The sequence below is a fragment of the Oncorhynchus tshawytscha genome, unplaced genomic scaffold (assembly GCF_018296145.1).
Source record: "Oncorhynchus tshawytscha isolate Ot180627B unplaced genomic scaffold, Otsh_v2.0 Un_contig_37_pilon_pilon, whole genome shotgun sequence".
Classification (NCBI taxonomy): Eukaryota; Metazoa; Chordata; class Actinopteri; order Salmoniformes; family Salmonidae; genus Oncorhynchus; species Oncorhynchus tshawytscha.
Window position 1 is genome coordinate 630,222 of NW_024609825.1, and position 109,779 is coordinate 740,000.

General features: G+C 43.8%; 5 protein-coding genes and 1 non-coding gene across 11 annotated transcripts; all 6 read right to left on the reverse strand.

Moving 5' to 3' along the window:
- Nucleotides 1-7,882: 7,882 nt before the first annotated feature.
- Nucleotides 7,883-27,242, reverse strand: LOC112264230 (collagen and calcium-binding EGF domain-containing protein 1-like). The gene is made up of 11 exons (XM_024440793.2): nt 26,887-27,242; nt 25,639-25,719; nt 12,718-12,770; nt 12,252-12,383; nt 11,908-12,045; nt 11,546-11,679; nt 9,759-9,879; nt 9,481-9,620; nt 9,270-9,305; nt 9,007-9,042; nt 7,883-8,798 (listed from the first exon to the last, which is right to left on the reverse strand). Exons 1-11 carry the CDS (start codon nt 27,132-27,134, stop codon nt 8,610-8,612), a joined length of 1,308 nt encoding a protein of 435 aa, XP_024296561.2. The 5' UTR covers nt 27,135-27,242; the 3' UTR covers nt 7,883-8,609.
- Nucleotides 27,243-41,720: 14,478 nt separating this feature from the next.
- LOC112263838 (switch-associated protein 70) lies at nt 41,721-68,578 on the reverse strand. The gene is made up of 12 exons (XM_024440471.2): nt 68,429-68,578; nt 66,985-67,125; nt 65,018-65,191; nt 64,641-64,868; nt 64,227-64,373; nt 62,694-62,802; nt 62,310-62,491; nt 44,772-44,879; nt 44,268-44,434; nt 42,984-43,182; nt 42,420-42,516; nt 41,721-42,232 (listed from the first exon to the last, which is right to left on the reverse strand). Exons 1-12 carry the CDS (start codon nt 68,525-68,527, stop codon nt 42,114-42,116), a joined length of 1,770 nt encoding a protein of 589 aa, XP_024296239.2. The 5' UTR covers nt 68,528-68,578; the 3' UTR covers nt 41,721-42,113.
- A 378-nt stretch (nt 68,579-68,956) lies between these two features.
- Nucleotides 68,957-74,792, reverse strand: LOC112263837 (wee1-like protein kinase 1-A). 2 transcript variants are annotated; one of them, XM_024440469.2, is made up of 10 exons: nt 73,868-74,792; nt 73,339-73,556; nt 72,760-72,826; nt 71,920-72,092; nt 71,537-71,805; nt 71,355-71,444; nt 71,151-71,236; nt 70,892-71,062; nt 70,531-70,676; nt 68,957-70,305 (listed from the first exon to the last, which is right to left on the reverse strand). In XM_024440469.2, the coding sequence occupies exons 1-10, from the start codon at nt 74,333-74,335 to the stop codon at nt 70,152-70,154; spliced, it is 1,842 nt and encodes a 613-aa protein (XP_024296237.1). In that variant the 5' UTR covers nt 74,336-74,792; the 3' UTR covers nt 68,957-70,151. The 2 variants fall into 2 exon arrangements, with proteins under 2 accessions (XP_024296237.1, XP_024296238.1); XM_024440470.2 differs by having other exon boundaries at nt 74,684-74,780.
- A 525-nt stretch (nt 74,793-75,317) lies between these two features.
- Nucleotides 75,318-84,811, reverse strand: LOC112263835 (zinc finger protein 143). Of its 5 annotated transcripts, none has more exons than XM_024440466.2 (16): nt 84,690-84,811; nt 83,749-83,861; nt 83,525-83,614; nt 83,196-83,291; nt 82,896-83,021; nt 82,203-82,396; nt 82,014-82,079; nt 81,825-81,938; nt 81,627-81,702; nt 81,264-81,389; nt 80,894-81,073; nt 80,553-80,780; nt 80,104-80,243; nt 76,930-77,085; nt 76,450-76,551; nt 75,318-75,784 (listed from the first exon to the last, which is right to left on the reverse strand). In XM_024440466.2, the coding sequence occupies exons 2-16, from the start codon at nt 83,852-83,854 to the stop codon at nt 75,704-75,706; spliced, it is 1,881 nt and encodes a 626-aa protein (XP_024296234.1). In that variant the 5' UTR covers nt 83,855-83,861; nt 84,690-84,811; the 3' UTR covers nt 75,318-75,703. The 5 variants fall into 5 exon arrangements, with proteins under 5 accessions (XP_024296234.1, XP_024296236.1, XP_024296235.1 ...); XM_024440468.2 differs by lacking the exon at nt 84,690-84,811 and adding an exon at nt 84,471-84,662; XM_024440467.2 differs by lacking the exon at nt 84,690-84,811 and adding an exon at nt 83,973-84,662.
- Nucleotides 84,812-85,564: 753 nt separating this feature from the next.
- Nucleotides 85,565-107,681, reverse strand: LOC112263834 (importin-7). The gene is made up of 24 exons (XM_024440463.2): nt 107,480-107,681; nt 99,794-99,875; nt 95,407-95,560; nt 95,124-95,282; nt 94,827-94,983; nt 94,382-94,471; nt 94,099-94,193; nt 93,660-93,744; nt 93,271-93,505; nt 93,016-93,092; nt 92,004-92,120; nt 91,696-91,785; nt 90,315-90,480; nt 89,992-90,152; nt 89,657-89,785; nt 89,000-89,066; nt 88,704-88,829; nt 88,502-88,599; nt 88,307-88,402; nt 87,970-88,190; nt 87,625-87,833; nt 87,243-87,449; nt 86,728-86,844; nt 85,565-86,600 (listed from the first exon to the last, which is right to left on the reverse strand). Exons 1-24 carry the CDS (start codon nt 107,561-107,563, stop codon nt 86,500-86,502), a joined length of 3,123 nt encoding a protein of 1,040 aa, XP_024296231.1. The 5' UTR covers nt 107,564-107,681; the 3' UTR covers nt 85,565-86,499.
- On the reverse strand, nt 92,320-92,497 carry LOC112264267. Its single transcript, XR_002955611.1, has one exon. It is a non-coding gene; the product is annotated as a small nucleolar RNA SNORA23 (small nucleolar RNA).
- Nucleotides 107,682-109,779: the final 2,098 nt, after the last annotated feature.

Below are 109,779 nucleotides of genomic sequence, written 5' to 3' on the forward strand. Positions count from 1 at the left end.
AAGGGGTGTGGCAAGAGGAGGAGGAGGAGGGATTCAGCTTCAGAGAGCGAGCTGTGCTGTTTTCAGCCGGAGGCATGTATCTCAGATTTAAGAATGAGTTAGCGTGTCAAGATAGCGTGTCTCGCTACAGACCACGCCTGCACCTGTCAGGTGTTCAGTGGCATGCCTATGTTTCGTGCGGGAACTCTTGTGTGTACTGTGTGTGCGTGAGAGAGAGCATGTCTGTCTGTGTGTGCTTGTGTGTACTCTTTCTCTCATTTGCTGCACGCAGCTGCATACCCAAGCAGTTATGGACACCTGTGATTTACTTACAGATGTAGGATCTTAATTTGATCACCTTGTTGCAGGAGAACTTTTAAGTAATGTAGGAAATATAAAACTTGTAGTGAATTTGAGGTTCAAAAAGGCATCTGAAGTTTGTAATTTCTACGAAAAATGTACCAACCTCTAAAAAAATTTACATTAATTATAATCCACATAATAATTCACATTTCCTGCTGTAGCAAACTAGCTCAAATTAAGATCCAACATCTGTAATGCCTCCAATGGCTGTGCAGCCCTGGAAACACCTAAATATTGACAGAGTTATGCAGCACCTCAGTGGCTGAGCTGAGCTGAGCTGAGGAGCTCTCTTCTTCCTCTATACCTCTACACACAGGTTGGGGCTGGTTATGTAAACAACACAGAGAGGAAGAGCAGGTTTAGTGTTTAGTATCATCTCAGAGCATCTCTCTCACCTACCTGAGACACACAGGGGAAGTGTTGATACACAGGGCGGACAGACCAAGACTAAGATCATTATAACAGCCTTTGACTTTGGACATTTCTCTTCCTCATCTCTAACCACTCATTAGCAAGGGGTAGATCTGTGGACAGATGAAAGATGGCCGGTAGTTATATTTGCTCTCTGCCGCTACGGCTTTCATTCACATTGGCAACAACACAATACTCAGGGCCAGGTTTTTGTACTGACCACATGAACCAATCTGGTCTTGGAGCATTTAATATTATTCTGTACGTAAATCCGAGACACTACATTTTAGTATGATATGTTACATTTTGCATGGTATGTATTAATTTGTGAATGTCCATCATCCATTTGTAGGATATGTTATGAATTACATTGTTGTGGCTAATGTTAGCTAGGTGGCTAATCTTAATGTCAGCTAGCTGGCTAATGTTAGCTAGGCTAGGGGTTAAGGTTTAGGGTTAAGGTTAGGGGAAGGGTTAGCTAAAATTGTTAGGGTTAGGGTTAGCTAACGTGTTAAGTAGTTGAAAAGTAGCTAAAAAGTAATAAGTAGTTAAAGTTGCTAATTAGCAAAAATGCTAAAACTGTCAGTGATGAGATTCGAAGACGCAACCTTTGGGTTCCTAGATGTTCACGTAATAAGCCTACCCATCCACCCTGACCAACCACCCTCCTTTTGTTTTTACCTCCTTTCGATTTTACATTAACCATACAAAATGTAACTTATCATACTAATTTGAGTGTTCGGGATTTATGTTAACTATGGCGGCATGAACTGAACAGGGAAACTCTGGACTCTGAGTTGAGTTGAACTGGGCTGCTTAGTGTTATGACCACTGACAACCTGCTGACATAAAAGCAGCTGGCATGCATTCAGTTAGCCCTTCCCCCTAGCTGAATACAGTTACTTTACCCATGGAGCACATCAAACAATGTCAGAAATCCAGACCTTTCAGGTAGCCAGCCCCACCTGCCAAGATATAAAAGTCCCTTGGATGATGTCAATGCAGAAATGACAGATGACAACAAGATAACCGACATATTTGAGTTTCTCTTTTGAGGAATGAACAGAGAGGATGTTAGCTATGCTGTTGGAATGCCAGGTGCCGTGTCTATTCCTGACTACAAGGCCACTGTGGGAATATAATTAAATATAACACTTTCATAGACCTCTATCTATCTGGGTATGTCCAATCCTGCATCAGTGACCTAACTGCCTGGCCTGATGTCAGAAGCCCTCTGCCTAGGCATGCGTTACGTGCCTTTGGTCACACGTGCGCACACACACACACACACACACACACACACACACACAAGACGTGTGTCTGGATGGGCATGGCGTGTCAGGGAGAGAATAGCTCTCCTATCTGAGGCTACCTGGAGAGCATTTCTGGAACAGCTTTATCTGCTACATCTTGGTGCTCAACTGCAGCTGCCAGTGTATAGCTGAGTTAGGGTGGCAACAACCTCGCCCAGTAGTGCAACAATGGTGGAGGTGCCGCATTGAAATAAAACCTTCAACACATAATAAATAGAAATGTTATTATTCTAAATACTTGGAATATACAATTTCTCTAAAAGTCATTGACATATGAGTGGTAGATGAAATGTATAGGAAGGAAAATATCATTGTATAGTTAGAATACTGCAGACCTAAGGAGAGAGGTAAGTACAGATTGCGGTACATATTTCCTTTCTCGTCAGTATAATGACATTGTGCACAGTAGAGAGAACTTCTAAAGCCTAGACATAATGTTCATTAAACATCTCCTGTATATGGCAGCGGTAGGGTAGATAAGGGTTAGTATGGTATGCACTGCACATCTGAAATGCACTTTGTTGACCCATTATAAACTCAGTTGAACTCCTCACTGCTGTCATCTACAGGACAAAAGGGGGAAATACATTACAATTGCATGACAAGCAGAAGGAAATTAGATAATCTCTCACTCCCTCTTCTCTTTTCTCTCTGACATAGTTCTTAAATTGTTTCATGTTGTTTTTCCTGATCTTTGTTGCCGAGCGACGTCTTTACTGTGAGCCATGGCTGCACGGCAGGGGGCGGAGCTGGTACATGAGAGGCTTGGAGGCTTGTCACGCACACGCGCATCCTCACGCGCACACACACACACCTTTCCACCATGCACCCACGCACACACATAGCCTTCCACCTGTTCTATCACCACCAGAGAGCTGACAAGTGTACAACGTGTCTGAATCAAAGAGACCAAAAAGGAGTTGGTGTTCTTCACCACAGAACAAACATGATGAGCAGGGGATTTTCCCAGGCTGAACAGAACATACTTTTAACTCATCCATGTGGACTCTCATCACAGGCTAAGTTAGGAAACGAGTTGAGACTTGACAACACAGGGGGTCTGTAATTACCCATCCAGCTGTCTTTGCCAAAGCATTTGAACCCTGACCTCTGGTACTTACACCACTCATAATTACACTGAACCTCACTATGGTTCACCATCTTTACCTGCCAAGCCTGAGACATCATGTGTTATATATTATGTGCAAATGGTTTACTCTGTGTCATATAGTGGTGTTAGTAACATACAGCTTGTTAGGTGATGCTGAACCCCATCTGTGACTTAGCTCCCTCTTCTGGAGATGACACAGTACCTCTGGAGAGAGAATACCTGCAGAGACAACAAGTGCTAATAGACTGACTGAAAGGCAGGAAAGCAGACAGACAAACAAATAGTCTGGAGTTGTTCCCATAAGTGATTGTAACTGGCTGTAGTGTGTAGACCCTGAGGAAGAGCAACCTGCATCCTCAACCAGGGCCAAGCAGCTGGTCTTTTATTCATTACATTTTTTATGTAATGTTTTGATATTTTTGATTGTCTACAGTCCACACTCTCGGTATTTGTGATTTAATGGTGCATACCATTTGTGATTAGCAGATATTTCCAAGCCCTATAGTGCTCTAAAATCTTGACTTCATTAGTGAAAGTGCTGGTGTGTACTATATACATACTTACACACAAGCAGAGACGCACATAATGCTTTCGAAGGTGATCTAAGGTGTAGACCAAAAAGTAGCATTAAGAGTCCACTCCACACCATATATGGACCTATCTTGAGTAGGGAAGTTCAACACTAACGACAAGAAAAAAGAGTATGTTTACCAACACTCATATCCAAAGAACTTTCTGAAACTTTCAAATGGTTCCTTTTTATTTACACTAAATATACAAAAGTATAAAATTAGTGGATTCTGCTATTTCAGCCATACTCATTGATGACAGGTGCAATCGCCATCGATAAACATTGGCAGTAAAATGGCCTTACAGAAGAGCTCAGTGACTTTCAACGTGGCACCGTCATAGGATGCCACCTTTCCAACAGGTCAGTTTGTCAAATTTCTGCCCTGCTAGAACTGCCCCGGTCAACTGTAAGTGCTGTTATTGTGAAGTGGAAACGTCTAGGAGCAACAACGGTTCAGCCGCGAAGTGGTAGGCCACACAAGCTCACAGAATGGGACTGCAGAGTGCTGAAGCGCCTAACGTGTAAAAATCATCTGTCTTCGGTTGGAACACTCACTACTAAGTTCCAAACTTCCAGTGGAACGCGTTCTCTGGAGTGATGAATCACACTTCACCATCAGGCAGTCCAAAGGACGAATCTGGGTTTGGCGGATGCCAGGAGAACGCCACCTGCCCAAATGCATAGTGCCAACTGTAAAGTTTGGTGGAGGAGGAATAATGGTCTGGGGCTGTTTTTCATGGTTTGGGCTGCGCCCCTTAGTTCCAGTGAAGGGAAATCTCTAGAGCATACAATGACATTCTAGATGATTCTGTGCTTGCAACTTTGTGGCAACAGTTTAGGAAATGCCCTTTCCAGTTTCAGCATGACAATGCCCGTGTGCACAAAGTGAGGTCCATACAGAAATGGTTTGTCGAGATCATTGTGGAAGAACTTGACTGGCCTGCACAGAGCCCTGACCTCAACCCCATTGAACATCTTTGGGATGAATTGGAACGCCGACTGCGAGCCTGGCCTAATCGCCCGACATCACTAAGGCTCTTGTGGCTGAATGGAAGCGTTCCCGCAGCAATATTCCACCATGTAGTGGAAAGCCTTGCCAGAAGAATGGAGGCTGTTATAGCAGCAAAGGGGGGACTAACCCCATATTAATGTCCATTGTTTTAGTTTACAATGGAGCCCCTAGTTCCACTCTTCATACCTCTGATACCTCCTTTGTACCACCTCCCACACATGCGGTGACCTCACCCATTACAACCAGCATGTCCAGAGATACAACCTCTCTTATCATCACCCAGTGCCTGGGCTTACCTCCAATGTACCCGCACCCCACCATACACCTGTCTGCGCATTATGCCCTAAATATATTCTACCATGCCCAGAAGTCTACTCCTTTTATTCTTTGTCCCCAACACTCTAGGCGACCAGTTTTGATAGCCTTTAGCAGCACCCTCATACTACTCCTCCTTTGTTCCTCGGGTGATGTGGAGGTAAACCCAGGCCCTGCATGTCCCCAGGCACCCTCATTTGTTGACTTCTGTGATCGAAAAAGCCTTGGTTTCATGCATGTCAACATCAGAAGCCTCCTCCCTAAGTTTGTTTTACTCACTGCTTTAGCACACTCTGCCAACCCTGATGTCCTTGTCCGCAGTCAAACGACCACCCCTCATCACTGTCAAACGCTCCCTAAAACACTTCTGCGAGCAGGCCTTTCTAATCGACCTGGCCTGGGTATCCTGGAAGGATATTGACCTCATCCCGTCAGTTGAGGATGCCTGGTCATTCTTTAAAAGTAACTTCCTCACCATCTTAGATAACCATGCTCTGTTCAAAAAATGCAGAACTAAGAACAGATATAGCCCTTGGTTCACTCCAGACCTGACTGCCCTCGACCAGCACAAAAATATCCTGTGGCGGACTGCAATAGCATCAAATAGTCCCCGCGATATGCAACTGTTCAGGGAGGTCAGGAACCAATACACGCAGTCAGTCAGGAAAGCTCTAACTCCAAAAAGTTCTGGGACACTGTAAAGTCCATTTAGAACAAGAGCACCTCCTCCCAGCTGCCCACTGCACTAAGGCTAGGTAACACGGTCACCACTGATAAATCCATGATAATCGAAAACTTCAACAAGCATTTCTCAACGACTGGCCATGCCTTCCTCCTGGCTACTCCAACCTCGGCCAACAGCTCTGCCCCCCCGCAGCTACTCGCCCAAGCCTCACCAGCTTCTCCTTTACCCAAATCCAGATAGCAGATGTTCTGAAAGAGCTGCAAAACCTGGACCCGTACAACTCAGCTGGTCTTGACAATCTGGACCCTCTTCTGAAACTATCCGCCACCATTGCTGCAACCCCTATTACCAGCCTGTTCAACCTCTCTTTCATATCGTCTGAGATCACCAAGGATTGGAAAGCTGCCGCAGTCATCTCCCTCTTCAAAGGGGGAGACACCCTGGACCCAAACTGTTACAGACCTATATCCATCCTGCCCTGCCTATCTAAGGTCTTCGAAAACCTAGTCAACAAACAGATCACTGACCATCTCGAATCCCACCGTACCTTCTCCGCTGTGCAATCTGGTTTCCGAGCCAGTCACGGGTGCACCTCAGCCACGCTCAAGGTACTAAACGATATCATAACCGCCATCGATAAAAGACAGTACTGTGCAGCCGTCTTCATCGACCTTGCCAAGGCTTTCGACTCTGTCAATCACCATATTCTTATCGGCAGACTCAGTAGCCTCGGTTTTTCTAATGACTGTCTTGCCTGGTTCACCAACTACTTTGCAGACAGAGTTCAGTGTGTCAAATCGGAGGGCATGTTGTCCGGTCCTCTGGCAGTCTCTATGGGGGTGCCACAGGGTTCAATTCTCGGGCCGACTCTTTTCTCTGTATATATCAATGATGTTGCTCTTGCTGCGGGCGATTCGCTGATCCACCTCTACGCAGACGACACCATTCTGTATACTTCTGGCCCTTCCTTGGACACTGTGCTATCTAACCTCCAAACGAGCTTCAATGCCATACAACACTCCTTCCGTGGCCTCCAACTGCTCTTAAACGCTAGTAAAACCAAATGCATGCTTTTCAACCGTTCGCTGCCTGCACCCGCACACCCGACTAGCATTACCACCCTGGATGGTTCCGACCTAGAATATGTGGACATCTATAAGTACCTAGGTGTCTGGCTAGACTGTAAACTCGCCTTCCAGACTCATATCAAACATCTCCAATCTAAAATCAAATCTTGAGTCTGCTTTCTATTCCGCAACAAAGCCTCCTTCACACACGCCGCCAAACTTACCCTAGTAAAACTGACTATCCTACCGATCCTCGACTTCGGCGATGTCATCTACAAAATAGCTTCCAATACTCTACTCAGCAAACTGGATGCAGTTTATCACAGTGCCATCCGTTTTGTTACTAAAGCACCTTATACCACCCACCACTGCGACCTGTATGCTCTAGTCGGCTGGTCCTCGCTAAATATTCGTCGCCAGACCCACTGGCTCCAGGTCATCTACAAGTCCATGCTAGGTAAAGCTCCGCCTTATCTCAGTTCACTGGTCACGATGGCAACACCCACCCGTAGCACGCGCTCCAGCAGGTGTATCTCACTGATCATCCCTAAAGCCAACACCTCATTTGGCCGCCTTTCCTTCCAGTTCTCTGCTGCCTGTGACTGGAACGAATTGCAAAAATCGCTGAAGTTGGAGACTTTTATCTCCCTCACCAACTTTAAACATCTGCTAATTGAGCAGCTAACCGATCGCTGCAGCTGTACATAGTCCATCGGTAAATAGCCCACCCAATTTACCTACCTCATCCCCATACTGTTTTTATTTATTTACATTTCTGCTCTTTTGCACACCAGTATCTCTACCTGCACATGACCATCTGATCATTTATCACTCCAGTGTTAATCTGCTAAATTGTAATTATTCTGCCTTTTGCACACAATGTATAGACTCTTTTTTTCTCTTTTTTTCTACTGTGTTATTGACTTGTTTATTGTTTACTCCATGTGTAACTCTGTGTTGTTGTCTGTTCACACTGCTATGCTTTATCTTGGCCAGGTCACAGTTGTAAATGAGAACTTGTTCTCAACTAGCCTACCTGGTTAAATAAAGGTGAAATAAAAAAATCTAACTGTTGGATGAGCAGGTATCCACATAGTTTTGCTAATATAGTATATGTACTGTATCTCTAAAGATGCTTCAGAGAGTCTGTAGTTTAGTGACAGCGGTATAAAAGCTGTTGAGTTGGGTTGTTGCATGGACAGGTGCAGTCTGGGGCCTGAGTCTGGTTCTAGGCCCTGCAGGGCAGGTAAGCAGTGTCAGGCAGCGACCGACCGGCGTCTCCTCTCCTCGGACTGTACAGATTTGACAGGAACAGGAAGAGATGCAGACGATAAAGCCCCTGCTGTGTTTGAAGCCGTTCAGATCAGAGAGCACAAAGACACAGTCTCACAGTGCTACAACCATCACCCCCTTGTGGCTTGCACGCAAAGGCATACCCCCTCTCCTCAGTCAGACCAGGCCAGGCACGAAGGAAACATCAAGGCGGCAAGGCAAAGCTTACAGTGGTTTGGTTTGGACGGTCAGTGGTTCTTTGCCATTCTCTCTCTCTCCCTCTCTCTGTCTCTCCGTTTGTTTATAGTCTATGTCTCTGACAGGAGAGAGCTGATCAGAGGTCTCCTCAACTCATACAGTCCTTTTTGGGTTTTAGAGACAAGGTTTCACTGGAGGAAAGGAGTCAGTTCAGTCAGTTCAATGTCTCTGCTTTACAAGAGCCAGTTGATTAATTAGTTCCCTTTGGCTTATCGTTTTGAGTGACCGTTGCCGTGGGCAGGGTTATGGAGTTCAGGTATTGAGCATGAGCTCTCCTTGTCCGGAGCTCCACTCTCCGAACCCTGTCTCTCCGCTGGAGTGGGGTGGGTTGTCTAAGGAGAGGCCCCGCCTCTTCCCAAACACTTGCTCCTGCAGCTCGATGATGTCAATGCGAATGTCGGCCATCATGACCAGGAGGAAGTCAAAGGAGCCGGGAGGTCCCTGGGGAAAGATACGGAGGCTTTAATATCTCTGTCCACACATCAGTGAATTAGATTTCAACCTGTAAAGCATGTTGCATGCTTTAGGGTGGATTTATTGTATGCTTGGAATCTGATAATACATAGAATAGATCAACAAGATGACTATGATGATAATGCATTTAAAAATACTTCAAAGCCTAGCTGGCAAATATAGAGAGCAGACTCACTGGTAGACCTCTGGGACCAGGAGTTCCCCTGTCACCCTAAAGAGAAGAAAACATCCAGAAACGTCCAGTTACATACTTCCAACATTCACACAGACTTCTATAAGAGTCCACATCGGCAGCTCAGAGCTCTCAGAGTGGGGAGAAAAGTGTTAGTGTTCCAGTTAACAGCTTTGAAACATTTACAGGATAGTTTTAACACATACAGGACACACACAAGCATGTACTAAACACCCACAGACACACGGATAGACTGTTAGACTGACCTTCAGTCCATCTCTGCCTGGTGCGCCAGGAGGTCCCTGTTGGAAAAAGGAGATACAGAAATATGGTTTTAAATGTTTTTATTCGGGAGCTACAGCTCCTCCCATGCAACATTTATTGTAATAATGTATCTCTGCAGCTATGGATGTGTTGAGGTCTGCTTGGACTAATAGGCCCAACAGCATGTTATCGGGGAAGCAATAATAAGATTACCACAGTTCCTCTGCGACCCCTCTTGATGTGCTCCAGGTCAGGCTCGGGGCCCATAGGGCCCATGTCTCCCCGTGGCCCCAGGGGGCCGGTCAGGCCTCTCTCTCCAGGCTCTCCCTTCTCCCCCGGCACTCCTGATTGGCCTGGGATCCAAGAATAAAGGGATGTAAGAGGAACCAAGGAGATAACCTGAATATCAGCCAACAAACAGCTGACATAGGCAGTACACAGAGAGATACAGAGAGAGAGAAAGATTCAGAGAAAGAGCAGACAACTCTTACCTGGGACCCCACGGGATCCTGGAGAGCCAGGAGGACCAGGGAGGGCGGGGGTGTCAGGACCTTTCCCCAACCTCCCAGCAGACGGCTTATCACTGCTGTTAGCCAGGCCAGGAGACAACACCTACACACACACAGGTACACACACAGGTAGTATAGTACAATAACCTGTCTCACTGTGGTCTGAATTTGGTCAGACTTCCATTGTGAGACATCAAGTCTGGCAAGGCTAGTTTACGGTTAGTGTATCTCTGGTTAGTGTGTCTCTGTGTTTGTATGGAACAGCAGTGTAAGTAGGATGTGTAGTAGTTAGTGCTGTGATGTAGATGTACCTGGTTAGTGTGTCTCTGTGTTTGTATGGAACAGCAGTGTAAGTAGGATGTGCAGTAGTTAGTGCTGTGATGTAGATATACCTGGTTAGTGTGTCTCTGTGTTTGTATGGAACAGCAGTGTAAGTAGGATGTGCAGTAGTTAGTGCTGTGATGTAGATATACCTGGTTAGTGTGTCTCTGTGTTTGTATGGAACAGCAGTGTAAGTAGGATGTGCAGTAGTTAGTGCTGTGATGTAGATGTACCTGGTTAGTGTGTCTCTGTGTTTGTATGGAACAGCAGTGTAAGTAGGATGTGCAGTAGTTAGTGCTGTGATGTAGATGTACCTGGTTAGTGTGTCTCTGTGTTTGTATGGAACAGCAGTGTAAGTAGGATGTGTAGTAGTTAGTGTTGTGATGTAGATGTACCTGGTTAGTGTATCTCTGTGTTTGTATGGAACAGCAGTGTAAGTAGGATGTGCAGTAGTTAGTGTTGTGATGTAGATGTACCTGGTTAGTGTATCTCTGTGTTTGTATGGAACAGCAGTGTAAGTAGGATGTGCAGTAGTTAGTGTTGTGATGTAGATGTACCTGGTTAGTGTGTCTCTGTGTTTGTATGGAACAGCAGTGTAAGTAGGATGTGCAGTAGTTAGTGTTGTGATGTAGATGTACCTGGTTAGTGTGTCTCTGTGTTTGTATGGAACAGCAGTGTAAGTAGGATGTGCAGTAGTTAGTGCTGTGATGTAGATGTACCTGGTTAGTGTGTCTCTGTGTTTGTATGGAACAGCAGTGTAAGTAGGATGTGCAGTAGTTAGTGCTGTGATGTAGATGTACCTGGTTAGTGTGTCTCTGTGTTTGTATGGAACAGCAGTGTAAGTAGGATGTGCAGTAGTTAGTGCTGTGATGTAGATGTACCTGGTTAGTGTGTCTCTGTGTTTGTATGGAACAGCAGTGTAAGTAGGATGTGCAGTAGTTAGTGCTGTGATGTAGATGTACCTGGTTAGTGTATCTCTGTGTTTGTATGGAACAGCAGTGTAAGTAGGATGTGCAGTAGTTAGTGCTGTGATGTAGATGTACCTGGTTAGTGTGTCTCTGTGTTTGTATGGAACAGCAGTGTAAGTAGGATGTGTAGTAGTTAGTGCTGTGATGTAGATGTACCTGGTTAGTGTATCTCTGTGTTTGTATGGAACAGCAGTGTAAGTAGGATGTGTAGTAGTTAGTGTTGTGATGTAGATGTACCTGGTTAGTGTGTCTCTGTGTTTGTATGGAACAGCAGTGTAAGTAGGATGTGTAGTAGTTAGTGTTGTGATGTAGATGTACCTGGTTAGTGTGTCTCTGTGTTTGTATGGAACAGCAGTGTAAGTAGGATGTGTAGTAGTTAGTGTTGTGATGTAGATATACCTGGTTAGTGTGTCTCTGTGTTTGTATGGAACAGCAGTGTAAGTAGGATGTGCAGTAGTTAGTGCTGTGATGTAGATGTACCTGGTTAGGTGACTGAGTGCTGCCCAGCCTCAGTTTGAGCTGCAGCAGGCTGTTCCTCATGTTGACAAAGTCCTGACAGGTGAGGGAGCAGGAGCCAGCACTCATCAGGGTGTCAGACTTCACTGACGAGCTCACTGACAGAAAGACAAAGAGACTCTCAGAGAGACAGGCTTGTCACAGAGTAAGTAACACAACAGAATAAGGAACACAAAAACAAAGTCTAGTAGTCTATGTTCACCCTCTCAAACACATAAACAGTACTGTACCCTCAGGCTGAAGACACACAGGAAGGTACTAGTGAGCTAAGCCCAGAGGTAGTGTAGCTGCGGTAGCAGTAGTATAGTAGTATACTCAACACCCACGGTTGTGACTGGGTATACAGGAGTGCTTGTCCGGTGCCAGGATGTAACCCCTGTGACAGCGACACAGGAAGCTGCCCACGGTGTTCTCGCAGCTGTGATCACAGACACTGCCGTCAGACTCCACACACTCATCGATGTCTGTGGTGTGGGAGACACAACACCAGCTGTTACTTTACACCTGATTAAGGCTGCATTTAGGCTGCTCTAATCAGAGAGAGGGAGAGAGAGCGGTTGCTCTGATGCAGGATGTTAAATTAAGATTCATACAAAAGAAAACAGTGCTGATTGGCTGACAAACAGGCTGATAAAAAGCTGATTGGCAGATAAACAGGTAGTGGACTTACCTAAACAGTAGGTCTGGTGGTTGCGATGCCTCTCTCGATCAAAGCGGTATCCGGGGTAACAGGTGCAGACAACCCGTCCAAAGTTGTCGGTACATTGCTGTTCACAGGGGGAGCCAGAACACACATCCACATCTGGAGCAGAGAGAGGGGAGGGATTGGTTCATCAATAGGGACATGCACAGATAGGATCTTACATGCAAAGCTAACAGCTCCATAATAACCCTGAATGTCCAATAATATTCCTGTGTAATGTTGCCCTCTATTGGTCATGGTGTGTCATTGTACAATATTGACAATTTATGGAATGAGATGCTATTTTACTTTTGAAACAATTTGCAGTTCAGTAATGGGTTAATTTGGCACTGTAATGTGCATTCTGTCTGTGTACAGGTGCCCAGGTGTAATTACAGGCACTGAGTAAAGTATCTGACTTGGTGAGTAGAAATGCTGTATTTCTTTAACCTACTTTCAGGTATGCACTGGCCCATCACGAACCTGAAGCCCTCACAGCATTTCCTCCTGTGGATAAACACACAGACAGACAGTAGCATGAGCCAATAACTCATTTCCCAGCTGCTGTATCCTTCCCTTCACATAATGAACAGCTCTACACAGCCACTGAATGGGAGTCGTTGTCCCAAAGGCAGGAAGGCAGACGGTCTGCTTATCAGTCTGCTAATCGTGGACAGATTTTGACAGGAGTAAACCCTCTCGCTTCGCCTCTTCCTCTCTGGTAACACCCAGCCTGTCAATTGTCTTTAGGACCAAAGCTCCTCATTAGCACCAGATCCCTTACCTCCATCCCCACTTCCTAGCAGCACTAGCCTAGATGGTCAAGAGACAGCTGAACAAAGAGCATCATCCTCACACACAGCAAGCCAAAACACCACATGTTACAGGCATTAGGGATGGACCTGCGGAATAGGAAACGATGGAAAGAGATATTGGAACACTCATAGAATGACAGAACCCAAATAACACAGACCCTAAACGAGGAGGGAGGAACACAACTCCTGCCCCGAAAACGGCGCGCTCTTGATGGAGGGAATTTAGCATGGTACCTCACTGAAGGTCCCTCAAGACCACAACTTGCTTTTATTCTTCTCCAACCTCCATGCAACATAACCCTAAATCACTCCTATAAGACCCTCCCCCACTCCCTCTTCTGAATGATAAATAACTTACAAAACTATGGGCCTGGCCAGGGCCTGATTAAAGCCACATGACGGACTGGCGCTTTAATCTCTGGCTCATAGCTGGGATGTGCTGTGTTGAGCTGGGGTTGGGATGGGACAGTACTGGGGGGCTGCTAGGGGCTCTGGCCAGGGGCCCGAAGGACATCCCTCTCCAGGCCACCTCCTGTCCCTCCAGTCAGTGCGCCCAGAGAGGAGAGGGCCAGGCTGGGCTAATGAATAGCAGATGTGGGCCCTGTCTGTCTGTCTGTCTGTCTGTCTGTCTGTCTGTCTGTCTGTCTGTCTGTCTGTCTGTCTGTCTGTCTGTCTGTCTGTCTGTCTGTCTGTCTGTCTGTCTGTCTGTCTGTCTGTCTGTCTGTCTGTCTGTCTGTCTGTCTGTCTGTCTGTCTGTCTGTCTGTCTGTCTGTCTGTCTGTCTGTCTGTCTGTCTGTCTGTCTGTCTGTCTGTCTGTCTGTCTGTCTGTCTGTCTGTCTGTCTGTCTGTCTGTCTGTCTGTCTGTCTGTCTGTCTGTCTGTCTGTCTGTCTGTCTGTCTGTCTGTCTGTCTGTCTGTCTGTCTGTCTGTCTGTCTGTCTGTCTGTCTGTCTGTCTGTCTGTCTGTCTGTCTGTCTGTCTGTCTGTCTGTCTGTCTGTCTGTCTGTCTGTCTGTCTGTCTGTCTGTCTGTCTGTCTGTCTGTCTGTCTGTCTGTCTGTCTGTCTGTCTGTCTGTCTGTCTGTCTGTCTGTCTGTCTGTCTGTCTGTCTGTCTGTCTGTCTGTCTGTCTGTCTGTCTGTCTGTCTGTCTGTCTGTCTGTCTGTCTGTCTGTCTGTCTGTCTGTCTGTCTGTCTGTCTGTCTGTCTGTCTGTCTGTCTGTCTGTCTGTCTGTCTGTCTGTCTGTCTGTCTGTCTGTCTGTCTGTCTGTCTGTCTGTCTGTCTGTCTGTCTGTCTGTCTGTCTGTCTGTCTGTCTGTCTGTCTGTCTGTCTGTCTGTCTGTCTGTCTGTCTGTCTGTCTGTCTGTCTGTCTGTCTGTCTGTCTGTCTGTCTGTCTGTCTGTCTGTCTGTCTGTCTGTCTGTCTGTCTGTCTGTCTGTCTGTCTGTCTGTCTGTCTGTCTGTCTGTCTGTCTGTCTGTCTGTCTGTCTGTCTGTCTGTCTGTCTGTCTGTCTGTCTGTCTGTCTGTCTGTCTGTCTGTCTGTCTGTCTGTCTGTCTGTCTGTCTGTCTGTCTGTCTGTCTGTCTGTCTGTCTGTCTGTCTGTCTGTCTGTCTGTCTGTCTGTCTGTCTGTCTGTCTGTCTGTCTGTCTGTCTGTCTGTCTGTCTGTCTGTCTGTCTGTCTGTCTGTCTGTCTGTCTGTCTGTCTGTCTGTCTGTCTGTCTGTCTGTCTGTCTGTCTGTCTGTCTGTCTGTCTGTCTGTCTGTCTGTCTGTCTGTCTGTCTGTCTGTCTGTCTGTCTGTCTGTCTGTCTGTCTGTCTGTCTGTCTGTCTGTCTGTCTGTCTGTCTGTCTGTCTGTCTGTCTGTCTGTCTGTCTGTCTGTCTGTCTGTCTGTCTGTCTGTCTGTCTGTCTGTCTGTCTGTCTGTCTGTCTGTCTGTCTGGGCTGAAGATGTACAGCCAGCAAGGGGAGACTATGACTGGCAGCCTCTGGTCTCTCTGAGTGTCCACTCATAACATCAACACACAACCTCTGCTCTCATAGTCCACTGCTCCACTGCCCTACTCAAAACATCAACAGACAGCCTGTCAGTCACAGAGACCTGACCCCACACTGCCCCTGATCTGATCTGGGACCTGCAAAAAAAAGAAAGAAAGCATTTTGTGAGCTAACTTTACTTTCCCCCCCTTTCTTGCTCTCTTTGCTGATAGCTACTTTATTGAGGACAAATGGACTTACTATGACTGAGATATGTGGTTGTCCCACCTGGCCATCTTAAGATTAATGTACTAACTGTAAGTGGCTCTGGATAAGAGCGTCTGCTAAATGACTCAAATGTCATATTAAATGCTAGAGGTGTCTCTGATTGATGATACATGCTCTTCAGTGGTCTGTGGTCTGTATAAACTGCTCACCGTGTGATGACCTGTCTGTTGATGTTTGGGAATGTAGGGGTCTCTGTTGATTAACACTGTTCTCGGATCTTAAAGGGAAAAGACCAAACCACTAAAGCTACATCACTGTCCTCCACAGTGAGATAACCGCTTCTCATGCTCCCCCGCGTGCATGTGTGCATGTGTGCGCGTGTGTGTGCGTGTGTGTGTGTGCGTGTGTGCGTATGTGTGTGTGTGCGTGCGTGTGTGCGTATGTGTGTGTGTGTGTGTGTGCGTGTGTACGTGTGTGTGTGTGTGTGCGTGTGTGTGTGTGTGCGTCTGGGGCCCAGAGCAGTCAGTAATTGGGTGCATCTTGTTAATGTCAGGAAACAAGGGCAGGGGTTATTAGTGAGAGTGATGTGTGACACTGACAGGACTGTTAAACACAGCCTTGAGGAGGAGAGCTCCCAGACCAGGCTCTTCCTTCAGTTCTCTGCACTCTTCACAATACAGACAAACATCAAGGTCAAGTGACTAACAAGGTTAGGAAAGTACAGTTGCTATCTGGAACCTTACAGAGTTTTAAGCTGTAAGGTAGAACTCTTTTAGGTTCCATGTTGAACCCTTTATACAGAGGGTTCTACCTGGAACCAAAAAGGGTTATCATATGGTACTGATGAAGAGTGTATCTTTCTCTACTCCCAGGTTATCAACACTGATGGTCGGATTCTATGGTCTTTTTGCCCATTCGATTCTTCTGTGTTTCTACATTCTGCATCAACAAGCATGTTGTCTGTTTAAGTTCCTTCAGAAGATGAGTCCCTGTGTCACCCTGAGGGTATTCCTGCTGTTAGACACTGCTTCTCTTGATGCTCCACACTCTAACATAGTGCCTACAGACCCACCAGGTCTGTCTGACCATGCAAGTCACCCAGCTACGAGTCCGTCTTGGGAGCACCATCCCTGGACATCCCTGTCCCTGTGTTCCCCCTTGTCCTCCTTTGTGCTGGTGGTGACCCAGTGACTACCTGCAGAGAGAGGGACGTACCAAGGGCCTACACAGGCTCTACACTACAATGCTGCTGCCAAAAACAGCACAGAGACGCTGGAGAAATAGCAAGACAGGATCCAGAGTACAGGCCAGAGCAGGATCACTTTACACTCCAGATTATGTACTTTAGCAAGGGTCTCCCTCCAGGGAGGAGAGCTCAATGTTATTGTTTTCCATCCAGGCTGGCGTGATTTATTTGTGCTTTCGTGGCAGGAATGCGCTACAAAGACTGGATATTCATTATAGACCCCCCCAACCGTCTGCAGCCTGGACAGACAGGACTGAGGTTACACAGAGACAGCAGAGCAGAGACCAATCTGGAATGATGCTTTCCATAAACCAGACTGAAGTCACTATGTATTAACAGTTCCACTCACTCAGTACAGGATTGCTCCCTGGACCTCAGATAGTGTTTCTGTTTCTAGATATGGGGAAGATAGCGAACAGGGACAACAGTATCATTAGGTGTCTTGTGACGCAACGTTATGTATCATATTTACTCTGTCAACTCCCAGACTCATCAGAGAGAGAGGGGAGATGACTTAAGGGGGTTGTTATGGCGATGGAGGAGGAAACGCAGCGTGGAGGAAATGAGACAGGGAGATGTTGACACGTTGAGGAGAGGAAGAGAATGGACGGAGAGTGAGAAGGAGAGAAAGAAAGAGAGATGTAGCTTTTGTGTCATTTGTGCTTGATGGTCCTTCATGTGGTGCTCTGTGAGTCAGAAACACAGGATGTGGACCTCGGTGGAGGTCACGGACCCCTTGACACTTCAGGACAGAAGAGACCGTGTCTGTGTGTGTTTCTACTCTTACATATCTGTCATGTTGATGTCTTTGTGTGGGTGTGTGTGTGCAGTGTGCTTTGCAGTTTTTTAATTGATGTTATCCTGTTTATAAGTCTGCCTCTCTATGTATGGATGATTGTCTCAAATCAAATTAAATTGTATTAGTCACATGCGCCGAATACAACAGGTGTAGTCCTTACAGTGAAATGCTTACTTACGAGCCACTAACCAACAACGCAGTTTTAAAAAATGAATACAAAAATACCAATAAGAATAAGAAATAAAAAGTAACAAGTAATTAAAGAGCAGCAGTAAAGTAACAATAACGAGACTATGTACAGGGGGCCCGGTATCGTTACAGAGTCAATGTGCAGGAGCACCGAGGTAACCGAGGTAATTAGTCGAGGTAATTGAGGTAAAATGTACAGTACATGTAGGTAGAGTTATTGAAGTAAATATGCATAGATAATAACAAAGAGTAGCAGCGTTGTAAAAGGAGGGGGGGCAATGCAAGTAGTCTGGGTAGCCATTTGACTAGCTGTTCAGGAGTCTTATGGCTTGGGGGTAGAAACTGTTTCGAAGCCTCTTGGACCAAGACTTGGCGCTCCGGTACCGCTTGCTATGCGGTAGCAGAGAGAACAATCTATGACTAGGGTGGCTGGAGTCTTTGACAATTTTTAGGCCCTTCCTCTGACACCGCCTGGTATAGAGGTCCTGGATGGCAGGAAGCTTGGCCCCAGTGATGTACGGTGCCGTTCACACTACCCTCTGTAGTGCCTTGCAGTCGGAGGCCAAGCAGTTGCCATACCAGGCAGTGATGCAACCAGGATGCTCTTGATAGTGCAGCAGTAGAACCTTTTGAAGATCTGAGGACTCATGCCAAATCTTTTCAGTCTCCTGAGGTGGAAAAGTTTTTGTTGTGCCCTCTTCATCTATCTCTGTCTTTGTGTTTAAGTAAAAGCGTCAGTCCTGTGTGTATAATCGATGAGGGTGTTAGTTTTAAGAGGGTCTGTTGTTTTCTCTGTGTTTCCTCATATAGCAGGGTGTTAGGCTGTTATGTAAAGGTGTGTGTGGGTATGTACGGGTGTTAGTGTATAAGCGTCTTGTTCTTGTGCCGTGTGAGTATACACGTGAAGGTGTTAGTGTGCTGAGATGTGAGCACGTCCTCTCTCTGTTTATTTATCCTGTCAGCACACTTTCAGCCTGCGGTCTCTCTGGGGACACATCAGAGTGGGGAAGGCTGTTAGTCAGACAGTGGACTCTTTCACTGAGAGCACAGGAGGTCTGCACCACTTCCACAAGCGCAGCCACGCTACAGTTCCCAAACAGCACCAACACTCCTCTGTCACCTCTAACCCACCTCCTACCGCTTCTGTCTTCACAGGTCCTCACTCCATCAACAATGCCTGGTCTAAAATTCCAACAACCTATCTCTATTCCCACGGCTGACCTGGTGAAACATCAACCATAATTGCTGGAAACGTGCTAGGAAGGACAATGTGAAAATAATATATCAGAGCCAGCCCAGCACAGTATGGTTCATGTCTGCACGGTAGTGTGAAAAGGGTATAACACCACTCATAAAGCCATAGCCAGTTAATGTTGGGCCAGAGAATGACACAAATCGTCCCCTCTCTCGCCCCCTATTCCTCTCTGTCACTCTCCATCTCTTTTATGACCCCTCTCATTACAGGCCCTAAAGCTCCCAGGTCTATTCCCAGTGCCAGTGCCTACCCTCGGTTCCCCCCAGGCAATATGAAGGGCCGCTGGCCTATGTGACCCAAGGTCAACCCAGAGCCGTGTGTCACCCCAGGAATGTGCCATCTCTGACCCTTCTGAGCTTCACAACCTCTCAACGACAGGCATGTGAACTGGCCGGGAGCCTTACCTGACGACAGAGAGAGAGGGAGAACGGGAGGGAGGGAGAGATTGGAAGGAAAGAGGGGGGAGGGGGAGGGTATGGAGAGAGAGAGGGGGGGGAGAAGGAAGAGACAAGGGTAAAGGGAGAGTAACAGCAAGAGAAAGAATGGACCCTATGAGGACAACAAAGGGCCTAAGAGAGAGATGAAGTCCAGATTACAGGTAATGTAGTGAGAGCAGCCAGTAACTGAGAAGGGAGTCTAAAGCCAAACTAATGATGGATCTGTCTTAATGACGTGTCTGTGAGTGCTCTACTGCCAGGAAAGGAAACCAGGCTACAGACTGGTCTTTTTTAAGGATTCTACGCTGAGATCACACCATAGTCCTTAACCAGGGCTGAAGGTAATGGACTGATAAGAGATGAAAGTCTTCCAGAACCTTCCAGGACTCAGAGGGAGACGCCCTGGAGGTGTGAGGGTTGAAATGGCCCCACTGCATGGAGAGATTATGTTTGTTGTGTCCGACTGTGACTCCTCATCTTTACCACTGCAAACTTCCTTTATTTCATCTCTCCCTTTTCATTCCTTCACCCCTCCCCCTTCACCCCCACCCCTCCCCACAATTCTGTGATACAAAAACATGTACTCTCTATACAGTACACAGCTGCTTCTCTGTGCTGTACTTCAAACAACATGCTGACGATGCCATTACAGACTTTAATCACCTAGTGGGTGATTTGTATTGCTGACATATTAGTGTTGACATCATAGCCGTACAGAAATGTGCTTACCCGAGGGCCTCCCGGGTGGTGCAGTGGTTAAGGGCGCTGTACTGTAGCGCCAGCTGTGCCACCAGAGACCCTGGATTCACGCCCAGGCTCTGTCGTAACTGGCCGCGACTGGGAGGTCCGTGGGGCGACGCACAATTGGCCTAGCGTCGTCCGGGTTGGGGAGGGTTTGGCCGGTAGGGATATCCTTGTCTCATTGCGCACCAGCGACTCCTGTGGCGGGCAGGGCGCAGTGCACGCTAACCAAGGTTGCCAGGTGCACGGTGTTTCCTCTGACACATTGGTGCGGCTGGCTTCCAGGTTGGATGCGCGCTGTGTTAAGAAGCAGTGCGGCTTGGTTGGGTTGTGTATTGGAGGATGCATGACTTTCAACCTCGTCTCTTCCGAGTCCGTACGGGAGTTGTAGCGATGAGACAAGATAGTAGCTACTAAAAAACAATTGGATACCACGAAATTGGGGAGAAAAAGGGGTAAAATTCAAGAAAAAGAAATAAATGTGCTGCTCTGTGGAACGGTAATGAATAACAGGCATTGTGTTTGTACAGAGCGCTGTTCAGGTGAATGTTAATTAGAAAAAGATGTACAATGATTACTTGATATTTACGAGAGTCCAACAATAATACCGATCTACGCAAATTATTAGACTTATTAGACTTTACCATTAAAGACAGGAAGTGAACCTCTTGTAAAAAAGCGTTTTGTGAGAAACAGAGAAATGGATAATATTTCCCCTGTAATGAAACAGTATTACGGCAGTACTCAGAACAGTGTTGCCACAGCTTGATTGCCATTCAAAACACACTGAGGAAGAAATGCCAAATATAAAAAAGTATACTAGTTAGAATAGGACACCCCATGGAATTCCTAGATGCAATGTAAACAATGTGTGATAGATCCCAGTTTCACTATGTGTTTAGGGTGAATGAGCTGTCCTGATGTACTCTTGGCAAGAGAAGACATGTCTCTGTGAACCTTTTATAACCTAAGCTTGTATCATTGGGTGGAAGTGGTGGGATATTTCACTCCTCATTTCGTGGCTAACGTGCTGGTTGCTGGTGGTGTAGTGAGTCTGATGAGGCCATGGCTGAAGATAGTAACCCTGTCAGAACCTTATTGGAGCACAGCGTGGGGTTCAGACCTGACTGGATACACACACACACACACACACACACACACACACACACACACACACACGCGCGCGCATCTGGTCCTCATTACTGACATGACTCATTTTAGCACCTATTCTCTGTTTATTGTTGATCAATTTAGTGTCAGTGATTGACTGACAGACAGGGCTTACCAGGGTAGGTATGATGTATGTATTATATAGCCCCTTGTTTTATGGCTTGTAGGGGGAGACCTCAGTGTCCTGGACAGCGAATCACAGGGGGCTTAGTAGAGTTCCCCCCCCACACACACACACACACACACACACACACACACACACACACACACACACACACACACACACACACACACACACACACACACACACACACACACACACACACACACACACACACACACACACACACTTTGAAGACGTTGCAGGCCTGCTTCCTCCCACCTTCTTTAATGATAAAACCAGAGCACAAAGAGACAGGACTGGACAGAACACACTTGGTTCAGTATGTTCTGATCCCCCCCCTCTCCTTTTTCCTCACTCGCTCCTGTGCTGCCTCCCTCTTTATTCTTCCACGGTGAGCTCAGGGGCCGTGGGATAGGATGGTTTCCAGACCTTACAGCAGGAAGCCACGTGTACTACAACGATGTTGAGAGAGAGAGAGGGAGAGAGAGAGATGGTACTGTTCTGGTGTTGAATCCCTCATTACACTTCAACAGCTTTAGCTCCAACACTACTGGCTTTGACTCTACCAGTGTTCCACCACATCAACTGGACTACGGGGCACCAATTGCAGCAGAATACAGAGGTTCATAAAAGCCAGAGCTCTGTCCTATAGAGCTTCCCTCCCTCCTGTGATTTCCCCTTCCTGGTCCTTTTTATAGACCTTGACGTGGTTTTCCAGGCAAGCCCCCTGCCGAGGTGAGCACATGGCATTGCCAGAATCTAGGTTTATTTCATTTGGATAAAAACAAATCTTAACGTTTTTCCCACCTTCTCCCCTCCCTCACTCTCTTCCTTCTGTCCTCCTGTTCCCCCTGCCATGCGTGTCACAGACTTTTTTACAGACGGCCCCACCGCGGCCTGTCGACATGTAGGGACCATAGGGGGAGCAGAGCGGTGACGGAGGGAGTACGGAGCCCACAGAGAGAACACTACAGAGGTGAGAGCCAAGTCTAATGCAGTAAATCCACAAGGAAACAAATAGAGAGAGAGAGATGAGATGGAGCTTAACACTCAGGAGGTAGTAGCAACAGTACGTAGTACATACACTCTGGGCCTGCATGCGCTCCAGGCATCGCTTGCACTATCACCTGTCAGAGCCATGGACACAAGCATACAGGCACACTCGAATGACACACATTATCACGCATTATGTGCTCTTTAACACCAGGGAGAACACACACATTGCACTCAGAGAAGGAGGAAAGGAGAGGAGACGAGGGGAATGCAGCCAGTGTGAGTAGCCTGAGTGTTGTTCACCCTGGCCTGGAGGTCCCAGCCAGACTCTGCATCTCCCTGCTCAGTGTTGTCTCAGGGTTTAATGGCCGAAACTCTACACATCTCTCTGTAGGACAATGACACCCGAGACCCTCTCCCTGGCGTCATTATCAGCCCCCATCGCCCCCCATCCCCGAGGAGGGAGTCCTGTGTGAGGAGGCCTGAGCCCATAACACATACACTAGCCCTGGGTTTCTCAACCTTCGTTCCCTGAGATGCTTGATGCTTGTGACCAGTCCCTTAGATGGTTGGCTGACATCAGAGTTAAAGTCAAGTTCTAAGGGCTTATCCAAGGTACTACTACTCCTTGGTACAGCCCCCGGTACAAAATCAGGTTGGGAAACTCTGGGCTACCCTGAGGCCTGAGGCCTGTCAAGGTTCCAGTAGAGTCACAGTTAAAAGAGAAAGACTGTGTCGTGTGGATGGGCAGATTGTGACCAGGCATGGAGCGGAGTCTGTCTTACTAATGAACACAGACCACTTGAAAGCCAAGTGGTTGACACACAGGGGAAAGGGAATGCTCAGACTTGGCATTTCTGATGGAATCCCGGTCACAGAGGCATATGATTGGGTGCAGAGTCAACCCTGTATAATGAGTTAAGCAGCCGGGTTTAACTGGGGTTTGCAGAGGAAATCTAGTGGTCGGGGCAGGAATGAACTGAATATTATGTCAATTCTTGTGATTTCTTTGAGAGGTTTGATGAGTGTGTGGCAGGCAGGCCCAGTGAGTGACTGAGTTCACAACAGTTTTCTTCAGAGTATCCCCACTCAGGCCCAGACATGACAAGATGGATGGAACATTTAGAAAAAAATGTCATGTTCATAAGTGAGTCAAGGTAGAAAAGATCATATCATGGACTCCAGCAAGAACATTTCACTTATGCCAATGCAGCCATAAGCCGTTTTGACTAAGCCGGTAGATATGTCTGGAAGCAAACTAGACAAACATTAACAGTAACCAAGTTATCATCCACAGTTGTTATGCAAGTAAAGTCATACCGTATAGAACATAAATCACAGGATGTGGAAACCAGAATTTCGGTACAATTTTATAAATGCCGACAGATAATTTGTTTGTTCGAGATGCTGGGATCTGTTTGTGTCTGTAAAATGTAATATGCGACAAATGGCGGTGGAAACGCCTTGTGCAAATACTAATATAATAACCATCATGTCAAAGTAAACTTGGAGTCACCTGATGATATGGTGTGTGGTTCTCCCACTACGACTTGGAAAACCATGCAGTTTATTAGGCTACAGATAAAATAAGTTATGATGAACTTTACAGGTTGATGAAAGTGCACTGTGATGAGCTTGATGCTCCTTTCCAATAAATATTGAGGGTCTTATTCTGGTGACATGATGATCTATGCTTGACTGTTGTTTGACAACAACAACAAAAATTCCATCTGGCCACTCTACCATAAAGGCCTGATTGGTGGAGTGCTGCAGAGATGGTTGTCCTTCTGGAAGGTTCTCCCATCTCCACAGAGGAACTCTGGAGCTCTGTCAGAGTGACCATCAGGTTTTTGGTAACCTCCCTGTCCAAGGCCCTTTTCCCCCAATTGCTCAGTTTGGCCGGGCGGCCAGCTCTAGGAAGGAGTCATGGTGGTTCCAAACTTCCATTTAAGAATGATGTTGGCCACTGTGTTCTTGGGGACCTCCAAACCTGCAGAAATATTTTGGTACCCTTCCCCAGATCTGTGCATCGACACAATCCTTCGACCTCATGGTTTGGTTGTTTGCTCTGACATGCACTGTCAACTGTGTGTGTGTGTGTATGGGGGAGAACCACCGTGGAGGGGAGGAAAAATGCGTCTCAGTGGCTGTGTGGGTTTGCTGCCCGACACCATAACAACCCAGTGTAATTGTGCTAACCACAACCACAGAGATGGAGACATGAGAAAGCCTGCAGACTGCCAGGACACACTGAGCTATATGGTTAGCTCACTCTGCTTGCACGGTTAGGCAGACCAGACAGAATCCTTTTCATGAATGGCCATCATCTAAAGGATATTTTGCAGCCTGGGACAGTCCTTACCACGCTTCCCTGGGAGACATGGCAGGAAAAACTAGAAAACTAGCTAAAACTCCACCACCACCACACACATCTCGTCTGGAGCCAAAAATCAAATGAGACAACTTCTATTGCTGTGGTATAACCTTGACAGTACACAGATCATATGCTTCAGACTTAAACCAGACCTGCAGACTGGGGGCTTCTCGTGTGTGTGTGTGTGTGTGTGTGTGTGTGTGTGTGTGTGTGTGTGTGTATGTGTGTGTGTAGGATATTGACACAGAGGATATTGGTAGAGTGGTGTGATTCTAAAGACATTCGGTATGGTGGATGGTTGTGAAGATGATGGATGGGACATTTTTCGGAACAAACCGCCCTATTTTGTCCCTTCACTATATCGGCATCGAACACATCACCCTCCCTAGGAGAGGGGGTGACCTTGACAATTTATTGTTAAAACGAGGGGCCATCTGCATCTTTGATTTAAAGGCCCTCGCTCCCTTCAGTCTCAACATAGAGTTTGATCTGAAGCCATTCCTGTGATTGTGTTTTTGTTATCCATTGTAAATAAAGTGATTGTAGGCCTATATGATGTAGCCTAATTGTATCTATGATCGTATGTTATCCATTCATGCTTTTTTATATGCTCTATTGATATTTGAAAATCGACCAATGAAATCATGCCACACCCGCCCATGATTACAGACACCTGTGTGTGTTCTTTGAAACTATATCAATTAGTGACCCGCAGTGTTTGTCATTAAACCCTGATGGAGACAGATTGGCTGTTGAAACGTTGCTATTAAATTATTGCATCTGAGCTCCTAGAGCAGCATTCCCCAGATGTGGTCCTGGGGACCCCAAGGGGTGCACGTTTTGGTTTTTGCCATAACACTCCACAGCTGATTCAAATTATCAAAGCTTGATGATTAGTTGATTATTTGAATCAGCTGTGTAGTGCTGAGGCTAAAACCAAAATGTGCACCCCTCGGGGTCCAGAGGACCGAGTTTGGGAAAGCCTGTCCTGGAGTGTGCGGCTCTCAATTTCTTTTTAAAGGATGGGACACTCTTACCTGAGACAGGTGCCATCCGTGCCCCTTGCTGTAATACAGGGGTACTCCACTGTCACTACCTTGTTTTCTGGACACTCCTCCCTTTACAAAGCCACGAGAAAGGAGACAAGAGATAAGTGTAATGGTAACAATGTTGTTACTATAGTAATAGGAGTGGTATTAAAGAGAAAGGCACTCCATTAAATGGCAGTTATTTCATAGTGGAAATTCCCTTTCAAAGCAGTTCCCAAGCATTATGGCTACTGTAGTACATCATGCTACAATACATCATCACAATTCTATGGCAGCAACTATTGTATGTGAAGCAGTGAGAACATTTCAAAACGAAAGTAACTGATTGTGCCATGCAGTGGCCAGCACATGATTGCATTATTTGTCAGAAAAACGTTTGTTTAATAACCCTGCAAAGAGGTGCATTTATCATCAGGCTTTGGATGATTTAAAGCAGGTGTGTAGTGCTAATGCAAAAACAAAAATGTGCACCCCCTCAGGGTCCCCAGGACCAGGACTAAGAAACACAATAACTCGTTTGAAAATACAGATGTCTATAATTTTCTTGGAAAAATAAACTGAAATAATAATATCATGAAATCGTTTACAACTGGAATGCTGAACTAAGAGGTAATAGGACGGAATTCAATGATCATTTCTGAGAAAAATTAGATGCTTCAAAGTTCTTCTGGTCTATACTTTGCCCACTTCATTCAAACTATTGTATGTAGGCTATGAACTCCTTCTCCCTGGTCCAGACCTCTCTATTGTGCACCTTAATAACCTATGTCACGCTATGGGCAGAAGTTACAGCTGGCATTGAGTGATTCCGGTAACTACTCCTCTGTATTTGCGTGATCTCATTCAATATTCCAATCGCATCACAACAGCCTTTTACTTGCGGACGCACGGATCATTGGATAGGTAGGCTTGATGATTGGAGCAACGTGGTGGTCTTTCTTTGACTGATTGTCGACGTTTTTTACAAGCAAAGTATTGTTTTTATTGTCTCTCACACATCACACATAAATATTAAATTCAGTTTACTATTCGGTCTAAATAGAACATTTATCACCATGTCCAACCAGATAGCAAGTTACCGGACAGTTTTACTAATTCCCTACCAATCCTTCATTTGAATGTGCATGCACTTTTCTTAAACTTTGATCAAGTGTATATTTTATTTATTTTTCTGATAGGAAATAACAGACTAACGTCTACAACGTTCCCTCACAATTGCGCGGACTGCCAACTTACCCTGAAGTGAGCACTGCAAATCTTGATTTTATTAAAGAACTGGCACCACAATCCCAAATAAAAACAACGCAGATTGCACCAAATGGTAAGAGTGTTGCAGCGCAAAGCTGGCCCATGTCCCTGGCGAGCTCCGTGACAGCCTTGTTTATATTTTCTTGATGCCTCGAGAACGAAGACGCTGTACTTCTGCAAACAGCTATATGTTTTAATTTATCAATGTCGCACATGTACTGATTTAAAGCTAACATAAATTATAATTATACTCAGTGGTCAAACACGTGAGACGCTGTACATTAATTACTACACTCAAAACTTCCTCGCGGTTCTGTAGTGCGTCAGAGTCCTGTCCCAAGTGTTGCGCACTGAATCAGACCCCCTCGAGCGATTCTGGACGAGTTTATAGACATGCGCCGTGATGAGCGCGATTCCTCTCACTAATCCCCAGTGGAATTACCTTCCTGTATTCATGTTTCTAAGAAACTGACTTTGACAAAAAGGAAACATTTAAGACACAGCAGAAAATATCTCTGTTGTCCTCTTGACGAGCGAACTCTCGACCAGAATAATTTCTCTAATTCCACATGAGCCTTTCTCTCATCCTCTCCTCCCTACACGTTAGTGTATTGATTTAATTTGATTTAGGAAATACATATGTTGGGGAAGAGGTCCATTTTCAATGCAAAGAGCAGAACCAATTTAGAGGAAATCGTTTGACTGATGTTTCCTATTCTCCTCTCACCCTCTCTTTCATCAAGGATAAGCTGTAGCATAACACATTTACTGATTGCTGAAATGAACTTTTCCGTTTATATTCACCCCATAAATTGTAGATAGGCACAATCTTTAATCAATGTCCAGAAGATTATTGTTTTGACTTTCTACTAATGTTCATCTGCATGTCATATGCACTATTGGCATACTGAAGCAATATGAAGTCCAATTAAGTCTTAAAAACATATATTTTCAATCATAATCGAGAAAAATACAAGCCTGTATTTGTAAAATATTTTTGTAATTCTAAATCAAATCTGAAATAACAAGATAACTCTTCAGTTGCTCAGAGTCCCTAAAGATAACTCTTCAGTTGCTCAGTCCCTAAAGATAACTCTTCAGTTGCTCAGTCCCTAAAGATAACTCTTCAGTTGCTCAGAGTCCCTAAAGATAACTCTTCAGTTGCTCAGTCCCTAAAGATAACTCTTCAGTTGCTCAGAGTCCCTAAAGATAACTCTTCAGTTGCTCAGTCCCTAAAGATAACTCTTCAGTTGCTCAGAGTCCCTAAAGATAACTCTTCAGTTGCTCAGTCCCTAAAGATAACTCTTCAGTTGCTCAGAGTCCCTAAAGATAACTCTTCAGTTGCTCAGTCCCTAAAGATAACTCTTCAGTTGCTCAGTCCCTAAAGATAACTCTTCAGTTGCTCAGTCCCTAAAGATAACTCTTCAGTTGCTCAGTCCCTAAAGCTGCCACTGTTTTCCTAATGAGATTTTATTGCTTTAAATTCAATCATCCTAAAACAGAGAAGCTGTTGTCACTGAAGGAACTTTGCAGGGGACATCTTTAACATGTTTACACAACACAAGCTAATTTATTATTTTCAGATTCAGTGAGAAAAATATGATATAATCACACATTTAAATGACTGGTAGACACATTTGATTGCTCATTAAGTAAATCATCAACTGTTGATATTCCCTTGACAAATAATTTTGGAGATGCAATGCAATATTACCATATTTGTCTGCATGAGGGAAAATGAAACATTTTGTGCTTCATCATTTTTTTGTGCTGCAGTGCTAGGATTGTTCTGGAATCTGGACAGTTTGCAAGGAGAGTGACTTGCACAGTTGAGCTCTGTCTCTAAAGATGGTTATGGTTACCACACTGACAGGGCAAAGCAGACCACCAGTCACCCCAGTGGTCAGCCTAAAGTGCCAATGGTCAGTCAGTGTCAGTGGTGATGTTATGTAATACTGTGTTCAGTTGACTTCTGTCCAGCCTCTCTGTATCTTTTCCTCTAGTGGATTTGTTGGCCACCAGTCAATTGCAACAGATGGTTTTATTCAACACAAACAAATCTGTCCTTTAGACTCCACTCCCACTTGCTTCCCTAGTCTCCTTTTGTTACGTTCCCACTAGAGTCAAATAAATGTATAAAATATATAAAGAAGCATTATTAAAGAACCGCAGAGAAAAGCGATGGTATAAACTGCAGTCTCTAGTTCATTATGATGACCACAGAGCCCATGTCTGCTCATGTTCCCATGGAATGGAGCTCCTCTCTTGGTTTACTTTGGTTTTGGGTTTTATTTGGTGTTTGCCTATCTGCATATATTGAAACCAGTATAAATGTGTTTTCCATTGCAGGCTGGGGCCACATGCTGCACACAGCAGTGGTTTTAGTTACTGTCATATTTTCTGGGTGAAACAGTCCTGAAATGTACTGTCTGCAGTAAGAGATAATACTTTGACAATATCCCAGCTAGACCCTCTGTTTCTTTAGTAATGGTTCTCTGACTGTTGTAAGGAATGTATGTCTTCCCTGGTCCTCTAGTCCATTGTTCCACATCACCAGAAAAAGAACACTGTTAAACACCCTCTCTGGATCAAGTGGGGAAACACATCATATTATTGAGATGGGCCTCTTTCCACAGTCCCTTTAGACAGCTATTTCACTCATCTATTTGATGTTTACTTGTTTCTGCCATTTATGCACTGCTGTAGCAACAGCTCCATCCAGGACTGTCATAGGATGAAATACAGCAGTTGAGATGTGTGAAGCAAGCAGGGCCTGGGCTGGAGGCTGGTCCCCCCTTTGTCTTGTATTGGTTGCAGTAACACATAGCAGCCTGTTTATCTATTTGTGTTGTGTCTGTGTCACCTTAGAAACCCTGGAAGATAGTTTTCTCATGACGCCAGTACAGCAGTAAACGCCTGACAGATCCGACAGAGTATCACAGAGGTGATTTATCACATCTGGACGTTCAAAATAAATAAATAAATCATGGAAATAAGCTTTTCTCACATATTAAGAGTTCCTTATGTAAACTAATGGGGCGGTTAGTTGTAGGCATTGGCAAAATAAAAAAATGTACCTGATCAAACTTTGGACAAACGTTTTGCTTTTGTTTTCAGAGAAATCTGTATTTTATAAGACTGTCTGTCTGTACTGTACAGAAGCAATAAGAATGTCCCAACCTCTTAAACTGAGCTGACTCTGACAGCAGATAGATTTTTACATTGTTCTTTATTGGGCCTCATTGTTACATTTATGCATGACCTGAGGTTGAGGGAACACATGTGCTTTATTTCTCATTGCGCCCTATATAGCAGGGTTTTCCAAACTCAGTCATAAGGGACCCCTTCGGTGCACATTTTGGTTTTTGCCCTAGCACTACACAGCTGATTCAAATAACCAACTCATCATCAAGCTTTGATCATTTGAATCAGCTGTGTAATACTAGGGCAAAAACCAAAACGTACACAATGGGGTGGCCCCGGGACTGAGTTTGGGAAACCCTGCTTTACAGCACTGGGAAAAGGCAAGGACTTGTAAAAGAACAGGGGCATCAACTCCAGTTGTTTAATGAAATTCAAACTGCAAAAACTCTGATTCCTAATTGTGTTGATTTCCTGTTTCTAATAATGTCCAGAGGGTTGATCCTGCTGCCAGTGGAATTGATTTCTTTAGTACGATTTACAGATTTTGTCACATCTGCTCCTGCAACGCCCTCTACATCTCATCCTGTGTCTCCTTGACCTGCCGCCACTCCCCTAGTACTCTCTCCCCTCCCTCTCTCTCTGTGTGTTACTTCATCCCAGTCTCCTCATCTGAGTCTGCTCTTGGGTTGCCCGGTTCCACTCCGCGTAACAGATTTACAGACTTTTGCTCCCTCGTCCTGCTGTTTTTCAGCCCCATGACTCCCAGCTGTGTCTCCAGGCCTTTGCTCCTAACAGTGATTTATTGACATGTCTCCTCTGCACGTGTATGGAGTTTGATAGGGGTCCTAAGCTCATTTCCATGCAGCCAAAAACCTGTTCATGTGATGAAATGCATGTTGTTCTTGGCGTACTAGAAGAGGAATGACACTAAGTCACTCTGCTGTTGGTCCCTGTTACGGTTTTGGGTACATTGTGATCTGAATGTGGATCTTCCATCTTCCAGAAATGTCCATGCTATCATAAAAGAGAGAGGGTCTAATGGTTCGCTTAGATTATCCACACCATACCACCCCTTTGGTACGACTGGGGCTCCACCAGCTCTCTCTCTCTGTGTGTTGGTGTGTGTGCTTGTGTGTGTGTTGGTGTGTGTGCTTGTGTGTGTGTTGGTGTGTGCGTGCGTGCGCGCCATGTACCTCCATGTTCCTCTGATTTATTAGATGTTGGAGGCTTTCAGCTTTTGAGGAGGCTGGAGAAGACGGTTCCCCTGCTCCCACAGGTGCTCCCAGCAGTCAGCCCAGAGACAGAATAGAACAGACCCGAGCCTCCCAGCAGGCGGTGGAAGAGCTTTGACACGATTAAGACCTCATCTGGAACCCAAGCACCCTGCCTAGCCATCTGCTGGTGTGGATCATGGTCGATCCTACACTCAGGCCCAGGCAGCAGGATGTAGAGAATATACATACCTCTAACAGACTGGAAGTGGTGAAGAGCAGGGAGTGGACTACACATCAAATTGAATGAGGTGATTAAAACAAGCGACTCAGAGAAGAGTAGGGAGACTTGAGAGGGAGACTGGGAGAGGGACTGGTGCTGAACCTACAGTACAGTAGCACCGTGGCCTGGCTGTCTGCCTGGCCGGTTGGCTGGTTGGTGCTGAGGTCTCACTTTGTGTGTGTGCAGTGATCAGTGGGGTTTAATCGAGCAGTGAGGCGGACACTGTCTGGAATGCCTCTCGATACGGCCGTGACCCCCAGGGACGACCAGGGGATTGCTGTTCTCTACTTCTCCTCTGGTTCCTACCTCAGACTGGGAGAGAGAGAGCCTCAGAATTGGAGATGGACCAGCCACTGACTTTACACACCTACAGTAAATCAATGGATACTAAAGAGAACGGCTGTGGAGCACTAAACCAGGAGTATGGGGATGGAGTAAACTACGTTCTTATGTCCACACTAGCAAACCACTTAGAATATATTGGGCATTCCTTCTAAGTAGTGTGGTAGTGTGGTTATTGGGACGTGCAGTATGATGGGACACATTGCTCAGACACTATAGATAAGACAGAAAACAATAGCAAGCAATTGAAACCAGATTTGAAAAATTATTTCCCTGAGTTTAAAGAGCAAAGCGAGAGCAGACAAAAGGCAGGGAGGCAATACTGAACCCCCCCTCCCATCCCTTCACTTCAAACTACTTCTGGCCTATGTCCCTGGTGGAGCTGTGAATTAAGTACCTCTGAAAAGATCATGTGAACCTCTTGTCAATTAATCAGACAGTGTGATGTGCTGTACCTACTGCAGCTGAGCTGGGACAAACATTCCCATAGTCACAGGGGTGGTGGTGGCGGAGCAGGACTTTAAGTAGTGGAACACACACTATGACAGAGAAGGAGAGAATTCATCATGTCATTTGCATTAAAGCAAATAGTTCAGCATCCTAACTCAGTTTGGAGGTGACATAGTCCCAGAGGGAATGGAAGTGTGTGTTAGTGTGTGTGTGGTGTAATTTCTCTCCCTGAGACAGAGGCAGTTTAGCGGCTGGCCTGAAGCAAAGTCCTGCTCGTTCCGCTTTAATTCAATGAAGGAGAGGAGCAGGAAGCGTCCTTCTCCACATGATCATAGCCTAATCAGATATACCATACAATCTCTGCCCCCCCCCCTCTCTCTTGCTGCAACAGGAAGCACATATACAGACAATCAACCACTCTAGCTCTGTGATCAATGTTGACATTATCAAACTACCTTAATCAAACAAGCCCTGCAGCTACCTTTCCCTCTGCGATACCAGCACAGCCTATCAGATATGCCCTCTGTGCTCCTAACGTTGTTGAACCAGAGAAATCTGTGGTCAATAAAGTTCATTTATTTATGTAGCTACTAAGGGCCCCAGTGGACTACAGGTCATGTGTTGAAGGTCTGAAAGGGGCGTAGAGGCCTTGACTTAGTTATGTGCTCAGTGATACCAAACAAATTGGACCGCAGGCTACAAATAAACCCAACAGTCTTTAACAGCAGACCTATTATATAGGACGAGGAGGTAATCTTGAAATGGGTGAGAAGCGGTTGTTTTAAACTGTAAATGTACTGGTAAGCAGAAGCAGATGGTGACAGTGAGCAAAACCCCCTCAGAATGGAGACCTAAAATCCCTCTGTGTAAATGTTTGGTTTTACTATTTCATTCTTGTAAAGTATCCATTTGGAATTTGAGTAGGTCTTGATTGTGGAAGCAGTGGCAGTGTATAAGAAGCTATATCACAATAGGGGTTGTCGTTAGTTTTGAACTATCTGGCTAATAGTCCTGCACTTTAAGCATTATACCACGTTAGCATGGGACCAAATGACTTGGGATTCCACAATATGGTTTTCTTAATGACTGTGGCATCTGTGTGTGTGGTTGAGTTGTAGGGGGTGCTGAAGCATTCAAGTCTCAGCAGTGAGAACTGTTGATGTTCGTCTTTATCCACTCCAGTGTATAACTGATCACAGTCCCGCTTTGAAAGATACAGATTAAGAACATATACCCTCTTGTCTGAAATGACATGTTTGTGAAAGGAATGAAGATCAGGGAGAAGACAAACAAAATATCTGGCATGGCTCTGTCAGAGATGTCATTCCCACATGTGGAGTTGGAGTTAGAATGTACTGCAGCTTGGGCTCACATAAACAACCATGTTTAGTTTTCCTTATGACAGCCGGCTGTGTGGTATTTCGCTCTCCTCCAGGCAGTGCATGTGAAAATCTCTAGTCTGTGTGGTCTGGTCCCAGAGCAGGTCCCAGACACAGTGAACACCACCCTGAGTGTGGAGGAGATAGGGGACAAGGATTTGATATGAGCTGTGGGGGCGGTGGTGGTGCTCTTCTGTCCCTTAGGACACCAGAACAAGCTCTGATGGCAGCTCCCCAGCATCAAGGCTCACAATCTCTCTTCCTCTCTCCTCACATGGTCATTGCTCTCTTCCTGTTAAACCAGCCTCTGCTGGCTGGCTGTGCATCACATTTTGGGCTGGATCTCTGCCCCCTAACGACATCACTGTCACATAATATGACTCTCATATGTTTACTCTCTGTGTTTGGTCTCATTTATTTATTTTGTCTGGCATGGGAACAAAGCTGAAGTGACGCACTGGGAGATTTGAAGAGAGGCTTTGGAGTGCTTGCAAAAGGAGTCAGTGCCAGAGACACACAGAACTGAGAGTCTATAATGAGCGTTATGGGATACAATCATTCCTGTGTGTGGTCACTATGGTCTTGGTTTAGCAATGGCAACAGTACTTGTACGCTTGGCTAACCAGCTAGTGATACATCTGGTACGTGTGTAGGACACATGCCGGGAGAGGAGAACCACAGCAGAAGCACAGAACCTGGGCTGGCTCTTTTCACCCAGAAGACAAGGTGTTGACACTGATAAAGAGTGATGAGAACCAGCAGAGGCATCATGCCCATAGTGAGCACATGTGCCCTCATATTTGTCCTGTTAAATTTTTTTGTTTGTTTCTCTGTAATACTACTAGCTAGCTATTTTATTCCGTTTGCTTTGGCTATCCCAGATTGGCTCCCAACCTCAACTACAGCTACCTGGACCAAGAAGCGATTTCAATCAAGTTACACTAGCTAGCTTGTTTAATGATAACTATCTTAGCTGACAAGCCTGCTTGCGAGGTTGGTAGACTTTAGAAAAGCAAGCAATTACATTTACTGAACAAGACTCATATCCTTTTCAATATTTTACCCAGATTTTAGCAGCAATGCAGAGAAACATTTTGTTTTTAAAAATCAACCACCAGTCAGGAGAACACAAAAAGCTCAAGATGTTTATATTTGCAGAAAATATACATATAATTAGCAACGATTAAATAGCAACGATTAAAATATTCCCTAACCAGAAACCGTGGATTGATGGCAGCATTCGTGTGAAACTGAAGGCACGAACCACTGCTTTTAATCAGGGCAAGGTGTCTGGTAACATGACTGAATACAAACAGTGCAGCTATTCCCTCCGCAAGGCTATCAAACAAGCTAAGCGCCAGTACAGAAACAAAGTAGAATCTCAATTCAACGGCTCAGACACAAGAGGCATGTGGCAGGGTCTACAGTCAATCACGGACTACAGGAAGAAACCCAGCCCAGTCACGGACCAGGATGTCTTGCTCCCAGGCAGACTAAATAACTTTTTTGCCCGCTTTGAGGACAATACAGTGCCACTGACACGGCCTGCAACGGAAACATGCGGTCTCTCCTTCACTGCAGCCGAAGTGAGTAAGACATTTAAACGTGTTAACCCTCGCAAGGCTGCAGGCCCAGACGGCATCCCCAGCCGCGCCCTCAGAGCATGCGCAGACCAGCTGGCCGGTGTGTTTACGGACATATTCAATCAATCCCTATACCAGTCTGCTGTTCCCACATGCTTCAAGAGGGCCACCATTGTTCCTGTTCCCAAGAAAGCTAAGGTAACTGAGCTAAACGACTACCGCCCGTAGCACTCACATCCGTCATCATGAAGTGCTTTGAGAGACTAGTCAAGGACCATATCACCTCCACCCTACCTGACACCCTTGACCCACTCCAATTTGCTTACCGCCCAAATAGGTCCACAGACGATGCAATCTCAACCACACTGCACACTGCCCTAACCCATCTGGACAAGAGGAATACCTATGTGAGAATGCTGTTCATCGACTACAGCTCGGCATTCAACACCATAGTACCCTCCAAGCTCGTCATCAAGCTCGAGACCCTGGGTCTCGACCCCGCCCTGTGCAACTGGGTACTGGACTTCCTGACGGGCCGCCCCCAGGTGGTGAGGGTAGGCAACAACATCTCCTCCCCGCTGATCCTCAACACTGGGGCCCCACAAGGGTGCGTTCTGAGCCCTCTCCTGTACTCCCTGTTCACCCACGACTGCGTGGCCATGCACGCCTCCAACTCAATCATCAAGTTTGCGGACGACACAACAGTGGTAGGCTTGATTACCAACAACGACGAGACGGCCTACAGGGAGGAGGTGAGGGCCCTCGGAGTGTGGTGTCAGGAAAATAACCTCACACTCAACGTCAACAAAACTAAGGAGATGATTGTGGACTTCAGGAAACAGCAGAGGGAACACCCCCATCCACATCGATGGAACAGTAGTGGAGAGGGTAGCAAGTTTTAAGTTCCTCGGCATACACATCACAGACAAACTGAATTGGTCCACTCACACAGACAGCATCGTGAGGAAGGCGCAGCAGCGCCTCTTCAACCTCAGGAGGCTGAAGAAATTCGGCTTGTCACCAAAAGCACTCACAAACTTCTACAGATGCACAATCGAGAGCATCCTGGCGGGCTGTATCACCGCCTGGTATGGCAACTGCACCGCCCTCAACCGTAAGGCTCTCCAGAGGGTAGTGAGGTCTGCACAACGCATCACCGGGGGCAAACTACCTGCCCTCCAGGACACCTACACCACCCGATGCTACAGGAAGGCCATAAAGATCATCAAGGACATCAACCACCCGAGCCACTGCCTGTTCACCCCGCTGCCATCCAGAAGGCGAGGTCAGTACAGGTGCATCAAAGCTGGGACCGAGAGACTGAAAAACAGCTTCTATCTCAAGGCCATCAGACTGTTAAACAGCCACCACTAACATTGAGTGGCTACTGCCAACACACTGTCAATGACACTGACTCTACTCCAGCCACTTTAATCATGGGAATCGATGGGAAATGATGTAAATATATCACTAGCCACTTTAAACAATGCTACCTTATATAATGTTACTTACCCTACATTGTTCATCTCATATGCATACGTTGATACTGTACTCTATATCATCGACTGCATCCTTATGTAATACATGTATCACTAGCCACTTTAACTATGCCAATTGGTTTACATACTTATCTCATATGTATATACTGTACTCGATATCATCTACTGTATCTTGCCTATGCTGCTCTGTACCATCACTCATTCATATATCCTTATGTACATATTCTTTATCCCCTTACACTGTGTATGACAGTAGTTTTTTTTGGAATTGTTAGTTAGATTACTTGCTCGTTATTACTGCATTGTCGGAACTAGAAGCACAAGCATTTCGCTACACTCGCATTAACATCTGCTAACCATGTGTATGTGACAAATAAAATTTGATTTGATTTGATTTGATTTAATTAAGCGTAATGATTATGGCTCTAGATTGCAGGAAAAAGCTGTTTCTATCAGAACCCAGGATAAGACCCAGATCCAGACAGTTCGAATCAGACGTTAATTAACAAAACAGGGGGCAGGCAGACAACAGGTCAAGAGCAGGCAGAGATCGGTAATCCAGGGCAGAGTCAGAAAGGTACAGAACGGCGGGCAGGAAGAGCAGTCAAAAAAAAATCCAACCCAGGTGCTAGGGCGAAACACACTGGTAGGCTTGATGAAACAAGACGCACTGGCAACAGGCAAATAGAAAACACAGGTATAAATGCACAGGTGATAATGTGGAAAATAGGCGACACCTGGAGGGGGGTGGAGACAAGCACAAGACAGGTGAAACAGATCAGGGTGGGACAGTTTCGGTGTTTGAAAAACACAAAATTCTTAAACTTCTGGCCGGAATCACCCCCAGCCATCTGAGAGACACTGTCCTGACTTCCAGGGAGCCCCAATTGATTATATTACTGACTTTCACTCAGATAGTATATGAACATGGCATAAGTCATGGCAGAATGTGTAGAAAATGTGCTTTAAAACAGCAACATTTTCTCAACACACCATAGTAAAATGTGAGGAGTTGCAGGAAATGTACTTTTAAACTGCAAATTTCTCTCTGCCACCAAAATGTGTTGCCTGCAAGGTGTGTGGGGTTTGGGAGGGGGAGCAAACCAAATCTTGCTTAAGGCCCCCAAAAGGCTAGGGCTGGCCCTGACTAGCCCATATGGGTGGCCACATGTATGTAAGTCACACTCTTTACAAACAGTTTCCTTTAAAGTTGATGCAGCAAAAATGTAATGAGCAGTTTATTTAAACCGTTCCCACACCTCGTGTACCTGCTCATCACCAGTCTTCACTCCCCTTCCTGTTATGTCACAAGAATGATCTGAGTCAATTAGTGACTTTTCACACAGGTGTAATTGGCTCAGGGCAAGATGCAGATTTAAGAGCAGATTGAAAACCCTCAACCACCTTATTTGTGGTTCTTTCATTGAGGAAAATGGAGAGGGAGGAGAGCAAACCGGAGATAGAGAGACTAATGAACTTCTTGTGGTGGAGAAAGAGAAGGGAAAGGGGGGATGAGGAGGAGGAGTGAGAGGGAAGGAGAAGGACAATGGGTGGCAGAGGAGAGAGACTAAGTTCTTGGGGAGGAGGAGAGGAAAGAAGAAGAGGAGGAGATAAAGGGAAGTAGAAGAGAGGGAGGAAGAGTGGCACTGGGCCATTTGTCAGAGCTGGTAAACAGGGAGTGGTGGATGGAATGCTCAGTGTTGAGGGTTGTGGCTTAAGAGTTGGCAGACACCCTTATTGACAGTGTTACTCAGGACAATCCAGGACACCAAGAAACAACCTTCCAGGATTTGAAGTCCTTCCTGTTAAAATTCCTCCTTTAACAGTTCTCAAAAGCCTCATTCTCAACTCATATAATTCTCCTCAAAGGCAAAACATTTATTTCATTTGACAGAGAGTAACGCCTAACTGTACGTGGCTTTGGATAAGAGCGTCTGCTAAATGTCTAAAATGTAAATGCAGTATGAGTCAAACTGGTTATTTTCAAACCTCAACCAACCTTCTACATTCAACTGAGGTGTGGAGCCTGGTGTTCTCAGGTCTCAGAGTCTTAGGTCTGTCAATGAGGATGGAAGTCACTTCACATCCTCTGCAAAACAGCAGATTTCTCCACGATGAAATAAAACAGTTGAACGGAAAAATATATATTCAGCACAGAAAAAAGGCTGGAAAGCCCAATTACTGGAGCAAAACAAGAGAGATAACTACAATAGAATCACGTATGTCTCATGTGTTTTTGTTTAAGCCTGCCCAGCTCTTTGTTAACATGGAGAGAGGCACTCTGAGCTGGGTTGGTCTGGAACAATTCTGTCTGGGAGTCTTTGATGGATTGTGTTGCTTCAGCTATGCTTAGTTGTATTTCTGTTATTCAAGGGGCTTAGTTAAACTATACTAAGATGTTTAATCCTTGAGTCTTTCCTGAAGAGAAGAATACTCCTAAAGGGAGAAATCATGTTTTATGAAAATGATTTACTATGTGTATCATGCTGTAGGATGGCTGTCGTGACAGTGTGATGAGGTTGTTGTGATGTTTACATGTTTGCTTGGCATGTTTCTCCATCCTGACAGACAGGCCTGTGGTTCCACACTCCAAGCAGCCAGGTCTCCGGTCTCATCCTATCAACATGGCTTTGATCTGCAGCCTCCCAGGCTGAGCCCTCTGACCGGACTGCTCTGTGAAGTCAGCGCACTGTGCAAACCGAGCAGGGTGGACGAGAGCGCAGGTCCGGGTGTGAGGGGTGTGAAAGCGGGTCTGCCCGTGCTGTAGCATTTATTAATCATCATAATTGTTTGTCCGAGCTCTCATAAAGGAAAAGGGTTGGTAGCAGTCTGCACAGACTTAGTCACGACTGACTGTTCTTCTACAAGGTCTAGAAGACCTAGACCTACAGTAGTGAGCTCCAGATGTGAAGAGAACATGCTCACACACACACACGATTTAGCAAATCAAAAGCAGGATTTGGCCCCCAAAAAATAAAATAAAATTCTATTTGTTTCAACATGACACAAAGTAGGACATTACTGTAATGAAAACCACAGGTTTATGAATGAGGGGGGATGTCACGATCAGTGTCACATGGTTGAGGTGGTTTGGTCAGGCTGGCTCAGAGAGAGAGAGAGAGAGCTGGACCTCAGCCTGCCAGGACAGATTCAGACAGACAGCCAGATGGCCAGGCCAGCTCTTTGAAGCCCTGCAGAACATCCATTACAGAAATCTGCAGCGCTAGGCTGAGATGTAGTGCAGAGCGAGAGTGGAGTTAAGCAGGACCTAGGGCCCCAAGAGAGAGAATGGATCCCAGTCCAGGGTCCTGGTTCCCCCAGAGAGAATAGAACCCAGCTCAGAGTCCGCAGAGAAACACTAGAGCCCAGCAGTTCCATCGCTGCAGTCAGATCTCATGAGTTGTCACTGCACCAATATTCATTATTACACATAAGCACAGAGCTCAGCTCACACTCGCCTATGTTTGGTTAAATTTAACTTCACCTGACTACAACAACACAAGGGGAACTATAGCTATGGACTCAAGCAGTTCAAGGTATCTACAGTAACTCCCAGCCCACCACAGTATAATATTACCATGAGTTACGGCTGAGCTGTAAACAGATACTTTTACTCATGAAACCACAAGAGGACATCGGCCAAATATTTCATAGGAATATTACTCAAGGTTCCACAGTTCCCATAGGCAAACCAGGAAATTACATTTTAAATGGTTAGATTGAAGGAAAAAAAATGGAATGAAATGTATCAAATATATAAATCAAGGCTGAGCATATCAAACCCAGAGCCATATATACATGCCATTCTTTGGGGGGGATATAGCATATCTAACCTACCCCGTTCACTACTCACCTTTTCTAACACATCATTTTTACATCCCTCATCCATCCTCTTAAAGATCGGGTGAATTTTTTCAACATTTTGTTAAAAATCGCGCAAAATTTCAACGTCCTGCTACTCATGTCAGGAATATAGTACATGCATATGATTAGTATGTGTGGATAGAAAACACTCTGAAGTTTCTAAAACGGGTTAAATCATGTCTGTGACTATAACAGAACGTGTTTTGCAGGCAAAACCCCAAGAAAAACCTGTTCACAAAAAAAAAAGTATCCCTCCGCCAGTCTCTGTATTGTCTATGGCAAGGGAAAATAGATAGCGTCCAGTTTACAATGCCTACAGCTTCCACACGATGTCGCCAGTCTTGGAAATTGGGTTGAAGTTAATCCTTGGTGAAATGAGAAATAGGCACTTCCTGTCATCGAGTACACAGGAGGAAGTTTTGAAAGAGAGAATATCGACCAAGATTTCAAGACCTGCTGCTATTGAATACAGATCGCCCCGTGATCAATTTGATCGATTATTAACGTTTACTAATACCTAAAGTTGGTTTACAAAAGTAGTTTGAAGTGTTTTGTCAAAGTTTATAGGCAACTTTTTTAATAAAAAAAAAATGACGTTGCGTTTTGGAAAGCTGTTTTTTCCTGGATCAGACGGGCTTCATAAATGGACATTTTGGGTATACATGGACAGATTTAATCGAAAAAAAGACCCAATTGTGATGTTTATGGGACATATGAGTGCCAACAAAGAAGCTTGTCAAAGGAAATTAATGTTTTATATTTTATTTCTGCGTTTTGTGTAGCGCCGGCTACGCTAATTCTTTTGTTTACGTCCCCTTCAGGTATTTCGGGGGGTTGCATGCTATCAGATAATAGCTTCTCATGCTTTCGCCGAAAACCATTTTAAAAATCTGACATGTTGGCTAGATTCAAAACGAGTGTAGCTTTAATTGAGTACCCTGCATGTGTGTTTTAATGAAAGTTTGAGTTTTAGCATTTGGCGTTGTGCATTTGCATTTCCTGTTGGCTAAGTGAGACGCGTCTCACCTTGCTCTAAGAGGAAAACAGACAGAAACAGTATAAAGAAATGTCTTTAAATATATTTTATAAGATGCGCTACTTATGCGTTGGCAGTTTAAATATAAAACATCTTATTACATTCTCATGACATTATTTAAAAAAAAGTTTAACATTATTCACTGAATATATACAGCTCTTTTTCCTGGTTAAAGACTTTAGTAGAGTTTTTAAAAATTCCAGATATCCCAGTCAGAAGATTCCCAGAATTAGGAGAAAATAAGCAGGAAATCGAGAATTCAGCAATAAGGATTTCTGGAAATCCTGGACATTTTGGGAAAGTTTCAGGAAATTTGCAACCGTACACATTAGTTAATTCTCAACAACACAAGACAACAGTATCCTGATGCTACACGATCACAGTAAGATGTCTGGACCATCAGGTAAGAAGCACCATCTCTAGTCTACTGGGATGACTGGTTGTGGTTCTTCCTCTCCTGCCAGGACTTCTTCCTCAGGTCCAGCTCAGTGTCTGTGAAGGCTGCTGGGCCCCAGTTAGTCATCCTCTGTGGTCCTTTATCGCCTTCACAGACATACACAGACAGAAGGAGAAAGAAAACATCACAGACTGTATTCAAACAATAGATCAATAGAACAAAGTCATCAATAGCATTGTAATATGAGTATGGGGAGGAGAACAGAACAGAACATGAACATGCAGTGGAGGACATTCTACTATGGTGATGTTGGCCTCTCTCATTCTTACTTACCTGGCTGGATGAGACGGACCAGTCCCTCATGCTTGGCCACCTTGTCTTTCCAGCTCTTGGTCTTATTAGCTGCCTGCTCCAGTTTCATTCTCACCTCCTGTAACACAAACACACACACAGGGTTTATCCATATATCTCAATGATGGCAAGTACAAGTCTGTTTAAATAATAAATACGTTTTGCTGTTGTTCTTGAAGTAGAGACAGTTCTCAGTGATATCACCACTAGATGGCAACAGAGTGCAAGGAGAGACCTCTGACGGTTTTGTGTTGCGTCAACAGTTGACAGAGGAGTAATTTGAGAAGAAGCCAAGTTTGGCGCCAGGGACTGTTTCTGGTTCAAACGTCAGGCAGCCTTCCACTGACTCAACACTATGTTCAGCCGAATAAAGACCAGTAGTTGCTCACAGACATATAGGTCTAAAGAAAGTACTTCCTGACAAATGTGTTTTTATCTTGTTTATGAAATGGCCCAGCAATACCTTACTTTAAGTGAAGTGTTAATAGGGGACATGGTCCCTACTAACAGCCATATTGAAACACAGACAGGGTGTTGTTCTCTGACCTCGTATTGCTCCAGTGCTCCGTGCCTCTCTCTCTCAAGACTCTCCAGCTGCAGCATGGCTGCCTGCAGGGCCATTTCCTTGGCCAGCCGGTCGCTCTCCAGCTCCTGCTTCTCAGCCTGGGTCTGGGAGATGGCCCTCTGCTGCTGCAGGTGGATCTGCTCTAGCTCCGCCCGCTTGGCTGACTCCTCCTCCAGAAGCCTGGGTACATGCAGAAACCGACACACCACATGAACCAATCACAGACAGACACTCAAACAAATGTTGGGTGCAGTCGCCTGAGAATGTGAATGTTAACATCTATACACAGTCTTCTGATACACAACTGTTTTTGTGCACTAATGTACACTCCATCTGTGTGTGTTGTGTACCACATGGCACCCGTTTCCCTATATAGTGTACTACCTTTAACCAGTGCACATACACTGAGTGTACAAAACATTAGGAACACCTGCTCTTTCCATGACATAGACTGACCAGGCGAATCCAGATTAAAGCTAGGATCTCTTTGTCATGACTGACCACGAGAATCCATAGGTCAGATCAGGTTTGCAATGAATAACTTCAATCAGACCCCATTTCACCCGTAGAGGGGGGAGGAAAGAACTAGTGGTGATTGACACTCAAGTCATGTTGTAAATCAAGTGAGAAGATCCAGGCTTGCGTTCTCCAAATTCACCAAAGGAATGTGCTTTGTCTCAACAGACCTTTTCCTGCTGAAACTCTAACACGTTAAAAAGCAAATAATGGAACAATATTTCTAATGTAGAACGTGGGGAAATTGTCAGAGGCGATCTATACAACACTAATGTCATACTGTTTGTTATTTTGTGATGTCATTAAAAAAGGAAATACTGTAACTTGGAAAGTATACACACTACATGGATAAAGTTTCCATACTATTGGTTGTGCATGTAATATGGAAAATTATTCAAGTGTTTTTGAAAAGAGAGGAATGTGATTTGAGGTATTATAAGAGATAATTGTTTTCCAAAACTTTGCACAGTGAGTAATCACCGCCCCAGAGTGAGGTCAGTGAGCGTGCCAGCCAGCCGGAACCGGCTCAAAATATTGAACCAGAAAAAGCGTGAAGCGGCAACTACATGTTTAAAACTTTGAATCTGCTCCGCTCAAACCATGTATTACTTTCATCACCCCACTGGGAAACCATTGATACGGCTGGCATCTAGAATTTTATTTTACCTTTATTTAACTAGGCAAGTCAGTTAAGAACAAATTCTTATTTTCAATGACGGCGTGTGTGTCAAGTGTGTGTTGTGTCTCACCTGGTCTGTAGTTTGCGCATGGTCTCCTCATCCTGCCTGGCCTGTCTCTCATCCTCTAGTGCATCCTCCAGGCGGTGGTACATGTCCTCCAGCTCCCTGACACGCTGCAGGTACTGCTCCAACTCACTGGACTTCTGGGCCACCTGCTCCTCCATCTGCTGACGAACCTGACAGGGGACAATGGACACACAGTTTGATATGATAATCTGAACACACAGACATGAATGCACGCACGCACACACACATGCACACACACCACCACAGTACAAAGTAGCATGTGGTGTGCATATGACAATCAATTCTGTTTAGTGTAGATTTTCCCAGATTACTCCACAAATAATACTGTTACTCATAATGTGAGTAATAGTAATACTACTTTGTTATTCATCAAACGCAATGATTCAAAGTCATGAGATAAGTCTTGCTGAGCAATATGTTGTTTGCAATGATTCTGAGTATGCACTTCCTGGAACAGAGCTAGAGTGTAGCTTTGTGGTTGGTTACCATTTTTTCTCTCTCCAGGTCCATTCTGTAGCGGTCCTGCAGGTCAGTCTGGGTCTGTTTTCTCCTCTGCTCCTCCAGAGTCGCTGTGGCCACTGCCTCCTCCAGTTTCTGTCAGGAGCCAAGGGAGAAGAAGCCTTAACACTAGAAAAGCCTGGCCTCAAGGGAACGAGTCACCAACACTCTGGATAACATAAAAACAGCCTAACCAGCTCTGCTAGGGCAAGTAGTGAGGTCAGAGTGAGGTGTTCTCTCATGTCTGGAAGTAGCTAGCAAACGTTAGCTTGGGTGCTTGACTGCCATTGGAGTTGAACGCTCGGATCAACCCTACTCCTTGGCCAGAATGTTACTACCACTACACTGCTGTTCATTGGTTATTGGTTTCCATTACCATAAGTATTTATCCATTTATGCTGCTACTGGTCATTACTACTCCTGTTTACATGAATATATTACCATTAGTATATGTCACGGATCCCTCCGGAACTGTGTCATTACGCACACCTGGTCCCCATTTCCTTGATTAGTAATTGTTCACCATGGTCTTGTCAATTGTGTATTTATTCGAGGTACTCCTCGCTCTTTCGTTTGGGTCTCAACCCTGTGTTTTGTATACGTGTTTGTTTGGGCTTTGTCCCCATGCCTTGACATGGCACGCTGTTATTTGGGTAAATAAAAAACCCTGTTACCTATTTCTGCGCCTGTATCCCGATCCCTTTATACCAACGTGACAGTATATTACCATAGGTATTTATATATTCCTGCTACCAGTCACTTTTCAGCACTTTTCAGCCCTGCCATACTGCCCCCGAGTGGTGCAACGGTCTAAGGCACTGCATCTCAGTGCAAGAGGCGTCACTACAGTCCCTGGTTCGAATCCAGGCTGTATCACATCTGACCGTGATTGGGAGTCCCATAGGGCAGCGCACAATTGGCCCAGCGTCGTCCGGGTTTGGCCGTCATTGTAAATAAGAATTTGTTCTTAACTGACTTGCCTATTTAAAGAAAGGTTAAAAAAACAACGTGTATATCCATCTGCCTACATTGACACTCTTGCACACACTCAAACCAACACCCACTCACACTCACCAACACCGACACACCATTTATGCTGCTGCCATACCTGCCTACATGTTCATATCAACCTCAAATACTCCAGTATCCCTGCACATTGTACATTTGGTACTGGCTCTGTATATAGATTCCTCTCTTGTTTCTCTTGTTATACTATTTTTATATGTCATACTTCACTGTTGGTCAGGGATTGCAAGTTATGCATTTCACTGTACTTGTGCATGTGACAAAAATCCAAACTTTGAATTCCATGCTGCGCTATTAACCAGATTCTTTATATACAATTTATCAATACATAATATTCTCACCCATCAGCTGCTCCATGGGCGCCCAGTGTGGCAGCCCCCTGCTCCAACCTTTCCAGCCTGCACATGTATGTGTCTTTCGGAGGGGTTGGGATAAAGCAGAAGTCACATTGCAGTTGGACTTTGTGTACATTTGATGAATAAAGTGATATCAATCTTAATCTATTGTCAGTCTTGGCTAACTCGATTATTATTATTATTAATATTATTGTATGTGTGAAATGAATTCGTATATAGTTTAGGTGTAGTTTCGAGGGGCCATCATCTGCCTCGCAGGCTGACTGCCAGTGAATGAGGGACAGGGGGGAATGGCCTCATAAAATTGCTTAGAACACAAATTCTGTTTGTGATATTAAGATTCTAACAACAACAGTGTGTTATATATACTTATTTAGGAAAATACAACGACGTGGGGACATGGCTTCAAAAATGGCAATTAAAAAAGTAAATTCAATTGATGTCAACTTGGTGTTAATTCAGCCATTACACTCTCAACTAAAGGTTACTTTGGGGAAACTGATAGGGAAAATCCCTCAATTCAACAGGCTTTAAAAGGAACTCGTCTTTGAGTTTGGTCTAAAGGAAAAAACAATTATATATTGGACAGGCTTCTGCTTTTCAGTGGGACAAGCTACACTCATTAGACTTATCAGACCCCTGTATAATATGTTTATCCTTTAGAATTGTGACAATACAGCAACAAAATAATATAAAAAGATAAGGACTTCTTTCAATTGGACAGTGGTAGTTGATCTGATTTTTAAAACATTTTAGTAATTTAGCATACACTCTTATCCAGAGCGACTTACAGTAGTGAGTGCATATATTTTCATACTCCCCCACCCCCTTGGGAATCAAACCCTCACCCCTGGTGTTGCAAGCGCCATGCTCTACCAACTGAGCTATACAGGATTTGAGTTGAGAACTTGAGAAGAAAAGCTGGGCCTCCAGATGCTGGTGCAAAGGGGGAAGTGGGTAGTCTGAGACAGATCTAAATAACCAGCAGACCAGCACCGGAATACAGGCATCAGCTCTTTCACAGGTGTCCCTGAGCCAGCTACGTTTGCATAAGTGCTTTTCCCCCCTCTTCTCAGATCTAATTAAAAACAAGGCAACAGTAAACATGTCGTCCCCCACGAATGATGCAGCACCCCCATTGGGCCAATCAGTGTAATTTTGTAAATTACGGATCTCTATGGCAAGACGAATCATTCACCCAAGTTTAGTCAAAATCGGGCCAGTGGTGTCTGAGATATCGCTTGGGTTAGCTAGACTCATATCCCTGAGCATGTGGGCCAAATTTCATCACTCTGAGTCAAACAGATTAAGCCTCTAAGGTTGATGTCCGCGCCCCGTGGAAATTTAATTAGCACAATACATTGCATTGGATTCGTCTCAATCCACTGCATCTGCCTATGTCACACTTCCACATCTGAGGTGAAAGCTGAAAAAGATAGAGCGGTCAGACCATGAGACATCCCAAAAATCGGTCTTCTCACAAAATCATCTGTAGCGTCTGAAAGTTTTGGCCTACAAACTATTGTTCTGCTCTAGGACGCCCACAGGCCTCACAAGGTCCCCCAGTACCAGTTGAAAAAAATGAATGGATGTACTGTATATATGGAGACTGCTTAGTGCATTAAATACATGTAAAAAAATATATATAAATATACTAATGTTTCCTGATCTTTCTTATATCTCTCAGATATAGGACAGACACTTCAGAACAAACTTCCTTTAGATTTTTTGGGGGGGATATCTGTTGTTCCATGTAGTGAATTTGTTATTTAATGAGTTTGTATGAGCTAATAGCAGTAAGGCCAAATAACAACATTCATCAAAACAAATGGTATATATAGGAATGAAAAGCGGTTCTCAGTTACGGTTACCGTAACCCCCAACAGACACAATCCTGTTTCGGAGTTCTACGGACAATTCCTTCAACCTCACGGCTTGGTTTTTGCTCGGACATGTACTGTCAACTGTGGGACCTTATATAGACAGGTGTGTGCCTTTCCAAATAATGTTCAATCAATTGAATTTACCACAGGTGGACTCCAATCAAGTTGTAGAAACATCTCAAGGATGACCAATGGAAGCAGGATGCACCTGAGCTCAATTTCGAGTCTCATAGCGAAGGGTCTTTTATGTTTAATAAACTTGCCAAAAACAGTGTTCGCTTTGCCATTATGGGGTATTGTGTGTAGATTGCTGAGGATTGTTTTTATTTAATCCATTTTAGAATAAGGCTGTAACATAACAAAATGTGTTGGAAAAAAAATCAGGGGTCTGAATACTTTCCGAAGGCATTGTATAGCTAGCTACATCTATGGGCTATGTTTTAATGAAATGTGTAATGTCATATGTGTATTGGATAATGACACAATAATTTGGGCTTGGGCTAATACAATCAATTTAATGTATGGCTCATCAGGCTCAGGTAGCATCAGATTGAATTTTTGATCAAAGCTCTAATCAAATCCAGGCAGGCCGATTTATATGCTTTATAATGACACTTACGGTTTTGGCAGGAAATACGGTTCCATCCTGAGAATAAAAGTGATTTATTCTCGGGATGGAACATTTGTAAAATACAGGGAAAATATTCAACCCTATTCAAGGGGTCTTAAAATTCAAAGTCATATAAGAAAAAGATCCTTGGTATGACCTTCTTAAAACAATTCCATATAGTTTAGTAAACCCCCCCCCCCTGTTTAGTGCCAAAAATGAGGGGTTAACTACATGTAAAAATGTTCCCTGATTTTTCTTATATCTCTTTGTAAGCCTTGAGACAATTGAGACATGGATTGTGTATGTGTGCCATTCAGAGAGTGAATGGGCAAGACAAAATATATAAGTGCCTTTGAATGGGGCACGGTAGTAGGTGCCAGGTGTACCGGTTTGAGTGTACCGGTTTCCCACTCAACAGTTTCCCATGTGTATCAAGAATGGCTCCACCTGAAGAACATCCAGCCAACTTGACACAACTGTGGGAAGCATTGGAGTCAACATGGGCCAGCATCCCTGTAGAATGCTTTCGACACCTTGTAGAATACATGCCCTGATGAATTGAGGCTGTTCTGAGGGTAAAAGGGGTGCAACTCAACATTAGGAAGGTGTTCCTAATGTTTTGCACACACAGTGTCTATCCATTTATGTGCCAGACCATGCCCACATGAATGTTTATTGATCAATAGAGGCCATGTTGTTCTATATACTAGTCTGGAAAATATTGCATTGAGAGACCTTTGTCCATAGATGCCACATATATTTGTTTTGTGTAGATTGTTCATTTGGTACAAGAACAGTAGTGTTTTAAGTCTTCTTCACAAAATTCAAAATGGCGGAAAATCCATCATGGCAGACCTTGTGTCCTTAAGGCAGAATTGTTCCTTGTGAGGAAAGGGACCTATGTAACGAATTTTATGACTTTATGTCAAACGGGGTGAGGGGCGTGACCTTTCAAAACTAGCATTTTGAATCTGTTGTTATAGAGCCACCATCTGGCTACTTCCGGCGCCGACAGAGATGGCCGCCTCGCTTCGCGTTCCTAGGAAACTATGCAGTTTTTTGTTTTTTTACGTGTTATTTCTTACACTAGTACCCCAGGTCATCTTAGGTTTCATTACATACAGCCGAGAAGAACTACTGAATATAAGATCAGCGTCAACTCACCATCAGTACGACCAAGAATATGTTTTTCGCGATGCGGATCCTGTGTTCTGCCTTACAACCAGTGTAACCGAGTGGATCACATGCAGCGACCAAAAAAAAAACGACTCAGAAAAAGAGGGAAACGAAGCGGTCTTCTGGTCAGACTCCGGAGACGGGCACATCGTGCACCACTCCCTAGCATTCTTCTTGCCAATGTCCAGTCTCTTGACAACAAGGTTGATGAAATCCGAGCAAGGGTAGCATTCCAGAGGGACATCAGAGACTGTAACGTTCTCTGCTTCACGGAAACATGGCTCACTGGAGAGACGCAATCCGAAGCGGTGCAGCCAGCGGGTTTCTCCACGCATCGCGCCGACAGAAACAAACATCTTTCTGGTAAGAAGACGGGGGGGGCGTATGCCTTATGGCCAACGTGACATGGTGTGATGAAAGAAACATACAGGAACTCAAATCCTTCTGTTCACCTGATTTAGAATTCCTCACAATCAAATGTAGACCGCATTATCTACCAAGAGAATTCTCTTCGATTATAATCACAGCCGTATATATCCCCCAAGCAGACACATCGATGGCTCTGAACGAACTTTATTTAACTCTCTGCAAACTGGAAACGATTTATCCGGAGGCTGCATTCATTGTAGCTGGGGATGTTAACAAGGCTAATCTGAAAACAAGACTCCTTAAATTTTATCAGCATATCGATTGCGCAACCAGGGGTGGAAAGACCCTGGATCATTGTTACTCTAACTTCCGCGACGCATATAAGGCCCTGCCCCGCCCCCCTTTCGGAAAAGCTGACCACGACTCCATTTTGTTGATCCCTGCCTACAGACAGAAACTAAAACAAGAAGCTCCCACGCTGAGGTCTGTCCAACGCTGGTCCGACCAAGCTGACTCCACACTCCAAGACTGCTTCCATCACGTGGACTGGGAGATGTTTCGTATTGCGTCAGACAACAACATTGACGAATACGCTGATTCGGTGTGCGAGTTCATTAGAACGTGCGTTGAAGATGTCGTTCCCATAGCAACGATTAAAACATTCCCTAACCAGAAACCGTGGATTGATGGCAGCATTCGTGTGAAACTGAAGGCACGAACCACTGCTTTTAATCAGGGCAAGGTGTCTGGTAACATGACTGAATACAAACAGTGCAGCTATTCCCTCCGCAAGGCTATCAAACAAGCTAAGTGCCAGTACAGAGACAAAGTAGAATCTCAATTCAACGGCTCAGACACAAGAGGCATGTGGCAGGGTCTACAGTCAATCACGGACTACAGGAAGAATCCCAGCCCAGTCACGGACCAGGATGTCTTGCTCCCAGGCAGACTAAATAACTTTTTTGCCCGCTTTGAGGACAATACAGTGCCACTGACACGGCCTGCAACGGAAACATGCGGTCTCTCCTTCACTGCAGCCGAAGTGAGTAAGACATTTAAACGTATTAACCCTCGCAAGGCTGCAGGCCCAGACAGCATCCCCAGCCGCGCCCTCAGAGCATGCGCAGACCAGCTGGCCGGTGTGTTTACGGACATATTCAATCAATCCCTATACCAGTCTGCTGTTCCCACATGCTTCAAGAGGGCCACCATTGTTCTTGTTCCCAAGAAAGCTAAGGTAACTGAGCTAAACGACTACCGCCCCGTAGCACTCACATCCGTCATCATGAAGTGCTTTGAGAGACTAGTCAAGGACCACATCACCTCCACCCTACCTGACACCCTTGACCCACTCCAATTTGCTTACCGCCCAAATAGGTCCACAGACGATGCAATCTCAACCACACTGCACACTGCCCTAACCCATCTGGACAAGAGGAATACCTATGTGAGAATGCTGTTCATCGACTACAGCTCGGCATTCAACACCATAGTACCCTCCAAGCTCGTCATCAAGCTCGAGACCCTGGGTCTCGACCCCGCCCTGTGCAACTGGGTACTGGACTTCCTGACGGGCCGCCCCCAGGTGGTGAGGGTAGGCAACAACATCTCCTCCCCGCTGATCCTCAACACTGGGGCCCCACAAGGGTGCGTTCTGAGCCCTCTCCTGTACTCCCTGTTCACCCACGACTGCGTGGCCATGCACGCCTCCAACTCAATCATCAAGTTTGCGGACGACACAACAGTGGTAGGCTTGATTACCAACAACGACGAGACGGCCTACAGGGAGGAGGTGAGGGCCCTCGGAGTGTGGTGTCAGGAAAATAACCTCACACTCAACGTCAACAAAACTAAGGAGATGATTGTGGACTTCAGGAAACAGCAGAGGGAACACCCCCATCCACATCGATGGAACAGTAGTGGAGAGGGTAGCAAGTTTTAAGTTCCTCGGCATACACATCACAGACAAACTGAATTGGTCCACTCACACAGACAGCATCGTGAGGAAGGCGCAGCAGCGCCTCTTCAACCTCAGGAGGCTGAAGAAATTTGGCTTGTCACCAAAAGCACTCACAAACTTCTACAGATGCACAATCGAGAGCATCCTGGCGGGCTGTATCACCGCCTGGTATGGCAACTGCACCGCCCTCAACCGTAAGGCTCTCCAGAGGGTAGTGAGGTCTGCACAACGCATCACCGGGGGCAAACTACCTGCCCTCCAGGACACCTACACCACCCGATGCTACAGGAAGGCCATAAAGATCATCAAGGACATCAACCACCCGAGCCACTGCCTGTTCACACCGCTGTCATCCAGAAGGCGAGGTCAGTACAGGTGCATCAAAGCTGGGACCGAGAGACTGAAAAACAGCTTCTATCTCAAGGCCATCAGACTGTTAAACAGCCACCACTAACATTGAGTGGCTACTGCCAACACACTGTCAATGACACTGACTCTACTCCAGCCACTTTAATCATGGGAATTGATGGGAAATGATGTAAATATATCACTAGCCACTTTAAACAATGCTACCTTATATAATGTTACTTACCCTACATTATTAATCTCATATGCATACGTTGATACTGTACTCTATATCATCGACTGCATCCTTATGTAATACATGTATCACTAGCCACTTTAACTATGCCACTTGGTTTACATACTTATCTCATATGTATATACTGTACTCGATATCATCTACTGTATCTTGCCTATGCTGCTCTGTACCATCACTCATTCATATATCCTTATGTACATATTCTTTATCCCCTTACACTGTGTTATAAGACAGTAGTTTTTTTGGAATTGTTAGTTAGATTACTTGTTCGTTATTACTGCATTGTCGGAACTAGAAGCACAAGCATTTCGCTACACTCGCATTAACATCTGCTAACCATGTGTATGTGACAAATAAAATTTGATATGATTTGATTTGGCTAATCAGTGTACTTTTTTAAATGCCGGCTCTCTATCGCAAGACGCATCGTTCACCCAAGTTGTCAAAGTCGGGCCAATGCTGTCTGAGATATCGCATCTGACTAACGTATGAATGTACGAACGTACTAACGGACGGCGACAGATACACAGTCCCCTCCCCGATTTTATCATGGGGGACAATGATCTGCTTCTGAAATTAATAAACATTTCTAAAATAATATGTTTGATTCACTGCAGTTGGGAATTAAAACCTCTTAGGGATCCCCTATGGCTAGAATCCCGTTAACGGGACCGATTTGACAACATCCGGTAAATTGCAGAGTGTGAAATTCAAAAATACTAAATTCGTATTATTAAACATGAATGACGATACAAGTGTTTTACATAATTTAAAAGATAAACTTAATCCAGCCGCTTGGTCAGATTTCAAAAAGGCTTAACGGTGAAAGCATACCATGCAATTATCTGAGGACAGCGCCTCGCATACAAAAGCATGAAAAACATTTTCCAACCAAACAGATGCATCACGAAAGTCAGAAATAATGCTAAAATAAATCGCTTACCTTTGAAGATCTTCATCTTTTTGCAATCCCAAAGGTCTCAGTTACACAATGAATTGTCGTTTTGTTCGATAAAGTCCTTCTTTATATCCCAAAAATGTCAGTTTATTTGACGTGTTAGATTCAGAAATACACAGGTTCCAACTCGCCCAACATGCCTACAAAGGATCTATTAAGTTACCTGTAAACTTGGTCCAAACGTTTCAAACAACGTTTCTAATCCAACCTCAGGTACCCTAAAATGTAAATAATCGATCAAATTTAAGACGGAATAAACTGTTTCCAATACCGGAGAAAAACAACGAGGAGCGCGGTCTCATTCACACGCACCAAAAGACTAGAGTCCACCTGAGTGACACTTAGAAAGAATACAACTACTTCTTCATTTCTCAACAACAACAAAAAATTGAACAATTTCTAAAGACTGTTGACATCTAGTGGAAGCCATAGGAACTGCAATCTGGATCCTAATAATTTGGGTTTCCCATAGAAAAGCATTGGAAAATCCAATGACCTCAACAACAAAAAAATTCCTGGATGGATTGTCCTCTGGGTTTCACCTGCCAAATCAGTTCTGTTATACTCACATTATTTTAACAGTTTTAGAAACTTTAGAGTGTTTTCTAGTTTACTTTGGGCACCTCAGTCATCCAAACTTCCAAATACTGCCCCTTAGCCTTAAGAAGTTTTTAAGGCATGTTTTCTACAAGTTTTACACTAGTTAAACATGGGTCAAAGTTAAGCATGAGACTTCACGGTATGGTGTTCATTAATGAGGAACTGAAACTCCTCTGGGAGTAACAGAAACCACAGCCCCCCCCCCAGGTAATACTAGGAGAGCATCTGAGCCGTGGTGTGATAAATAACAAATAAACCTTCACTAAATCAATTGTTAATCTAAACAGCAATACTTAACTACTTTGTATTTATATTTGTATACATGTCAACAATATATATAATAAAGGGTATAGGAGAAAGCAAGTTTGGAGAGAGAGAGAGAGGGGGGGGGGTTTCCTTGACTTGGGAAAGGGAGGGTAGGTAAGCTCTGACCTTTCATTCTGTCCATTATAATTGAATGTAGTAAAGAGTAGCGAGAACTTGACCATATAATCAGCCTATTGTCTTTAACTATCACACCTCCTTCACACAGCCACTGGACTTTTCCATCAAGTTCTTTCACCACAGACTTGAGAAGTACTGAAGCATTTTACAAATACTGTAACATGCTCATTATAATATATTTTATACCTTCAGGAGTAGGCTACCTGTAAAATGACATCATGGATCAGGTTTACTGAGGTCAATCGACAACTGGTAGTATAATTCCCAAACTACTATAATAACCCTACAATATAACTACTACAATCACCCCTGATGGATCATGAATGTGTCCGATTTAGTCTGGGTTGTCTCAGCTGAGAGAGTGGAAGAATGTGTGACAGGTCTGTGTAAAATGCTTGGAAACAGGCCTGGATGAGGACAGAACCTGTGCCTTTGACCATAGAATACAATCAACATTGTTAATTGTTAATTAATTCTTAAGGGGCTACAGCCCCAAGGCAGAGAAGTTAACTGTCATTTACAGCAGACAAACAGAGGACAATAAAAGTGTGATTAGTAACAGGGAGAGGTGTGAGGATTCCCTGTCAGAAAGCGAGAGAGAGACAGAGGGTCTGCTATATAAATGGATGGAAAGTGGTGTTTGGGGAAAAACATACAACATTGTAAAATCCACGTACACAACAAGTGTGCGGTTAAAATGGGCAAAAAAACGCAGACTTCTTTCCACAGGGCTGTGGAATGAGACAGGGATGCAGCTTGAGCCCCACCCTCTTCAACATATACTGTATGTTAACGAAAAGTCTCCCGGCGCCGACAGAGATGGCCACCTTGCTTCACAATCTTAGGAAACAACATTGCCACAGAAGGGGCAGATGGAGCGGTCTTCTGGCCAGGCTCCGTAGACGGGAACATCGCCCACCGCTCCTGAGTATACTACTCTCCAATGTCCAGTCTATTGACAACAAGGTAGATGAAATCCGAGCAAGTGTTGCCTTCCAGAGAGACATCAGAGATTGTAACATTCTCTGTTTCACAGAAACATGGCTCACTCGGGATACGTTATCAGAGTCGGTACAGCCACCTGGCTTCTTCACACATCGCGCCGACAGAAACAAACATCTCTCTGGTAAGAAGAAGGGCTGGGGTGTATGCTTATGATTAACGAGTCGTGGTGTGATCATAAGCATACAGGAACTCAAGTCCTTTTGTTCACCTGACCTAGAATTCCTTACAATCAAATGCCAACCGCATTATCTACCAAGAGAATTCTCTTCGATTATAATCACAGTCGTGTATATCCCACCCCAAGCAGACACCTCGACGGCCCTGAAAGTACTTCATTTGACTTTGTAAACCGGAAACCACATATCCTGAGGCTGCATTTATTGTAGCTGGGGATTTTAACAAGGCTAATTTGAAAACAAGGCTTCCTACATTTTATCAGCATATCGAATACTCAAACCGGGCTGGCAAAATTCTGGATTATTGTTACTCTAACTTCTGCGATGCATACAAAGCCCTCCCTTGCCCTCCTGACCACGACTCCATTTTGTTGCTCCCAGCCTATAGACAGAAACTAAAACAGGAAACACCCGTGCTCAGGTCTGTCCAACGCTGGTCCGACCAATCTGTTTCCACGCTTCAAGATTGCTTCGATCACGTGGACTGGGATATGTTCCGGATAGCGTCGAACAACAACATTGATGTATACACTGATTTGGTGAGCGAGTTTATTAACATGTGCATCGGTGATGTTGTACCCACAGCGACTACTAAAACCTTCCCCAACCAGAAACCGTGGATTGATGGCAGCATTTGCACAAAACTGAAAGTTTCGAACCACTGCGTTTAATCAGGGCAAGGCGACCGGAAACATGACCGAATACAAACAGTGTAGCTATTCCCTCCGCAAGGCAATCAAACAAGCTAAGCGTCAGTATAGAGACAAAGTAGAGTTGCAATTCAACGGCTCAGACACAAGAGGTATGTGGCAGGGTCTACAGTCAATCACGGACTACAAACAGAAAACCAGCCCCGTCGCGGACCCCGATGTATTGCTCCCAGACAAACTAAACAACTTATTTGCTCGCTTTGAGGACAATACAGTGCCACCGACACAGCCCGCTACCAAAACCTGCGGGCTCTCTCTATCTCAAGGCCATCAGACTGTTAAACAGCCATCACTAACACTGAGTGGCTGCTGACAACATACAGACTCAAATCTCTAGCCACTTTAATAATAAAAAAATTGATGTAAAAAATGTATCACTAGTCATTTTAAACAATGCCACTTTATTTCATGTTTACATACCCTACATTACTAATCTCATATCTATATACTGTACTCTATACCATCTTGCCTATGTCATTCGGCCATCACTCATCCATATATTTACAGTTGGGCAAAAAAGTATTTAGTCAGCCACCAATTGTGCAAGTTCTCCCACTTAAAAAGATGAGAGAGGCCTGTAATTTTCATCATAGGTACACTTCGACTATGACAGACAAAATGAGAAGAAAAAAAATCCAGAAAATCACATTGTAGGATTTTTAATGAATTTATTTGCAAATTATGGTGGAAAATAAGTATTTGGTCACCTACAAACAAGCAAGATTTCTGGCTCTCACAGACCTGTTACTTCTTCTTTAAGAGGCTCCTCTGTCCTCCACTCGTTACCTGTATTAATGGCACCTGTTTGAACTTGTTATCAGTATAAACGACACCTGTTCACAACCTCAAACAGTCACACTCCAAACTCCACTATGGCCAAGACCAAAGAGCTGTCAAAGGACACCAGAAACAAAATCCCAGAACCACACGGGGGAACCTAGTGAATGACCTGCAGAGAGCTGGGACCAAAGTAACAAAGCTTGCCATCAGTAACACACTATGCCGCCAGGGACTCAAATCCTGCAGTGCCAGACGTGTCCCCCTGCTTAAGCCAGTACATGTCCAGGCCCGTCTGAAGTTTGCTAGAGAGCATTTGGATGATCCAGAAGAATATTGGGAGAATATCATATGGTCAGATGAAACCAAAATATAACTTTTTGTAAAAACTCAACTCGTCGTGTTTGGAGGACAAAGAATGCTGAGTTGCATCCAAAGAACACCATACCTACAGTGAAGCATGGGGGTGGAAACATCATGCTTTGGGGCTGTTTTTCTGCAAAGGGACCAGGACGACTGATCCGTGTAAAGGAAAGAATGAATGGGGCCATGTATCGTGAGATTGAGTGAAAACCTCCTTCCATCAGCAAGGGCATTGAAGATGAAACGTGGCTGGGTCTTTCAGCATGACAAAGATCCCAAACACACCGCCCGGGCAACGAAGGAGTGGCTTCGTAAGAAGCATTTCAAGGTCCTGGAGTGGCCTATCCAGTCTCCAGATCTCAACCCCATAGAAAATCTTTGGAGGGAGTTGAAAGTCCGTGTTGCCCAGCAACAGCCCCAAAACATCACTGCTCTAGAGGAGATCTGCATGGAGGAATGGGTCAAAATACCAGCAACAGTGTGTGAAAACCTTGTGAAGACTTACAGAAAACGTTTGACCTCTGTCATTGCCAACAAAGGGTATATAACAAAGTATAAACTTTTGTTATTGACCAAATACTTATTTTCCACCATAATTTGCAAATAAATTCATAAAAAATCCTACAATGTGATTTTCTGGATTTTTTTTCCTCATTTTGTCTGTCATAGTTGAAGTGTACCTATGATGAAAATTACAGGCCTCTCTCATCTTTTTAAGTGGGAGAACTTGGACAATTGGTGGCTGACTAAATACTTTTTTGCCCCACTGTATATGTACATATTCTTATTCATTCCTTTACACTTTTGTGGTCGTTGTTGTGAAATTGTTAGATTACTTGTTAGATATTACTGCATGGTCAGAACTAGAAGCACAAGCATTTTGCTACACTCGCATTAACATCTGTTAACCATGTGTATGTGACCAATACAATTTGATTTGATTTTAACTATTTGAATTGTCGAGGGCACAAGAACATTCTGCAGCACCCAACCTCACCTACTAGAATTTGAGTCAAATGTCTACTATTTGCTGATGATCTGGTGCTACTGTCCCCAACCAAAGAGGGCCTACAGCAGCACATAGATCTTCTGCACATATTCTGTCATATCTGGGCCCTGACAGTGAATCTCATTAAGACAAAAATAATGGTGTTCCAAAAATGGTCCAGTTTCGTGGATCACAAACACAAATTCCACTTAGACACCATTGCCCTGGAGCACACAAAAAACTATACCTACCTCGGGCTAAACATCAGCACCACAGGTAACGTGCACAAAGCTGTGAACGATCTGAGAGACAAGGCAAGAAGGGCCGTTAAAAGGAACATAAAATGAATTATCCCAATTAGGATCTAGCGAAAAATACTTGAATCAGTTATAGAACCCATTGTCCTTTATGGTTGTGAAGTCTGGGGTCCGCTCACCAACCAATAATTCACAAAATGGGACAAACACCAAATGTACAAATTCAAACACTAAATAACGCATGCAGAATTAGGACAATAGCCGCTAATTATCAAGATCCAGAAAAGAGCCGTTAAATTCTATGACCATCTTAAAGGAAGCGATTCCGAAACCTTTCATAACAAATCCATCATCTACAGAGAGATGAACCTAGAGAAGAGTCCCCTCTAGGGACTGGCATGAGAAATAAAGTACTTGAGTATTTGAACTGACATCAATAAATGATCTTTAAAAAGAGATCACATTTTTTCCAATACTGTAAAACTATTAACTTATGTTAATTTGCCTTGACTCTAGTGTTACATTTGTACATGTGCATATGCAGGACACAATAAAAAATAAACCAAACCGAGCATTGCACAGTTCTGCTCCCGAAATTCCCTTTACCCTCCTTGTCCCACACATTCAAAATGGACTGGTTGACTGAAGTAGGAAAATATGTGTTCCAACAATGAGCTGCAGTTTTGGAATTATTGAGTCACTAACACACTGCTCGCTTAACCCGGAAGCCAGCCAAACTAATATGCTGGAGGAAACAAGTGCATGCGCCTGGCATGCCATAGGAGTCGCTAGAGCGCAGCCGGACAAGGACATCCCGGCCAGCCAAACCCTCCCCTAACCAGGACAATGCTGAGCCAATTGTGCGCTGCCTGTGGTGGAAATTACAACATTATGTTATTCACATTGCTCTATATTAGAATGTATTCTTATATTAGTACTTTCACACTGTCTGTTCTTCTGAGAGGATCCTCTGAGGCTTAACGCTGACAGTTGATTTACGATGCCTGATAAAACCTAAAGACTGCATTCCATGATTAGTGTCTGTGTGAAATGTTGGCCTGTCTGCCAGGAACAGGCAAACCCTCCCTCCAGTTTATTTCTCCCACATCGCAGATGAACTGGACTTTATAATTTGAGGGAAGGACCTAGTGTCCTATGTTGCATTAGTATTTATGAATAAACAAGTAGTAAATGACCTAGAGATAGAAACCTGGCGCAATGTAAATCTTGATTCTCTGTTGCTTGATAGCACAATGTACCTTTGTATAATTCTACACATCTGTTGTTTGTCATGAACATTCAGGAGGATGTACTTTGCTATAAAGAGCTATAACCCAAATCTGTTCGTTGGGCTCTCAGCAGTCACTTTACACCATGCCAAAACCAGACCAGCGCGTGCGCAAATTGATTTTGTCCCCCCACACCAAACGTGATCACAACACACAGGTTGAAATATCAAAACAAACTATAAACCAATTATGCTAATTTGGGGACAGGTCGAAAAGCATTAAACATTTATGGCAATTTAGCTAGATGGCTTGCAGTTGCTAGCTAATTTGTCCTGTTTAGTTGGCTTGCTAGCTAATTTATCCTGGGATATAAATGTTGAGTTGTTATTTTACCTGAAATGCACCAGGTCCTCTACTCCGACAATTAATCCAAACATAAAACAGTCAACCGACTTTAAATGGCGATTGGCATCTAACTTTCATAATAAGGTGTTTTATCACAACCGACTGACCGACCTCATTTAATCTTTCAATCAAACCACGTGGATATAACCAATGAGGAGATGAGTATATGCTTTTAAAAGCCAATGTGGAGATGGAAGAGCCAGGACTTGCATCGCGTTCAGTGTCACAAATAGAAGCAACTTCCATTTTAGAGCTTGGCAACGCAATGCTTGTTGGTGCGATGATATAATATAACCAGTTATTACAGTGTCAATAAATTAATCTTAAATGGCACTTGTTTTTTTATTTATATATTAAAGGCAATTTAGCAATTAGGATTTGTTATCTGTAACATTCTGATAAATTAGGCATTGTTGCTCACTGTTGGCATATACCGTAGACAAATACGCACATATTTTTTCCAGTTTCCACCCTTGTTCTAAAAATAACTTATTTCATTTTGAGTACTCCAGAAAAAAATCATGAGGGTACTCGAACAGAAGGTTAAATTCCCATCCCTAGTTCCCTCAGCAAGCTGGTCCTGGGGCTCTGTTCACAAACAGACCCCACAGAGCCCCAGGACAGAATCACAATTAGAGAAAACAAAAATATACATGACACATTGAAAATAACTAACCAAAAAACAAAGCAGAATACCTGACCACGGTGACATCGGCAAACTTAATGATGGTGCTGGACTCTGGCCGTGCAGTCATGAGCGAAGAGGGAGTACAGGAGGGGACTGAGCACCCACCTCTGAGGGGCCCCTGTGTTTAAAAGTGCCTCAAAGTACAAATAATTGATAGAGTTTTTTTGTGTGTTCTGTTAAATGTTTGCTCAGCCCACATGTTCTAAGGAAAGCTTTGACTTCCGACTCAGTGGGCATAGCCTTGCTATTGAGAGGCCGCCGTAGGCAGACCTGGCTCTCTCTCAGAGCCTGGCTGGTACACAGACCACCAGGCAGACAGACAGACCCAGACAGGAAAAGAAGACCTAGCCTTCCAAAGCAGTGCCCCTTGCCTTTTACAATCTCAACACTCTTACTGTAGATTCTGTTCAAATTACAGAGAGAGAGAGAGAGAGAAGACAGGCTATGTGCACACTGCCCACAAAAAGAGATGGAATGTGAGCTGCACTTTCTAACCTCCAGCCAAATGTATGACCATATAACAGACATATTTCCCTCAGATTACACAGACCCACAAAGAATTTGAAAAAAAAGGTTTTTTGATCAACTCTCATATCTATTAGGTGAAATACCACTGAGTGCCATCAAAGCAGCAATATTTGTGACCTGTTACCACAAGAAAAGGACAAGTGAAGCACAAAAAAACAATGTAAATACAACCCATATTTATGTTGATTTATTTTCCCTTTTGTACTTCAACTATTTGCACATTGCACAAATGTCTACTATTTTACTGTTAATTTCTGATTTTTTATTTCACTTTTGTTTATTATCTATTTCACTTGCTTTGGCAATGTAAACATATGGTTTCCATGCCAATAAAGCCCTTTGAATTGAATTGACAGAGAGAGGAGAGAAGGACAGAGGGAGCGAAACACAGAGGGGGGACAGAGAAATAGACAGTACCTTCGTCATGGACTCCAGCTGTCTATGCTTGTTTTCATTGGCTATCTGCAGCAGCCTCATCCTCTCCTCCAGCTCCCCCTGCTCGGCCTGCTGTTTCTGCCTGAGCTCCCTGCGCCGTAGCCTGGCCTCACGGTGCGGAGAGGGCAGGCCCAACCTCAGCAGCTGGATGCATGTTTGGATGGCTGGGAGGGGAAGTGAGGAGAGGAGAGTCAGATAAAGAAAGGCTGGCTGCTTTATCTAATGCAGCGCCCTCACACCCTGATACACTCACATCACTCTGGCCCAGCTGTATGTTTAAGTTCCTCTGAGGTTTAAAATAAAGAGAAAAAAGCTTTGCTGTTTACAGAATATATTAAGATGGTGGTGAGGGATTGGTCACTTTACCTTGAATCCATTCTTGTTTCCTCTTCTTATCTGATGTGCTGATCTCAAAGCTTTTGTCGCTGCACTTGACTATAAAGAGGCATTTCTTCCCCTCCTTGTCTGGTAGAGACTGCAGAGAGAACAAGACGTCACACACTCACTGCACACTTCCTTGCGTTGACCACATTAACCCTCTAGAGTTTGATGAAACATTGAATTTGTGACTCATTTCAGGAAACTAGGTGTATGTCGTGTGTCACTACTTCACAGGAGAGCCCTTTGAACGTAATTTTTTGGGGGGGCAGAAATGCCTTCTGGAACATGTGAACTTTTATGTGCCTTAATAACAAACTTGTGGGCCTCCCGAGTGTGCAACTAGAGATTCTGGGTATGAGTCCAGTCTCTGTCCCAGCCGGCCGTGACCGGGAGACCCTTGGGGCGGTGCACAATTGGCCCAGCATCGTCCGGGTTAGGGGAGGGTTTGGCCTGCAGGGGTATCTTTGTCCAGTCGCACACTAGCGACTCCTGTGGTGGGCCAGGCACTGTGCATGCAGACACGGTCGCCAGGTGTACGGTGTTTCCTCCGACACATTGGTGTGGCTGGCTTCCGGGTTAAGTGGGCATTGTGTCAAGAAACAGTGCGGCTTGGTTGGGTTGTGTTTCGGAGGACGCACGGCTCTCGACCTTCGCCTCGGAGGACGCACGGAGGACGCACGCCTTCGGAGGACGCACAGCTCTCGACCAACTCCTGCAACTCCGTACAGGAGTTGCAGCGATGAGACAAGACTGTAACTACCACAAAATACCACAAAATTGGGTAGAAAAAAGGGGTAAAAAAAATAAATAATAATATTAAAAAAAAAAAAACATTTACAAGCTTGTATGCCATCTGTAAATACTAATAAAATTGTTAAATTATGAGCCTAGTTGGTTTAGCCACAGAAAAAGACAGGAACGTTCCCGCTAGCCATGATTGGCTGAGATAATGGATGGGCTGGACATGCCGAGAGATGAGTTCGGATTGGTCTGCCATGTAGCACGATTCTGTCTATAACATGAGCTGGTCAGAATGTGTAGGTAATCCTTTCTAACACAGCTTTTTTGAAAGATATCATGTAGTAGAACTGCAAAGGTATTAGTCTCCACTTTCTGGAGGACCGAGTTTTGAAATCAGTGGAATGCGGACGCTACAGACGTTTTCGTGAAAATACTGTTTTTTCAGGATGTTTCATGGTCTGACAAACACCGCTCTAGCCCTGCCACCTTTCAGCGCAGATGCGGAAGGGCAATATCGGTGGATGGGGTGGATTGAGACACAGCCCATGCAAAAAAACATATATCTCTAACTTAAACAGATAGATTTAGATGGGGATTGTTTTATTATGTTAATTACATTTACGTGGGGCCGCGGAAATCGTAGGCTATGGGTTAACAATGCCAAAGGAAGCTGGTTAACAAAGGTGGGCTAGCATGTATTCCAACACTTCACACAATTTATTTAGGAGTTAAATGATAGCATTAAGAGTGACCAATGGAATAATACATTGTTCTTACCTCCACACAACAGTTGCGGTCCAGCAAAATTTCCCCCTTCTTGTCAGTGAGGTCCTCACTCACATAGTATGACATAGAGTTTGGTCCAAGCACAAACCAGCGCTCTGTCCAATTTTTCCTTTTGTGGCCTTTTTTCATCATGTAGCCCTTCAGGAAAAAAATACATGAATCTGTCACACTCAGGATTGTAATATCTTATCTATATCCATTTTATTGTTACCCCCAGCAGAGGTCTGAAAGAGGTCAGTGTAGAGTAGACAGTCATTGTGTCCCAACTAGCACCCTATTCCCTATGTAGTGCAGTACTTTTGAACAGAGCCCTATGGGTTCTGGTTAAAAGTATTGCACTACATAGGGAATATGGTCCAATTTGGGATGCATAAAGAGTAGTGAGAGAGGGTACCGCAGGCGAACCTGTCTGAGAACATCCAGTATGAGCTCCTGGAAGACCTCAGAGATGCCCATGGACAGGGTCTGGCGGTTCATGCCCTTACTAAAGTGGCCCATGCCAACCAGCTCTATCAGCTCCCAGGCACTCGGGCATTGCTGCTTCCTGTTCAACATGAGCTTGTAATCATCAAACCTCTCCTGATTCCAAATGCCTCCCATGGCCTCCATCAGCTTCCTCAGGAAGTACTCAATCTGGAGGGGGGAGGAGAGGAGGGGAGGAGGAAAGGACACAGCTAGTCAGTCCTGTGGTATGAATGGGAATTATTTTAACTGGAAGAGCATAATTACTGCTGAACAAATAAGATATGTATGTGCATTAGAGGTGTTGTCTTGTGTCTCACTTCCTCTGTGATGATGACCAGTGGGTACCTGTCTTCAGACAGGAAGTTGAAGATGCACCAGACCTTGAAGGCATCATCGTTGGAGATGAGAAGATGGCTCATGTTGATGTTTTTCTTGAAACACAGGGTCCAGCACACATTGTTGAACTCCAGTATGTCAAAGTTATCCCTAACCTGTAATTAACATAAAGCCAACATTTACACAAAACAGAACAAAACAACTTCCCCTATTTTTCTTCAACATACTGTAATTAAGGGCAATAAGATTAAAAAGGGTCAGTAGTAGCCTAATATTTCTCTGCCCTACGTTTTAGCCCACAGGATGTGAAGTACAAACATAATGTTCTTCATCTCTTCATTTCAATTCAAGTCAGATTCCGGAGGAGAAAGGCAAGGAAATAGCCCCCAAGTACAACTAGCACAAGGACTAAAGCAGTTTACTAATTGACATCAGTGTTGGTGTTATTGCTATGGAAACAGTTGGCAAGCCTTGCAAGTCTACAGATGTGGGCTATATCTGATGGTCTGCCAAGTTGAGAACGGAGGACAAAAACTTTGAAGATCACTTCTTGCTTTAACACTGATGTTTACAAAGTCAGTGCATTCATTACCAATGATGACTGCTTGAATATTAATAAGGACATCAGTAATTATTATCTCTCCGATGCCAATAGATGGGCCTTTAAAATCTTACTTCCCAAGCACTGCCGAAGTCATAATAAAACTCCTTGTATGCTATTTTTTTTTTTATCTCACTCGAGTCGTGTTCTGATTGAGTCGGTCTCTATAAATTTGCTATCACAAAAAGGCTCCCAGGCCCCGAAACGTTTGAGAACCCCTGCAATACGAGTAACAACAAGGTGTTTACCAATCAGATAGTGAAGCTTTTCTAGAGAACAAACTCAGCGAAAACCAAAGACTCTGCATCATGCAATAATCATGTTCTGGAATAGATCTATAGTAGTGTGCATGTTAACCCTTCACTTCTAAATGCAATGTATGACACATGAGGAAATGATAGTAGCTGATGTAAGTTGAATGGACGTTTGTTTTGAAATGAAGGCTATATTTTCCTGTACTCGTTGCAGTAATTTTCAGCACACATGTTTTTTTTCATTCGATAACTCCCAATGGTGGGTCTCACACCTCCTTGATGGCTGTGAAACAGAACGATTCTGCCACTCACACAGTAGACATACCATAACAATGGCAGCCTTGTTCAAGGTCAAACAAATCCTGTTTGCTCCATTTATTTCTCAAAAACCAATACATTTTAATATGAGTGACATGCATATCTTAAAAACTAAGATAAATACTGAAAATAGCAATAACGCTCATCATATTATGAGCAAGGAAAGTTATATACAGAAAAACATTGATTTAAACAATTTTTCTAAAGGCACCCATAAAACACTTCCCATTAAGTCTTATCATCCCCTATGGGGATACGGCACTCCAGAGTTACACCTCATACACCTAGAGATCTAGAGGCTATGTCCATTCTAGTGGTTATATTTCTATGGACCTAACATCCCAATGAAATCCCCAAACAGAGCCCTCCACTAACAAACCCACTGAGGTGAGGAGGATGACGCAGGTGCTCAGCAGCCTGAGTGCAATGTCAGTTTGACATTTTACTGCATTGTTAGGAGCTAGTAGCTGCACTTGCTACATCATCTACTAAACTGTGATCAGATTAACTTTGATTTGAAGTCTGACAACTCCTTGTCACTTTTATTTAATTTAAGTTAGTTAAGAACAAATTATTATTTTACAATGATGGCCTACCTCAGCCAAACCCTCCCCGGGTGTGATACAGCCTGGGATCAAACCAGGGTCTGTAGTGACGCCTCTAACACTGAGATGCAGTGACTTAGACTGCTGCGCCACTTGGCATGACAATGAGCAATGGAGTTGGAAAGAGCACAAACAAATCTGGGACCAGGCTAGGTGCTCTTACTGCTTACCTTGTCCAGTATGAATCTATTGAGGTAAGGCATGTAACCCTGGTTGGACACAGGGCCCTCATCATCATCCTTAAAATGCTCCTCCAGTGCCACCGGGTCATGGGGTACCTTCATCACGGTGCACAGGTTATGAGAGAGCACCTGTAGAGCCACAGTCAGATCAGATCATGCAGTCAGGGAAACCGTTGCCGTCATAGTAATATCATTCACCAGATATTTCCCCCCCAATGCTCAGAAGCATTTTATACAGGATATGCACAATGAGTCTGGGGGCGAGGTTACTGTCATACTGTTGGTATTCACTGGGCATAGTAGAGATATGACGCTACAGTAATATTGGGGTGTCCAAAGGGATATCAAAAAGATTCCTCATACAAGTGGGCATCATACTTCCATTAACACAATTACATGGAGATTTTTCAAAAGGATCTCTGTTTAGTCTAAGATCACATTGACATGCATGACTAAGCATGTGTTGCTGTCAGTTCAAGCATTGCTGCCCAAGCATTTACTTCTGTTCCTTCCTGGAAACATTTACAAAAAGTGTGTTCAAAAGTTCCTTGTTGAGATGTAGAGTGAAGTAAATATATAAAAATAAATCTTATGATATTTATAAACAAGCCACTCATGAACATCTATAAACTAGAAAATCGGAACAGACTGGACTGTCTGAAAAATAATATCAACAATGGATGGTTGACAACATTTCCCGAGCCAGTCAGGATGTTCACTATGGAGTGTTGCGATAGCTCAGGTGGAATTTAGGTGCTGAATGAAAGGTGAAAAGACAACATTTCCAGACATTGAAAATACTTAATTTCTGGATGTCGAAAGTATGTATATACGTCTATGACCTAGCCTTCCAAAGCAGTGTCCCTTGACTTTTACAATCTCAACACTCTCACTGTAGATTCTGTTCAAATTACAGAAATATCGCGTGTAAAGCAAGATTATCATCAAGGCATGCATGTCCCACATTCATGGGTATCTGTCAATCAACAAAGGCTATTTCCATAGAACCATTGTTATTCCTGTTTTTGTGAGAAAATGCTAGACATAGACATGAGTAAGAAAAAATACTACTGATATAAGCAGAAACTGAGTAGCCTGTGAGTTGAGGGACAGCAGAAGTTTGTCTTTACTTTGCTGTCGATGTTGCCGACTGAATTATCACTTGGCAGTTGACACAACATTCCCTAATGTGAGGGAAGCGAAGCAACACAAAAGTATAGTGTATAGTGAATTATACATGGTCAAATATTTTTTTATCCAACTGATCAGAACTTTTTGTTTGGGTCTGATATTCGGATCAGCTAAATGAGAAAATATTCCACGGTTAGAATTAATTTAGATTTCGGTTAATTTATCAAAAAGCAAACAATCGTTAATTTTACTTCATTATGAAATAATACTGTAGGCCTAATAACTACGCTTTAAAGCCTACCTTAAGCTGTGATTTGGACACTTTCCCACTTTGATCCACGTCCAAGGCTGTGAATGCGTGCCATATTGACTTCAGAAGTTCATCTCGTAGTAGTCCCATGTTCGTAGCCCCTGGTGCGCTCGATGTCAAAGTAAAGCTGCAACTTTTTCGGACACTGACTCATAAGAGTCACGTGATCGAGTGTCGCAGCAGAAAACTGACACCGTATCACCCAATGACTGTGGGCTCTACATAGCGCAGTTGTGAAGCGTGTTGAGCTTTCATCAGTATTCAATTGTACAGAGTAAACGGTCAATTGGCAACAAATAATAGCTTAATAAAAACATAACAATGAACAAGTCTGTTGCATAATGCATAACAGACGATCAATTTACAATAAACTATGAAACAAAGTTTGCATAATCTGAAAGACCACCATCTATAATTTATCTTCCTTAGATAACGAGGTCTTTCCCAGAATACCATGTGTAGTGCCAGTTGTTTTTGTTTACAGCAACATCCATCGACAAACATGACAGTTCCAAGGCATCCATATTATCGGGAGTGAATTTATTCAAATTGGAACAAGTAACATGAAACCAATAGCAGTCAAAATAATCTACATTGTAAAACATGTACAAATGTAAATGAGTCAATAATGCTACAGTCGCGATGTTAGGTGCAAGCTTAAAATACTGACTTTACTAAAACAATTGTCCAGTGGCTCTATGCATCATATATAAAATGACACCGGGGCTTGACACAATGATCCACTTCGACCAACCCATTACAGATTGAACTCATCATGAATAATTAACATGAGTAAAACATCTTAAACAATCAGTGTACACAACTCAGTACATAATGAACTTCAGATAGGAAATGTATTACAGATGCAACACATTGAAACACCATGTTTTAAAGAAGAGATTGATTACTGAAACTATTCTAAACATCTGAATGGAATTTATAAATTCACTGAACTCCACTCCAGTTCAAGACAAACCAACATATATAGCAGCAGTATGCATTTTTACATCTAGCAGACACTCTTACCCAGAGCGACTTACAGTAGTGAGTGCATACACTTTCATACTTTTTTTCGTACTGGTCCCCCGTGAGAATTGAACCCACAACCCTGGCATTACAAGCACCATGCTCTACCAACTGAGCAAAACAGTGTACATAAAGCAAGTTCAAAGTGCTCATTGTATCATTCCTAGTCAATGGTCCAGTTCCACTACCTGACATCAGGTATAACAGACTAAGGTGCAAATTTGTATCACACCAACCCAAACCCTCACACTGGCTACAGAATGTTCTAGCATCCGCCCACATTTCATTAAAAACAAATATCGGCTTTGTTATTTAATAGAAACTGGCAGAAAATGCCAAGTGCTTGGGAAGGTAACAACCCTTTCACTCTTTAGTCAAATAATTGTTGTCCATGGTCTTACTAACCCTTTCCAAGTGCCAAACAGTAAGAATTATCATAGTCGGTTTTGACACTCTGAAGCCCATCTCTCCATGTCTGCCTAGGGAGGCCTGCCCAGTTCACTGTTGAGTGCAACCAGGGTCATATTCATTAGAGCACACAGTAGGAAAAAGTTTTGCAACAAAAAAACAAGCATTTCTAATTGGACAATTTCCGGTAGTCCCACTCCGTTTTGGCCTGTTCCCCCCCATGTCGCATCTAGTGAACACGACCCTGTCGGATACCCATTTGGGTTGGCAGTTGGCCCGCTCAGTAGATAGTCAGGCTGACTGAGCGGTTCATCTTCTTGCCGATGAGCCTGGAGCTCCTGCTGGACTGAAGGGTAGAGCGCGTTAGGACCCTATCAGAGATCAGAACCTTCTCCTCTGCGGCTACTTTGGCCTGCTGGGCCTTCTTCAGCTCCCTGCACGAGGACAAACACATTGTTAGAGAAGCCATTCATAACTACCAAGAACATAGTAATTGCATCTGAAATGGATTCCTGAATCAATAAAAAGTAGGTAGCATCAAGTCATTTCTTCACAAAACAAACACTATATCGTAGTATTATCCATAACAGTCCTACTTACAATATGATAAATGAAAAAGGAAGGAAAGCCTTGAGACATGACATGAAGAGGGTACGTACTTCTGTAGTAGTGCATTTTTGAACTTCTCTGCATTGAGTTCCACACGGAGCTGGTCAGCGCTCATGCGGGAGGCAGTGAGGAGGACGGGATGCTTGGTGAGGGAAGAGGCAGATGGTCTACTGGCAGGGTCAGGGTGGATCATCAACTGCAGCACACAATACATTAATACCACTAATTAAACATTATTACTACTGCTTGTCCTGCACACAAACCACCATTACAGAATGAAGCACTGCATCCAACATGGCACCCTAAACCCTTTATAGTGCACTACTTTCGACCAGGGCTTAGGTCAAATATGCGCACTATGCAGGGAAAGTGTACCATTTGGGAAGCACCCCTGGTCATTTCTAGTCATACCTTCAGTAAACTTGGGAATTCCTGTGAGAGCACTTGAGGTATCGCAGGTAGTTTTCCTTGTCTGATGTCATGCCACTTGTCACCATTAGTTGGGAGTGGTTCAGCTCCTGAGGCACTGATCACAGTCAGTGCTAGGGCAAAAATATCTGCCCTGGTGAGGTTTCTGTAGTCCTGAAAAACACATTGGTTCAGTTGTTACGTCACATGATTTTGGATAATTTAACAAATGTGGTGGTATGGGGAGGAGTTATCCAATTACCTCTTGTAAGACTTCATTGGCCAGGTACCTGCTGTCCCCTTCTTCAACTTGAGGATTGTCCATTCTGGTCACATGGCCAAGATCACCTGAGGGAAAAATAAATTAAAAACATCAGAATCAGTCTGCCTGGTTGACAACTACACTCAATTATTAGCTTGTTTCATTTGCATGATGTTTTCTATTCTATTTTTTTTGTTGAAGTACCTATTTTGTAAACAACATTTGTATTTGGTCCTTCATCATCGTCAAATTGATCGACACACACCACAGTCCTTCGGGACAAGAAGATGTTGCCTGAGAAAAGCAAAGCACGGCAAGTGTTAAATCATAAATATTTGAAATGATTTCAATAGCTGAGCTGTATGCAAAACTTTGCAGTTTCTTACTTGGCTTGATGTCCATGTGAACCAGAGAGGTGGAGTGAATGTACTTCAGTCCACGGGCCACCTGAAGGAGAAGGTCCTTGAGGTCCAGCTCAGAGAAGAAGCGCATGGTTCTGTAGTTCTCTGAGACCACGTCTGCCAGTGTGCCACCATTACAGTACTCATTCTGTATGAGCATGTGGTCATCCTCTGACCAGGCAGAGTAGTACCTCACTACATGGGGGTGCTGTCCCAAGACCGCGTGGGCATACACCTCCCGGAGTGCATTCTGTCTGAGGAAAACAGAACACAATATTAGCACAAAAATGGCATAGCATTAAGGTCAACAAGGCGTTTAAACTTACACTTGGATTGTCAGCTTTTCAAAATCCAAGAGATTCTCTTACTCGTCTACAGATCCAGCGAGGGGCTTCTTTGAGCGTTTGATGGCATAGATGCATCCATCGAGTCTTTTCACACATTTGAAGACAGAGCCAAACTCCCCAGATCCTATCTTCTCCAGCTCATGAAACTCTGTGGCATATCTTGACATCATGTTGCTATCCAGAAGAGTCATTCTCTGCAAGGAAAGGATTATACACTTATCTAAAGTAGTGTGTGTGTAATAAACCAAATTTTATTTGTCACATGCACCGAATACAACAGCTTACAGTGAAACACTTACTTACAAGCCCTTAACCAACAATGCAGTTAAGAAAATACCCCCCCCCAAAGTGAGAGATATGAACAAATAATTAAAGAGTAGCAGAAAATAACAATAGCGGGGCTATATACAAGGGGTACCTGTACAGAGTCAATGTGCAGGGGGCACCGGTGTCGAGGTAATATGAACATGTAGGTAGAGTTAAAGTGACTAGACATAGATAATAACAGAGTAGCAGCAGCGTAGAAGGGGGGGCAACCCAAATAGTCTGGGTAGCCATTTGATTAGATGTTCATGAGTCTCCTGGCTTGAGGGGAGTAGCGGTTTAGAAACCTCTTGGACTCCGGTACCACGCAGTAGCAGAGAGAACAGTCTATGACTAGGGAGGCTGGAGTCTGACAATTTTTAGGGCCTCTCTCTGACACCGCCTGGTATAGAGGTCCTGGATGGCAGGAAGCTAGGCCTCGGTGATGTACTGTGCAGTACACACTGCCCTCTGTGGTGCATTGTGGTCAGAGGCCGAAGCAGTTGCCATAAACAACTATAAAAAGTAAAACTTATATTTGTGATTACAAAAATGTACCTTTGATGGTGGAACGATGTCCTCTTCACACTCCGCATCACTGGCTTCCATGTCCTCTCCACATGAGCTTTAGAGACAAAGGAAAGTAAACAAAATGTGTTATATAACCTTCCAACCACTGGAGGGCAGACAATCCCTACAAGTGCACATTGTGAGTGTGACCATGTGGCTTTGGGTTGCTGCCAACAAGCACGCAATAGTCAACTGATTTAATGCACACTCTAGATCTAGAAGCATGTCTGAATCTATTGTCAACTAAGAATAGGCCATGCTCCATTTACACCGACAGAAATACGAATCTCCCAATTCTAAGATGCTTTTTTTTTGTTGTATAACAGTCATGAAAGAAACTTGAGTTGTGGCACAGTAGTAAAATATGATCTACTTTACAACACTAACTGCAACTACTTTTGAGTTTTATAAAATGGTTCTGACAAGAGTTCCACAACTACCTTAGGATATTGGAGAAAATAAATAGGAAATAGAGTTTGTTTGAGGACAACTCAAGTCCCACTCCCACAAAATCCCAATGTAACACCTGGTAAATAATGACATCAGTATAAGGTATAATTCTCTTACTCATTCCTCTGTGATCTCTTTCGGTTGTTCCTTTGTAACGTTGCTCTCTGGATCAGTAATGAGTCAGGGGTGAATGGATTGATGTTGATCATGGGTGTCGGTCTACTCCTGCTGTCTGTGTGTGGTCTGCCTGTTGAGTCCCCATTCATGTTGACACCTACTCCTACCCGGCAGACTGTGGATCCTATGGCCACTGCCCTGGCTCTGGACAACAGACTCTGAAAGGGAAAACAAAACATTCCATTAGATAAGAATAACATGTGTATAGTTGGTGAGGGTCATATGAACACAAATATTGAAAACAAGTCACAAGGAGATCAATGACTCAGAGTAAACTCATCTATCCCATTGCCAGGTAATATAATCAAACTATTTAGTATTCTCATGTTCAAACATGTTGAAGACAGAAATAGTCAGTCATATTGCACTGTTGCTGGTTCTCTCTGGCTGAAAACTTTAAAAAGTTCATTTGTTCTTACATTGTGGATCTGATAGAATCATTTGAAAACAACATGTTACTGTAGTTAACCTTAGGTGTGTGTGGGACATCAAATAGCCGGAGTTTTCTGAAGGTTTTATGGGGCGGTGTGTCGGGACAACCGGGAATGGGAGAGCTTCCATCCTCCTGATTGTAGGAAAATTCCGGGGACGAGCTGTTGTAGTAGGGCCGGGCCCCTTTTCTCGGAGAAAGTGACCCCTTCATCAATTCAGTCCCTGGTGATTTTAGGGGGAAAAGACATCCAAATCCCTCCTCATCCCAATGTTCAACGCGATCCTCCGCGGTAGCGGTCTTCATGGTGCTGTTACAGACGTCTTGGTTTAAGTAGGAATTCTGTCTCGGCGATTGCACTGGGGAGTCCATTTCGGCGAGACTCGACTCGGCTCCAATGCTGTTGTTACCATCGTCCTCTCCGTCACTCTGGTTGAAGTCTAGTCTCTGTCGAATAGGTCCCATCTTCGGGGACCTACTGACGAACATTCGGCAACTGAAACTCATCACTTCCCAGGCGCAGTAAAGTTGGCTATAATGTAAAAGTGGCTAGTTAGCCAAATCGTTTCAAATTATCCCGAGTAGCTTGACATCCGTGTGCCCATGGCGCTACAATCTTGAGTCAATTTGTAATCCAAAATGACGTGGCTAATTAAATTAGCTAACGTTTTCTCACTAACTTTACAAATACGTTAAAACGGTTAGCTAGCTACAGTAGCGCGTTATCTTCGTCCCATGGGGAGCACACCGTACTAGCAAACACACGATATATTATGCTGAGCGCTTATTTACTACATAAAAACGAGTTTAGTACGTGTCAAGTTGTGAAAATACTCCAGTCGACTATTTGTTTACCCGAAATATTGTCACAATTTGTTCAGACAACACTGCTCCGCTTCCCGCGACCGTTGGCAGAATTATTCCAATCTAAAAAATAAAAGATTCCAATCTTCAGCCAATGAGAACTCATTCCTGAAGTTTGAAACGCGGGCGTTACGTCCTTCGAAGCTAAGTTTTACGTCACTAATTGAACTTTTGACATGCACGTCACTTTGGCGCGAATTGAATCCTTGGATCTTAATTTTTATTTAATTTATTATCCTTTGACGCTTTTAATTAATTTGTCCGCAACATTAGTCCCCATTGTTCTGTATTGTAATTCATTGCCCTTGATCTTCTCAGCTAATCTTCTAGCATTCACAAGAGACACTGATGCTTTCTGAAATTGCTTCTTAGTATATCATTAAGTATTGAACAAAAAGCCAATATTCCCAAAAATCTTAAATTGATAAGAATTGTCCAACAGCTCATATAATAGTATGAGCTGATGACGTAAATATGTGGAGACATTTTAAGCACTTGCTATAAACAAATATACTGGGTCTTACACATACCAATAAATTAAATTAAATACTAAACAATATCAAATCAAGTAGATTTCAGATTATAAATCCACAACATTTTCACAAAAACAATTAGAGAAAATATATAGAATTGTACTGCTTTATTTAACCAATGTGTATCCATTATTTGTACATATTCAAAGTTAAAATATATGCTGGATTAAAAACATTGGCTATTTACTGTATATACACAGAATACAATATTCACACATGGAAAAATGGTACAAAAAGTCCAAAAACACATTACATTTCTATAACTCATTCATGCAGCAACACACATTTTACTCATGGATGTTTCAGCATTACAGACTCTGTGGAGCCATATCAAAATGTCTATTTACAAATCTTAATAAAGAATTTCATGTTTGATTTAAGAACAATACCCTTGAGTCAGAAAACTGCAGAATATGTATAGATCTTGTTCTCATCAAATATTTCAATAGAAGTCATAGTACTGAAAGGATTATCTAATCTAATTGTCCAATCCCATCTCTCCTTGTTGTATTCTTGATGCTATCCTGATGGCTTCTTCGAGTGAAGGTTGTTCACTGAGCTAAGAAACACAAAGGTTGAAATCACACAGTGAGAAAACATAATATTATTTATGCAAAATTGGTGTGATCAGGTGTAAGTAACATATTTTGTATCATCTTGTCATTAGATACTTTAGTTTAAAAACTAAGGCTCCTCCCATTGCAGTAAACAGTAGCTCATGTAGGCGTCAAAGGGAAGCAAACCTACATAGCAGACTGACTGGGTGGAGTCTACAGGGATGAGTCAAGTCTAACCTTATTTACTTAAAATACCTTGTATTAACATCACAATGGAATGACTGATGTGATCATTGAATACCAACACACTGAATGTTATTGTTTCTATTTACCAACAGATTTGTCAGGAATAGTCAGCAGTCTAGAATAGACAGGAGTGGTGCAGAGTTCCTAAAACACGTGTACCTCAAGACTGAATAGGACCCTTAGTGATGGTCAATGATCTCAGATTCACACTGCTGTAGGCCAGCTCAGTGACTACAATAGAATGCACTGTACTTCTTTATAAGTACAGTGAGTTAGGCTAACAAACAGCTGTTTGTTAAAGTTACTGCAGTGTCATTTGAACTCGTTATGCTTCTCAGCATCCAATGGGAATATAGTGTGTGCCCTGCTTGTCTCTTAATGTTGCAATATTTGGTGTTTTGTGTCAGAGGGAGTCCCCTACCTGGACAGCGATCTGTGTGCCGTTTGAGGTGGCTAACAGAGTGACAGGGTGAACACCCTCCTCTGTCTGCATGCCCTGAAAGGAGGCCAAATCAATGGCCACCTGGGGGGGGGGGAAGAGGTCCAAAATGTATTAAGACCTGAAGTCCAAAACACATCACAAGTCTGAAGAGGGGGTTTTGCCCTTTAAGTGGAAAGTACCCAGTTCTATTGGTGTTTGCTGTGGGTGTGTTGATAGAAATAGAATCACTAGTCATCATTCTAGTTCTGTCACTGTTAAGGTATCAAACAGAACTAAATCAAATAAAATTTCATATTAAATAAAATGTATTTATATAGTCCTTCGTACATCAGCTGATATCTCAAAGTGCTGTACAGAAACCCAGCCTAAAACCCCAAACAGCAAGCAATGCAAGTGTAGAAGCACAGGGACACATTTGGGGATTTCAGATCATGGTCGTAAAGTTTTAGTAAAACTCACCTGCTCTTCTGTACCATCTGCTGCTACCATGGTGACTGAATGTGTTCCATCTGCATTAAGCATTTCATGGGAAGGAACCGTGAAGGTGGTGCCATCACTGGTTACCATGGTAATTGTGTTTCCCAACGCCTGCATGTCAGCCTGGGAGATACTGACCTGGGAATGAAAAGGCATGTAACATTTTATCATACACTATATATATATATATATATATATATATATATAAAGTATTCCACAGGGATGCTGGCCCATGTTGACTCCAGTGCTTCCCACAGAAGACTGATTTGTGTAGCTGTACAATGTTTCATAGAGGGCAAATGGTAAGATATATATATATATATATCTTACCATTTGCCCTCTATGAAACATTGTACAGCTACACAAATCAGTCTTCTGTGGGAAGCACTGGAGTCAACATGGGCCAGCATCCCTGTGGAATACTTTCGACACCTTGTACAGTCCATGCCCAACAAATTGAGGCTGATCTGAGGGTAAAGGTGGGGGGGTGGGGGTGGGTGAAACTCAATAGTAGGAAGGTGTTCTTAATGTTGTGTACACTCAATGGATAGTGTTTATATGTGAAAACTATTTAAGATGCATACTTTCAGTTTTTCCAAACTCACTTCACTCGCACATAAGAGAGGCTTGCAGTACTGGCACATGCGCAGATCAAATACATTGCTAGAATACCGATTGAGCTGTTTACATGTCCTAATCATTCAAAAACCAGGTGTTTTAATTTGCATATGCTTATTTCGATTATGACCATACACCGATTAAGATAAGCATAGTTAGGTGTTTACACGACTAATGCCATACTTGGCCCTCTGTCATAATCAGTTTCATATTTAGTTATTAGCGTGCATGTAAACATACCCAGTGTATGGTGCCATGGGTATAGAGGTATGCAGATGTAGGGGGATAAATGGGGTTGTTGAGACATTAATTAAGAGAGGTAACATAGAAATAGAATGAATATGCTCACTCTAGTTTAGTATTTGCTAACCTGTTGGGTAGTAAAGTGTTATCAAATGCACATCCCTCAACAGGGTGCAGGCCTGAAAAAACTAGGTATAAAATAAATAGAGCCTGCACACGCATAAGCTGCACCACGCACCTTTATTCACAAACAATGTTTCCATCCTTTAAGCCATTTCCTGTGAACGCTATCTGATTTATTTTTTATTATGACAACTACTGTTGGGTATTAACATACGTTTTGTCTACCTGATATAAATGTCTACAGTTATAATATTCAATCAATAAATATATATACAGTGCCTTCGGAAAGTATTCAGACCCCTTGACTTTTCCACATTGTTACGTTACAGCCCTATTCTAAAATGGATTTTAAAAATTATCCTAAACAACCTACATACAATTCCCCATAATGACAAAGCGAAAACAGGTTTAAAAATTCATTAAAAATAACAGAAATACCTTAATTCATATAAGCATTCAGACCCTTTGCTATGCAACTCAATATTGAGCTCAGGTGCATCCTGTTTCCATTGATCATCCTTGAGATGTTTCTATAACTTGACTGAAGTCCACCGGTGGTAAATTCAATTGATTTGACATGATACGGAAAGGCACACACCTGTCTATATAAGGTCCCACAGTTGACAGTGCATGTCAGAGCAAAAACCAAGCCATGAGGTAGAAGGAATTGTCCGTAGAGCTCCGAGACAGGATTGTGTCGAAGCACAGATCTGGGGAAGGGTACCTAAACATTTCTGCAGCATTGAAGGTCCCAAAGAACAGTGGCCTCCATAATTCTTAAATGGGTGAAGTTTGGAACCACCAAGACTCTTCCTGAGCAATCGGGGGAGAAGGGCCTTGGTAGGGGGGGGATGACCAAGAACCTGATGGCCACTGACAGAGCTCTAGAGTTCCTCTGTAGAGATGGGGGAACCTTTCAGAAGGACAACCATCTCTGCAGCACTCCACCAATCAGGCCTTCATGGTAGAGTGGCCAGACAGAAGCCACTCTTCAGGAACAGACACATGACAACACGCTTGGAGTTCGCCAAAAGGCACTGAAAGACTCTCAGACCATGAGAAACAAGATTCTCTGGTCTAATGAAATCTAGATTGAACTCTTGGACCTGAATGCCAAGTGTCACGTCTGGAAGAAACCTGGCACCATCCCTACGGTGAAGCATGGTGGTGGCAGCATCATGCTGTGGGCATGTTTTTTAGCGGCATGGACTGGGAGACAAGTCAGGATCGAGGCGAAGGTGAACCGAGCAAAGTACAGAGAGATACTTGATGAAAACCTGCCCCAGGGCTGCCGAGTGGCTCAGCGGTCTAAGGCACTGCATCTCAGTGCTAGAGGCGTCACTGCAGACCCCGTTTCGTTTCCAGCCTGTATCACAACCGGCCGTGATTGAGAGTCCCATAGGGCAGTGCACAAGTGGCCCCGCATCATCCGGGTTAGGGTTTGGCCGTCATTGTGAATAAGAACTTGTTCTTAACTGACTTACCTAGTTAAATAAAATTGAAAGAAAATAGTTAATCTTCCAACAACCCTTAGAACACAGCCAAGACGACTCAGGAGTCACTGAATGTCCTTGAGTGGCCCAGCCAGAGCCCGGACTTGAACCCGATCGAACATCTCTGGAGAGCTGAAAATAGCTGTACAGCAACGCACCCCATCCAACCTGACAGAGCTTGAGAGGATCTGCAGAGTAGAATTGGAAGAAACTCCCCAAATACAGGTGTGCCAAGTTTGTAGCGTCACACTTAAGACTCAAGGCTGTAATCACTGCCAAAGGTGCTTCAACAAATTACTGAGTAAAGGGTATGAATATTTATGTAAATGGCATATATCAGTTGTTTTTTAGATTTCTAAAAACAAGTTTTTGCTTTGTCATTATGGGGTATTGTGTGTAGATTGATGAGAAAAAACCTATTTCATCTATTTTAGAACAAGGCTGTAACATAACAAAATGTGGAAAAAGTCAAGGGGTCTGAATACTTTCCAAATGCACAGTATGTGTGTGTGTGTGTGTGTGTGTACACACACACACAAAATATATCCCCTCTCAACTTAAATATGTATAGACTGCTCTAATTGATGCTTGTCCTATGTCTATAAATATGGGTGTGGTACACTTCCGGTGAAATTAAAAAATTAAATGAGTGTGAAGACTCCATTTATTTTATACTAACCTGTTGAGTTCCATCCGGGTGTGTTATGAGCTGCACATGCTGCTGACCAATGGCCTCAGTTTCAGTCATCTGTTCCGAACAGGACTCCTCTTCCTCCTCCTCAACCGGGGCAAAATTCACTGAGGGATCATCGATGGCCTCTGAATCACATGGAATAACAACAATGACATTTCTCAATTATCGTCTCGTGACTGAGTCATTTCTCTGGTTGCAGTCCTAATAAGGGCATAACAGCAGTCAGTGATTCATCGAGAGTCAACCTTTAAACAGAGGTATACGTCAGACTTCAGAGGTAATCTACAGGTAACTAGTTACACCTTCGTACACATAGGTTGGGTTCTTTTTTTTCTCCTCCCCAAAAAACAGAGGAGAGGAAAGACAAATAAGATGAAGTCATCCATTGATGACTAATACATCTGTGTAAGGTGGTGTTGACTTCCAAGCCTGACCTGTAGGGGGTTCGTAGTAGGCCTCCTGCTCTTCCTCAATGGGCTCTGTGACGTTATGCGCTGTGCGTTTGTGCATGGCCAGGGTAGAGATCTGCTTGTAGGTCTTCCCACAGTGGTTGCAGTTGTAGGGCTTGCATGGTGTGTGGACAACGTGGTGTTTGTAAAGGCTGGAATACTCTGTGAACCGCTTGTCACAGCCTGGGACTGTGCAAACGTAAGGCTTCTCTCCTGTAAATACATCCATTTCATTAATCACACTGTAAAAAGGCCACACTACAAAAGGACTGAATAATGTTGTTGTGTGATTTTTAACATAAAGAAAAAACATAAGGACTACATACCTGTGTGGATCCTCACATGGTTCTTATAGTTGGTGGCACTGGCGAAGGCTCGCCCACAGCCAGGCTCTGCACAGTAGTAAGGCCTCTCCCCTGTGTGTGTGCGAATGTGCACCTTCCTGATGTTAGAGGTAGTAAACGATCTCCCGCACCCCTCAAATGGGCACATGAATGGCTTCTCTCCTACAGTACAGCGGGGATGATGAGCTTGTTCAAGACCTCTTCAAGTTCATGGTTGAGATTATTTATAAACAGCATGATCACATGATTTCTAATCCAAATCCGAGGACAAAAAAAAAAATAGTTGTACACTGTAGATTGCATATGTAGGGATAAGATTAGGTATAAGTCTGACTCTGGACAAGTTTTGTACCTGTGTGGGTTCTGATGTGCTTTTGGAGGTCACCTGACGTCTTGAACGACTTTGCACAGTGCACTTCCTGGCAGCGATAAGGCTTCTCACCAGTGTGTGTCCTGATGTGGCTTTTCAGACCATACCCTTTTGGGGAAAAAACAAACACATTTTGCTGAGTTGGAAACATGTGCTGTACGTTTAATGGATCACAGTCACACTGACCGACATTGTTCAGATAATGAGGAATTGTTCAAACTGAGGAAACTGATATCTCCTTAGCCATTTCAACAACAATGTTACTGTGACTTATGCCGAGAGCCCCTCCACTTCATATCTCAAAGGATTATGGACCTTTGCATTAGTCTGAAGGTCGTTTATTACCTGTAGCAAACTTCTTTCCACAGCCCAGATGATCACACAGATATGGCCGGTCACCTGTGTGGTACCTCTCATGTACCTGCAGGGGGCAGAAAAGAGCAAATCAAACAAGATTAACAGATTAGTCATTTGGACCAGTTGAGTCTGACTCATTCTACATTCAAGAACCGAAATCGTCTTCAGAGAGTGAGTGTGCTTTACCTTCAGATGGTGTGCAGTTGTGTAGAGCTTCCCACAGCCCTCATAGTCACAGCGGAAAGATTTCTCTGTCGACTGCTCCCTAGAACTACGACCACTCTGCCTTTGAAGCACAATCTGAAAGAAATATGTATCCAATGTAAGCTGGTGGTAAATATGATATGACATAGATAAACATGAGAAGTATAGTACCTGCATCTGCACACCACAATCTTGCTCAGCTCTCATCAGTACGGAGTTGACATCATCAGCTTCCACCTGAGAAAACAAAGGGGGAAATAACCAGTGACCATTTTACCTCAAACACTGATAGGGTATTTGAAAATTGAATATACTGCTGAGTTGATGAGCTGTTAAGATACAATGTCAATAGCAAACTACCTTAGCGGTGTATTGTTCCAGCACGTTGATGGTCTCTTGGTCGAGGGTTCCATCAGCGTTCAGGTCTGACACTGTTCCATCTGCCTGGATGGCCAGGATGGTGTTGGTTTGGGGCATCTGTACTGTGTGCTGGATGTAAGCTGTGGTGCCATCCTCCAGCTGAACAGCCTGCAGGGTATTCTGGTCATATGTATCTGTGAGGGAGTTTCATTTTAATTTAGCACCCTCTGCAAAAAGTTGTTTTAATTTTAAATTTACCCATTCAAATTTCTCCTCAAATATTTAAACACTGGGTAAAAACACATTTATTGACAAAGGGATTACAACAATCTTAAAAAGATGCAATATGCAGAAATCACTCCAGCATTTCCTAGTTGCTAAAATTATTACATTTGCTTAATTTCAGTTTGTGATAAAACAAACAATGTAGAGAATCACTGTACCATCTTAATCTCTGAAATATATTTTCAATAACCAAAAATATTGTATTTTCAGCTGTTTGAAGCATGTGTATAAAACCGAAAGTAAAAGATGCAAAAACTAAACTTAAGATCAGGAAGCATAGACAAAGTGCATATTTACCACTTATTAGGCTTTCAATGAGAACCGACAGATCTATGACTCCCATCTCGATGTGAATTTGGTCAGGTCACCCAAAAGGCTACATGTTGCAGCTTTAAGATTGAGACAAACCTTTTGGTGTGTGAATGTAAGCCGTTGTGCCATCTTCCAGCTGCACAGCCTGACCATCCTCAAGTCTCAGACCATCTCCTCCAATTACATCACACAAAGGGGATCCTGTCCATCTGTTGGCCTCCTCTGATAAGTAAAAATTTGGAAATATTGATATTATATTAATTTTCCCATCACAATACAGTTTAATCTTAAAGTGAATAGTGACATGAATAAGCAAAATGCCTAAATTAAAAAACAAAATAAGCAATGATTCATTAAAACACAGCAATAATTAACATTGCTAAGAGGTAAACAGACCTGCTCTTGGCATTGATACATGTTGGACATATGCAGTAGATCCATCCTCCAGCTGAATGACCTGTCCATCCATGAACTTGCCATCTGAAATGGAGACTGCACTCTTCAATCAGACTGCTCTCATCAAATAATGGACTAAATCATGATAATAATCAATAGAAAGAAGAAATCTGTCATGACTTGGCCAAGCAAGGTTATCAACTCTTTCTACATGGTCAGGCCGTTTGGGGGTTACTTTATGGGGTAGTGTTCACTGTTAGTCAAGCCAATACCTTCGTGGCCACTTTCCATTACTGTATGTTTATGGAGATTATTGAGATTTGAGTTACCTTTAGGGTTGTGCTGTATGTAAGCTGTAGAGCCATCTGCAAGGGTCACAGCCTGTAAACTCACAGTGTCCATGTCCATTTGATCGCCATCTTTTGAACACAAATGACACAAGGGAGAAAAAAAACTGGCTCTAAATGTATAACAGCACGTGTAAGTAACTTTTTGCTTTGCTGGAAACTTGGCAGAATCCCCACCGATAATGGAAAGGCATGGATGAACTCACCTGAAACAGCCTCTGCCAAACAGAGGGTGACCTGCTGAGTGTCTCCACCTGCATTTTGGAACTCTGCAATGCCCTGGGAGTCCCGATGAATCTGAGCCAACAGCATTGTCGCTCTGCCAGACGCACACACACACATACGTTAAATTCACTGTGTGTGTGTCACTTTCCATACAACTGTTGTAGTCAGACGCACAAAGATAACTTATGGATGCGACTAGACCCACTTTATTTAATTGGATAGCAGTGTCTGTTGCATTATTAGATCATATGTACACTAATAATACAAATCAAACGTCCAGCTGCTTCCAGCTGACATGTTGTTTCAACAGTTCATGTTGTTGCGAAGTTGGATGGAACTTGATAGGGCAGTCAAAAGTGCAGCTTCAGCTAGCTGTGTCAGACATAACGTTACCGTATCAACTATAAATGTGATTGGTATATTTGTTACCTATATATAGCTAGCTATAGGTAACGAACTAAATTAGACAGAAACGTTAGCTAGCTAGCGTTAGCGGAGAACAGTTTTTGTTCGATTAGCGTTAGTGAATTGATCACCGAGTGTCGGTTAGCTAACTAGTTCGTCATTCAAGTATCTACTAGCAAATGTTGAGAAAAGGCAAGTTAGTTTGCTAAAGAAACAGTCAATGAGGAAATCGAGTTTATAAATTAGCCTCTGAAACGAACTGCTAACGTTAACTAGTTAGCAGGCAGCAGTTACTAACGTTAGTGTGAAGAGCGCAGACAAATAATTTGCTAGTGCTAATTAGCATGTGGGCTAGCGAATAATATCTATATATTTTTTTAGACAATACATGAATTAAACTATGATTGAATGGAGTATCTTTCTCATATCAAACGGCGAGCACAGATATCCCCTTCCGTCTCCCAAACTGGATAGGGCTGTAGAAAGGCACACTGGGTAAAACCACATTTATACGAACCTCTAAAATTTCCAACAATCCCTTCGGTTCGACCACCATGCATCAGGGCAGGAAATGTTCTCCTGTGCGCGCACCCTGGAACATGTACAAAGATAGCTCTTGGCCCGATGATTGGCCAATATTTCAGTCACGAAAGCTTCTAGTAATCTCATTGGTTCAAAGTCATTTCAATCATTGACTAGTGACCTCTCATAGCCATTAATTCTCCTCATTCTACTTTTGGGGTACGTTCCATACTCTATTCTGGATCACAATTGCGACCGCTTAACTTTGCAAGTAAATTCAAAGATTTCCAATCAAATATTTAACCTCACATGTTATTATACGTCATATTAGTGCTGTTCGTTCAGCACAAGAAACAAATATAATCCTAAAAAAACGTTTTCGAAGTTGGAAACAGCCATTTTGGAACCGCAAAGCCTCATGGTAGCCTAGAGGTCGGGTGAGGTAATGCGGACAATGCAGTTGAATAAAACTCCAGGGTATTTGTAATGCATTTTATATACATTGACATTAGCCAGCAGTCTGTTAAATGAAACTACCCAGATCCAGGAAAACGATATGCAGTTTGAAGCAAGTTTACGGCCACGTTCTAGTTCGTCTATATCGTGCTGCGCAGTATGCAGTCATATCGGTCACTGATAATGTAGACACTGTAAAGCTCTACTAGTGGGAGTGCTCAACGCTAGCCAAGGAGGACAAGACACCCCTCTAACCCATAGTAGCAAATGGAACTAGAATTAGCTGGCTGCATAGTTCCAAATAGATTACACTTCACCTGATCTGAAAGAGTATACAACCACCCAAAATAGGCTCAAAATCAAATTACTGAGTGCACAACTGTGTAGCTGTTAGTAAACAGTCAATGCATGCAATCCAACTTAACTTTTTTTTAATATGTTGTGTATATAGATGGTTCATTCATACACCAATCAAATGCTTGAGACCTTCACAATCAAGTCCAATTGTACATGCTTCAATGAAGCATCCAATTGACTTTGTGCTCACAACACGTCTTGTATCCAAACGGAACACCAAGAGCATTCTCTTTTTTCAGGAATCTAGAATGTTTCCACTTTAGCAGCAAAGTGATGCCACTCATTATTCTACACTGTAACCAAAGTTACAGCAGTTTGTGTTTTAAATGGTCTTAATTGATTTAAAAATTGCAGTCTGATACAGAAGGCTAGGAGACCTGAACAATATGAAAGTGCTTGTCATTCAATTTACAGAGATTAGGCATCACATAGTGCCATGAAGTATCCAATATGCTACATATGAATACACTTGACACCTTACAAATGCCTCTGGTTGTTTTAGCAAGGCTACTTAAAAATCAAGAACCTTGGCTTGTATATACATAACAAACATGAGAATTTGTTAATGCAGAAAATAACAGACAACACTACTGCCAGAGGTATAATCTTATCACGCACAGCCTTTTAGCCAAAACAGTGAAAATGATGAAACACTTAGTCCCATTATCAATTTCAAATTGTTAAGCCCTCCCATTTTGTTTAAGAGGGAAGAAAAAAAGTCCCCGTCCTAGTATCCTCCACAGTGGATCCCAGAAGACAATGTTATGAGCTTATTTTTTCTCTTGCTTCAAGCTCAAGTTCTTGGTTTGTTTTCCCAGCCATTTGTTGCATTTGGTTGTCTTCCCACTTCTTCTGGTGCTATTTCCAATTTGATAGTCAGATTGAAGAGTCAGTGAGAAGAACCAGTTCTGGAACCACTACTTAAGGGAACAACACAAGCTTTTTTCACTTCACTACAATCAGTCAGAGTAATAAAAGGGAGAAGGGACGACTCAATTCATTCCTGGAGCGTTGCCTCCAAAGTTGAAATTAGTTGGCACCACTTCTGGCACTGTGAACTTGTATCCGCCGTGCTTCTCGATCATTTTGGATTCTAGAATGAAGAAAATAGGGCAATTATACAACAGGCCAAACATGGTAAGTGTTTATTTCCTATGATATTAAAACAATTATATAAATTAACAGTTGTCTTATTGTATGACGGGGATACATTTACTTACCATGTGCTGCCCGTCTCTGGTCTGCAAGTGTGCCAATGTCATGAAGGTGTTTTCCTTGTTCCTCATCAAGGGTTTGTGTGAGTGCCTGGTACCATGCTGGGTCACGGGTCTGGATATCTGAGTTGGAGAAAAACAGTTAAGTTTTCCCTCCACTTTTATGTATGATTTACACTTAAGCAATATATTGCATTCATGTCTTCAATCCCGAGATCTCGTTTGTATTTTGTTTTTAAACCTTCTCAGACAAATGCCTCGATGTCTTCAACTGAAGAACACGCTGCTGTGGGGAATTGAACATGACCCTGATCCAGTGACCACTGACAGTGTCCCGTTCCGAATCATTATTATTTCATCACTTAAGATCTTGTACTAATAATGCACTTTAAATAACAAACCGTAATAATATTATAAAACAAATTTGTACTTGTAAACACTTATTCACTGTATGTCCAATTTATGTCCTTAACTTGACGACCCATCACTAGCTTTGTGTGCCTGAAAGGTGGTCTCCTTACTCTGTAGTATGGCCTTGAAGATCTGGTATTCATCCACCAGGTTGTCTTCGTCATCTACAGCTGTAGTGTAGCCCTCCAGTGCAGTCTCCTCTGCGTCGTCCTCATCCCAGTCCTCATCATCCCCATCCTCTCCTGCATGCTTGGCCAGCATCTCCAAGTATTCCTGGCCCTCCTCATCAATGTCATCCTCATCACTGCCCAGCTCGACTGAGGAAAGGCACAATGGATTAATTTATTACTGATCAATCTACTAACACAACTCAAACCATCTACCAATGAAGTGCTCCTTGCAGCTGTATCTTGTTCTATTCAATATAGTAGGAAGCTTAAATAAGGGAGTGACAATGGGACTTGAGTTCAGAGGATAGCACAAATGCCGTACCATTCTCCTCATCCTCCTCTCCATCTCCATCTCCATCTTCATCCTCATTCTCGTTCTCTGCTTGACAGGCGTAGGCCCTCTTGAGTCCGTTGAAGAGCAGGATGGCTGCGGGAAGCAGTTGGCCAGCCACCTGGTTGACAGCCTGGGGCCTCTGCTCCAAGTCAATGAGGGCACACAGGCCAAGCACACAGATCTTCCTATCGTGGAGCCTGGGGAATAACATTTAAAAAAAATGTAATCTTACAGTACATTTTTCCTCTCTACTTGATATCAAACTATATGGTGGACCAGAGAAACCAGACGAGCTGTAAATATATTAAACGTGAGCATCTTTCCTGGTCTTACCCCAGGAAGCAGTCAACGTCTTTGAGCCACTGGGAGATGAAGTGGTTGGTGATGGGCTCAGTGTTGTTTGGGAAGCGCAGGTTCTCCAGGGTGTTGAGCAGCAGAGGGGGGCTGTAGTACAGGGCAGCGATGGCCACTTGCAGACACATGGTCCTCAGCTCACTGGTCTTCACCTCCCTCGTCAGCCTCTCCAGCGCAGCCGTCACAAACAAGGGAACAACCTGCAGGAGCGGAAAAGAAAGTCTAAGGTGACTGTATAGTAAAGTGCTTCTCAAAAGCAGTTACTTTGAATACAGTCGTAGCCATACAAGATTTAGTGTAGAAGCCAGACACTTACCTGATCAATTCCGCGCCCTTTGCACTGCAGAATAACCACCTCCAACAGCTTGGCTGCATGACACTCTGGATCCTCACCTGGATCGCCAGTCAGAACCTGCATGGAAAACAGATGATCAACTTGTTCACACTCAGCAAAAATACACACCACCAATATATGTGAAAAAAATTGCATAGCGGCTGTAAATGACTGTACCTTCTTGCACATGCTGTAGATTATCTCCAGGTATTTAGTGTCAGACAGGAGAGTGTCTGTGTCAACCGTGACGTAGTTGTGAAGGAGAGGCATCATGTCTGAAATAGAGTCACATTCCCCATTTAATATAGTGTTTGTGTATATAATAGTCAAATCACCATAACAGGCAAAGTTGAGACTAGCAGGTTGGTGAGCAGTATACCTGTGAAGTAGTCAAAGCCATCCTGCTGGAAGACCTCAAACACCAAGGGGAGGAGCTGCCACATCTGTTGGGACACCTGCTGGCAGGTCAGGCTGTGTGCCAGAGACAGGATCTCCTCGTAGAACTCTGAAAATCAGCACACACAGGCTGGGTGTCAAATAGGTAAACGTAGGACAACCCCCAGAGTGAGTCAGTCACGTAAATGACTCTAGGCACCTCACCCACCTGTAAGCATCAGAGAGACCGGAGGACCCGGTTTGGAATGTGGTGGGACAGGAAGAGCAAGGGAGACTTACCCAGGACGTGCTGCTGCAGGACGGTGCCAATCACCTGCAGACATATACCCTCCAGCTGCTGGGTGATCTAAAACAGAAACTTAATTCATTTAGTTAGAGCACTGGAACACACACACATACACAGATTCACCATGAACATACAAGTGGTGTTGAAAGAGTAGATTTGATGATTTCATTGTGCAAGTCATTTCCAGCAAACCAAATACCTGTGGGTAGGCACATTGATAAAAACAGTCAACAGCTTTACTTTAGAGTCAACGACCACGAGTAGCATACCAAGAAGACATATCTAACTGTTGACCAACATTTGCTGGTTTGGCTGGTTCCAAGCTCCACGGTCCTGTGCGTCGGCGGACGTACGGACAGAGAGCCACAGTGCTATTTCTAGAGGCATCAGCCTGCAAGGCACTTTGAAGAGAGAACAGTGTGTGTTTCCAGGAGGGGGTGGGCAGCTGGGAGTGTGCTGGCAGGCAGCAGTTATGAGCTGGGAGGGAAGCTGCTGTACTGAGTGGGTGTTTGGTTGAATGGCTGTAAGTAAATATGCCTTGTCCGAACTAGAATGGCCAATAGGGCAGGAGCCCATATCCTGTTTCTGTAGCATGAGACAGCTTGATGTACAAGTAGACCCCATGGACAGGACACCATGGCTGTACTCACCTCTTTGTGGTCCTCCACCACACTGAGCAGTGTGTCGATAGTGTTGAGGATGCCCATGGCTGTCACCGCCTTGTCGTCCCCTCCCTCCTCATCAGGCCCCGTCTGGATGACCTGGTTGAAGGTCATCGCCTGAGGAGAGACAGGAATAACAGCCATAAGTGGGTTTTCCTGAGAGCCGAGTCTTTAAAACCAGACCAACATGGAACTAGGAGAGATGGTAATCGGACCTTATTTCCTCTCTCCATGGCTGACAAACAGAACTGTAAATTGATCAAAGGAAGGAGACTTCCTGTGCAGGTCCTTTTTATGAGTCAGGCAGAGCACACACTCCTCACCAAGTGCTGTGTCATCTCCACAGCGATGGGCGTGACCTCTTCGCTGTACTCGCAGATCATCTTCTGGATGACGTTAGTGAGGTCATCGTTCTCCGTTTCACGCACAATGTGCAGGAGGGCCTGCATCACAGGCCGGATGAAGGGAGTGATATACTCTTTGGCTAGGAAAGAGGAAAAACATGACAGAGGAGCACTTAGTGATAATCAGCTATATCATTTGGATTCAAGAAGAACATTAACTATTAATGTTATTCAGCAAAGAAAAAGACTCCATATACACCGATGGTGTGTTTGAGTCTGACAGTGGAGAGATAGATAGCTACCTTTCTCCTGGTTGCTTATGAGGACCTGCAGGGCGATGGCTGCCTCCACTTTAACAGGCATCTCGTTGTCATTGATCAGGCAGAGTCGGGTCAGCTCCAGGGCTGTCTGCAGGTTCTGGTCACTCTTAAACTTGACCTCACAGAAGTAATGAAGGACCCAACAGGCCTATGGGGGAAAAACCAGAGATGGTGGTTAACACAGTTAACAAACTGGCTATAATTCTCCTAAATCTAGAATTTTTATCGAGAACCATCAAGATGTAAAGAGTTGAAAAGCCCCTGCAATGACAGAGGCAGAACTGTCAGAAAACACGGGTGTTTTACCAAATCATTGTCATTAATATTATTGATACACTCAATCAAATGTATTTATAAAGCCCTTCTTACATCAGCTCAAATCAAATCAAATTTTATTTGTCACATACACATGGTTAGCAGATGTTAATGCGAGTGTAGCGAAATGCTTGTGCTTCTAGTTCCGACAATGCAGTAATAACCAACAAGTAATCTAACTAACAATTCCAAAACTACTGTCTTATACACAGTGTAAGGGGATAAAGAATATGTACATAAGGATATATGAATGAGTGATGGTACAGAGCAGCATAGGCAAGATACAGTAGATGGTATCGAGTACAGTATATACATATGAGATGAGTATGTAAACAAAGTGGCATAGTTAAAGTGGCTAGTGATACATGTATTACATAAAGATGCAGTCGATGATATAGAGTACAGTATATACGTATGCATATGAGCTGAATAATGTAGGGTAAGTAACATTATATAAGGTAGCATTGTTTAAAGTGGCTAGTGATAGCTGATGTCAAAGTGCTGTACAGAAACGCAGCTTAAAACCCCAAACAGCAAGCAATGCAGGTGTAGAAGCACGGTGTCTAGGAAAAACTCCCTAGAAAGGCCAGAACCTAGGAAGAAACCTAGAGAGGAACCAGCCTATGAGGGGTGGCCAGTCCTCTTCTGGCTGTGTCAGGTGGAGATTATAACAGAACATGGCCAAGATGTTCAAATGTTCATAGATGACCAGCAGGGTCAAATAATAATAATCACAGTGGTTGTCGAGGGTGCAACAGGTAAGCACCTCAGGAGTAAATGTCAGTTGGATTTTCAAAGCCGATCATTCAGAGTATCTCTTGTCTCTCAGTTGAAAACAGCATGTCTGGGACAGGTAGCCTGTCTGGGACAGGTAGCCTGTCTGGGACAGGTAGCCTGTCTGGGACAGGTAGCCTGTCTGGGACAGGTAGCCTGTCTGGGACAGGTAGCCTGTCTGGGACAGGTAGCATATCCGGTGATCAGCTCACATGCTCTCCCCTTCTCCCCACTGGAGCCCTGGGACAGAATGATCTGGCAACGTGACACTTACTCTGGCTCTCATATAGCCCAGCTCACTGCGGAACAGAGTGAAGACGTGGTTCTGCAGCATGAACTCCATCTGGTCTTTATAGACCTTTTTCTGTTTCCAGGGGAGAGAAGAAAATGAAAATCATGGTTAACAAAAATGCATTTAATGTATTTGACTGCCACGTGGGAACCATAAAGGGAACTTAAGTGATAAAACAATTTGGCATAATAGTTACACGCCGAGTCAGCTACCTCATTTGACGAGTACATGGTCAGACCAATGGTCAACTAGAAAAGAGGAGATAGCAGGTGGTGTTGGGGGTTAATCACCTTGAGCAGGATTTCAGCCAGAGAGCCAATCATGTGCAGCGCTCCGTCCTTCTTCCTGGGGTCAGAGGTGGGCTCAGTGAGGATCTGATAACAGAAGCCCATGGTTTTCTGAAGAACCTAGAGAATAAAGAAATGCATTCAGTCAAATGTGCTGCTTCTGTGTATCCTGGCTAACTGCTACACATTAACATCAAACACCTCTGATATGTCCCAAATGGCACACTAATCCATGCATAGTGCACTACTTTTGACCAGGGCCCATGGGTTAGTGCACTATGTAGGGAATGGGGTGCCATTTGAGATGCAGGCCAGGAGAGTTTGTGGGAGAGTATGGAGGCTGGCCCGTGGTGAGGAGTCAGAGACGTCACAGGTCAGTACTATGATCTCCAGTGGCTCTATGGCTGCAGGTGTGGAGTGAGCACCGCCGCACAGACTATAAGACACAGCCAGACGGCAGCACGTAACATGGACAGGCACCACACACCCCGTTCACCCACAGCCAAAATGGAATAGAACTACACGCTAAAACAACACCTTACATTTAGAACAGAAAGAAAGCCGTAATACGTAACACATCTGACAAAGGAGCTACAGCAACTAAAGAGGTGCTTTCTTCCAGCTATGCCCCTTTGTTTGCCAGTGTTCTCCTGGCTCGACACGTCCACAGACCGGTTCCAACATCTCTGTACTGTTGTTGGAGCAACAGAGCGCTAATGAGATCCACAGCAGGACAGGGCGGAGGAATGGGCAAGGCCATAAATAAGGGCAGGAGTGAGGCCAGTAGAGAGAGAAAAAATAAAATAAAACAGGCACTGGGCCATGCATCCCAAATAGCACCCTAATTCCCAATATAGTGCACTACTTTTGAACAGGGTTCTGGGCAGAAGAAATTAGTAGTGCACTATATAGGGAATAGGGTGCCATTTGGGATGAAACAGGATCACATCATGGCAGGCTGTTGAGCCTGCCAGGACCAGGAGGACTCAGCTTTCACATCAGAACCACAACTTACTTCTTTCCTCTTGTTACAGGAGGTGAAGAGCAGGGTCTGAGCTGCCGTGGTGGGAGAGATGAAATCCTCAAACACATCTGAGACAGGACAGAGAGTCAGCAGATCAGATGGCACATAGCATTGGTTTGTTAGAATAGCTTTACACAGTTAAATCTTTGAACTGATCACTTCTAGGCAGTCTGATTCCAGGACATTCCTTCTGGATGACACTTTGGAAATCAAGAGAAATATTCCGTAAACAAGAATGGCGCTTACCAAACTTCATGCGAATGTACTCGTATGGGTCCTCCTCCCACAACTCCTGGTCACTGTCCGTGTAGCACATGAGGGGGAAAACCACGTCCTGAATGATGCCCTGGATATGTGGCTTCAGGTTCTTCCAGGTGACAGCGTGTGCGATTCCCTGGTTAATATAGTTGAGTGTCTGCTGGAGGACTCTGGGAGCCACGTATTGCTTCTCCTTGTACTGATATAAGACCTTCAGCAGCACCTACAGACAGACAAATCAGTTCCCTCTGGTTAAGATCAGACACCCATGCAGACAGACACAGTTGAAAGGCAACCTTCTGTCCCTCAGTCAATCCCAGTCATGCATCACACATCTTTCAGCTCAGACAAAGCCAAGAGCGGCCTTAGCCTCTCACCTGTTGTGCTGCCACTGCGTATCCCTTGAGGAAGAGATCGGCAAACTCTGTGTACTCTTTGGTAGTGTTGCCTGGGCTGCCATACCTGGGAGGGGTTTAAAGATGCTTTCACATGTTAATATACACTGAACCAAAATATAAACACGTAAAGTGTTGGTCCCATGTTTCATGAGCTGAAATTTAAGATCCCAGACATTTTCCATATGCACAAAAGGTTACTCTCCAATTTTGTGAACACATTTGTTTACATCCCTGCTAGTGAGCATTTCTCCTTTGTCAAGATAATCCATCCACCTGACAGGTAATAATGATAAGTGACATCATTAAGGGGTTATCACTTTCACCTGGTCAGTCTCATGGAAAGAGTAGGTGTTCATAATGTTCTGTACACTCAGTGTAGTACAGTGACAGTGTGCTGGGGTGGGTTGAGTAGGCTTACCTCTCAAAGAGCCTGGCTAGGATGTGGAGGGCCCACTTCTTACACTTCCACCAGGGCAGCTCAGGTCTCTCATCCTCATCCACCTGCAAGGTCTCCTGTGAGGCACAGACGGGGAAGGAGGGGAGAAAGAGGGAAATAAAATAAAATAAATCAGCTCTCTTTCAACTAGCAGCAATTAAAATAAAGCAAACAAACTACAAGCTAATCTGTTTGGGAGCTACTTGATTTGCAGTCAACCTATTTGTGCTCCCTCCTTGCCCTACCACAGTAAATCTGCCCTCACCGGAGGCACGTCTCTGTCCACCACCGTCTTCAGGATCTCCATCCACTCCGTCAGGTTCTGTCGGTTGATCAGCTCCAGGGGGAGGTTATACTGTGGACAGAGAAAAGGAGAAACCCTGTCTATTCAATTCAAAAAGCTTTGTCGTCGTTCCAATGGAAAGACAGAAAACCCTAGAAAGCAGTGCAGTCTGGCATGCTGAGGGGGACAGGTCTAGCCCAGTGGCCCTGACATGGACCAGATGGTCCTCAGCCCCCCCCCTCCTACAAGACAACCATAATAGACCCATCTCCAAACCCAGTATTATGGAAGTAGTGGCTAAATACCTGGACACTACAGCTATACATCCACATTTAGACAAGTACCATACACTCCCTATACAATCAACACAGACTAACATATACACAACTTCTAAGAAGGTGAGCGTGACAGATATGGTCAGTAGTACCTGGAAGAGGGCGTAGAGGATCTTGAAGATCTGTTTTTGCACCAGGACAGATTCACTGGAGGGGTCAGGGAGCAGCTGGATGAAGCGGTCCTTCAGCATGGGCATGAAGATCTGCATGGCCGCCACCAGAGGACTGCGCTCGTCTGGCTTCTTGTACCTGTCAAACACACAATCAGAAACATCAGCCACCCGAAGACATAGCAAACAGCTCTATAATACAGTCTCTGTTCCAAATGCACCCCATTCCCTAAATGGTTGGGACACAAACATGGTCACTCTAAAACAAGGAGTCCTTACTCATAGTTTTTAACCAGCTGGTAGAGGCAGAGCAGGATGCCCAGCCAGCCGGCGCTGTTATCTGACTGCAGGTAGAAGCCAATCTTGTCCACGATGGCAGTCCACTTGCCGGGGTAGTCGTGTTTGATCATGTGGTGGATGCATGTCGTCAGCTGCACTCTGAAGGGTTAGAGAGGAGAAAGGTTGGAAGACGATCTGGTTGAGCAGAGCTACCTCTACCCCTATCCCCCCTCTTCTGGCACTGTGCAGTGAGCCGAGCAGCCACAGGGTGGTGGTCAGTTACCTGATGCGCTCGGGGGAGTGGATGATTGCCTCCACAATGTTGTCACGGATAAACTGCCTGTCCTCCTCTGGTATGTTATTGACAGGAGTCTCCGTGCTGGTACCGTCCCCCTCGCTCCAGTGCTGGGTCACCATGTTCTTTAGGTAGATCACCCCTGGGGAGGGGAGAGGGGGACATTCAACTGACTAAACATAAGACAGGCTTCATAGAGATCCAATTAATATTGGATTACATACAGTGCATTCGCAAAGTATTCAGACCCCTTAACTTTTTCCACATTCGGTTACGTAACAGCCTTATTACAAAATTGATTGAAATCCCCCCCCTCAAAATACTCCATAATGACAAAATACAATTTAAAGAAATTGCACATTTATTAATAATAAACTGAAATATCACATTTACATTAGTACTTATACTTTGTTGATGCACCTTTGGCAGCGATTACAGCCTTGAGTCTTATTTGGTATGACGCTACAAGCTTGGCACAGCTGTTTTTGGGGAGTTCCTTGCATTCTTCTCTGCAGATCCTCTCAAGCTCTGTTAGGTTGGATGGGGAGCGTTGATGCACAGCTATTGTTAGGTCTCAAAGACATTGAGACTTGTACCGAAGCCACTGCTCAGTTGTCGTCTCGGCTGTGTGCTTAGTTAGGGTCGTTGTCATGTTGGAAGGTGAACCTTGGCCCTAGTCTGAGGCCATGAGTGCTCTGGAGCAGGTTATCATCAAGATCTCTGCTCTGTTCATCTTTCCCTCGATGCTGACTAGTCTCCCAGTACCTGCCGCTGAAAAACATCCCCACATCATGATGCTGCCACCACCATGCTTCAACGTAGGGATGGTATTGGCCAGGTGCTGAGCAATGCCTGGTCTCCTCCAAACGTGAGGTCAATCTTGGTTTCATCAGACCAGAGAATCTTGTTTCTCATGGTTTGAGAGTCCTTTAGGTGCCTTTTGGCAAACTCCAAGCGGGCAGCCATATGCCTTTTACTGTGGAGTGGCTTTCGTCTGGCAACTCTACCATAAAGGCCTGATTGTTGGAGTGCTGCAGAGATGGTTGTCCTTCTGAAAAGTTCTCCCATCTCTACAGAGGAACTCTAGAGCTCTGTCAGAGTGACCATCGGGTTCTTGGCTACCTCCCTGACCAAGGCCCTTCTCCACAAATGCTCAGTTTGGCCGGGCTGCCAGCTCTAGGAATTGTCTGGGTGGTTCCAAACTTCATCCATTTAAGAATGATGGAGGCCACTGTGTTCGTTGGGACCTTCAATGCCGCAGAAATGTTTTGGTACTCTTCCCCAGATCTGTGCCTCGACACAATCCTGTCCCAGAGCTCTATGGACAATTCCTTCTACCTCATGGCTTGATTTTTGCTGACATGCACTGTCAACTGTGGGACCTTATATAGACAGGTGTGTACCTTTCCAAATCATGTCTAATAAATTGAATTTACCACAGGTCGACTCCAAGTTGTAGAAACATCTCAATGATGATCAATGGAAACAGGATGCACCTTAGCTCAATTTCATGTCTCGTTGCTAAGGGTCTGAATACCTATGTAAATATGATTTTTTTCTTCATATAATTGCATACAGTTTAAAAAAAATTAAAAAACGCTTTGTCATTGAGGGTAGATTGATGAGGAAATGTTTTTATTTAATGCATTTTAGAATAAGACTAATGCAACAAAACGTGGAAACGGGAGGGGTCTGACTATTTCCGAATGCACTGTACAGCTGGTATTCCACCCCCTTAGATTTAATTAATGCAAATCATGATATTTAAGTAAAATCTGCTTTGATAATGGGGTTTAAATTTAACCCTTCCAATTCCTATGGATTTCCATGGAATTGCAGCTGGTTAAAGTGGCACAATATTCCCCACATCTCTTTAAATCACTTAATATCAGGGAGATCTCTAAATTGTTAGAGTGAGTCAGTGTGACATTGGGAGGTGTGAAAGAGTCCATCAGCCTAGATAGCAGCAGCTGATCTCATGACCAGCACATTCACTGTGACTCCTCATGTGCTCAGGCTGAGTGGGAGTAGCAGTCGGCCGGGGGACTAAGGAGTACTTCTAGGCCCCTTTAAGAGCCCACACCTCTCCTCTGTCTCAACACACTAGCATGGCCCTGTTCATTAGCACTCCCCATCCAAACAAGGAGTCACTCAAATATTCATCCTTCCTCTACCCCCTGAAATTACAGCTCACATCTCTGCCTCCATCTTAAACTGATAAAATCAGAGCAGAGGAGCAGAAAGAGGCCTAATTCCTTAAGTGAGTCATAGAACAGAAGTATAAAAGTGTAATTTAGTTAGGGGTTTGCAATTAGTTCCCCTTATCGTGTTCCCCCTGTCTGAATTTGGAGTATGGGTGTGAATTATTCTACAGAGCCACAATGGAGCGTCTGAGGTCAGTGGCTCGCAGGCAGGCCAGGGCGGTTGACAGGGGCTGAGGGACAGGCCAGGCGGTGGATAGGAAGGGGACAGACAGGCCAGGCGGTGGATAGGAAGGGGACAGACAGGCCAGGCGGTGGATAGGAAGGGGACAGACAGGCCAGGCGGTGGATAGGAAGGGGACAGACAGGCCAGGCGGTGGATAGGAAGGGGACAGACAGGCCAGGCGGTGGATAGGAAGGGGACAGACAGGCCAGGCGGTGGATAGGAAGGGGACAGACAGGCAGTGGATAGGAAGGGGACAGACAGGCAGTGGATAGGAAGGGGACAGACAGGCAGTGGGGAAGGGGACAGACAGGCAGTGGATAGGAAGGGGACAGACAGGCAGTGGATAGGAAGGGGACAGACAGGCAGTGGATAGGAAGGGGACAGACAGGCAGTGGATAGGAAGGGGACAGACAGGCAGTGGATAGGAAGGGGACAGGCCAGGCAGGGGTCAGACTGCTGACACGTGACCGCTGGCTGGGAAGTCATAATCCTGCCAGTCAGTGCTGACACAGCAAGACCCTCACAACCACCCTCCCCAACCCATTAATGTCCCCCTCTGCCCAGTCCAACACTCAACATCCCCCTAGCCCACACAATGAGACAGGGAGTAGATGATTCCTGAAATTGCAAATTATGCAATTGCCTATAATAGTGTGACAGGTTTGAAAAAAACAAACCATGACAAAAAATATGGTATTATCTGCCATTAGCAGGCAGGCATTTGCCCTCAATAGGAGAGGGACCTGGGTCTGATCGCACTGCCTTTATGGAATCCCAGACATTTGCCTGCTAGCTACGGAATCGCTTAGCTCCTCCCTTTGTGTCAGATTACAGCAAATGAGCCTCATTACCGCGCAACTTGTGGCCAAAGTGCCGAGTGTGAAGTTCCTGTGGAGGTGCCAAGCCAACATTTAAGCATCTGTTAACCAATGGCGTGCCACCATTGCAGCTGCATTAACTTAATGCAATTGGTCTGAATCGGAGTCAGGTGCAGCAGGGCTCAATGGCAGGCCAAAGAGTACAGTCACAAGGATAGCATTTCTGCTCAACACACCAGTTCCTGGAGAGGTTTGCTTAGAAATGTTCAGGCCATCTGTTTGACAAGAGGCACACAGATTAGCACCCAACGCATAAGGCAGGATGGGCTGCTGCCATGTTAGACTTTTCTCCAGGCTGTCATATTACTATTGTGTTGTTGAAGCAAACTACAATGTCAAAGAACTGACAAGATAGAAGTTAGGACATGATGCTATGGGTGACCACAATTGAATACGCTAGTGTGGAGTCTAGCAGCACGTTGAAAATGACAGGCTCTGTCTGGTAGCCACCTGAGGACGGCACACATTTTAAATGTAATAAAAGTCAATGAGCCACTGATCAAGGGCAGATCGTCCTAACATATAATTGCACATCATTACCAGAGAGGCATGTGTGATACATGGACAGGCTACCAACAACCCTTCACACAGAGCATCTCAAGCATGTGGAAGGTTATTTTATAACAAAGGCAGCTGTATCAATGACTAGACACACTGTCCAGGCCAAGCAACTATAGATTTCACTAGAGCCCCCTAGCAGACTAAAAGAAGTGTGAAATCTCAATGCCGTAGGACAGGATAAAATAAGCTGCAACAGTAGCATAATAAAAGATGGCATCACATACAACAAAAACACCTTTCTTCTCTTTCTATCATGTGTGTATCTTGGTGAACAAATGTACAAGTTCATGGGAAATTGGTCAGGCTTCACAATATGACTGGTGTCATCGTTGTGGGAGCTGTGACAGTCAAGGCAGGGGTCATCTTTGAGAAAGCGTGCTCAGTTCATTTGAGCTACAGTTGTAGATACTCTTCTCACCTTTCAGTTCCGGTGAATTTCCATCTGCAAGAGAGCCCAGAACCCCGCCCCACATCATAAAAATAATAAATAGCCATCCTCTGAAACTCACCTGCTTGTCTGATGGGCAAATCTAACTGATCAGACATGGTGACTTGCAGCAGAGCTGACACAAAATTCACCTGGGTGTGACCCTGTAAATGAAAGCAGGAAAGGATGCATGAATATCAAACACGGATGTGTATTTGACCTATATCAGCAAAACATTGTATAACAAACATCTTCAGCCATTTGACTTCTTGCTGTCCCCAGTCCACCTGGTCTTGCTGCTGCTCCAGTTTAGTAGTAGTAGGTTAAATTGGTTAACACTTAATATAATACATTGGTAAAATATACAATATATATAAACAAAACAACAATGACAAGTTTAAGGGTGGCAGCTTTAGAAAGCACATCTTTAGAGTTCTTAGGAAGACATTTTCCCTGGGCTATATGGTGTATGCATGATCAGTGTAGCGAAGAATGGGATGGTAGAGTTCTGACAGCGGCCTGTACGTGTCATGGGAGTGTTCAGTTTGTGGCTGTTGCGGGTTTCCCGTCCAGTAATCTGCTGTCTGCAAACTGGGAGTTTGTACTCTGTTTATGCAATCAGAAGAGAGGGGTAGCACTCCTCGAACACCCACTATTTGATCTAGTGCACCAAATTCCCCTTCACTACCGGTCTTTGTTGGCGACTGCAGTACCCAGTAGCGACCGATAGCCTCCCCCGTTAAGGTAAGTGATTCATCAACAGTTTCAACTGTTCTGCCTGTTGCTATGGAACCCTGACCTGTTCACCAGAAGTGATACCTTGTCCTGGACCTGCTGCTTCCAACTCTCTCTACCAAACCTTCTCTCTCTCTAACTCAGAATGACCAGCTATGAAAAGCCAACTGACATTTACTCCTGAGGTGCTGACCTGTTGCACCACATACAACCACTGATTATTATTATTATTTGACCCTGCTGGTCAACTATGGACGTTTGAACATCTTGGCCATGTACTGTTATAATCGCCACCCGGCACAGCCAGAAGAGGACTGGCCACCCCTCAGAGCTCAGTTCCTCTAGGCTTCTTCCTAGGCACCATGCTTCTACATCTTCATTAGAGGCCGACCGATTAAATCGGCATGACCGATTAATTAGGGCAGATTTCAAGTTATGACGATCGGTAAATCGGCATGTTTGCTAGCCGATAATGTCCGATTACATTGCACTCAGGAGACTCCGAGGCTGGCTGACCATCTGTTACGCGAGGGCAGCAAGGAGCCAAAGTAAGTTGCTAGCTAACATTAAACATATCTTATAAAATACAATGAATCCTAACATAATCACTAGTTAACTACACATGGTTGATATTACTAGTTTAACTAGCTTGTCCTGCGTTGCATATAATCAATGCGGTGTTTGTTAATTCATCATCTCATCATCGAATCACAGCCTACTTCGCCAAACGGGTGATGATTTAACAAGCGCATTCGTGAAAAAAGCACTGCCGTTGCACCAATGTACCTAACCATAAACATCAATGCCTTTTTTAAAATCAATTCACAAGTTAGCAGGCAATATTAACTAGGGAAATTGTGTCACTTTTCTTGCGTTCTGTGCAAGCAGAGTGTATATGCAGCAGTTTGGCCTGCCTGGCTCGTTGCGAACTGTGTGAAGACCATTTCTTCCTAACAAAGACCATAAATAATTTGCCAGAATTTTACATAATTATGACCTAACATTGAAGGTTGTGCAATGCAACCACAATATTTAGACTTAGATGCCACCCATTCGATAAAACACGGAACGGTTCATTTGTTTTCGAAATGATAGGTCATTAATACGGTCAAATCAGGAAACTAAGGCTCGTATTTCCTTGTGTTTTATTATAATTAAGTCTAGGATTTGATATAGCAGTCTGAGCAGTGGTATGCAGCAGCAGCAGGCTCGTAAGCATTAATTCAAACAGCACTTTCCTGCGTTTGCCAGCAGCTCTTCGCAATGCTTGAAGCACAGCGCTGTTTATGACTTCAAGCCTATAAACTCCCGAGATTAGGCTGGCAATACTAGTGCCTATAAGAACATCCAATAGTCAAAGGTAAATTAAATACAAATGGTATAGAGAGAAATACAGTCCTATAATTCCTAATAAGTACAACCTAAAACTTCTTACCTGGGAATATTGAAAATTCATGTTAAAAGGAACCACCAGCTTTCACATGTTCTGAGCAAGGAACTTAAACATTAGCTTTTATTTTTTTTTATTTTTTACATGGCACAGATTGCACTTCTACCTTCTTCTCCAACACTGTTTTTGTATTATTTAAACCATATTGAACATGTTTCATTATTTATTTGAGCCTAAATGATTTTATGTATTATATTAAGTAAAAAAAAAAAAATTTTTAAGTGTTAATTCAGTATTGTTTTAGTTGTCATTATTACAAATATATATATAAAAAAACATTGGCCGATTAATCTATGGGCTTATTTTGGTCCTCCAATAATCGTTATCAGTATCAGCGTTGAAAAATCATAAAATCGGCCGACCTCTAATCTGCATTACTTGCTGTTTGGGGTTTTACACTGGGTTTCTGTACAGCACTTTGTGACATCGGGCTTTATGAAATAATTTGAATGATGACAGCAATGCCATATAACCATTATGTTGAGGCATGGAGCTCCGTTAGCTGAAGCCTATACACATACAGCTACTTAAGAATGCCAAGTATGAGAGTTTAAGAAACCTTAATGCAACAGGTACATTATGTAATGCAACTCCCCCATAAACACACAGAAAAAGAATCCAGACCTCCACATGGCTGCAGCATCTGCATCAAACAGTGAGTGTCACCTGTCCCTAATCTCTAGACACAAACTAATAAAGATCAAAATTAAGATATCCAGTATATACAGTGGGGCAAAAAGTATTTAGTCAGCCACCAATTGTGCAAGTCCTCCCACTTAAAAAGATGAGAGAGGCCTGTCATTTTCATCATAGGTACACTTCAACTATGACAGACAAAATGAGGAAAAAACCCCCCAGAAAAACACATTGTAGGATTTTTAATGAATTTATTTGCAAATTATGGTGGAAAATAAGTATTTGGTCAATAACAAAAGGTTCTCAATACTTCGTTATATACCCTTTGTTGGCAATGACAGAGGTCAAACATTTTCTGCAAGTCTTCACATGGTTTTCACACACTGTTGCTGGTATTTTGGCCCATTCCTCCATGCAGATCTCCTCTAGAGCAGTGATGTTTTGGGACTGTTGCTGGGCAACACGGACTTTCAACTCCCTCCAAAGATTTACCATGGGGTTGAGATCTGGAGAATGGCTAAGCCACTCCAGGACCTTGCAAAGCAGGGGGACACGTCTGGCACTGCAGGATTTGAGTCCCTGGCGGCGTAGTGTGTTACTGATGGTAGGCTTTGTTACTTTGGTCCCAGCTCTCTGCAGGTCATTCACTAGGTCCCCCCATGTGGTTCTGGGATTTTTGCTCACCGTTCTTGTGATCATTTTGACCCCACGGGGTGAGATCTTGCGTGGAGCCCCAGATCGAGGGAGATTATCAGTGTTCTTATTCAGTCTTCCCAGCCTGGTGCAGGTCTACAATTTTGTTTCTGGTGTTCTTTGACAGCTCTTTGGTCTTGGCCATAGTGGAGTTTGGAGTGTGACTGTTTGAGGTTGTGGACAGGTGTCTTTTATACTGATAACAAGTTCAAACAGGTGCCATTAATACAGGTAACGAGTGGAGGACAGAGGAGCCTCTTAAAGAAGAAGTTACAGGTCTGTGAGAGCCAGAAATCTTGCTTGTTTGTAGGTGACCAAATACTTATTTTCCACCATAATTTGCAAATAAATTCATTCAAAATCCTACAATGTGATTTTCTGGATTCCCCCCCCCCCTCATTTTGTCTGTCATAGTTGAAGTGTACCTATGATGAAAATTACAGGCCTCTCATCTTTTTAAGTCGGAGAACTTGCACAATTGGTGGCTGACTAAATACTTTTTTTGCCCCACTGTACAAGAGTGCAGCATACTTTTTACATTATCATTGATCACATAAGTTTTTTTATTTTATTTAACTAGGCAAGTCAGCTAAGAACAAATTCTTATTTTACAATGACGGACTAGGAACAGTGGGTTAACTGCCTTGTTCATGGGCAGAACGACAGATGTTTAACCTTGTCAGCTCAGTGATTCGGGAATGAAAATGGGTCTCAATGCTTAGCCCCCCACATATCCTTATATCACTTTCTATATTAAATGAATACTGTTCAGGCTTAACTGCCCCAGATGAGTCAAATGTAAGATAGGAAAAATAGCTTACTACCCTCTTTTCCCGGTAGATAACAATGCACTCAGACCTCTCCCTGGATACCACACAACATGACTCAGATCCAACAATCCAACTGCACATTCTTGTTCTGTGTATTGAAAATCTGGGCATTGTATATTCTGTTGTCACGAAAAACAAAACGACCTCAGATTGTTGAGTGGAGATGTTCATGTACAAGTTGTGGCCAAAAGTTAAGAAAGACAATTATTTTCACCAAGTCTGCTGCCTCAGTTTGTATGATGGCAATTTGCATATATTCCAGAATGTTATGAAAAGTGATCAGATGAAATGCAATTAATTGCAAAGTTCCTCTTTGCCATGCAAATTAACTGAATCCCCAAAACCTTTCCACTACATATCAGCCCTGCCACAAAAGGACCAGCTGACATGTCAGTGATTCTCTCGTAAACACAGGTGTAAGTGTTGACAAGGCTGGAGATCACTGTCATTCTGATTGAGTTTGAATAACTAACTGGAAGCTTCAAACGGAGGGTGGTACATATTCGTCACCAGACCCACTGGCTCCAGGTCATCTACAAGTCCATGCTAGGTAAAGCTCCGCCTTATCTCAGTTCACTGGTCACGATGGCAACACCCATCCGTAGCACGCGCTCCAGCAGGTGTATCTCACTGATCATCCCTAAAGCCAACACCTCATTTGGCCGCCTTTCGTTCCAGTACTCTGCTGCATGTGACTGGAACGAATTGCAAAAATCGCTGAAGTTGGAGACTTTTATCTCCCTCACCAACTTCAAACATCAGCTATCTGAGCAGCTAACCGATCGCTGCAGCTGTACATAGTCTATTGGTAAATAGCCCACCCATTTTCACCTACCTCATCCCCATACTGTTTTTATTTATTTACTTTTCTGCTCTTTTGCACACCAATATCTCTACCTGTACATGACCATCTGATCATTTATCACTCCAGTGTTAATCTGCAAAATTGTAATTATTCACCTACCTCCTCATGCCTTTTGCACACATTGTATATAGACTCCCCCTTTGTTTTCTACTGTGTTATTGACTTGTTAATTGTTTACTCCATGTGTAACTCTGTGTTGTCTGCTCACACTGCTATGCTTTATCTTGGCCAGATCGCAGTTGCAAATGAGAACTTGTTCTCAACTAGCCTACCTGGTTAAATAAAGGTGAAATAAAAAATAAAAAAAATATTCTGCAAAAGGTACAAGGATTGGACTGCTGAGTACTGGTGTAAAGCCATTTTCTCTGATGAATCCCCGTTCCGATTGTTTGGGGCATCCGTAAAAAAAGCTTGTCCGGAGAAGACAAGGTGAGCGCTACCATCAGTCCTGTGTCATGCCAAAACAGTAAAGCATCCTGAGACCATTCATGTGTGGGGTTGCTTCTCAGCCAAGGGAGTGGGCTCACTCACAATTCTGCTTAAGAACACAGCCACGAATAAAGAATGGTACCAACACATCCTCCGAGAGCAACTTCTCCCAACCACCCAGGAACAGTTTTGGTGACGAACAATGCCTTTTCAAGCACGATGGAGCACCTTGCCATAAGGCACAAGTAATAACTAAGTGGCTCGGGGAACAAAACATCAATATTTTGGGTCCATGGCCAGGAAACTCCCCAGACCTTAATCGCATTGAGAACTTGTGGTCAATCCTCAAGAGGCGGGTGGACAAACAAAACCCCACAAATTCTGACAAACTCCAAGCATTGATTATGCAAGAATGGGCTGCCTTCAGTCAGGACGTGGCCCAGAAGTTAATTGACAGCATGCCAGGGCAGATTGCAGAGGTCTTGAAAAATAAGGATCAACACTGTAAATATTGACTCTTTGCATCAACTTCATGTAATTGTCAATAAAAGCCTTTGACACTTATGAAATGCTTGTAATTATACTTCAGTATTCCATAGTAACACCTGACAAAAAATATCTAAAGACACTGAAGCAGCAAACTTCGTGGAAATTAATATTTGTGTCATTCTCAAAACTTTTGGCCACGACTGTACATATTATTTTTGAGCCTTGCTAGGCCTACTCTTATCAAACTAAAGTTAGCTAATAATACGTTCGAACTGATGACACAATATGGACATATCACAGAAACAACAATTTGACTTAAAGTTCACCTAAACCCCAGTTACATGACAACACCGTACATCTATCGTTCTAAGGATATCATAGCCGATAACAGACCAGAGTATATTTGACACTTGCCCAAGACTTCCTCCTACTAGCTAGCGAGCGAAACGTAGATAACTATGTGACTATAAAATAATTCACGCCGTCCGTATATGTTAGTTATCAATGGCACGTCTACATTTGACATATAGTCGACATCTAGACAATGATAATAGGCCATGTTGCACATAGCTGGCTATTACATTTGTAAGGCTAACATTAGCGAAAGAATTTGCGCACGCGGACAGCTCATCGAATGACTCAATGTAATTGATGTAACACTAGCCGCAAAAGGTTGCTAACGTAGCGCTAGCCAGCGAACATTCACTTTCCCTTTCACAAACACAACGCTTGCCACCTTAATAAATGCGTAGCTATTATTAATAATGATTGCTATTGTTTACGTTGTGTCTTGGAAGTTAACGTTGGATAAATCAAACCTACCTAGCTAGTTAACAAATATTAGTTAGCTTGCTAGTTAGCTACGTTCATGGAAGTCAAAGCCAGCAAGCTAAATAATAATGTAACATTAGCTACTCTCATATTAGACGTACATTTATACATGATAGGAAAGTAGTTTGATGATAAAAGCTTGAATAACTAACGTTACACCTGTCAATTCGTCCGATTGGTAACATTTTGGCTGACTAACCAGTTTAGTTAGATATCTAAAATCAACGGGCTAGCTAGTTAGCATTATTGCTGTGCATGTCAGCAGTAAAAATTAATAAAATACACCTGACACGTGATTCACTTAGCCAACTTGCTAATACAGATTTTCGAACTTTTAGCAAACGCTACCTACATTCGTATACTATATCGCATGATTTAGTTAGTTTAGACCAAAATTTTATAAATAAATGGCAAAAATGTGTCTTTCCAACGATTCAAACATGATACATGAGCTAGGCCAAAAGCAAGCATTGTGCAAAAAGGCTTTTTACTGCGTAGCTAGCAGCTAATTATCAAGGAAGCTAATGCTAACTTCCGCACGTTTTTAAAGAACCAACCTCGGGTACACGGGGTGGATTCGCTTGGAGTTGCCGACCTTGGTGTTTAAATATAATTCGAAACTTTGATATTACACCCGTAACGGCATAAGTCATATGTATTCACCGAAACATATGTCGAATAGAGAATATTTGATCTGTCAAAGTTCTGGACTGACTCTGGTCTCCCACAGCCACAAGCTAGGAGGACTCCATTCCATCTTTGATGTGTGACACAACAGAAGAGGCCCGATTAGCACCATCACAAGTTTACCTCGTTCAGCTGTCTCTCCGCGGCCTCACGCAAGTTTGGGTCCATGGTACCCCGAAGGGCCTCGATCAACACGTTCGGATCCATAGCTAAATCTAGTATGGCTCGGATTCAGTATTTCTGTGGTCTATGAATTCCCAGTCAATGCGCACATGGACGCACGGCTCTTCAGTTACCGGCGCGAAAGGAAGAAGTGAATGAGGTACCCGGATAGATCAGCGCCAAATTTCTCCAACACGAACATCCGCTTCGAACTATTGCACTCTAGGAGTTGTAGTTTTACATGTGTGATCTCAATTCAATTCAAGTGGCTTTATTGGCATGGGAAACATGTGTTAACATTGCCACCTCACCTAGATTTGAGTTAAAGAGAGGAATTCGGCAAGGTTGTCCTACCTCTCCGTACCTGTTTTTATTAATCACCCAACTTCTTGCAAATTCTTTAAATAATAGTGCTGTACAAGGTATTTCCATAGCTGGTAAAGAAATTATTATAAACCAGCTGGCTGACGATACTACACTTTTTCTGAAAGACGCTAACCAAATTCCCATATCGATCAATGTGATACAATCCTTTTCCAAAGCGTCTGGTCTATATCTTAACATTAATAAATGTGAACTCATAGCTGTCAAAGATTGTGTGACACCTTCATATTATGGTATTCCAGTAAAAGAAGAACTTGCATACAGTGCCTTGCGAAAGTATTCAGCCCCCTTGAACTTTGCGACCTTTTGCCACATTTCAGGCTTCAAACATAAAGATATAAAACTGTATTTTTTTGTGAAGAATCAACAACAAGTGGGACACAATCATGAAGTGGAACGACATTTATTGGATATTTCAAACTTTTTTAACAAATCAAAAACTGAAAAATTGGGCGTGCAAAATTATTCAGCCCCCTTAAGTTAATACTTTGTAGCGCCACCTTTTGCTGCGATTACAGCTGTAAGTCGCTTGGGGTATGTCTCTATCAGTTTTGCACATCGAGAGACTGACATTTTTCCCATTCCTCCTTGCAAAACAGCTCGAGCTCAGTGAGGTTGGATGGAGAGCATTTGTGAACAGCAGTTTTCAGTTCTTTCCACAGTTTCTCGATTGGATTCAGGTCTGGACTTTGACTTGGCCATTCTAACACCTGGATATGTTTATTTTTGAACCATTCCATTGTAGATTTTGCTTTATGTTTTGGATCATTGTCTTGTTGGAAGACAAATCTCCGTCCCAGTTTCAGGTCTTTTGCAGACTCCATCAGGTTTTCTTCCAGAATGGTCCTGTATTTGGCTCCATCCATCTTCCCATCAATTTTAACCATCTTCCCTGTCCCTGCTGAAGAAAAGCAGGCCCAAACCATGATGCTGCCACCACCATGTTTGACAGTGGGGATGGTGTGTTCAGGGTGATGAGCTGTGTTGCTTTTACGCCAAACATAACGTTTTGCATTGTTGCCAAAAGTTCAATTTTGGTTTCATCTGACCAGAGCACCTTCTTCCACATGTTTGGTGTGTTTCCCAGGTGGCTTGTGGCAAACTTTAAACAACACTTTTTATGGATATCTTTAAGAAATGGCTTTCTTCTTGCCACTCTTCCATAAAGGCCAGATTTGTGCAATATACGACTGATTGTTGTCCTATGGACAGTCTCCCACCTCAGCTGTAGATCTCTGCAGTTCATCCAGAGTGATCATGGACCTCTTGGCTGCATCTCTGATCAGTCTTCTCCTTGTATGAGCTGAAAGTTTAGAGGGACAGCCAGGTCTTGGTAGATTTGCAGTGGTCTTATACTCCTTCCATTTCAATATCATCGCTTGCACAGTGCTCCTTGGGATGTTTAAAGCTTGGGAAATCTTTTTGTATCCAAATCCGGCTTTAAACTTCTTCACAACAGTATCTCGGACCTGCCTGGTGTCTTCCTTGTTCTTCATGATGCTCTCTGCGCTTTTAACGGACCTCTGAGTCTATCACAGTGCAGGTGCATTTATACGGAGACTTGATTACACACAGGTGGATTGTATTTATCATCATTAGTCATTTAGGTCAACATTGGATCATTCAGAGATCCTCACTGAACTTCTGGAGAGAGTTTGCTGCACTGAAAGTAAAGGGGCTGAATAATTTTGCACGCCCAATTTTTCAGTTTTTGATTTGTTAAAAAAGTTTGAAATATCCAATAAATGTCGTTCCACTTCATGATTGTGTCCCACTTGTTGTTGATTCTTCACAAAAAAAGACAGTTTTATATCTTTATGTTTGAAGCCTGAAATGTGGCAAAAGGTCGCAAAGTTCAAGGGGGCCGAATACTTTCG

What these genes read in the sequence shown, in the direction of transcription:
- LOC112263837 (XM_024440469.2), bottom strand. Translation starts at nt 74,335, where the DNA reads ATGAGTTTCAGTTGCCGAATGTTCGTCAGTAGGTCCCCGAAGATGGGA. An exon ending in ATGTCCCACACACACCTAAG is followed by an intron (nt 73,557 to 73,867) that starts GTTAACTACAGT and finishes TTTCCCTTTCAG; the next exon opens with AGTCTGTTGTCCAGAGCCAG. An exon ending in AAATGTTGTTTACAAAATAG is followed by an intron (nt 71,237 to 71,354) that starts GTACTTCAACAA and finishes TTTTTCCCTCAG; the next exon opens with GTGATCTTGGCCATGTGACC.
- LOC112263838 (XM_024440471.2), bottom strand. Translation starts at nt 68,527, where the DNA reads ATGGGACTACTACGAGATGAACTTCTGAAGTCAATATGGCACGCATTC. An exon ending in TACTGGATGTTCTCAGACAG is followed by an intron (nt 64,374 to 64,640) that starts GTTCGCCTGCGG and finishes TTTTTCCTGAAG; the next exon opens with GGCTACATGATGAAAAAAGG. An exon ending in ACCTGGAGAGAGAAAAAATG is followed by an intron (nt 44,435 to 44,771) that starts GTAACCAACCAC and finishes GTCCCCTGTCAG; the next exon opens with GTTCGTCAGCAGATGGAGGA.
- LOC112263835 (XM_024440464.2), bottom strand. Translation starts at nt 83,884, where the DNA reads ATGTGTGTGTGTGCGTCTGGCAGAGCGACAATGCTGTTGGCTCAGATT. An exon ending in CATACAGCACAACCCTAAAG is followed by an intron (nt 83,292 to 83,524) that starts GTAACTCAAATC and finishes TGAAGAGTGCAG; the next exon opens with TCTCCATTTCAGATGGCAAG. An exon ending in CCATGTGAGGATCCACACAG is followed by an intron (nt 80,781 to 80,893) that starts GTATGTAGTCCT and finishes ATGTATTTACAG; the next exon opens with GAGAGAAGCCTTACGTTTGC.
- LOC112264230 (XM_024440793.2), bottom strand. Translation starts at nt 27,134, where the DNA reads ATGTTAGCTTTAAATCAGTACATGTGCGACATTGATAAATTAAAACAT. An exon ending in ACGGATGGCACCTGTCTCAG is followed by an intron (nt 12,771 to 25,638) that starts GTAAGAGTGTCC and finishes GTTTATCCACAG; the next exon opens with GAGGAAATGCTGTGAGGGCT. An exon ending in GCACTCAGTCACCTAACCAG is followed by an intron (nt 9,880 to 11,545) that starts GTACATCTACAT and finishes GTGTGTGTGTAG; the next exon opens with GTGTTGTCTCCTGGCCTGGC.
- LOC112263834 (XM_024440463.2), bottom strand. Translation starts at nt 107,563, where the DNA reads ATGGATCCGAACGTGTTGATCGAGGCCCTTCGGGGTACCATGGACCCA. An exon ending in CTAGCCAGGCTCTTTGAGAG is followed by an intron (nt 93,745 to 94,098) that starts GTAAGCCTACTC and finishes AACCCCTCCCAG; the next exon opens with GTATGGCAGCCCAGGCAACA. An exon ending in AAGGGCGCGGAATTGATCAG is followed by an intron (nt 88,191 to 88,306) that starts GTAAGTGTCTGG and finishes CCGCTCCTGCAG; the next exon opens with GTTGTTCCCTTGTTTGTGAC.